At 49.7% G+C, this 105757-nt stretch overlaps 2 protein-coding genes across 2 annotated transcripts; both read left to right on the top strand.

The window, feature by feature from the left end:
- Positions 1-10616: 10616 nt before the first annotated feature.
- Positions 10617-92412, top strand: BRD4 (bromodomain containing 4). The gene is made up of 20 exons (XM_082651112.1): positions 10617-10655; positions 58031-58349; positions 62081-62218; positions 63346-63481; positions 65112-65401; positions 66081-66446; positions 67331-67459; positions 73040-73249; positions 74005-74204; positions 74550-74845; positions 75956-76066; positions 85263-85315; positions 85450-85813; positions 86438-87031; positions 89138-89250; positions 89349-89511; positions 89645-89775; positions 89920-90125; positions 90208-90448; positions 90788-92412. The coding sequence occupies exons 2-20, from the start codon at positions 58065-58067 to the stop codon at positions 90854-90856; spliced, it is 4095 nt and encodes a 1364-aa protein (XP_082507238.1). The 5' UTR covers positions 10617-10655; positions 58031-58064; the 3' UTR covers positions 90857-92412.
- Positions 92413-95910: 3498 nt separating this feature from the next.
- Positions 95911-99132, top strand: EPHX3 (epoxide hydrolase 3; the record flags this gene model as incomplete). The annotated part of the gene is made up of 7 exons (XM_082651130.1): positions 95911-96153; positions 96330-96415; positions 96786-96943; positions 97050-97178; positions 98093-98196; positions 98274-98410; positions 98504-99132. 7 exons carry the CDS (start codon positions 95911-95913, stop codon positions 98727-98729), a joined length of 1083 nt encoding a protein of 360 aa, XP_082507256.1. The 3' UTR covers positions 98730-99132.
- Between the last annotated feature and the right edge of the window lie 6625 nt (positions 99133-105757).

Genomic DNA, 105757 nt, shown 5'->3' with positions numbered 1-105757 from the left:
CCTATAACTGGTTCCAAGACATTTCCCTCACCCTTAAAGGAAACTCCTTACCCATCAATAGTCACTTTCCACTCCTCCTCCCCAGTCTCCTGACAACCACTGATCTGCCTTCTGTCTCTGGATTTATCAATTCTGGTTGTTTCATATAAAGGAAACCTACACATGACATTTTCAGTCTGGCTTCTTCACTAAGCATAATGTTTTTGAGGTTCCTCCATGTTGTAGCCTATATCAATACTTCATTCCTTTATATGGCTGAATATTCCATTGTATATATATACTACTACATTTATTTATCCAGTTATCCAATAATAGACATTTGAGTTGTTTCTACCTTCTGACTATTATGAATAGTGCTTCTAGGAACATTCGTGAACAAGTATCTGAGTACCTATTTTCAATTCTTTTGGGTATTTACCTAGGAGTAAGATTATTGGGTCATATGGTAATTTTTATGTTTAAAATTTTGAGGAACCACCAAATGCTTCCACAACAGCTGCACCATTTTACATTCCCATCAGCAATTTGCAAGGGTTCCAATTTCTCCACATCCTTACCGACGTTTATTTTCCTTTTCTTCTTCTTCTTCGTTTGATTCTAGCCATCTTAGTAGGTGTGAAGTAGTACCTCTTATCTCATTGTGGGGTTTTTTTCCTTCGTTTTGTTTTGTTTTGTTTTTCTTTTGGCAACATCACGCGGCTTGTGGGCTCTTAGTTCCCCCATCCAGGGATTGAGCCTGGGCCCATGGCCCTGAAAGCGTGGAGTCCTAACCACTGGCCTGCCAGGGACTTCCCTCATTGCGGTTTTTTGTTTTTTAAAATTAATTAATTAATAATTTTGGCTGGGTTGGGTCCTCATTGCTGCATGTGGGCTTTCTCTAGTTGTGGCAAGCGGGGGTTACTCTTAGTTGCAATGCGCGTGCTTCTCATTGTGGTGGCTTCTCTTGTTGCAGAGCATGGGCTCTAGGCGTGCGGGCTTCAGTAGTTGTAGCTTGTGGGCTCAGTAGTTGTGGCTCACTGGCTCTAGAGTGCAGGCTCAGTAGTTGTGGCATGTGGGCTTAGTTGCTCTGCAGCATGTGGGATCTTCCCGGACCAGGGCTCAAACCCGTGTCCCCTGCATTGGCAGGCGGATTCTTAACCACTGCGCCGCCCGGGAAGTCCCTGTCTTCTCGTTAAGTTGTAGGATTTCTTTATATGTTCTGGATACTAAACACTTATCAGAGAGATGATTTGCAAATATTGTTTTCCATTCTGTGGGCTGTCTTTTCACTCTCTTCATAGTGCCCTTTGACGCAAAATAAATTTTTTTGTTTTTGCTTCAGTCCTAATTTATCTTTTTTCTCTGTTGCTTGTACTTTGGATGCCGTATGTAAGAAATCATTGCCAAATCCAAAGCTGTGAAGATTTACCCCTACGTTTTCTTCTAAGAGTTTTATGGTTTTAGCCCTTATATTTAGGTCTATGGTCTATTTTGAGTTAAATTTTGTATATGGTGTGAAGTAAGGGTTGAACGTCATTCTATTCCATGTGATTATCCAGTTGTCTCAGCACCATTTGTCAAAGAGACAAGTCTTTCCCCATTGAATGGTCTTGGCACCTTTGTCAAAAGTCAGTTGCCCATAGCTACATGGGTTTATTTCTGTACTCCCAATTCTATTCTTTTGCTCTATATATCTATCCTTATGCCAATACCACACAGTAGATTTATAGTAAGATTTGGAATCGGGAAGTGTGAATGTTCCAATTTTCTTCCTCTTTTTCAAGACTGTTTTGGTTATTCTGGGTCCCTTGAATTTCCATATTAATTTTAGGGTTATATTATTTTCTACAAAGAAGTCAGCTGATATTCTGGTAGGAATTATGTTGAATCTATAGATCAATTTGGAGAGTACTGCCGTTTTAAAAATATTAAGGTTTCCAATTCATGAGCATGGATGTCTTTCCACTATTTCTTTTTTTTTAATTAATTCGATTGCACCAGATCTTAGTTGTGGCAGGTGGGCTCCTTAGTTGTGGCATGCAAACTCTTAGTTGCAGCATGCATGTGGGATCTAGTTCCTCGACCAGGGATTGAACCTGGGCCCCCTGCATTGGGAGCGTGGAATCTTAGCCATTGCCCCACAAACAGGAAACTCCCTCCACTATTTAATTATTCTTTAACTTGTTTAAGCAGTGTTGTAGTTTTCAGGGTATAACTTCTGCACTTACTTTGTCAAATGTATTCGTAAGTATTCTTTTGATGCAATTGTAAATGGAATTTTCTTTCTGTATATTTTACCCAGGGCCACAGCAGTGAAAGCACCAAGTCCTAACCACGGAACCACCAGGGAACTCCCTGGAATTGTTTTCTAATTTCATTTTTGGATTGTTCATTGCTAGTGTATAGAAATACAACTGATTTTTGTGTGATCTTGTATTCCGCAACTTTGCTGAATTTGCTTAATAGCCCTGAAAGGTTTTTTCGGTCCATTCTTTTGTAGTTCTCATGTATAAGATCATGTCATCTGTGAATAGAGATTGTTTTACTTCTTCCTTTCCTATATGAATGCCTTTATATCTTTTTATTGCCTGATCGCTCTGGCTAGAACTCCCACTACAGTGTTGGCATCTTTGTAACTTTTTTTGGCTGTGCCACATGGCTTGTGGGATTTTAGTTCCCCAACCAGGGATCGAACCCGGGCCCTCAGCAGTGAAAGCGCCAAGCCCTAACCACTGGACCGCCAGGAATTCCCAACATTTTTTTTTAAAAGTTGGGCTTCCCTGGTGGCGCAGTGGTTGAGAGTCCGCCTGCCGATACAGGGGACACAGGTTTGTGCCCCGGTTCGGGAAGATCCCACATGCTGTGGAGCAGCTAGGCCCGTGAGCCATGGCCGCTGAGCCTGCGCGTCCAGAGCCTGTGCTCCACAACAGGAGAGGCCACAACAGTGAGAGGCCCACGTACCGCAAAAAACAAAAAAAAAAAAAAAAAAAAAAAAGTTACTTATATCCTTAGTAATCATTCTCCTAACTGAATTCCTTTAAGTTTATGTGGAAGACCATTTGTCTCTGTTCCTGTAGATACTCTAATTTTGGCCAATCCATTTAAACTGGATTCTTTAAATAAAGAACATAAAGTATATAACACTTTCTTTTGGGAATCTAACTTTATGAGTAACAGGTCAACATATTGAGTATAGAGTGCCTGCAGGGCGTAGGCACTGTGGATGCATGTATCAAGTCTTTGCTCAGTAACCTGCCCACAGATACCCACTCAGGACAGATCTTCAACTTGTCCCATGGGAAATGCCTGGGGATTTTTAGCTTCTTAGATGCCTACAAAGATTTGGGAGCATTTCTCTAAATAGGAGTGAAGATAGAGAACTCACAAGTGTATCATAAATTTCCCTTATTTGCTGCCATGAAATTATTTTTGAAAGAATTCCTCTCTAGAGGTAACCCCCAAGGGCCAATGACTAACTTCAGGGTAACAGAACGTGTGAATTGTTTACTACAATAGTCCCCATAAGGAAAACTATAGCCTCCTTAGAGAGACCTAAGTTCCTAATTCCTTCTGATTGGAAGATAATTTAAATGACAATACTGTTCGCCTCAAAAGAACTAAGACCACAACATTCCCCAGTATTTGAAATATACTTTGTCTACTTTAACGATGCAAAGCAGAGGAACAAAGGGGATATTTTGGGAGAAGGAAGAATTTGCTTGCCACACTATTCATCAACCCCACTAAGGCTGAAATATATCTTCCCTAGGGAAAGGGGATATTTGGTCCCAGGATGTATGTTATTAGTTATCTATTGCCACATAACAATGTACTCCAAAATTTAGTGTCTTAAAATTAAAGCATGCTTATTATTTCACAATTTCTGGAAGTCAGGTGTGGCTTAGCTGGAATTACAAGGCTGCAATCAAAGTGTTGGCCAAGGCTGTGGTCTCATCTGAAGGCTTGATTATGGAAGGATCTACTTTCAATGTTGTGTTTGCTGGCAGAACTAAGTTCCTTGCAGCTGTTGGATAGAGGGCTTTAGTCCCTTACTGGCATTAACCAGAAGCTACGTTCATTCAGTTCCTTGGGCCTCTCCTACATGGCAGCTTGCTTCATCAAAATGTGCAAGCTGAGAAGGCAAAAGAGAGTCCAGCTGGATGAGTCAGTCTTTTGTAACCTAATCATGAAAGTGACATCCCATCACTTTTGCCATAATCTTTTTTTTTTTTTTTTTGCCATAATCTCTTTGTTATCAACAAGTGACTAGGTCAGGACCACACTCAAAGGGAGGAGATTACAGAAGGGTAATCAATGGGGGCCATTTTTGAAAGCTGGCTACCAGACAACACTAGTATAAATCTAGATACAGATGCTGTTCTTATAAACATATTAGATTCCAAGAACCTGCTTCTTCAGCCCATTTGTCTTGAAGATGAAAGGAGTAAAAGAGATGTAAGCTTTCAGTCCTGACTTGTACTTACACCAATGAGAGCAGGTTATTCCCACATGAAGTCTTTTTTTTTTTTTTGCGGTACGCGGGCCTCTCACTGTTGCGGCCTCTCCCGTTGCGGAGCACAGGCCCAGCGGCCGCGCAGGCCCAGCAGCCATGGCTCACGGGCCCAGCCACAGCCACTCCGCGGCACGTGGGATCTTCCCGGACCGGGGCACGAACCCGTGTCCCCTGCAACGGCAGGCGAACTCTCAACCACTGCACCACCAGGGAAGCCCTCACATGAAGTCTTTGCTGAAATAAATTCTATCAAGCATCCTTCACCAAAATAGGCTGGTTTCAACTATAGTGAAGATCTGTCAAGGCAAGAAACCTTTTCTGTTTGGTAAATGCTGAAGAGAATTTTTTAAGCAGCTGGAGCAACCTCACTTGACCCATTGTCATTCATTTTGATGCCATGATGATTCCATAAGGGCTTGAATCCCTGGGACCATTAGTGGCTCATGACCGAAATTTTATCAGGAACACTTTCCACCATGCTTAGCCTCTAAGCTTTCAAATTGCCAGCCTTCTGTGTGAGTCTTAAAGTAGAAGGTATCTTGCAATGCTGCTCATTTCCTGGCCATACAGTCAGAAGTTTGTCCATGTCAACTTCATCATTAGCCTTTTCTGTTCAGTTCTCTTCACTTAGGCACAGTTTTCCTTGTTTATATGATTCATTCTTTTTTATCCCTAAAAAAATTAAAATATAATACAAATATGCATAAAACATATAGTAGAGTGAATGCACAGTCAAGAAGCAGAATACTTTCCAGTCATGTAAGATGAAAAAGACCAGCTGTACAACACTGTGCTTATAGTTAATAGTACTGTACACTTAACAGTTTAAGAGGGTAGATCTCACATTGTGTTTTTTACCACACACACACACACACACACACACACACACACACGAATCAGCAGGGCCATGCCAGGTCTTCAATTTGGAAAATAAATTTTAAAAAGAAATAGAATACCACTATACCTCTGAAATTGGCCACCCACACCATTCTCCTCATCCCTTCCTGATCACTCTCTCAAGTAACCAGTGGTAATTACCTGCTTGTCTTTCTTTATAGTCCCCACACCTCCACTGGCTCTTGCCCAGAACACAACCAAATAAAAGAAACAAGCAGAAGCAGCGGTCCTCCTAACTCCACAGAGGACTTCATGATGATGGATCCTTGGCTCAGACCTCCTCAGGCAACAGGAAACTGTAGTTTTATTTCCCTAAAAATCTCAGTCTATTTTTATGTTTTAGAAATCAACATAGAAATGGAATCATCATGTATGCCTTGCTTCTTTGGTTTTCCCATTATGTATGTAAGTTTCATCTGTGTTGTTGTGTGTGGCTGTGATTTGTTCATTTTCATTATACTACCATCTATTCATTCTACCAGGTAGGTGGACATTTGGGTTGTTTTCAGTGTGGGCTGTTAGGAAGAGCGCTATGCTGAACTTTCTTAAGTGTGTCACTGAGAGTTTCCGTGGAATGGAATTAGTGGGCCGTAGAGTGTGCAGAGCTTCAACTTCACCAGACAAGGCCAACCTGTATTCTAAAATGATTGAACCAACCGAGCAGTATATAAGAGCTCCTACTATCATTCCTTCTTTGACTTCCTGACTCCTTCCTCTTGAGTACTTTTATCCCATGTGCAACATTTGCATTTTCTTTCCACTTTGAAACTTTTTTAAAAAAACCACTGCCTTTTTAAAACTGCAATTGTATGGCTCTTCACACTAGGTCTTCCAGCACTCTCATTATTTTAAGTGTGGTAGTGAATGATATTTGTAAAACACTTTGAAACTAAGCAAAAACACAGCAAAATAAATGTTAATGAAGTAGTGGAAACCAAAATGACCCTTACAGCCATCTTGTACCTATTTGTGGCTGACAGAATTGTAGTGCTTTATTCTGAAGCTTATTTTTGTTCTTAGCTAGCTTATGAGTTAAATATTGGCAAACATAATGGTCAATATGTGTCATACATTTGTCAAAACCCATAGGATGTACAACACGAAAAGTGAACCCTAATGCAAACTATGGACTTTAGTTAATAATAATGTATCACTATTGGCCCATCATTTCTAACCAATGTACCACACTCTGCAAGATGGGGGAAGTGAGGGGGTGTAAGGGAACTCTGTACTTTCTACTCAATGTTAAGGTAAATCTAAAACTGCTCCCCCAAAACTATTAATTTAAAAAAGTTGTAAGCAGAATAACTTCTGCATAATGGTAAAGAAATTTCCATTTCTCTACACTTGAGGTTCTAGAGCAGGGATCAGCAAACTACTGCCTATGGGACAAATCTGGCCTGCTGTCTGTTTTTGCACAGCCTTCCAGATAAGAATGGATTTTATAGTTTTCAAAGGTTGGAAAAAAAACCCAAAAGAACAGTATTTTGTGAATTCTGAAATTTACATGAAATTCTAATTTTAGTATCCATAAAGTTTCATTGGAACACAGCCACACCCATTCATTTACACATTAATTATGGCTGCTTTTGTACTACAATGACAGAGTGACAAAGATTGGCAATGTTATAGAGACTGTATGGCCCACAAAACCTAAATATTGACTACCTGGCTCTTTACAGACAAAATTTGTTGGGAGTTCCCTGGTGGTCCAGTTGTTGGGACTCTGCCTTTCCATGGCGGGGGGCGCGGGTTCTATCCCTGGTTGGGGAACTAGGATCCCTTAAGCTGAGTGGCAAGGCCAAAAAAACAAACAAACAAAAAATGTCGATTTCTGGGTTAGAGAAGGCAGTCTTCATGGAGTCAGGAGATATGAGTTCTAAACTGTGTAAATGTGTGACCTTGGGTTACTCATCGTCTCTAGAACCTAACTATAAATTCCAGAATTTATAGTAACTTCATGGGCAAGTTCTCACTGGAAAGTGGGCATGGATTCAGGCCATAGCAAATCAAACACCTCCAGCTTTTCCAAAGCTGATCACGCTATATAAATTTACCCTTGCTTTCAAGAAAACACTATATAATTTTTTTAACCTGTAAAAATACTGGCAAGTATGAAAAGAAAATGAGAAATGCAGAAGAATCTCACTGTAATACTGGTTATTATGATGGAAAAACTGGAAATGAATTAAATGTACATAATAGGAGAGTAGTAAAATAAATTATGATATATCCATACCAGATAACAATACTGTATATTCTCTCCAAGTTATCTCCCAATTAGGCAGATCTCCAAGTAGTCATGTGGAGTGACTTCCAAGATGTAGTAAATGAAAAAAGCATATTACAAATTAACAAGTACAGAATGATGTCTTTTGTTTTATAACACAACTATTTCTATATGTAGATATACTGCTGCATAGACTAAAAAGTCTAGACCAGTGCTGTCCAACAGAAATACATTGTAAGCCATATCTGTGATTTCATATTTTCTAGTAGCCATGTTAAAAATGTAAAAAGAAACAGGTAAAATTAAATTTAATAATATATTTTATTTAACTCAATGTATAAAAAATTATTTCAACATGTAATCAATATAAAAAGTTAATAGCGAGATAGTTTACATGTTTTTCATACTATATCTTTGAAGTACAATGTGTATTTCACACACTTAAAGCACATCTCAACTTAGGCCAGCTACATTTCAAGCATTCAATAGCCACATGTGGCTATCATATCAGACAGCACAGGTCTAAACACATCAAAGTGATAACAGTGATTACTCTGGTGGGGGAGGGGAAGAATGAAGGGGGACACTTTTTCTGCTATATTCTTTTGTATTGTTCAATTTAAATTATTTCATGTAGTACTTCATTAAAAATAATAATATATATTTAAAACAAGTCAGAAATATGTACTTCATGTTTTATTCTTTGTTTTTTTTTTTTTTGGCCGTGCCACGTGGCATGTGGGATCGTAGTTCCTTCATCAGGGATTGAACCCATGCCTTCGGCAGTGAAAGCTTGGAGTCCTAACCACTGGACTGACAGGGAATTCCCTGGATAAACATTTTCTGAGTTTGAGCTGTCTGTGAGGAGTTAGGATATGCATTATGGAAGATAAAAAGAATGAGTCATTGTTGTCCTACAAGATTTTTGGAGAAAACTTTTGGAACTGCCTTTACAGCTTGCAAATTCTCTTCAGGTTGGATCTGACTTCTAGCCATAGCCAAAAGCCCTTTAGTTGGGTCCAGTAAATCAACTAGGTATTATGGCATTGTCTAAAATGAAGTGTGACAAAAGATTTTATTATGTGACTTGCAAACTGGCAGCTCCAAATGCTTCCCAAAACATTTATGTTCAGCAACAACAATAAATTAAGTAGATAATGCAACAAAACGACTATGGGTAAGCTCAGCTTTATATGATACCTTCTTGGGACTTCCCTGGTGGTGCAGCGGTTAAGAATCCGCCTGCCAATTCAGGGGACACGGGTTCAATCCCTGGTCCGGGAAGATCCCACGTGCCGAGAAGCAACTAAGCCCGTGCAGCACAACTACTGAGCCTGCGCTCTAGAGCCCAGGAGCCACAACCACTGAGCCCGCGTGCCACAACTACTGAAGTCCACGTGCCTAGAGCCCGTGCTCTGCAACAAGAGAAGCCACCGCAGTGAGAAGCCCGTGCACCACAATGAAGAGCAGCCCCCGCTCGCAGCAACTAGAGAAAGCCCGCGCGCAGCAACGAGGACCCAACGCAGCCATAAATAAATAAATTAAATAAAGAGTAAAAGTAAGTCTTTAGTTTGCCCAGGACCTATCAATAGTTTATGATTGTCCTTAGTGAAGAGCAAGCAAACCATGATAGAGACAAAACTATTTGACTGCTATCCTAGTGTATCGATATGTTCTGAAAGAAGGGACCATCAGGAATTTTTTTAATTACCTGGACTTTTTAGAATAACTGAGCTTGCTATTTTTAAAAGATGGGACTTAAAATGCTAAAAGAGTGACGATAAGGGCAAAAGGGGAAAGGAGGTTATGGTTTCCCATTTGAAAAATTTAACAGGATTATCATTTTAAACTGTAAGCAACCTAAGCCTAATCTCTTCGTTTTATGGAGCTGGCTTGTGGTTTGAATCTTAAGGATGAGAAGGAGGTCAGCTGGGGGACAACTGGAGGGAGAGTGCCCTAGGCACGAAGTCCAGCACCTTCCAGTCTTTAGATCCCAGTGGCTGGCCAGCCAACCAAGAAAGATACCTCCCCAGCCTTGCTAACAGCCTCCTCTCACCTCCTTTCCCTCACACCAGCGCCCCCATCGCAGCTCTCTCCCTTAATGTTCCAGCACCGCCCCACTCCAGCCTCCTTCAACACCCTTCAGCCTCCTCTCAGCACGGCCTCCCTCAGACAGTGTCTCTTCTCCGCCTCTGCCATCAGTCTTTGGAGTCTCTCCTCACTGTCCCCCTTCTCTTTGAGGGTCTATCATCAGTCCCTTCCTAAATTTGTGGACGTCTCCCTCTGCCTTCAGATCTTTTCCCTCAGGCCCAATTTTCAGTCTCCCTCGGTCCCGTCCCTCAGTCTATAGGTCGACCCCCTCACTCAGTCTGAGGTGTCTCCTCTCTTGGTCTGCGGGGTCCCCTCTCTCGGTTTGAGTGCCTCCCCACTCGGTCTGCGCGGTCCCCACCCTCGTTCTGCGGGGTCCCTTCCCTCGGTCTGGGGGGACCCCTCTCGGTCTGAGCGTCTCCCCTCTCGGTCTGCGGGGTCCCCTCCTTCTGAGGTGTCTCCTTCCTCGGTCTGCGGTGTCCCTTCTGTCCAACGACGTGGTCCCCTCCCTCGGGTCTGCAAGATCTCTCCTCAGTCCCCACCCTTGGTCTGAGGGGGGGGGTTCTCATCTTCCCGCTGGCCTTGAGCACCGGCTTTCTCCACTCACCTCCCGGCCGCCAGCTCTCTTGAGCTCGCTCTCGCCGGGCACGGTCTCGGGCGCGCACGCCGGGCGGCGACAGCGGGTGACCGCGCGCGCAGCGTGCGCGGTGACGTCAGTGCGCTGGCGGCGGCGGCGGCGGCGGCGGCGGTAGGGCTGTTTGTTCTGCTCTCCCGCAACCGAAGAGCCGAAGCGGTGGCTGCGGCAGCGGCGGCTGCCGGCAGTGCCCGCGGGCAAGCGGGGCCTGTGAGCGCGGCGGAACGGCGGGCGGGCCCCGGCGCCGCGCAGGCAGCCCGAAGAGGAGGGGGCGGCGGCGGCCGGCGGGGGCGGCGTGCGGCCTAGCGTCTCAGGTGAGGACCGGTGCCCTTCGGGGCGGCGGACGGCGCGGGGCAGCCGGCGGAGCTCCGCGGCGCGGCCCGCGTAACCTGCATTGCGTAATGGGGCCGGTGCGCCAGCACCTACGCCATCGGCGCGGCGCGGGGGCGGGGAGGCCGGGGCGACGCGGGCTCGGGCCTGCGGGCCTCCCGCGTCCCCGCGCCGTTCGCGCCGGGCCAGGGCCGCCTGCGCCATTGGCGGCAGGGCGGTTCGCGGGCTCCCCGCCGTTGGCGCCGCCGCCCCCCGGCTCCGGCAGGGCTGCAGGGCAGGGGCGCGGGCGGGGGGCGCGGGCGCAGCGGCTGGGCGGGGGGCCGGGGGCGGGCGGGGGGCGGGCCGAGGCGCCCGGCACTTCCTGTCGCCGCCATTTTGTCAAGTGAGGAGGAGGAGGAGGAGGAGGAAGCGGCCGCCGCGGACTCCGCGGCGCGCCTGGCCCCGGTAAGTCCGGGCCCGGCGTAGTGGTCACAGGCGCCGCTGTCCCCGGCCGCAGTCCCCGGGGCGGGCTTGGCCCCGGCCCGGACGCTCACGTGGGGCGGGCCCAATGCGCTCCCTGGTGCTTTGGTCCTCTTGTCCAGGCTGGGGCAGCGCGCCCCCGCCCTCATTTCCTCATCTTCCGGGCTGTCCCCGGAGCTCTGCAGAGAACGGGGCTGGTTCCCCGGTGGGGGGAGAAGGCTGCCGCTGCACACCTGCCCGGAGACAGGCTCTTGGGGGCGGGAGCGGTGCACTGAGGGGCGAGCCTGGCCCCCTTTACCCACCCACTCCCGGCTTGGCAGCCCCTCACTGGGCGCTTTGTTTTGCTCGGTCGGTGCTTGTTGGCGTCCTTGCCAGGGTCTCGTCTATTTGCAGTCTTGTGCGTGGTGGTGGTATGGGATGGGGATGTGGGGGAGTTGTGATTCAGCGAAATAAAATGACCCCCCTCCCTCCAAAACGGAAATAACACAACTTCACCCGACTGAGATACTCCTAAGGCCCAGCCTTGGATGAAGATGGGAAATCCCACTTCGGTGTAGTGGGCAGTATAAATACTTCTGTTCAGGCCCGTGGATGAGTCATGTTCTTTTGCTGAGTGACTGACCTCTCTTTTAGTCAAGATCACGCATTGTTTTCTGAAGTGTTGTTTTTGTTTGTTTACTCAATGTTTTGTGCAGCCTCGTGCGGTGTATGGTCTTGGCCCTTGGGTTACTTTCTGTGTGTGTGCTGGATGCAAGAAGTGACCTCTTGGAGAAGTGAATGAGAATTGAAGTGTCTTTGCTTACCTTCGAGAGGGCTCTACCTGTTCGTGTTTACAGAAACCGTCTCAGTGTACCTCTAAGCCAGTGGCTCTTTGGTGCTGTAATAATGTTTGGGAGATTTTTATGAATGGGGCTGTCAGGTTCCTTAAATTGTTAGTTCTTGGAATTTAGTCCTTGGAGGTTGTAAAGAAAGCGATACGCAGTAGGATTTATGAATATGTTACCAGTTTCGAGAAGTTTTTGGATGGCACAGTCTATTTTATGACTTAGCCAGTAATATGATAAAACATTATTTTCGGTTTAATTTGGATAGGATTTATCTTTCCCCCAAGGCATTGTAGATAACTAACCCCTTCTCCCCCAAATTTTCAGCCTGGGGAAAATAAACCTCTCCGATGATTTCCCTCGACCACATCGAGAAAAGCCTGATCTAAAACAGTGCATTGCTCCCCTGTTATCTGCCCTACCCTATAACCTTAGTAGGAAACAAAGTATCTAAGGGCTCAAGCTGTGGAGTGAGTTAGTCTCTTAAGATGGTTTTAGTTGGTCTTAACCTGAGGAGATGAGCCCACATGTGTGAATCTTGCTAGAATTCAGCCCCAGCCAATTGCTGAAGATAAGGAATTTTGCCTACAGGTGAAAGTTAGAACATGAAAGTGGCTGCATTTTAAAGATGGGTTGGCTGTTCTCAGGTGTCTATATGGTTACCTTCCCTTCCTGGGATAGAAATGAGAAAAAAAATTACCTAAGAATTGCAAGAGAATCATTGGCCACTTTGTAAAATTTCCACTAAATTATTGAATTGTTTAGAGGAATTTAGACTTTGTTTCCAAAAGTTACCTTTTTGAGCCAGTTGTTGTGATCTTTGTACTAAGTTGCACTTTTGCTTTTGGAGGTGGAGGGGATGCAGTATTTTCATGTTACACAATTCAGGTTATTGAATGACTTGAGATTTATGAATTCTGGAAGGAGATTGGAGGGATATATTTTTTTTAACTTATAGTAAAAACCATTTCGTATCAATGATTTGAAGACCCTGGGCTGTTAAATCTGCTCTGACAACCCGCTGTCGTCATCTGTAACGATTGTGTGGATGTGAAATGTTTCAAATTCTGATTTTGAATAAAATTGTGAAGTTGACACGTTTGTCTTTATGTTCCTGGCAGATCTATAAAAAGGAGAGAAAAGCTTGTTATTGAGAACAGTTTCAGTGTTTCTATTAATGTTTAATAAATCTTTGTGATTTTTAGTGTTTTGAAAAGACTGAACATTTGCAAGGTGAGAATTGTGGGGATTCTTTGCTGGTGCTGGCATTTTATTTAATTCATAAGACATGAGTTTGTAAAAAATAAGATTTCCTTAAATTATTTTTATTTTTACTAGAGTGTAAGTTCTGTGAGGGCAGGGTTTTGTTTGCTTGGCTTTGTCTATTTTTATTCTCTAGTGTATCCTCAGCACCTTAGAAGAGCAGCTAAAATATTCCTTGAGTGAATAAACTGGAGAGATAATTTAGGAAGAATTTGACATGCCCATAATACCAAGTGCAAGTAATTCCTTTTAAATCAGTAAAATATTAACAGTGGGCATAATTGGTCAGTAGTGACTTACAGGAGACGTGAATTTTTGTTTTTATTTTATTTATTTATTTATTTTTGGCTGCACTGGTTGCTGTGCGTGGGCATTCTCTAGTTGCGGCGAGCGGGGGCTACTCTTCATTGTGGTGCGCGGGCTTCTCATTGCGGTGACTTCTCTTGCGGAGCACGGGCTCTAGGCATGCAGGCTCAGTAGTTGTGGCTCGTGGGCTCTAGAGCACAGGCTCAGTAGTTGTGGTGCACGGGCTTAGTTGCTCCGCGGCATGTGGGATCTTCCCGGACCAGGACTCGAACCCTTGTCGCCTGCATTGGCAGGCGGATTCTTAACCACTGTGCCACCAAGGAAGCCCGGGAGACGTGAATTTTAACTAAGGTAACGTTAAGGTCCCTAATTGCAGTAAACTTACTAATAGTCCAAGCAGCATGGCATGGAGTTGCTTCTGTGCACTGTCTACTGTGCGTCTCCCACTTAGCAGTTTGAAATGTGGTGAGTGGGTTTGGGCTGTGGGTCAGTCCTGACCTGGGAAAAGTATTTTAAGAGGAAGTTGAAGTGGGTGATAAATAAGTATGTGTAGCATTTCTTAATGTGGATCTCATTTTGTCAGTAAAAAGGTTTTGTTTTTTTGTTTAAAAACATTGAGCCCTTTCTAATATTGTGATTTCATGTGATTGGCCAATCCATTGTAACAATTAGTTTCTGAGCTTCTACTATGTATAAGGGAAGACAAAAAGATATTTGCACAGTGATTTTCTGTGGTACATATATTCTTTCTTAACGTATTCATTCTCTCCAAATATTTATTGAATATAAACTAGAGTATTATACTAACATTGTAAAATCTTATCTTTTTGTTTTTAGTGTTTTTATAACAGGTTTATTGAGATATAATTCACAAATGATAGTTCACCAATTTAAAGCGTACAAATCAGTGGTTTTTAGTATGTTCAGAGTGGTGCAGCCACCACCACAACCAGTTTTAGAACATTTTCATCCCTCCAAAAAGAAATCCCTATTCATTAGCAGTCACATTCCATCCCCCCCAATCCCTGGCAACCACTGATTTACACTCTGTCTCTATAAATTTGCCTATTCTGGATATTTCAGGGATCATATGATACATAACCTTTTGTGGCTGGCTCCTTTTACTTGGTATAATGTTTTTAAGGTTTGTGCTGTAGCATGAATCAGTACTTCATTTCTCTTATAACTAAGTAATATTCCATTGTGTGGATGGATATGTCACATTTTATTTATTCAGTTGATGGATATTTGGGTTTCCACTTTTTTGGGTATTGTGAATGGTGCTGCTACGAACATTCATGTACACGTTTTTGTGTGGACATTTGTATTAATTTCTCTTGGATGGATATCTAGGAGTGGAATTTCTAGGTCATGGTACTTAACTTTTTGAGAATGCACAATGACTTTTTAACTGCAGTGATTTTTCTAGTACTTTGATGGAGGGGTTAAAAAAAAAGCTTAATGGAATGTGGTGTAGCCATTTAAAAGAATGAGGAAATGGAAGTGCAAGGATGTCAGCATGTTGACATGTAGTACAGTCTGCATGGTTTGATCCCCATTTGGTTTTTTAAATTGTACTTTGTTAGAGAACACTTTGAAATGCTGGTGAGGCACAGAAAACAGTCTGGAAGATGCAACCCAAACTCGTACCATTGTTACAAAGGTTAATTTTAAAAACACTTAGGTTTTTTTTTTCCAGTCCAAGCAGGCTACAACTGATTAAACTTGATTAAACTGCATCCACATGTCCCAGCATAAATCATGGGATGTATTCCATTCTAAAGAAATAGATGGAGAGTGAGTCCAGTGTCAAAGATAGGGCAGAGCAGCCATCTGTCCTGTTCTTGACCAAATCCTGAGGAGGAATAGCACTGGTTGATCCACATCATTTGCAAAAGAGGTTTTATGGGATTTTCTCTTTAAACAAAAGTAGTGCACGGTCATTTTTTAAAATTTGGAACATACAGTGTTAAGGTGATGTTAAGTGTTAAAAATTGTTACCTAACCCCATTTTTGTGCCAGTTTTTTCCTACATAACAAAATTGGATTGTGCTGTTAATTTTTCAAAAAATATTACACTGTGAACATTTCCAAAATACTCTATTTTAAATGGTTGCCTAAAATTCTATTACGTGAATGTACCATAATTTAATTCTGCTATTTTTGGACATGATTTTCAAGTTTTCTCTTTTTTTCATATCTAGAAATGGAATCACCAGACCAAAGGGTGTGCGTTTTTGGAAAGTTGATACAAATTAGTTTTCTAGAAAAGTTCCATGAATTTCCCTTTCTCCAATCTAAGCTTGACAGTGTCTTGTTTATAAGGGTGAGGTTTTTAACAGTTCCCCCCCACACACACAAATAGTAACTGTTTAAAAACAAAATGTGGTTTTGAGTGTGTTCTGAAGCCTTCTGAGAAGCAGAAGTGTCTCTGAGATCTTGCTCTTTGACCTTTCTACTCTCCTGCCCAGAGTTGGACTTTGTTTCCTGAAATCAAGTCGCAGAATTCCTGACTCTGTGATAGAAGTCCAGTGTTATTTGAATGCTCTGGGGAGGGCTTGAACAGCCTCTTGGCAGTCCAGTCCTGTCTCATTTTTGCTGCCCTGCTCCAAAGACTGATACAACCAGTGTGGCACAGTTAGACCCCAGTTTGAATCCTGGCCCTCCTGCCTGCTGTGTGACCTTCGCCTGTCACTCAGCCTTCCCCAGACTTCATTTCTCCATCTTTAAGTTGAGGATAAAATGAGGCAGTGCTCTCTCAAGGTTAACTACTTATTTGCTGTCATTATCCAGGATGGAGAATAGAAGTGGGAAGAGGTAGCCAGGTATTACAAAGTAGAGCAGCTGAGGGTAGGAAGGTGGACCAGCTAACATGCCTGGAAACCATGTCACCGGGTGATATCAAGATCAGCCAGGTGCCTTTCAGATCCCCCTGTGTGTTGGTCTTCCTTCAAGTGAGCTGTGAGTAGAGATCAGTGGGGGAGGTGATATAAAGTAGGGGCTGGTTTTTCTAGGTGAGGATTTGTTTATCTGATAATGAGATTAAAAGTGGTGGTGGGCTTCCCTGGTGGCGCAGTGGTTGAGAGTCCGCCTGCCGATGCAGGGGACGCGGGTTCGTGACCCGGTCCGGGAAGGTCCCGCATGCCGCGGAGCAGCTGGGCCCGTGAGCCATGGCCGCTGAGCCTGCGCATCCGGAGCCTGTGCTCTGCGGTGTGAGAGGCCACAACGGTGAGAGGCCCGCGTACCGCAAAAAAAAAAAAAAAAGTGGTGGTAATGGGATTAATGGAAATTCAGCAAGCTTTGGGGGAGCCCACCCTGGGATGTTGTTGGCTGCAGAGTTTGGAGAAATGATCCATCAGGGGAAGGTGGTCCAGTATATCCTCAGGCCTAAGATGTAACTTAACTATTTTATTAAAACCTGGTTGTCTGAACAAAGGCAGCAGTCATTGGGAGTTGCTGATGGAGGAAGTTTTTGCGGAGCACAAGCGTAGCATCTCTCCATACCTTCCCTGCCTCTTTTGGCCCTAAATTAAATTGTGTTGACATCTGGATTTGTTGAAAGGATTCTGGTCTGCAGGAAGGTTTGTATCACAAGTCAGGGACTCCCTGGAAGGGAGGCAGGCAGTTGGATGATGGGCCAGGAAAGTGGAGTGTCTGGCTGGGAGGCTGAGTTCTTGCTGGTGGACTTTGGGCCTGTTGACCAGAAGAACCAGTCGATGCCAGTCACCATTACTAGGGGCCATCAGTATCCAGGTCCGTGTGGAATGCCTTTAGTTTGTGTTAAACTGTTAAATCTGAGCATTTAACTGCAAATGAAGAGTACCTAAATGAATATGCCATTTCTTCTTTTTGATCTGTGACATACTTACAAATAAAGGCTTTTTTAAGCTCACCCTAGGTGTAGGGTATTCTGTGATCTTTTCCTTGACAAGTGTTGGCCTGTTCTGCTCAATGTAGGAAGTTCCAGGACTCTGGGCTGTGGCTAGCAGAGTTGGTTGGGCTTGGGTGGAGCTGTGTACTGAGAACTGTGGAGTCCATGTCAGGGATCAGTCCAGGCCCACTCCCTTCTGGCCTTGACCTCGACCTCAGGCAAGTTACATAATCTCCCTAAACCTCAGTTTCCTCCTGTGTAAAATGGGATTTGTATGAATAAGCATTGACTGAGTAGACAACAGGTGGGGGTGTCTGGCCTCTGTGTTGTATTCAGATTGGGGGAAGGTAGGGGAGTATCTGACCTGTATTATATTCGATTGGTGAGAGGGTGCTTCTTTTGCTCTGCATAAAGGGTTTCTAGAATAGCCGTCCAGGCCTCACTTTGCCTGTGGTCACTTCTCTTGTCTTGGTGTCCCCTTAAGGCTGAAACTGCTTATTTGTTCCTAGTTGCTGTTAGGCCAAGAGACACTGGTACACTGTGGAAGCAGTGCCAGGGAAAGGTGTTGGGCTTGGTATTATGTAATTTCTAGAAGCAGGAATTAGTAATATCCGTGTCCTTGTGTGTGACTAACGTCCCCAGTTGTCCTATCCCAGGCAATAACATACATGCTTGCCGGCGAATTGGCTTTTGAGATTGTTTTGTGTAAGTGAGATAAATTTGGGGATTTCACACTTGAAACATTTTCCGCTGTGTTTGAGGAAGCATACGTTTCAGGTGAGCAGATCGTTATTGTGAGGGTTGAAACAGGCAGACTGCGTGGAGTATGGAGCCTGCCAGTGCATGTTGTGTGTGTGCACATGCGTGTGTGTGCACACAAGAGGGAGAGAAGGAAGGAACTGGGCTGGACACATTGCATCTGCTGTGTACCTTCCTTGGACCAGTCGCATATCCTCTCAAGTCTCAGTTTCTCATGTGTAAAATGAGAGAATAGGTTTGGGCTCCAGAGAACTTTGACCACAATCTAGATTTTAAGAGAGAGTAATTATTATTTTATATCTGTGTTTTTCATACTCTGGGTAATGAACTGAATTTAGTAGGTTGCAGTCATTGTTTAAGGAGGGAGAAAAAGGAAATGTCAAAGGGTGTTACACATTCAAGGGTATTTCATAAAACCTTTGCTGTGATTTTATGTACTGTGTACATGACAAAATCTGTTTCTTATTGTGAATCTTGTCAGCCTAGTGTGAAATAACCTCATTTTAGATACCTCTCAATGGTAGCTGTGGGTACCCTGAAAACTTTTTAAAAAATTTTTTTGGTGGCCATTTTGCAATCTGTTCCTTCATCACTTGCGCAAGGGTGACTGTCCTGGATATGCTTTCTAGTAGCGAGTGAAGTGCATTGATCTTGTTTTTTGGCCGAGTTGGGTCTTCGTTGCTGCACGTGGGCTTTCTCTAGTTGCGGCGAGCGGGGGCTACTCTTCGTTGGCAGTGTGTGGGCTTCTCATTGTGGTGGCTTCTCTTGTTGCAGAGCATGGGTTCTAGGGTGCGCGGGCTTCAGTAGTTGTGACTTGCGGGCTCTAGAGCTCAGGCTCAGTAGCTGTGGCCCACGGGCTTAGTTGCTCTGTGGCATGTGGGATCTTCCTGGACCAGGGATCGAACCCGTGTCCCCTGAATTGGCAGGCAGATTTTCAACCACTGCACGACCAGGGAAGTCCTGCATTGATCTTCACTTTCTTTTCTTTCTTGTACTCTGCTTGCTAGAAGCTGTTTGGAGGGTAGAGTGGGATGGGGAAGTTGAGGAAGCATGTAGTGGTGAAGGTTGTCAGTAGTTCGTAACAAGCAAAACAAGAAGTATGTGAAGAGTATTTTGTGTGTGTATGTGTAAGGCAAGTTACTTGTCTTTTACTCTCAGATAGTGTCTTCCCAAGTTTTTAGTGAAGATGTCAGTTTTAAAGGAAATGGCTGTATTGGTTAGGTCTCTCCGGTGAAAATACCAGGCATAAAACAGGTTGAAATGAAAGGGAATTTGTTGGTTGATGTGATAAGTCTGGAGTGGGCCTTGGGCACAGCTGAATTCAGGGGCTCAAATAGGGACATCAGAGCTGTTCTTTATCTCTGATATCCTGACCTCAAGGTCAAGAGTGATTCTTCCCCAGTAGTGCTCTCTAATGACGGAAGACTCTGGCTTGGGTCATTGCCCATCCCTGACCACGTGCAGAGTGGGAATGCCGAACCACCTCGCCTCAAACGTGACATATTTATCCCATCTCTGCCCTCCACTTGCTCACCTCAAGTGGTAGCCCCAGCAGCATCTTGCTCACCATTATGAGTCATTCTAGATGGGATAATTTTTGTCAAACTGTCTATAGTTTACACTAGAAGTCGAGTGTATCCCCTAACTTGAAGCAAGTTTTGGATGGCTGAAAGGGAAGCTAATTTACCATACTTGGTCATAAACCAGAATTAGGTGAAATCAGCTTAGAATGAGTTACTCAAGAAAAAGGATAAAGTGAAGATGGTCAAGGATGTGTGTATTCCAAATCTTTGATAGAGGATTAAATGAACGACATGGTTTATTCCAGGTTCCAGGTACAGTGGGAGTTGCTGTGGGGGCTCTGGGAGGAGTCAAGCCAAGTCTCAATAGTCTCTTGAGTGGGCAAGAGGACTCCAGCCACTGGTGATAGAGCCCAGTTTGGCCAGAAAAACAGCCCTCAGGAAGCACAGGGGTGAGATGGGCTTAGATCACGGAATGAAGCGCAGGGGAAGACTGGGTTAAGAGACCAGGTAGATAAACATCGGCAAACGCTTGCGTGAATGAACTTGTTATGGAGAACATTTCAGTGGACTGGATTCATCTTCATCCACACAAAAAGTCATTTGTAATTTTGCCATTTGTTAAGCTGTTTCTGTACTTAAGTTATTGTAAAGTCTGCTGCTTGGCATTCCTCTAGTATTACAGAAAGCTTACTCAGATTTCCATAATCAAAAACAAGTGTTAAACATTGCTAGAGTAATCATTTTCCTGCAGTTCTTGCTCTTGGATTTATTCAGTTCTTTAAGGGGCTCAAAATAATTGAGGGTCCAGTGGCCAAGGATAGACCAGCCCTGCTTCTCACTAGAGCATCAGTTTTTTTGTTTTTAATTTATTTATTTGGCAGCATTGGGTCTTTGTTGTGGTGTGCGGGCTCTTTGTTGCAGCGCGCAGGCTTCTCTCTAGTTGTGGCGGCAGGCTCCAGAGTGCGCGGGCTCAGTACTTGCGGTGTGCGGGCTTAGTTGCCCCGCAGCATGTGGGATCTTAGTTCCCCAACCAGGGATCAAACCCGCATCTCCTGCATTGGAAGGCGGATTTTTAACCACTGGACAGACCACCAGGGAAGTCCCTAGAGCATCATTTCTTAACTTGAGGGGAGGTTGGAGGTCCCTTTGAGAATGTGACAGATAGCACTGTGGATCCTTCTTCCAGAAAAACGCATATGTGCGAATGTTGAACAGTTTGGGGGCAGGGGCAGTTCTCAGAACCCTAAAGCCCATTCAGGGAGCATGTACTAAAATGAATTTCTTGGATTTTACTTTGAGAATGAGTAATTATGTTAATTAAAAGACTCTTGATGGTTTTGAAGACTTTCTTTTTTGCATGCATCCTGCTTTTGCAGGCATTTGCAAACTTATGACTGTAGGAAACTGTGTGGAGCACCCCTTTTGGTTTGTCCTTGTGAAAATCCTCCAGAGATTTTTACAGAGCGGTCGAGTAACCAGTGTCAGCTGTGGTACACATCTGTCCAGGGGCCCTCTGCGCCCTTCTTTTTCAGCTTGTTCTCTTTCTTGGAGATGAATGTCAGAATGTGCCAGAATGGGCTTATTGCAGCGGCTGCAGATGAAGGAAGGTTTTTGTTCTGGGGCTCTTCACTGAAGCTGTTTGTGCTGTTCATGAAACCATCTCCAGGATTTGGTGTTGGCCTGGAGCCTTTGCTGCAGAAGGTAATCCAATGGGTCGCTAGCCAGCCTGATGATTTCATGGTGTTGGATGTGGGTAGACTTAGAAAGATTCATGGCTATGGTCCCTTATGTGGCTTAGCGCCTGCTGTCAGCTGCAGCACCCTTTATTCCATGCATGCACTTGAACCTGCAGACTGAGGGAGATAGAGCTTGTGGGATGAGAAAGTACCATTGTTTAGTGTGATATGTTTATGCTTAGGGATATGAACATGCTACACAGGTGGTGTGCATGGCGCCACTCTGCTCTCCTTTCCCAAATCCTTGTCTGGTAGAAGGAATGGGAAATCCAGTATCGTAAACTTGAATAATTCATACTTTGTAATTGGGGCAGAGTTGTCAAAGGATGGAAAAGAACTTGTATTACTTCTAAGAATAGGGCATATTGTTTGAAAAATTCAACTGAGTAAACTTCAAAGATCTTACTGGTTTTTATTCAATGATTCATGAATGGGGCAGCATCCCATCTAGCAGATGGGAAGGAGCGCCCAAGGAGCTGCACAAATGAAAGACTTAGTAACAGAGAGCAGGATGAGGGAAATTATGCTATCAAAAAGCAGATTGCTTGTGGCAAGGTCACTTTCTTTTTAGGGATGTTAGGGGTCTGTCAGGAGGATTACCTCAGTAGTGCTGACCAGGTGATTCCCGATTGACTGGTTTAAGATTCCATTTTGGGAGAGCCGAAACTAAGTTGTGGTTTGTGGACATGGGGCTTAGCATAGGAGACACCATTTTGGGCCTGTTGTCCTCTTTTTAACAATATTAAAATCCCTTTGCTTTCCCCTAATTTCTAAAGTTTGAAGATAGACTTGTATATGCTGATGGATATTTCCCCTTTTCATTTTCTGTTGATCTTGGCTTTAATTAATCCCATTGCTCTGCTCAGTTGAATTACAGTCTTACTGTACAGCCATGGCTTTGTTACTTAAGCAGTTTTCCCTTTCTGTTCTGTAATTAAATAAACACATAGCCTATATGAAAGAGTTTTGTAAGAGGTGGTACTATCCATGTGTAGGTTGTTTTCATTTATAATCTTCATTTAAAATTCTTACCTCTGAAGTGCTTTTAGTTATAAAAAGCTGCTAAGTAATGAAGTTTGTGTATATGCGTCTCTGTTTTCCTTTTGACGCCAGGAAACAATTGAGCTCACAAATTGGTTGTCTGGAGATAACACCACCTTCATGTTCATCTGTTTCAAGATAATAACTCACATATATTTGTAATCCCAGGAATGCAGTTTGGAGTTACCAGAGTTGGAGCTGACAGGCCCATAGCTTAGCTTGCCTGTCCTCTGTGTCATTTCTCAGGACATCTATGGGCCTTTTTGTTCTGGGAACCCATTTGAGTACCCTTCCCTTGCACTTGTGAGAGCTGGGTACCCTCCCTGTCCTATGGCTCTTTCAAACCCCTCCCACCCCCTAATTGTTCATCTTGAGACAATAGTTATCTTTGATCATTGATTTTGTGAAAAGGTTCTGGGCTTTTAGCAAATAGTTGCCTGTGAATAGACTTCCCTTCAAAGGGTAGAACTACCTTTTCTGAATAGGCCTGTTTTTCTGTTTCTTCTTGCTTGCCTATTCTGAAATGGTAAATTTGAACAGGAGTCACCCTGCTTGGTTTGGGTCAGCCTTAATGTATGGAGCTGCAATGTGGGTCACTTCTCTTTCTCCGCTGTGTTCCCCTCCACAGACTGGGGAGCTTGTGCATCCATTTATGATCAGTCCATTTTAGTGAATATTTGAGTGATAACTGTGTGCCAGGTGCTGGATTTCTAAGACTCTGTGTTCCTTAAAATCCTCAGAAAATGGGTACTGGTATCATCTGCGTTTTGCAGATAAGGAATTTGACACCCAGAGAGCTCAGTCACTTGGGTAGGGTTGCTGGTAAGTGGCAAGGCCTGTTTCTAGAGCCCAGGTGTTCATGATTTCTGTTCTACAGCAGAAGAGAGGAAGGAATCCACCTCATGCAGATGGTTGGGATGGTACATAATGAGAACAAGGCAGACCTAGGAAGTGCTTTCTGAGAGGTACAGTTCAGGCAGTCAGAGAAGGAAGAGACTATCCAGCTGTGAGTATAGGGAAAGAACTGATGTTTAGGCTTATCCATCTGTGAGGACAGCCGAGGCCTGGACAGAAACCTGGATAGTTCTGCAAGCAAACACCTGTTCTTTGGAGGCAGGCCATGCCCTTGGTCCAAAAGATCGGAGGTTATTAAAAAAAAAAAAAAACTCACCGGGGCAGAGAATGGTCAGAGGAGGGTCGTTACTTTGGCTGGGCAGATCTTTTCATCCAGGATTCTGTGCCACTCTCCTGAAGAGTCTCATGAAGAAATTCACACATGTGGAATTAAACCTCACCTTTAAAAGGTTTCCACCAGAGCGCCAAAATGCCTTGATTTGGTTTCACCTCCATTTTCCCCTTGATACTCCAGTGAAAGTATATGAGAGGGAGTTTGGGGGAGTAGTAAGCTGGAGTGTCATCTTTAGCCCAGGTGCCCCACCCAGGCTTGTTAACTCAGGGATGTGAACTGGATGATCTCTTAGGATTTTGGTGAGCCTCTCAGTCTCTAAGTGCTACTTTATTGTAGGGTGAAATTGAGTTCCAGCTCTTGGGTGCTTATTTTCCCACATAGGGACCCTTATTTAAAAGGAATTTCCTGCCTGAAGCAGACATGCTGAATTGGATGATTCCATCAGTGTGTGTGCGTGGGACTTCTTAAGAAGTCAGGTGCTGTGCTGTATTCTGCGTGCACAGTAACGATTCAGTGGTGAGTAAAGGTGTTCGCCATGCCTGTGCCATGTATGATTAAAATGACTGGGGGCGGGGTGTGACAGGTGTTTTAGAGACCTTAATATCTCCAGTGGTGAGCAGCAACCCAGTGGTAGAAAGGTGGTAATTCATTTAACAAGTGTGCCCTGAAGGAATAGGTTTTCATTTTACTTTTTTTTTTTTGCGGTATGCGGGCCTCCCACTGTTGTGGCCTCTCCTGTTGCTGAGCACAGGCTCCGGTCGCGCAGGCTCAGCGGCCATGGCTCACGGGCCTAGCCGCTCCGCAGCACGTGGGATCTTCCCGGACCGGGTCACGAAACCGTGTCCCCTGCATCGGCAGGCAGACTCTCAACCACTGTGCCACCAGGGAAGCCCCTCATTTTACTTTTAAAACTTTTCTTGACTTTATAAAATGACAAATGATCTCATTGAATAAGGGTTTGGTTCTGAGTAGCTGTGATAAGAATTCAGTCAAGAGAAAATCTTCTTGCTATAGCATTCTGCATGCTTGCACGCATCCAAGAGGTGTGCAGGTGTCTTAAGTAAGTGCCCGGAAGTGGGATTAGTAGGCCATTGAGGATGCCTTAATGCCAAATTACTGTAAAAAAAACAGTTGCATCTGTTTACCTTCCCACATCTGAAAATGTTGAGCCATATTTTCACCAAAATTGACATTAACAGACTTCTTATATTTGCACAGTAACGTGGTTGAGCATCTTCTTGTGTTTATTGTACTTGTTTGAAATACTTGTTTCTGACTTTTGTCATTTTCCTTTAGCTTGTTTATCTTTTTAAATTGATTTGCAGCCGTTTTTTTTTTTTTAATAACCTCAAGGTTTTTAAATTTATTTTGGCTCCGTTGAGTCTTCATTGCTGCGTGCAGGCTTTCTCTACTTGCGGAGAGTGGGCTTCTCATTGTGGTGACTTCTCTTGTTGCGGAGCACGGGCTCTAGGCACACGGGCTTCAGTAGTTGTGGTGCACAGGCTTGTAGTTGTGGCTCACGGGCTCTAGAGCACAGGCTCAGTAGTTGTGGCGCACGGACTTAGTTGCTTCATGGCATGTGGGATCTTCCCGGACCAGGGGTCCAACCCGTGTCCCCTGCACTGGCAGGCGGATTCTTAACCACTGCGCCACCAGGGAAGTCCCTGCAGCCGTTCTTTATAAAGTCTGAGCACCAGATCTTTGTGGCTGGTACATTTTACAAATATTTCCCCCTAGTTTGGTGTCAACACCACCACCACCACCACCACACATACTTCTGTATTATCTTTTGACAAACAGAAAATCTTAATTTTAACATAGATGAATTTATGACTCTGTTTTACAGTTTGTGAGAACACTACCTGAAATCAAATATTCTGTTTTATCTTTTAAAAGTTGTAGAGTTTTGCCTTTCAAATGTATACCCTTCATCCATCAGGAAATGATTTTTGGGTACAGGGTGAGGAGTCATGCAGCCTCTGAATCCCTTGCTGGCTTTGTGACCTCATATAAATGACTGATTTCTTCTGCATCAGTGTCCTCAGCTACAGAATGAGATCCTGATCTCTGCTGTGTACAAGGTTCTTGTGAGGTCGGAATACAGCATCCCAGCACACTGAGCCCCAAGCCTCAGTAGGCATTCAGTAATTTCCTCCTTGTTCTGAGTCCAACTGCATTCCCTAAGCATGTGGACACTCGGGGGAAGTTGGCACTTAACCCAGAAAGTTGTTGCTAGTACATTGCCTGCCAACTGCTACAGCCATCGCGGCCAGGCTGGGTTTGACTGCTCAGCAAATCTTCTGGCAGGGCACTGGCGGCTTGGAGAATGTTCAGCTGTGTGCAGACTTGCCTGGTGCAGGCAGGTGCTCAGTCTTAAGAGATGTTTAGTGCAAATCTGATGCATTGTAGAAACAAATGACTGCTTCCTAACTCCAGTTAAAAAGTTGAGTCCGGACACTCTTCTAACCAGGAGCTTTGGGCCTTGAAAGGAGCTTGTTTAGTGACCACCAGTGACCACATGTGCAGACACACGGTGTGCATTCCTGTGAGCAAACAAACAGAAGGCTGGGGATCTGGTGATGTTTGGCATTTGTGTCACAGTGTGCATTTTCCGATTGATTCATGGAGAGATAGAATGGGCTGGGATTGTGTGGTGTGGTACAGTAGGGATGTCCATGATCAGAGACACTTTGCATTTCCCTCTGGAGGAGAGTAATGACCATGAAGGATGGGTGGACATTTTTGCATGTGCTCTAGGAGATCAGATGTCAGAGTGAGGAGACTGAAGGGCATAGACTTCAGGCATTGCTCATCGAGTGTGTTGCGGTGTATATTCCTCTAGAGCCTTTTCCAGTTTCACTCCCCAATGTTCTTGCTTCCATTTTGATCAGGGGCTTCGTCATACACCTTTCATGGAGGGGACCACTGAGCTGGGCATGTATTAATTCAGCCATCAAACATTTGTTGATCCCTCTCAACCCTGTAATGTCCACATTTGGAAAAACCAGAAATGTCCCAATGTAAGACAGCTGGGGAGTGGTAAGCTTTGGCCTTTTGTGATGGGTAGTGGCTGTCATGTCACAATTAGAGGTGACAGATAGGATCTATACACATGTCCCATCAACACCAGAACATAGTATGAGGGGAATATTGATTGTAAGTAACCCTGTGAGTTTACACATGTGGAAATAGGTGTTGTGCTGAAGGGTGACCTTTCCCCTACTTGTGGCTTTGTTACATTTTATTGTAGTGACAGCTAAATGTTTTAATCAAGAGATCTCAGTCCACAGGCAGAATTGGCTTGTTTGCTTATTGCTGCTTGTTCCCTCTGAACCCAAAGGTGTTCTGTTGTCAGGGCCAGTAGGGAGTTGTTTGGTTCTCTAGCACTTGTTGCCTAGGAGTCCCCCTCCCAGCCCTGCAGCAGCAAATATCTTTACTAGTTTTGAGATTTAACCAAAACTGTAAAATTGGGCCAAGGTCGTCTAGGAAACATTTAGTATGAAAAATTATTCTACACAGTAGTGTTCTATCAGGGTAAGTTAATTTTCTCAAAAGATTAATGAACTGTCTTAAACACTCTTCAATAGCTGGGTATCAACTTTCCCCCTACTTTGAGCTAGGAGTAGCCCCACTTCCCTAACTGATTTGAGCGCAGGAAATGTTTCGGTTGTGCAGCCTACAAGGTTTTTCGTTTTTTTTTTTGTTTGTTTTTGGCTGCGTTGGGTCTTCATTGCTGTGCGCGGGCTTTCTCTAGTTGCGGCGAGTGGGGGCTACTCTTCGTTGTGGGGCGCGGGCTTCTCACTGCGGTGGCTTTTCTTGTTGCGGAGCACGGGCTCTAGGCACGTGGGCTTCAGTAGCGGCACGTGGGCTCAATAGTTGTGGCTCACGGGCTCTAGAGCACAGGCTCAGTAGTTGTGGCACACGGGCTTAGTTGCCCGTTGGCAAGTGGGATCTTCCCGGACCAGGGCTCGAACCCATGTTCTTTGCATTGGCAGGCGGATTCTTAACCACTGAGCCACCAGGGAAGCCCAAGGATTTTTTATTACTCCTTTAAGATTGTTAGTTTCGCTGCTTTGCTCTCTTAAATGTAAACCACAAGTCACAGAACCCATTCTTTACCTTGAATTTTCCTGTCAGAAAAGCAATTTATAACATGTAGTTGTTCAGCAGTGCTCCAGTAGCTGCTCTCATCTTGGAGGAGTTTCCAGTCTACACAAGGTGGATGGATCATTCCAGAAAGTAGAGTAGTTTGGGTCTTTCTCAATACCTCTCCCACCCACCCCCACCCCCACCCCCCAAAAAGCTGTGATTGAACAACATTAGGCACTTCACATAAGGCAGGCACTATATGTAAGCCTGCTGATCCTTGGGACAATCCTGAGGATGGGCCCTGTTAACTACTCCCGTTCACAGATGAGGAATCACAAGTCTAATGACGATGTCTGTTGCTAAAAGTCTCTCAGGTTAGTTCTGGAGGTTGAGGTTCAGACCAGGCTGCTTTTGTTCTTAACCTGTAGGTCTGTCTCCACCTTCCCTGCACAGCAGCAGGTCTGAAGTAGGTGGGGCCCAGACATGGTTTATTTGTTTATTCATTTTCTTAAGTTTATATGCCATAAAATTCATTCTGAAAAATGCATCACTGGCAGTCAAGATACAGAATATTTCCAATCCCCCAAATTGTTTTGTGCCTCTTTGTAGTCAGCCCCTCCTCCTATGCCCAGCTCTACACATGAGTGTTTAAAATAAGATCCCCAAGCAATTCTCTGTGCAGCCGGAGATGAGAGCCACCACTTTATGAGCTCTCTCCAGAGCAGCAATTATGTCATGTTTTTTGCTTGTGAGCCTTGGTGGGTAAGATGCAGAAGCAGGTGGCCACTGCTGTAAGGACAGATAGCACTGGAATGTTGGGCCTTGCTCCTGAGTGGTAGTTGCTTGGTGGCAGCCTGTTGCTGCAGCCTTGCTCTGGGGAGGAAGGAGGAAGCACGAACGTTATGCCACAGAGTACACTCATGCTGGGAGCCATGGAAATATGTCCCTGTTCTGTGTGCCTCTATATCTGTCCATATTGGGAGTTCTGCCTGAGGCTAGGGCATCTATTGCTGGGGAATCAAAGTAAACCGCTTCTTAGCTGGGATTGGCCATAGCTTGGATGCCCCATCCCCATGTCCCTTCATCCTATTCCCTACTTCCACCAGGGGACTGTTGAGTTAGTTACTGTGCCTACGGAGCAAGTAGATCATTGTGAAAGAATTGTGTGAAAATTGCAGAGTTCTCTAAGGGGAGGATTCTTTTTTCGGTGGGGAGGAGAGGTGCTCTGCCCATTCATGCATAATAATCACCTTATAAAATTCTGGGTCCTTCTGCTGTGAGATAGTCACATGGGTCACAAGTGTAAGCAGTGCCCGGCCAGAGCCTTGGGCATTCAGGTGGGCAACAGTGGTAGCTGAACATGTTTGCGTCCCAAATGTCTGTGTCTACAAGTGTTTGTAGTGCCCTGAGAGTAAGGAATGGCTCTGTGCCAACAGAAGAGGGCTCTTGCGATGTGCCTGAGGCATGACCCATAAAAGTGACAGCATGATGTGTCTGCAGTTTAGTTTAGTTTCCAAATGCTGGAATCCCAGGAAATAGCCTGAACTGCTTAAGGATCTCTCAGTGTGGGGCCTATTTTCTTTTTCTTTTTTTTTTTTTTTGCGGTACGCGGGCCTCTCACTGTTGTGGCCTCTCCCGTTGCGGAGCACAGGCTCCGGACACGCAGGCTCAACAGCCATGGCTCACGGGCCCAGCCGCTCCGCGGCATGTGGGATCTTCCCAGACCGGGGCACGAACCTGTGTCCTCTGCATCGGCAGGCGGACTCTCAACCACTGCACCACCAGGGAAGCCCGGGCCTATTTTCTTTCTCTAGGCCTCGGGTGGAGTTGGATTGATTGCGTATTTTACTAGGGATAAATGATTTGGTGTTCTTTCTATTAAGCCGATTTTCTGGTTGTAGGAAGTAGATTGTTATAATTTTGGTTTAGTTCACAAGTGTTAGGGAAGCTGTAGAGAAGTACAGTTTCCTCCCTTTTTCAAGGGTGGAGTGAAGACAGGAATCATCAGTGTGACCACAAGCTTTTTACATTAAGAATGCAAGGAAAGGGACTTCCCTGGTGGTGCAGTGGTTAAGACTTCGCGCTTCCAATGCAAGGGGCGTGGGTTCAGTCCCTGGTCAGGGAACTAAGATCCCACATGCCGCCCAGCACAGTCAAAAAAAAGATGCAAGGGAAGCATTTTTTGATTCTTCTCTTGACAGCCATTCAAGTTAACCACAACCTTAGGCAAGATTCAGGCAAAAAGAAACCAAGTATTCCAGCAGTGCTTACAGTAAATATTTCCGTTTGTGGAATTTTACCCATGTTTGTGTGTTTTGCAGAGCCCACCAATAAACTACTGCTTAATAATGAAGTCCCAATTGGGTTGTGAGTCTTTGGGCCTGCGCTGTGCTCCATTGCCTGCATAGAACAGGCACACAGGAACCTTTATCACAGTTGTTAGCGGCTGCTTGACCTGGTGTCTGGCCGCCTGTTGTGTTGTGGCTCGTAGTGGTTCTCCCAGTTGGGGACATTGCTGGTTGTAACAACATCCTGTTATGCTTCACCTCCACCTCGAAGATGAGATTGCAAAAATGCCTGAGGTTGGGAATGAGGACATGCAGTCATCACCTCTTCCTCTCTGCTGCTGGGAGCCCAGGGTGTTTGCTTTATGGGCTGGGCCCTTATATGCTGCTGTTTCCATTTTCGATTTCCAAGTGAACCAGTTGCTTTCTGCTTTTTTTTTTGTAAGTTTTTTTTTTTTTTTTTGATGTGGACCATTTTTTTGAAGTATTGAATTTGTTACAATATTGCTTCTGTTTTGTTTTGGTGTTTTGGCTGCAAGGCATGTGGGATCTTAGCTTCCTGACCAGGGATTGAACCAGTACCCCCTGTATTGGAAGGCAAAGTCCTAACCACTGGACCACCAGGGACGTCCCTGCTTTCTGCCTCTTACATCCCCTGTAACCCCTGAGGGCCAGCCTCAGACAAGAGGAAATGAGGACTCTTCTAGTTGGAGCCTACATCTGTATTCCCTTTGTCAGCAAGTGGGGCATCTCCCACCAGACCTGAGCCCCTTACAAAGGTGGATCCAAAAGCAGATGAAATGTCAACAAATTCTGAAAGAGACCTCTTAATTATGCAAACTGAATGTTCCTTGTACTTGTCCAGTAAACAAAACAAAGGAAGGTGTGGGAGTGTGTCAGGCTTTGATGAGTAGAAGACTTGAGAAGCAACTGAAGCCACCCAAGGCGATTTACCAACTTTGTGAAGATAGGTCTGGAGACTCTAAATGCTTCTGTGTCTTGTTTGTGTATTGCTTGTTTGTGAAGATGAGGGAGTAACATATTCCACTTGATGTGTTCTTAGAGACAGAAAAGAGAAAAGCGCTCAGTAAATTTAGATCTGTGAAGGAACAGCTTGGGAAGACCTTGCAGTTTGTGTGGCTTGGTCAGCAGGAGGGTGGCAGGACTCCCTGGCCTGACATTTGAAGGTGCCATAATAGCAATGATGCCAGTCCTGGTTGCCATGTTGTGTCTTTTGTGAAGATTGTGAGACTGTAACTGAGGGCTGCTCCTGTTTCACAACTTGTGATTACCTATTTGTGGGAGGGGAAGGAACTTTTGTTTTTAATGGTTTGCTTGAAGCTGTGCTGACTGCTTTTTTCTTCTTTCTTTTTAGTTCGCAAAAAACACAAGCAGATATGACAAAATCCCAATAGAAGAAGGGCGTCAGGCTAAAGTGCCTGCCTAAGGTCACATGAGCAGGATCTGAACCAAGGTCTTACTGACTCTGAAGTCAGTCTTTCACCTGAGGGGTCACTCCCCATCAGAGACCACTCCCCCAGGAAGGGGAGGCAGAGGGGGTTATGTGCTTAGATAACCAGATTAGAGGGGCTTCTGTCAACACATCTCCTTTGTTAAGGGGATTTTCAGAGGATTGAGAGTAAGTTGGTTTGTCTCCCTTTAGGCCTCTGTATTTCCCAAACTCAAATTTAGAGCTCTGCCCTTGGGTTGAGTGCTGCTTCAGAAGCTCAGTGTGGTTTAGGAGATCAATACACTGCACATTGTGGTGCCACCTCAATGATCCACCCCCTACACTGATCCTCTTGGTTCCCTGTTCACTTTAGCAGCCATGTCATACTCTCTGCGTTACTACTGTCTGAAGACACACTGGCTCGTCTGCAGGCATCCTGCCATCTCTCTCTGGGGTTGGGAGGCCTCTGTCCCAGGCTTTGGACTTTGCATGGCTGGTATCCATGGTTTGTTTCTGGCTTTATTCAAACGTTTATTGAGACCTTTCAGCCTGCCAAGCACTGACTTGATGCTGTCCATAGCAGTACGAACTTGAAGGGGAACAAACATGATCACAGTTCAGTGTATGCTGTGGTTGTAATTTCCAGTTGTTCATTACTGGTATATAGGAAAGCAGTTGACTTTTATATATTAATTCTGTATCCTACAACCTTGCTGTAATTGCTTCTTAGTTCCAGGTGGTTTTTTTGGTTGATTCTCTGGGGTTCTTTATATAGACAGTCATGTAATCTGCCAATAAAGACAGTCTTATTTCTTCCCAATCTGTATTCTTTTCTTTTCCTTTTTTTAATGTATTAGTTAGGACTTCCAGCACGATGTTAGAGGAGTGGTGAGAAAGGACATCCTTGCCTTGGTCCAGATCTTAAGGAGAAAGTGTCTAGTTTCTCAGTATTAAGTAGATCCTGTGATTATGATAAGTCAAAAACTGGCCACAAGAACTCCTGGGAAGGCCACCTATGGCACACTTGGTGTGGGAAGGGGATGGGGACTCAATGAAGGCTTCTTGAAGGAGAGTGGTTTGCCAGGATGGGGAACTGTGGAGAACAGGGTATTTCAGACAGGGAAGGCCTAGTATATTCAAAGGAAGAAATCAGGTGTGTCAGAATGGTACATGTGTGAGCAACAACAAGCATCTTTTTGAGAAAGATGGGGAACCTGGCTAGAATCCTTGGACTCCTATCATGTGCCCAGTGCTCTGAGGTGCCAGGGACACATTCTATGTAGATACCAGCATATGGCACCCCCAGGCTGCAGTAGGAGTTTGGATGTGGTGCAGCTTCCTTTAGCAAGCTGGTTCTCTGGAATGGGCAGGCTCTACCAAGGTTCAGCTTCAACTGTATGGCTTGTTCCCTGGGCCACTGTCCCTGTTCGTGGCACCTCCAATTGGTACCTGATTCGGAAATTCTAAGGAAGATGAAGTATTATGGTGTTGAGTGCTGAGGCAATGGGGGAAACAATCATAGTCGAAGAATGGTTTTATCTTTTCTCTTTTTGAAAGTAGATGTGTTAGTTCTTTGTTCTCTGAATGGGTCTGGGACAGCCTGCCCCACTATTCACTATCCTTGACTGCTTTGCCACTTCACCACACAGGGCCCAAACTCCAGGCCTCACCCCACACTGTCTGCATCCTGGGAATCTTGGATGTCAGCCAGACCCTAGAGCCCCAGGCTCCAAGGAGATCAGCATTTCTGTTCATTTTGGATTAGTCCTGGCATCCAGCCATCATTTACAACATTCTTCCCTGGGAACCCGGCAGAGACATCCCAAGAACTGGCTTGATGAACCTTTGGAACATGAGCCTGCCCTAGGTTGCTGGTTGCTGTGGTATGTTGAGAAGACTTTTCTGGAGAAAAGCAGTGGGAAAGAGGGAAATTCCACACCCAGAAATTAGCCCTGGAATTATAGCCAAGTTTCAGTTGTGTTCCGTGCTGGCGGCAGAATCATATTCCTCTTCCTGTCCCCTTGGCTTCTGGACTGGAGAGGAAACAAGTGGACCCAGAAAATCTCTGCATGAGATTGTTTTCCACCTAGTTGGTGGAGATCACGGACTCTCTGCCAGATGTGTATGTAGAGGCCAGCGTGTCTCTCTCTTCCACTGTGAACCGCATATCCAGACCTTTATTTTATCAGTTACAGCTGAAGAGATTAAGGGGAAGGAGAACCTTAGGCTTTGGTGTTTTCACTTATGTTTTACTCAACACAGATTTTGAGAAAATTGTTATGAATTACATTTGTGAAAACTCGCAGACTCCTGGTATGTCCTGGCATTGGCACCCCAGTTCTTGATTTGTGCAGTGGATCACAGTCTTGGCTTGAATGTTAAGAATAACCTCGGTAGCTTTGAAAATCCTATTACTTGGCCCTTACCCGGGACGCTTTTCACTGGAATCTCTGTGAGTAGGGGCCCAGGCATCCCTTTTTTTTTTTTCTTTCGGGGTTTCTCAGATGCTGCCAACTGTACAGTTCTGTAAACCGTTGTTTAGCCAGATTTCACTCTTGAGTCAGTGCTGAGCGTTGAGAATCTGGAAGCTGCACAGTCTCATGAGGAGAGACATAACACTGGGCAAGTCACAGACTCTTCTGGGCATGTTTGGCTTGAAGGCTTTTATTTAAATCTGGCTACTGGATTTTTCCTTTGCTAACTAACTTCATTGCAGAGCACCTTAGTCTGAGGACAGAGGGAATGGTGGTCTGGTTTATTATTAAAGCCTAATTAACTATTTTGACTGTATTTGGGCCCTGTTGAAATTTGGGATATGGGCCTCTGACTTAAGTGCTGAAGCTATTTCTGCTAGTCATTTGAGATGGAAAACTTCCTGAAATGAATTACCAGAAGCTTTGCCCTGAGGTAAAGAGGGGTGTGCCCTCACCAACTTCATACTGCCACTACTCACAATAGCAAAAAGGTAGAAACAATTCAAATGTCCACTTGATGAATGGTTAAACAAAGTGTGGCATATCTATATAATGGAACAATATTCAGCTTCAAAAGGAAGGAAATTCTGACTTGTGCTTAACAGCATGGATGAACCTTAAAGACACTGCTAAGTGAAAGAAGCCAGAGACAAAAGGACAAATATTCTGTGATTCCACTTATATGAGATACCTAAAATAGTCGAATTTGTAGTGACAGAAAATAGAATAGTGGTTACCAGGAGTTGGGGGAGGGAGGGGAGTGGGAGTTCGTGTTTAATAGGGACAGAGTTTCTGTCTGGGAAGATGAAAAAGTTCTGGAGGTGGATGGTAGTGATGGTTGAACGACAGTGTGAATGTACTTCATACTACGGAACTGTACACTTAAAAATGGTTAAAGTGGTAAACCTTAAGTATATTTTACCACAATTTAAAACAATTTTTGTAATGGGTGTGCCTTACTTCTGGGTAGCTAGCTGGATATTGATCATATTCACCACAGACTAACAGGTTGTGTCTGCACAGGTCGCCTAAGGCTGTTGTTCTCTTCCATGGCAGGTTAACTTGTTAGCTGTTTTTCCTTTTGGTAAAATGGCATAATTGTCTCCTTGCCTGCTATCGAATTGCCAGCTGTTGCTTCCTCCTGCGCCTTCAACTGCTCCTCTCCCCTTTCTATGGGCTGCTTCTAATCTGGTGTCCTGGGGACGGAGATAAGCCTGCCTGCTCAGTGGTCTTGGGCTTTGTGGTAGATCCGGTGCCACCCTTCTGGGCTTTCAAGTGGCCAGAACCCCCATCCCCCCCGCACCCCCCCCCCCCCCCCCCGGCAAACAGCCACTCTGGTTGTTGGGTTTCACGGTTTTTTCAGCTTCAGTTTTTACATTGGCATCTGAGGTTAATCTTGTTTTGAGTTGAAGGTGAGTTTATTATTGATTGGCTTTTTCCATTTGGATGTCATTGTTTTGAGTGGTGCTTCCATTGGTCCCCTTGAGCTGTTGGCATTGATGGTAGATGGCTGTTTGAGGACGCCGGGGTGTGAACTGAGCATGGTGGTCTTGCATGAGTCAGCCCTTCCAAGGGTACTGAAATCCAAAAGGAGCACAGATGTGCTCTCCTTCCTTTGCTGGAATCCTCTAGGGCCCGAAATTGTGAAACACAAAACCTAGGATGCTTTCAGTTTGGGGTGTTTGGGATTTTCAAAGAAACATCTATAGATACTTTCCACGTGCTTACAGTGTTTTATTAGGTAAGCAGCTTTCTCCATAGCCTGTTGCTTAGTCCAAATAATGGCAAGGATTTTGGGGGCCACAGTTTCCAGCAGTAAAGAGGAGACCCTTGGGGTGTAGATAAGTCACCCGAGTCTGCAGTCACGGGTAGAGGGTCGTGAAGGCACCTCCCAGATTAAGGCACACTTTTGCCTTTGGCACATAGGAGCTGTGAAACTTCTGGGAATTCTGAGATAGAGAGAAGATCAGGGTAGGAAATGTGTAAGTACAGTGGCTTGTTATAACTAGGGTACTCTTTTTGGCCTGTTTTTCTAATTAAAGGTGGAGCATATTTGCGAAATGAAAAATCAGGCTTTGGTCAACTGAGAAGCTGTCATTCAGCAGGGCTTAAAATTGTGACATTTATTTAGGGAATCGGGTTTCCCTTGTGGCAGTGGTTAAGAATCCACCTGCCAATGTAGGGGACACGGGTTCGATCCCTGGCCTGGGAAGATCCCACATACCGCGGAGCAGCTAAGTCTGTGAGGCACAACTACTGAGCCTGCACTCTAGAGCCCGCGTGCTGCAACTACTGAAGCCTGTTCACCTAGAGCCCGTGCTCCGCAACAAGAGAAGCCACCACAATGAGAAGCCCGCACACCGCAACGAAGAGTAGCCCCCACTCACCACAATTAGAGAAAGCCTGCGCACAGCAACAAAGACCCAATACAGCCAAAAATAAAAACAAATAAATAAATATTTATTTTATATAAATATTTTTATATAAAAATATAAATCATTTTTATAAAAGGGAATCATTTTTTTTACTACCAGCAAAATAACTGGTGTACCAGAAGGTAAACCTAGGATTTGCTCTTGTTGTATCCTGCCTGAGGGGTGGAGTCAAGGATGACTTGTCTCTCAGACACGACTCTCTGCAGGAAAATACGCTTGTATTGTAAATGTGTAGGCAAAAAGTAAAACTGTAGTATGGAACTGGCTTAATGAATTCTTTTGTCTTATATGTAAATTCTCAGAGGTAAATAAATTCTGTCCTTTTTCATTATTGTTAAAGGTGAGAGTGTAAACATTCTGTCACTGAATGGAAGCTATGGGGTTTTTTTGTTTTGTTTTGTTTTGTTTTTGCGGTATGCGGGCCTCTCACTGTTGTGGCCTCTCCCGTTGTGGAGCACAGGCTCCGGACGCGCAGGCTCAGCGGCCATGGCTCACGGGCCCAGCCGCTCCGCGGCATGTGAGATCTTCCCGGACTGGGGCATGAACCCGTGTCCCCTGCATCGACAGGCGGACTCTCAACCACTGCGCCACCAGGGAAGCCCGAAGCTGTGGTTTTAAGTAAGCCACAAGCCCCTGTGTTCAAAATAGATACATATCTAGGGAACCATCTTTAGAGTAATTTACACATGAATGAGAGGTTTCAGTGGAGAAAATTTGTGAGCCAGGTGGACTGTTTTTCCTTTTCAATGCATAATATGGATGAAATGGGATGAGATCAGGAACCACAGTCTTGCTTTTGTGAAAGTCCCAAGGAGTAGGGACTTGGAAAAGCTCCAATTCTATGTGCCCCCATCCTTTCTTTTTTACATAGTACATCACATAATTTTAGTTGTTATTTTCATTCTTTGTTGTCTGGCTGTCCCTGTTCCCCCACCTCTGGGCCAGAATGTGAGCACATGAGAGCAAGTGTCTTTGTGCTGAATCCCAAGAGCCTGTAGTATTAAAAGATACACAGTAAGGTGTTTGTTAAGTAGCTGAATCAGAAATCCAAAGTTTTCACCTAAACCAGGAACACCTCAAACGACAGGGGTATACCCAGTCATCCCTAGGCCTCTGCCGCTTGGCCAGCCTGGACCAGTTGGTTTTAAGCTTGTTCTTAATCTCAACACCATCTCCTTATAGACCCACACAAGACAGATGCATGTTAGCACGTGTCTGTGAAGTGGGGCAGCAAAGGTAAGAAGCGGGGCAGGCCAGATAATGGTGAGAAGAGCAGTAGTTGGATCACAAGAGAAAAGTTAGCAAAAGGAGCAAGCTCAGCCCTTATCAGAACCCCATGATTTGGGGTTCTTCGGGGTCTAAAGTGCCAGCATGCATAGCTCTTTCCATCTAGGTCTTGCTGGGACCTTTACCTCTGTAATGCAGTAGACTTTTTTCTTTATAAAGAACACATTTTAAAACGTCTCAAATCAGGGACTTCCCTGGTGGTCCAGTGGTTAAGACTTCCAACACGGGGTGCGGGTTCAATCCCTGGTCGGGGAGCTAGGATCCCACATGCCTCGCGGCCGAAAAAGAAAAAAAACCCCACCAAAACATAAAACAGAAGCAATGGTGTAACAAATTCAGTAAAGACTTTAAAATTGGTCCATGTCAAAAAAAAAAAAAAAAAAAAGGTCTCAAACGATACTTTGGGTTGAAATCAGATCTATAATAGACTATATCTCTTGTATTTACTCACTAGAGATAGTGAGCCTAACTTACTAGGGAACTTATATCTACTGGGGGTGAAAGCTTATGTTTTCATAAGTATGGGTCAGTATAAAAATTGAATAAATCAGAAATATGAAAACTGTGGACTTGGAGTTGGAAGGTGTGTGTGCTGCGAGCTCTGTTGCCTCTGGTTTCTGCCCAGGCTGGGGGCAGAGTATGGTGGGTCCTGGTCAGGAGGGTAGCCTGGCCAGGTTGGCTCTGTTTCCCTAGAGGGTCTTCCACAGGGCTGGTGTTCTGTGTTTGTGTTGAGTGAAATTTCCTTTTCTTCCCGGGGCCTGGAGCACATCTGTTTAAGTTGCGTTCTAGGTATACTTGCACCCATTTATTATTAAAGGGATTTGAGTTTGAACTGGATTTGATAACGGTTTTTCTTCCTAAGCACCCATGGTGCATTTCTGTACCTGAAAGTATAATGCATTTTGATGCCATTCCTATGGCAACCAGTGAACTCCAAGGGAACAGATTCTATTTTGTGCTCTAACATGGTAACAGGATTAGTGAAGGCACATTGAAAACACCATTATAAGTCTGCTGCAGTTTGAAGAGAATTTAAATGGTCCAGTACTAAATTTTCAACATTGACTCCGTTTGAGTACACTTCTGATAATCTGCATGGCACTCAACTTAGTCTGGTTTTAAATACCATTGTGGGGAGGGGGTGCTTGATGGGGGCTTATTTTTAATCCAAAGTGGGTCCTCAGTAAAATCTTCAGGGACTCCATTTTCTGGGTTTCAAAACCTTGTTCACAGGTCTCTATCATTGGGGTCTTTGGTTTCTGTTTTTTGGCTGCGTTTGGGTCGTCGTTGCTGCGCGCAGGCTTTCTCTACTTGCGGCGAGAGGGGGGCTACTCTTCATTGCGGTGCGCGGGCTTCTCATTGCAGTGGCTTCTCTTGTTGCGGAGCACAGCCTGTAGGTGTGCAGGCTTCAGTAGTTGCAGCATGCGGGCTTCAGTAGTTGCGGTGTGCGGGCTCTAGGGCACGAGGGCTTCAGTAGTTGTGGCACATGGGCTTAGTTGCTCTGCGGCATGTGGGATCTTCCCCGACCAAGGATTGAACCCATGTACCCTGCGTTGGCAGGTGGATTCTCAGCCACTGCACCACCAGGGAACTCCCTATCATTGGGGATTCTTGTGTTCAGGTGTGTGACACTCTACCCCAACCAGAGCTTGGAGGTCAGGTGATTTTAACTTGTCTATCCTGCCTTTAAACCAAACCTCTCTAAGAGACAAAATAAAACAGAAATGTGAATTCCTTCCTCAGGAAGCTTTCCTTCACCTGAGCCTCTTGCTGAGGTGACGGTGGCACTCTGGGAGGTAGTGCCTTATGCCTTCCTGCCCGTCGGAGCAGGGTCTTGGCTGTGGGTGGTGGCCCCCATGGGGAGAGGGCAGTGCCCCCGAAAGCCACACCTTTCCCAGCTTCCATTCTCCTGGTTTCATCAGATTGAGCTATCCTGTTAGCCGTTTAGGGTTGGGGAAATGATGCCCACCTATTTTCTGATTTTAAGTTGATAAGAAGCCTAACTTCTGCTGGAGTAATTTGGAGGCATCTTGGTAAAGCATCTCAACCCTCACTGGCTCTGGGAACTAATATCTGAGCCTGGAAACGTGGGGGGCTGAGTTGGGGACGTGACGAGGTTGAATAGGGCAGCCAGAGGTGGAGGAGATGAGGCAATTCTGAGGTGGTTCTGTACTTTGGTTTCCCCCAGTTGTTACAGAGACTGTATAGCTCACATTGTTTGGCTTCTCATGTTCAGGCCTTGCCTGTTCCAGCTGCCTTGGCATGGTGGGGACCCAGGTGGTTGTTTTCCCCAGGCTGTGGAGGGCTGAGGACTCCGTGCCTGTTCTCTGACTTTTCTTTCTCCATAGCAGATGGTACTGTTGCACATTCTCCTTTGCCATAGAAAGAGCTCATTCATGCCATTCATTGAGGGTGGACTCAGAGCTCTGCCTTCCTTCATCTGCCCGGGTCGGCACCCCCACCCTATTCTGAAGTCACCTTTATGTGCTGACTTCCTCACATTGGCCTAGTGCAGCACACGATCCTGGGTAGCACTGGCTGCTGAGGCCAGAACAAGGGAAGTGCAAAATGGCTCAGTTCTCCTTAATGCTAGTGGGAGGCACCATCCAAGTTTGTGGAGGGCTCAGGGTAGTGTCAGTAGTCCTGGCTGAATTCTGCGTGTGCCTCACAAAACAGCCTCTGGGAAGCAGCTAAGTTTATAACTGGAACCTGTGTTCCAGTCCCCTTCCTCTAGTTATGAGGAACCCAGGGGCCCTGCAGTATCTTAGCCCATGCTCTGGAACCTTCTTTGGAAGTTATTTTCTCATCTTGTTTCTGTCTTTGGTGTGTTCGCCTTGATCCAAAACTCTCCTTCAATGTCTTGATGCTTTAAAAGCCTTTGTGTACCTCACATTAAACATTTCCTGGTTTCCGCTTCCTCCACTTTCACATCAACTATTCAGCTCTTGGAGGACAAACTTCTGTGGTTGGTTCCCCCCCACCCCGCAAGTTGCCAACAGCCTCATTGAAAATCCCAGGAGCAGCTGTGGTGCCTGAGACCACGGGCCCCCACCTACCACTTCTAACCTGCCCTGTGGTTTCACCATCCAGGAGGCTGCTGATTCCCACGACTCTGCCTACTCCTCTGGCAGGGATTTCAATTTGGGCACTCTCCTCTCTGGACACACAGTGTCCCGAATGGTCTCACTCGGCCCTGTTACTCAGCTCAGGTGTTCTTCGCTCCTATACCTGGATCCAGGTTTGTCTTGTGGTGGCTCAGCAGTTACTCCTGGGCTCCCTTTTGGCCTCAACAACTGGGACTTGTCCTCTTAAATTATCTTTGGGTCTGACCCCATTTTCCACATGCCTCCCCCCGAGTTTGGTCTTGATTTGTTCCTGCGGTAGCCTCCATGATAAATTTGCTCTCCAACTGCTCAACAATGTTACCAGATTGTGTGATGCCTAACCCCTAAGTGGCATGACTTCAGCTAGTACTAGGACTAGCAATCCCCATGGGAGAAGGGCACATTTACCTTTTCAGTTTCCCACAGTCCTTCTGTCACTTTGAGGAAGAAGTCTCATCAGTTGCTAATCTCCCTTTGTATATACATTGAGTGCTGCTAAGAATCTTGGCCTAGAAGCCATGCCAACATTGTTTTCATTGTCCTTATTTTTACACTGACTTTCTCTTTATAGCAGTTGGTGCTGGTTTTTAAGTTAATGACTTTTTTCTTTTAATTTTGAAATTTTTCATAGCTACAAAAAGTAGATTCACCAATTAACATTTTGCCACACTTGTTTTATTTATCGATGCACAGGTTTGTTTTTTTTCCCCTCAGTCCTTTGAAAGTATGTCGCAAATGTGGTATCTTACCTCGTGTACTTCAGCAAACATCTCTTTGAGAATAAAGGCATTTTCTTGAAAGCAGGGACTCCAACAGATATTTGTATACCCATGTTCATAGCAGTATATCATGATGGTGAAAAAGTGGAAGCAACCCAAGCGTCCGTGGAGGGATGAGTGAACAAATATGGTGTATCTATACGATGGAATGTTATTCAGCCGTGAAAAAGGAAGGAACTTCTGATACATGCTACACATGGATGAACCTTGAGGACATTTTGTTAAGTAAAAGAAGCCAGACACAAAAGGACAAATCCTGTGTGATTACACTTATATCAGGTACTTAGAGTAGTCAGATTCATAGAGACAGAAAGTAAAATGGTGGTTACTAGGGGCTGGAGGGAGGAGGAAATGGGGAGTTAGTGTTTAATGGGTATGGAGTTTCAGTATTGCAAGATGAAAGTAGTTCTGGAGCTGGACAGGGGTGATAGTTGCCCAACAGTGTGATTGTACTTAATGTCACTTAACTGTATGCTTAGAAAGGGTTAAAATGGTAAATTTCATATTATGTGTATTTTGCCACAGTAAAAGGATAAGTAATATAAAAGGTGTAAGTTTTTATTCTTTTTTTTTTTTAATGGCATTGTCCTATAAAACCACAATAAACGTAGTGGAAAATCAACAATAATTGCGTCCCATATTAAGAATTCCCATGTTGTCTCCCAAAATGTCTGTCTCCCATTCAGACAGGTTCACACATTGCATGTGATATGTTAATGTTTTCTTTTAAATAAGTATATTTGTTTATAAATAGCAAGTTGGTGTAAAGCACAGGTGGATCTGTGTGTGATGAAGGTGGTGGGTGTGGACTGACTAGGGTCACACCAACCCTGAATGTGTAATGGTCTGGGTCCCTTTGGCACTGGAGCTGAGTTCCTAATATGTATGCCCCAGCCCTCCTAGCTTCTGCAGGAGGAACCTTCTACATCTTTACAGTAAGATCAGCCCTAATCTCTTGGGGCTCTTGAACATCATCAAAATGATGAGTTGCGGGCTTCCCTGGTGGCGCAGTGGTTGAGAGTTCGCCCGCCGATGCAGGGGACACAGGTTCGTGCCCCAGTCCGGGAGGATCCCACATGCTGCAGAGTGGCTGGGCCTGTGAGCCATGGCTGCTGAGCCTGCTCGTCCGGAGCCTGTGCTCCGCAACGGGAGAGGCCACAACAGTGAGTGGCCTGCGTACTGCCAAAAAAAACAAAAAACAAAAAAACAAAAAAAAGATGAGTTGCAACTGGAACTGAGGAATTGAATTTTTAAATTTTATTGAATTCTAATTAAGATTTTAAAACGCATGCCCATTTAGTTTTGGAGAACATTGAAGTATGTTTGGAACATCTTGGGTATGTGAATCTACTTTTTCTTTTTTTTTTTGGCCACGCCGTGTGGCATGTGGGATCTTAGTTCCCTGACCAGGGATCGAACCCATGCCCCCTGCAGTGGAAGTGCAGAGCCCTAACCACTGGACCACCAGGGAAGTCCGTGAATCTACTTTTTTAACTTTAAACTTTATAAAATCTACATACAGAGCAAATATTCTGAATGAAAAGTTAGCTCCTGAATTGAGATGTGCTGAAAGTGTGGAGTACGCACGGATTTTAGACATTTAGTATGAAAAAAAAAGTAAAATGTCTGTTTCTTATAGTGGTTACACATTGAAATGATATATTGGGTATATTGGGTTCAGTGAAATATACTGTTAACTCACTTGACTGATCACATTTATTTCTATCAGGCACATGTAGATATAGTACAAGTGTGAAGGATCTCTTCCTCTGTGCAGCAGCCTGCATTGCCACCCTCCACCAGGTCCTCCTCTGACTTCCTTTTCTAGGCTCCTAAAGACTTTGGGCCCTGTTGTTTTTTGGTGAATTCTCAGCTGGATTCTCTTTCTCATTTCTGTCCTGTCCTAATAAGGCCTAGGGGCCTCTGAGCCCTTGACACTGGGCACACCTCTTGAAGCCTTTGCTTCTCCACTAAGTGTTAGACTGGTGGAGGGAAGGGGCCCAGATGAATCTCTCATCTGCGTAAGGCTTCTAGGGTGTGGGAGGAACGTGGCAACCCATCTACGTTACTGGTTACATGGGAGGAGAACACTTCTCTGCTCCTCTTCTGTGTAGCTCTTTGTCCCAGGTCCCAAGCAGCACAGAGAGATGGGAATCATTGGTGGGAGGACATTGAGACCCCAGAGAGGGTAGTGGGGGCACCAGCCCAGTTCAGCTCTGCTCTCTGCTGGGTGAGACACGCCGGGCATTGAGTCTAGAAGAACTCATAGAATGCCAGAGAGTTATGTGGAGAGGTAGGGAAGGGCCATGGACCTCAAGCTGCTTAGCATTGTGGGTCTCCAGCTTTCCCCGTGCACGGCTTGCAAACCAGTTAACTAAACCCAGTGAGTGCAGGTGGCGTTTTCACTGAGATGTGCGTGTGCACACATTTTCATTTTTTTATTCAGTCATTCTGTGCACTAGATCTTGGTTTGAAGCTTCATGTGTGATGAACGTTAGTTCCACATCCTTAAATGTTATTCCTGATTTTAATAAAAAAGTGGCAAGGAGTTCCAGGAAATGCTGCAGGTTCATTGGGAGTGTGATAGTCTGTGTACTGGGTCAGGGGTTTTGGTTTCTGATGGGCTGAGAGCTCCTCACCAGTGAGCAACTCTTATTTTCTTAAGTGGATGCTAAGGACAAGCTGACCTGACCATGTCTGCCAAGGAGTAAACTTGGGCTGTGCAGCAGAATATGAGTCTGTGAAATTCTGCTGCAGCTGAGGTCCCCTGGGGCACAGCACATGGGGCTGGCTTTGCCAGTGGCCACTGCCTGCGGCAAGGCCCAGCTGCCCAGAGCAGAGTGGCTGGAGGCTTGGGATGGGAGGATGGGGCACCCCACCCCCACCCCCCACCTTAGAGATCAAACATGCTTTGTGGTGTTTGACCTTTTCTCTTCAGCACCTGTATCCACTTTTCTGTCTGTGTCAGAGTTGGGGCACTTGACCTCTGTGGATCATTTACTTCAGTGGGAGTTAGGTGGAATTAATGGCAAGCAGAAACATTAATTTTCACAAAGAAACAGATCCCTGTCAAGTTCTTTGCTTCCCTAGCTGTTCTCATCTGAAATAGTGTGAGTTTTGTCCCTGATTGTCTTCTTTGCACTCTGAAAGTTGCTGAGATCTAGAGGAGGTTGGTTATTTAAATCCACACATCCATCTGAAACTGACATGGTTAGATCCTGAGGGCAAAAGTAAACATTGAATGTTTGCTGAGGGCAGAGACCTCCTTGCAGTGCATGGAGGTGGCTTGCCCTTACCTGAGAGGAGAAGCACCTGTCTGGAAGTCAATGGTGTGTGGAAGCCAGGGCCACTTGGCTTGTTTCCCTGGGGCTGCTTGACTGTTAGAGCACCAGCCTTTGCTGTAACCTTGGCAGTGCATGTCTAGTTTAGACACTGTCAGCTCTCATTGTTATTTGGGTTCTGTACCTGATGAAAGGTGAGGCAAGGTAAGAGGAAAAGTCATCTTAGCTGGAGCCACCTCTTGAGAGTGCCTGATAATGACAGATGTATCCTTCTTCTTCTCAGATCTTTCTTTTAAAATTCAGCTTCACAGTGAAGGTCAGAGGGTAATATCATTAAAGAAGAGGTCACCTATAAGCCTTAGCTCTTCATCAAGGTAACTAGGCTCTCCTGCATCTCTAAACTCTGAGTCAGTGTGTGCCCTTGTCCTTGATAGAGGTGTCTGTTCCTGGCTCCTTGGTGTGTCTCCATGTCTCCTCTTGGCCTTTGAGGGGCTGATTAGGCCTTCCCTCTCAGTGAGGAGTCTTGGTGGTCAAGGCTGAAGTGTCACTTGGATGTCAGGATAATGGTGTCTCTGGAAGCTCTTGTGTTAGCCATCTTCCTGGGCCCCTTTTTTCCCCAGTAAGTGTAGTCTTGAGTCTGCCTCTCAGCTACCATTCTGCTGCTTTGAAGAGAAGCTTAGAGACATGATGTGCTCTTGTGGGGATATCTCTCACCTTGTTAGCCTTGCATACTCATGGAGGTTGCTTCCCAGGGAATGAAATTGTAGGAAAGTTGGTTGGAATGTCACCTTTCCCACTCATGGGTCTATTCATCAGTTTTATGTTGTTTCCACTTAAACATAGCAGGACTAACTGTGTGCCTGTGAGCTGGCATGTTCTGGAACATTTCAGCCACAGACAGTAAACTACCTCTCGCCCATGTGCTGCTACCCATCGGCTCTTGGAGGTTGTTCATCGTCTGCACTTCATTTACCTTCCTCTTTTGCCTCCCAAATTCCCAAACAGCTTGACTTTGACCACTTGCTTGGAGGTCAGCACTAACATGTTTCCCTGGTGTTTGGCGTGCTAGAAAACACCATAGTTGTTTTTTTTATACTAGTTTTAAATTTCATTCATGAGGACCATGAGCTTGGATTTTATCCTTTTGTTGGAAATGGGAGGGTTCCAGAGAACCAATGTGATGTCACTCTCAAAAGCTTTCTGATCTACACCCAGGCCACCCAAGACTGTACTTTGAGCCTTGTTTGGTTAATCCTAGTTTCTCACTCTTAGACATTTTCTTCACTTCAGTACTTTATCTTTAGCCAAGTGAACACCATCTCCCATTCTTGCTTCCTTGCAGATTCTTCTGTTCTCCATCGTTACCTATGCTTCCTTCCTACTGGGGAACTCTCATCTAGGCAGGGGAAGTGCCTGGCGTCACTGCCTGCCTTGGCTTTGCAATCTGCATGACTCTGTGGCTATATTGGAGTCCACCTCTCAAAGCAGGATTTTTCTACATGAAATAATAGCCTGTTTTGTTGGCATTTCATATTGTAGTGTCGGTTAATCTCAGTGTTGCATACACCAGAACAGCTCTTTTGGAAAACAAAATCACTTAAAAATAAAAGGTTTAAAAGTAATGGCAGACAGAGAAGTAGGAGTAATAACTTTACAAGAGGCAACCAGAAGAAAATGTCAGTCTTACCTTACCTATGAAGGGCACAACCTGAGACCTAGGTCAGTGGGAATGCAGAGTTTGAATTAATGGCACTGTATTTCTGTCAGTCTCCCAGCCTCTAACTTGGAGACTTGGCCAGGTCAAGCCTGCTTTGAGAAGCAGTGCCTGGAGGCCAGCTCACCAGGTAAAGAGGCAGACAGATCAAAAGATCACACTAACAGGTCAGTGGGGGCTTGTGAAAGGGGGCAGATTGTTAGTTGGTTGTTTTTTGTTGTTGTTTTTAATTTATTTTTTCTTGGCTGTGTTGGGTCTTGTTGCTGCGCGCGGGCTTTCTCTAGTTGCGGCGAGCAGGGGCTACTCTTTGTTGCAGTGCACAGGCTTCTCATTGCGGTGGATTCTCTCGTTGTGGATCATGGGCTCTAGGCACGTGGGCTTCAGTAGTTGCGGCACACAGGCTCAGTAGGTGTGGCTCACGGGCTCTGGAGCACAGGCTCAGTAGTTGTGGCGCACGGGCTTAGTTGCTCAGCGGCATGTGGGATCTTCCCAGAGCAGGGGTCAAACCTGTGTCCCCTGCATTGTCAGGCAGATTCTCTACCACTGCGCCATCAGGGAAGCCTCAGTTCGTTGGTTTTTAAATGTAAATAGGTGTAGTGGTCCACAGACCCACCACCATATCCCACTTCATTTTATGGTTTCACGTACTCACCCACTTGTATATCTTTACCTAATTTCATCTGTATTGTGCATTTTGCTTTTCTAACATAGCATTTTGTCACCTACATTTCCCTCACCTTGACGCAAAGTCTAGAAATCTATGGAACGGGTTGCAAACTGAGGCCTGTGGGCCAGTCTGAATTTTATCGGCACATGGCCATAGCTATTTGTCTAAAGATTGTTAGCAGGCTGCGTTCATGATATGGCAACAGTAGAATGAGGAATTGTAAAGACTGTATGTCTTGCACAGCTGAGTATATTTACTGTCTGGCGCTTTGTAGGAAAAATTAGCCTCCCCCTGCTGTTTTAGTAGTTTTGATCTTCTCCATATCAAAGTTTTGCTTTCTTTTTAACTGCATGCCCGTCTCAGGAGCATTTTAAATTCACACATTGTCTGCCCAGATTTAACCATCAACACCATGATGTAAGCCGTGTGTCACGGTGGAACCTTTTACTTGTACCTCCAGCTGCTGGCAACTTTCATAGGGAAAAGATGGTGCAAAACTTTCACTGCCCCTAATTTAATGTGCCTGCTGATTGGTTTCTAAAGCAAAGGGACTGGAATTCTCATTGACGGGGCGGGGTTTGTGGCCTGCTGGGGTCTGGCTCCTGGTCTTCCTGGTTGCAAGGTCCTTGTGGGCCTGGTTCCCTCCAGTGGGGGACAGAGAGCTAGAGTGTGTCTACACACCCTTAGCAGGAAGGCTAGCTCATCTCCGCTTTGGGTCGCCTGGTTCAAGGCAGCTGCCAGCTTGAGTCTGAGGTGATGGGGCCCTGCTTGGCAAGTCCATGGGGCAGGGGGACGGGGCATGTACAAGCTGCATGAAGGAGGATTAAGGCTTCTAAGAGCTGCCTCAGCACACAGCCACTGGCCAGACTCCAGACACGTCAGTCTGGCTGATGACACGAGCACTGTTCTTAGCAGCCGCCTGAGCCGGTCAGATGGAAAAGTAATCCTGTTTGTGCTTCCCTTCTGACACAGATCACACTGTGGAATGGGCCTTCACTGTGAATGGGGGAAGTAGCTTCTGCTCTGAGACCAGGAGGAAAACATACCTTCTGATATTAGTGTTCCATAGTCAGTGTAACTAACATTTCAAGGAAGATGTTCCTAGCACAGGATAAGATTTACTGCAGATTGACTAGTATTGAGAAATTGCCAGGTTTTTACCAAAGTCAGGGTCCCCCATCCCCTTCTCTGTCTGTGGTTAGACTCTTTCTCTTGCCTCCCAAGTGATTCTTTATAAGAGAACCTTGCAGTGATGGGGAAGGGTCTTCCTTTGTCTGAAGGGTGAATGCTACTGTGAACTTGTAATTTCTTGAGAGACTGGGGTCAGCTGGCATTGGCCAGCATTTTTCTTGACATGAAACAAATTCAAGCCATAGCCACTCTGACCATTTACTGCTTGGGAAGCATAAATAATTTGGTCTCTACTCCTTGACCACCTCCCCTCCATGGCATCAGTAGGGAAGTGTACCGCTGATTTCACCCATGGTGTGGGCCAATTCACAGATAGCCAGGTGCTGCGAGAATTATCTTGACTTTGATTTGTTTGCGGGGGTGAAATTCTTTGGAACTTGCTTGAGGGTCATGTGACATTCCGCTGCTTCTGCAGAAAGGGAAAGTCTGTTGATTAATACATGCCAGGACATGGATGTGGGGTGCCCTCAGCCAAACAACAGACCCTCTGGGCCCAGCAGTTGGCTAGGCCTTTGCCCCTGGGCTTGGTGAGCAGAGGCAGCTGTGGAGCAGAGCACTCAAGAGACAGACAGCCCTAGGTGACCTTCTGCTGACCAGACCACCACCCACTCTGTTTCTTTGTTGCCAGGAGGATGAAGATGAAGGTGATGAGGCCACCACCTCCCATGTAGGCTTGCTGTGAGGATTAAATAAGTGTTCAGTACAGCACGTCAGCCCAGGAAGCAGCAGTTACCTACTGGCGAGCTTATCTAGGCCCTAGCAGAGATGTGTGTGTTGGTAGCTCGCATAAAGCTCTGCTGAGTATGGTCACTGTATTTCATGGGAGAGTTCATGAAGCTTTCCAGTTAATCTGCACTGTTCCTGCCTTCCCTTGCATCTTGCTCCCGGCGTGCTGTATCACTTTAGGATGGAGGTGAGTGAATGGACAGGACAGAGTCAAGGTGGGGTCACTGGGCTTTGTGGGCCCTCTGGGACACCAGGAGTTAAGGTGGAACTACAAGTACAGAGTGTAACTGTCAGCCTCTCACAATGGACAGAACTGGAACTGAATCTCCAGGAATCAGCCTTTCTCTTTTCCTCTGTTGCTTGCTTTCAGAAGCCTAGACCCAAGCCTACCCCATGTCTGTCTCGCCTCCTAATCTCCAGGAAAGAAAGTGTTTCTGTTGAAATTTGAAAAACATTGCAATTGTGTTGGCTGCTAAATACTATCTGTCCTTAGATGAGTTGGAATGATAGCAAACAATATCCTTGAAAGCAGGAGTGCTTAATCAGGGGTCTATAAACATAGGAAAAGAACTGACATTTTTATTTTCATTAGCGCACCCAGAGGTTCCCAAACTTTCTTGGTTCACAGCATCATTAGCATCTCAATTTTTTCATCATGATCTTAGGCCAAAGGAAATACCTAACAATTTTGTTTATTAGGTAGTTAGATACAAACAACTGAATAAATACTAATGTCCCAACAATGGTATAGCTGTTTTGGAGGGGAGGGCACATAAATTGAAGGGAAAAATATGATATTCTTGGATTACTACAGCCAGTTCCTTATGGAATGTGTGTGCCTGTTGGGTACCGCACAACTCCTCAAACCTTAGAACCAGAACCTTAGACACCTGCCATCCACATTTCCTATCCCACGTTAGTTTTTACATGGTACAGTTGTCCCTTGGTATCAGTGGGGGATTCATTCTAGGACACACATAACAGACACACACTGCTAGGCACCCAAATCCGCAGGTTCTCAAGTCCCTTATATTGCAGCAACATGGATGGACCTAGAGATTTATATTAAGTGAAGTAAGTCAGACAGAGAAAGACACATGTTGCTTATATGTGGAATCTAAAAAAATGATACAAATGAACTTACAAAACAGAAAGAGTCACAGGTGTAGAAAACAAACTTACGGTTACCAGTGGCGAAAGGGGAGGGGAGGGATAAATTGGGAGATTGGGATTGACATATACACACTACTATGTATAATATAGATAGCTAATAAGGACCTACTGTATAGCACAGGGAATTCTACTCAGTACTCTGTAATGGCCTATATGGGAAAAGAATCTTAAAAAAGAGTGGATGTATGTATACGTATAACTGATTCACTTTGCTGTACAGCAGAAACTAACACAACATTGTAAATCAGCTATACTCCAGTAAAAAAAATTTTTTTTAAATGGCATAGTGTTTGCATGTCCTCTGTCCTGTACTTTAAATCATCTCTAGGTTACTTATACCTAATACAATGTAAGCACTATATAAATAATTGTAAACACTGTGTAAACTCTTTGTAAATAGTTGCCAGTGCACAGCAAATTCAAGTTTTGCTTTTTGGAACTTTCTAGAATGTTTCCCCCCAAATATTTTTGATCTGCTGTTGGTTGAATCTGCAGACACCAAGGGCCAACTATTTGCTTTTTATCACAGCAACCTAAATTCAGGCTTTGTAAGATATGATACTGTCGAAAGGAATATGGTGCAGTCTAACATTATGAATTACCTTGTGCTGCTGGTTCCCACAGTGCCTCTCTGAGTTACTGTAACACCCTGTGGTCCTTCAACACTCAGTTTGGGAACCAGGACACTGACCATCTAATGTCTCTTCATCTTTTTCTTCTTATTCCTGTAAACTGGGAATATGTTGTAAGATACCTGTTTGGAGTAGATCCAGAAATTAGACACACAGTTGGGTCATGCAGCCTTCTTTGGGTTGGAAACAATAGGTGAAATTCTCTTCCTGTCCCTTGACGTTCAACTATCTCAACACAGTACCTGCTGGCTCCCACCTCGACCACAGATCAGTGTGAAAACAGAGAGGGAAAAGCATATTTGGATCTTTCAGATGTAAAACTTTTGAAGACGGTATACTTTGTCGTGAGAATCCAATTAATTCCTCCATATCTGCAGATAGATTTATAAGTTTGAGTTTTCAGCCTCCTTTCCCCATTGAGCCATGGTGCTGAGAGCCATTCATTTCCTGTAGGACTGAGAGCACACAGAGAGCACCCTGCGTGCACCCTCATTGATTAACTCTGTCCCCATGCATCCCATCTTTTGCACCTGTAAACAGCGTGCTGCTGTGTGCAGGTATAGTTGAGGATGAACTTACTATTCCCTACCCCACAGTCTGGGACTTGTGAAGAACAAAAGCCCAACATGGTCACATGGCCCTTGCACTGTCCCATCCTGCCTGTCCTCCTTTAAGCTCTTCATATGCACTGGTATCTCTCCTGCTTACAGACCTGTGCCTGTGTTATTGCATCAGTTGTGCCTTCCCCTGTCCATCACAAGCCTTGTCCCTCTCTACCTTACCCACCACAGGAGTGCACACCCTCTCTGTCCATGGCCACAGCAACCCTGCCATTCTTTTTCACAATACTCACCCAGGTATTGCTTAATCACTCAAAGAACATCATGTCGACTGCAGAGTCCCTAAGCCTGGCATGTAGCTCTGATGAGATGCATTGGCTGAGCAATTTTCCGTGTGAGACTGTGAGCTGATTTCCTTTTCCAGAGCTTTGAAATTGAGCTGGAAGCCCCAGGGTGACAATCGTGTGTGGTCACTGTAGCCCCTGAGTTGTTCACTGAGTACTTGCTGTGTACTGAAAGGACAAGAGAAAAGTAAAGATGGCCCTGCCCTTGGGCTCCCAGGTGTGTGTGTGGGGGGCTGACCATCAGAGTCACTAGACAGAGATCAGGGAAGCACCAGGTACAGCAAATGAAAGGCATGAAGGTGACAGAGAAGGTGCCCATTGTGGCCACCATGTTGTTCGGAGTGTTGATGTCAGGGGCTGGGACAGTGCAGGGTAGAGGCGACCACTGTGGGAAGAATTTACCCAAGGTGTCAACCCAGTTGGATCTGTGCCTTAGAAGAGTCGTCCTGTGTGGCTTTCACATAGCGCTGCTCACCAGTGCCTCTCTTTCTTGGCCCACAACAGAGTAGAGATTCTGGTGTTTTGCTGCAATATGCATGAATGGCTTCTTAAAGTTTCCCAAGGAGTTTACTTGCCCACAGTCCTAGGAGGGCTGAGCTGCAAGCTACAGACTGTCTGGGTGTGGTTTCTTGAGGTGCGAGTCCTGCCTGGGCCCCAAGTGGGTACAGAACAGAAGTCCAAAGCATCCCATGATTATCCCCATGGCTCAGTTTTCGTATTTCATGATCCCTCACATCGGGGCCATGGGTGTCACCTGTAATTGGTTGTCCTCAGAGCATCGTAAGACAAACTGATATATTTATGGATCCCATCTCATCTGTCAAAACCACGTTATCATGCCTTCTCATTTGAGCTGGCAACCTCCAGCAATTTTTTTCCTTATAAATTGACCTCAGTTGTTACAAGTATGTGGGTCTTGTGCTTAGTTTTTCATGTTACTTAAGATGGGCCAGCCCATCCTGGATGTTTGCATTGGACGCTCCTGGGGGTGCATGTTCAGCTCACAAATGGGGATTTCTCAAAGCTCAACTGAAACTTCCCAGGAATCATGTCAAATTATGGGCCACAGCAGCCCATAATAGAAGTGGCCTATCTTTCCACTTCCTGGGTAAGTTACTTCTCTGTGCCCTGGTTTCCTTATCTTTAAAGTGAGGATGAGGCTAGAAGCAATCTCAGAGTTGTGAGGATTTAAATGTCACTGTCAGATGTGAGCTGGCAGGCTAAAAAGGGTGTTTTAGCCTCTGTGGTAGAGGTAGTGATTTAAAGCAGAGATAAGACAAAGTTAAAGGGTCAGACTTTCTGTAGAAAAAGGTCTGTTCATTTTCTGAGCAGAAAATTCAGCTTCCTTGGCTCAAGGGCCCATGTGGGCCTGGCTTGAAGGTGAAGGAAAGTGATTGTGTCCAGAGTCCTCCATCCTTTGGCTTTGCTGAGAGTCCATTTGGAGAGAGAACAGGCACAGCCCAGCCCGGAAGCTCCAGAAGTCATTTACCTTGATTTCAGCTTGCCTCGGGGACACTGCTTGAAGGGTTCCAGAATGTCATTACTTAATAGGAAGTTTATGGGGCTGCTTCCTCCTGGTGGGATGGGCTTGTCTCGCTCCCCTCCCTCCCCCCAGCAACCTGCGTCCTTGTGGCTGACAGAGCTCCACTGTCCTAGGGCCAGAGCGTCTCCTTCAGGGTGGGGCTGCTCCTGTCCTTTGTGTGCCATAGCTCACCTGGCACATGCTTGGCTGTGTAATTCCTGAGCTGCTTTCTAGGAGACCTCTAGTAGTGGAAACCAAACTGCACATCATTCTTGATCCTCACTTAATGAGATCCTCACTTAATGCCACCCTCCCTCCCATGCTTGCTTCTCCAGCACATCCAAGACTCCCTTCCTGATGGAGCCAGAGTTACATTCATCCCCTTTTGCTCCTTTGGACATGTTGATCCTGCTGCATGAAAACCCCTCTCCCAAACGACTCCAGGTGTCCTTAAACCCCAGTGACATATTTCCTTCTCTGTGGTGCTGCCCCTCTGTCAATACTTGTGTCCAAGCACTCAGCATATCCTGTATCTTTCTGTATCTGATTTGTGGCCACCGTCTCCCCCTTCTGTCTTACTAGCCCCAAACCCCAGTTTCTGTTGTTGCCCAATAAATTATCGTCCCCATCCACTTACCTACGGAGGGTTTGCGAGGGAGAGCTCCAAAGTCTCTGCCATCTTGTGGATGCCTCTCCGTCCTCCCTCCTTCCAGCAGTTTTCTACAAATTCTTCTAGCCCACTGGCTTCCCCACCTGGAATCTGCAGTAAGTCTTGGCTGGCTCTCCTCTGGAGAGGGTCACAAGAGTGAGGCCACAGGCCAGGCTGCCCTCACCACTCCCACTTTATCCTTGTCCTTCCCTGTCTTGATACTTGCATCCTTATCTGTGGGGGTTTTTTTCTTTTTTTTTTAAATGAGTTTACTGTTTTGTTTATAGTACCTTTATTTTGAAAGGAAGCTAAATCAGGAGCCACACATGGATATCAGTAAAATTAAAAACCACGAGAACAGGGCTTCCTGGGTGGCGCAGTGGTTGAGAGTCCGCCTGCCGATGCAGGGGACACGGGTTCGTGCCCCGGTCCGGGAGGATCCCACATGCCGTGGAGTGTCTGGGCCCGTGAGCCATGGCCACTGGGCCTGCGTGTCTGGAGCCTGTGCTCCGCAGCGGGAGAGGCCACAACAGTGAGAGGCCCGCGTACCGCAAAAAAAAAAAACAAAACAAAACCACGAGAACAAAACAGTGATGTTAAATTCCATCCAAATAATAGTATCGTCTGTTGACACCTCTGAGCACAACCTTTCACACTGGCACAAACAGGGACTTTCCTTGTCAATGCTGGAAGGAGAATAAAAGGAAATGAAAAGAGGGGAGTAAGTAATTAAATGCCATCTACCTAAAGGCAGTCTGTGCTTCCCTGGTGGCTTCAGGGACATGGTTCTGTGAACCCTCCTATGGCCCCACCTGAGCCCTAGCATGTCACTCTGCAGGTGGCTATAGACACTGCTTCTCTGAGATTGAGGTCCCACTCTTTATCAACTAAACCTCATAACTTGGAGAAATCTTTTCTCTTTTCCTTGCCCAGTCACTTTAGGAATGAAGGCATGCTTTTTGTCTGCAAAGCTCCATGCACAGCCAAACGCAGCTTCCAGGTACTGCCTCCTTCTGTCGCCTCCTTAGGCTACCCTCACATCCTGCCTTAGGTCAGCAGTGACATGCTCTCAGCCAGATTCCTCCCTTCCTCCCACATTACACTCAGTGTCGAGTGATTCAGCCTAGCCCCTTGTTCTCTCTTCCCTCTGTTCTCTTCTCTGAGCAAGCCCTTTCTGATGATTCTACACCTTATCCCAGCCTTTGGATGCTCCCTCTCCCTGGATCTGTATGTGGCCTCATCCTGCTTTCTTTGGGGTATGTTTACTCAAGTCAGGGCTCCAGGATCCACCCTGTCCTTTCCAAGCTCCCAGCCAGGTGCACTTCATGTACCTCCCTTCCACCAGTAGCACCTCCATCCCCTCTGTCCCACCTTGATTCATTGCATGACACTTCTTCCCAGGACCACATGGTGCTTAGTTCTGGCCATACTTGTACCAGAAGTACCCCTGATGGGAAAAGGAAAGTGCCTTGTATCCCCAGAGCCTGAAGCAGGCCTATCCAGTCATGTCTGCCTTTGGAAACTATTGTAGTCCACAGTGCTCCTTCGAGGTTGTTGTGCTATTGCAAAGTTTCATCAACCCATCATCAAATTAAGTTGCTTCGGGAAATGTCCCTTCGTGGTCCTGAACTCCTAGCACACTGCTCTCTTGGCTTCAGGGATGCTTTCACAGGCTGCTGGCCAGCCAGTCTCCACCTCCAGTCCCCACCTCCAGTCCCCATCACATTCTTATGCCAGATGCCCATTTGGTTTTAGCTTTGGGTGTCCCTTCCCCATCTCTAGCACCGTGTGTGCAAGAGAGGTACCAGGGATCGGCTTTGCACCTACAAACCCTCCTTCCTGTAAGTGTTCTTCCTGGGCTGGTGTTCTCCGTGTAGAAACTTAGAAGTTGTCATAGGAGCTGTCCCTTCCCTCTTGGGTCTTGGGAGTTACCTGGGAGGGCGTAAACTCTAAATTCTTGCTGGCATCTTGAAAGCAGTTGGACATCATTAAATAGTTAAGTTTAGCATCAGATGGAAGACCACATCTAGACACCTAACTCACACTGCTGTAACACGCCCTTCCTCCAGCACTGGACAATTGCTAAGATCCAGAGTCTTTTGCATGCAGTGGCCATGGGCTGCACCTGCACAGGTTCCCGCCCTGCGGCAGCGTTTTCCTTGGGGCAGCACTCTCTTCATGTGTGTTCTCTGGCCATTTGATAGCTAGACCTGTAATCAACCAGAGCACCCTGGAAGGAAAGCGATCTCCTTGGCCATGTCAGTTTTGTCAGGCCTCGGGCCAAGAGGTCCAGCTCTCCACAGCCCCCCGTGATGAACTCACCACTGAGTTGCTTTTACATAGCAAGTTCTCCCTTGTGCTTTAAAATTCGGTAATTTGCTGGAACTGCATTTACAGAAACCACTGTGAGAACCTTGTTTCAAATTACACTTGGACTGAATTATAAAGTAATTCATCAGCAACTAGAGTGCCTAGTATGTGCTAAGTGTGTTCCAGAAAGAAAGCTGTGACAGAGACAGCCAGCTTGCTGTGTTTTTTCTTGTGCCCTCTGCCTACCAGCTCCTGTGGTCCTAAAAATCTTCCCTCTTTCCTAAGCCCTTGCCTGACTTCGTCAGCCACAGAGGTTTTCTTACCCTCACTGAACTCCTAGGTTTATTACTGGAGTTGCTCATTACATGCAGGCAGCTCCTAGCTTATTTTCAGCCTTTCTTCCTGCAGGGACTGATCATTCCTTTTTCTTGCCCTCAGAAAGGTGTCGGAAAAATAGTGCACAAAAAGTGCAGATGATCAGTACTTTTGAGCAGATGTTTCTTCTCATTAATAGAGTGAAGAAACTCGACATTCTGAGTAAGGGGTGAGTTAGTGCAGGGGTCCCCAACCCCCAGCATCAGTCCGCGGGCTGTTAGGAACCGGGTTGCACAGCAAGAGGTGAGCGGCGGGCCAGCAAGTGAAGCTTCATCTGTTTCTCCCCATCTCTCACATTACCACCTGAACCATATCCCCAGCCCCCACCCCCACCCCGCCTTCCGTGGAAAAATTGTCTTCCACGAAACCAGTCCCTGGTGCCAAAAAGCTTGGGGACCACTGGGTTAGTGTGTTTCTGAGGGACAGTTTGACATTAAAAACATGAACCCACTGCCCTGTGGTTGTCCTGTTAGAATAACTGGACAGGTGCACAAAGTCGCCCTTGCAGTGATGCTCATGGTGTGTCTTGAAGCAGGTGGTGTTGAGGGCAGTGCACAGGACAGAGTGCTAATAAGGCACTGATGGAGGGGGGACGCTCATGTGCCACCCCCAAGCCCCTAGCAGATCACAGGAGGTGCCCCTCTACACCTTTATAAATAAGCTTTGAAAAGCTGGTTAATAGAACAGTAGGTCAAGTATGGATTCATTTTTATATTACCACAGTTACCTTGTGGTATTTCTGTAATCAGCAAACATATTATTTAAGTTACCAAGAAAACGTTCTTCATAAGCGTGAGCACTCAGCAGTGGACTGCGTGGGCTAGTCAGGAGTGGGCAGCCTGGCCTTCCTGCTCCGTCCTGCCTGGCCCCCACTCACCAAGTGGAATTACTCACTTGGCTAGATGCTTCATGAACCACAAATACAAATAAGAATTTTAATGAAAACGACATGATTTGGGGCTTGCAAATCATCCTCTCTCATACACAGTGTCCCGTGAAAGCTCTCAGATGTGAAAACTTGGTTTGTCGCATATTGTACCCACTTCCCTGTGAACTCCATAGCTCCCACAGACCCTTCCAGCTCCTGGTTGACTCTAGACTCCATGTCCCAGCCCTCGGAGTTGGTACCTGATCTCTCTTCCCTACTGGATGATGAATCTTTGAGGAGCACACTCACTGGGGCCCTTTTAGTCAGTGCATGGAGTGTCTCCCCAGCCAACCTGATCAGTCTTCACCAGAGGAGCTCAGCCTTTGGAGGCCACAGCCCTGGGGGGTGTGTCATTGTGAGTGGCACCCATCTGCTGCCTGGTCTCTGATGGTAGCTTTTCTCTTCCCTTGTAGAGTGCCCAGTGAAGAATGTGATGGGATCAGTAGCATGTCTGCGGAGAGCGGCCCTGGGACGAGATTGAGAAATCTGCCAGTAATGGGGGATGGACTAGAAACTACCCAAATGTCTACAACGCAGGCCCAGGCCCAACCCCAGCAAGCCAACACAGCCAGCACCAACCCCCCTCCCCCGGAGACTTCCAACCCCAACAAGCCCAAGAGGCAGACCAACCAACTGCAATATCTGCTCAAAGTGGTGCTCAAGACACTATGGAAACACCAGTTTGCGTGGCCTTTCCAGCAGCCTGTGGATGCCGTCAAGCTAAACCTCCCTGTGAGTAACTTGGGCAGGGTCCGGGGCTGCCGTCCTCAGGTCTCCTCCTGTGTTGCTCCTGGTGAGGGTGGACTTACGGGAGGGTGGAGATGCCTTTGGAGTCATTGTGAAAAGCGCGAGGTCCAGCTCTGAACTCCAGCACGCACGAGGCCCTTGACTGAGTGGTTTCAGCAGTCCTGATGAATGGAAGTGGGGAAGGAGAGAAAACGTGCTCATTGGCCTAAATAATAACTGGTTTCTTTGATACTAGCATTCTGGGAAATATTCTGTAGAAATGTTGAAACGGGTAGAGGGCTGCTTGCAGCTTGCCTTTCAATTCCATGGGGAGCTAAAGTGGGGTCACTTGGTGGTCCGGGCCCTCCCTCCTCAGATGTGGTCAGCTCGCTTGGCCCAGTAGGTTCAGCAGACGTGGTTGGTCAGATTGTGAGAGGGACTGTCTTGCTGCAGTACCTCTTCTGGTACTGGTGCTGTCATCATCACCCAGAGCACAGGGCAGGGAAAGGTAGTAGAATAACTCCCAGGGAGCCAAGTACATGGAGGTGGCCTGGATGGAGAGAGGGAGTATGGGTGCAGCTTTGCCTCTGGCTGCCTCTGCACACCCCCTCACACCTGCCCGCCTTGTTGTGGCCATGCTGCACTTGCCTTTGTTCTTTTGTACCCCTGTTCCTCTCCTTTTTCCTTTGAGAGCTTTCCATTTGCCCACATTCCTAGCAAATGTTTCTGGAAACTCAGCTTGTACCTTTAACTGAACCTCGGGAGCAAACAGGATAAATGTGTTAATTTTTTTCCTTTCTTCAAAGCATCAAGGACTAATTGTCTTTAAATTGCCCTCTGCTGTTTGCCAAATCCCACACACTGACCTGGGCGAGGGAATTGGAATCAGATGATTGTTACAGTTGACCCAGACGTGGGTTTACGAGTTAGAGCTGCATGGGTATAGGATCCTCAGCCTCTGCCAGGCGTCCGGTTTCAAGAAGGAGGGACACACCAGTGTGACCTTCTCCTTGCTTGAAAGTTGCTATGTCTGTAACAGCTGGCCGGTACTCTCTGTCCATTGAATACCCATCATATGCACTCAGGGGAAGAGAGTCAGGAGGGGGAGCTGCAGGTCTGGGTCACGAACCAACTGAGGAAAGGGTATGGGAACAAAAGAAGGGTCCTCACCAAATCTGCACTTCAGAGGTCACTCTCATCATTGACCACAATCAGGAGTAGAGGCAGCGAGCCCGTCTCTGCGGGGAGTCTCTTGGGAGAGCTTGCTGTACCAGTTTCTAGCTGGGCTAATGGGCTGGGCCCTGCAGGGTCCACAGGTGAGGTGACCTTCCCAGAGCAAATGCAAAGAATGGGGAGAGAAGGAGCTGGGGGTTGGAATCCAAGGGGGGCCCACAGCTCTTATAGCACTGGAGGGAGGCGGGAGGCCAGGAGAATCAACCGCAGAGAGCAGACCCCCAAGTTTCTACGTCAGAGACTACAGGGAGGTCAAACAGATGAGGATTCCGACCTGACCCTACTGTTGGCCTTTAGGAGGGCATTGGTGACCTTAGGAAGATGTGACGCAGAAGTAGAAACCAGATTCGCGACGGTGTGAATAAGAAGGTGAGGATGTGAAGCCATCATTTCAAGAAACTTGGCTTTGAAGGGAAAGCGCGGCAGGGCCAGATGGAGGAAGGGTTGGTTTGTTACAGGAAGATGCAGAGGGTGCAGAGGCAAGGAGAGCTGAGAGGGTGAAAACTAAGGGGAACTGGGGGGCTTGAGATCCTGAGAAGGCAGCATCCCAGCCAGCAGGACAGACACGGGTGGGTAGTCTGTTAGGCCAAGGGGTTTGGGAGTTTGAGGTCATTCTCTGAAGTGGAGGCCAGGCTCCCCAGGGGCCACAGTGTGACTAGATGTCACCCTCAGCAGCTCTGATGTAGGAAGAAGAGAGGTGGGAGAGCTAGGGGCTAACCCTGAGGGGTGGGGCAGGGCTGTTTGGCTGGGAGCAATGTCATACTAATGCCCAGTTTTCCAGGGACACCCCCTTCTCCAGGAAATATTAATAGGGCCACTTCAAAAAAGGGTTCATTCTTTTTCTGTTTTCTGATGCCTTCCAGATCTTTACCTGTGTTTTGGCCCCTGTTCCTTGCTGGGCTTCTTATTAGAATGCTTGTGCCTCTTTCATTCAGAACACATGTACAATTGGATTGTCATGCCCCTAAACCCCTGTCTCCCTTTCAGTCTTCCCAGCCCCCATCCTCTTTTGTCATCGTCTCACCTCCTCCTTCCTACTTTGTCCTCAACCGCTATCCTGTTGGGCCTTGAACCACTTTTGACACACTGAGGCCAATTCAAGCACCTGACACCATTCTAAGTAGACCTTTGGCCGTGGAATAAAATCTAAATTTTCCCTGGGGCAGATATATTTGGACTTGGTTCTCTTGGGAAAGGTGGTCAGAGCAAATGTAACGTAGAAAGTCTGGTTCAGTCGCCCCTTGCGGCTGGGCAGGGCTGTGATCTTCGCCAGCCCTATGTGTATGCCAGTGGCTTCTGTTCCTTTCTCATGATTGTCAGAGCAACTCAGAACCTCACACCGCTTGCTCACCTTTTCAGTATTGTCCACCACTGTTCCTGGGCAGGACCTTGGTGCTTGCTAAAGCATAGGCCTGCCCCTCTGCTGTCAGGCTTTCCCTTGGACTTGGTTCTGATAACTTCACCTGAGTCTAATTGTGGGAGCTTCAGAGAATGTGGTTCTCAGTGGGGCCGGCTGGCTGTATGCAGGTCCCTCTTCTTGCCTGGCTCTCTGTGGTCCTTCCTCCTGGAAACCTGAGCACTGCCTGATCTGTCCCCAAATTCTTCCTGTGGTTGATTTTAAAAATAAGCGTTTGGTTTTAGAGTAGGTTTAGATTTAGAAAAAGTTATGATGGTAGAAGAGAGTTTGATTTGAAGGGCTTTAGGACATCTATACCTGCCGTCTGGCTTCTTCTGTTTAGCACTTGTAGAGTAAGATCTGAAGGTTTGAGGAGTGGGTCTGCTGCCGGGTGGGGGGTCGGGGGGCAGGGGGCAGGGAGGGTTGTGTGGTGTTTTTTGTTTTGTTTTTGCTAAGGATTGTGAGGGCAGTCCATTTGATTCCTCATCTGGCACTTAACCTGGTTAGTTGTTGAACTGTATCCAGATACTAGTGGATCCTTAGTGGTAGACTGCAGGTAAAAGAAATGGAAGTGCGATGAACTGAAGGTAGAGGCTTTTGCTCCTTGGTTCTTCAGTGTGACAGGAAGCAAGGGATCCAGTTGTTATGGGTGGGCTTGAATGCTGGTTCTGTAGGATTTTGCATTTTATTGATGTGGAAAATTTGAAGCAGGGAGAAAGTAGAAATTACCATGGGTTATTTTACCAGATAAGAACCACTTTTTTTTAAAGGTTGTATGCTTTCCGCATTACTTACTAAAAATGAAAGGATATTTTAACATCAAAAAAAATAGAGGAAAACATAGATCTCAGTTAAGACAACGTAGCCTGTTCCCAGACAGGACAGTTGGCAAACTTGCACATTTTTTCTCTGAATTGCCACCCAGCTTTTAGTAATCCTTCCCTGATCCACTTTATCTTGGGGTCCCCATGAGATGGCTCACTGATACCATGGAAGAGCTTAGGTCTGCATGTCTGTAGAGTGACCTGGAGTGACATCTGCAGGCCCACCTGTGAGTACTGCATGACTGCAGAGGTGACATTGGCCTTTTGCTCTCTCTGCTCTCCAGGATTACTATAAGATCATTAAAACACCTATGGATATGGGAACAATAAAGAAGCGCTTGGAAAACAACTATTACTGGAATGCTCAGGAATGTATCCAGGACTTCAACACTATGTTTACAAATTGTTACATCTACAACAAGGTGAGATGTGGGGGCTGATAGAGAAGGAGAAGGTAAAGGAGGAGGTGGGCATGTCTGGAACCCATTGGGCAGGGGTGCTGGGTGCAGGTGGGATCAGAGTCCAACGAGAGGAGACCATTGGCGACAGAGGTAAATGGGACCGCTGGTTTTGCCTGTGACTGGGTGTGTTTCTTTTGAGGCCAAAAACATTTTGGTCATGTTTCCAAGCTGTCCTTGTTAGCTGGAAGCGTGTGCTTCTGATACCCTTGGGACTTTGGTTCTTGAGCATGTCTAGTAGAGAAGGTGTGAAAAGGACAGTGACGACGCATTAAAAAGTCTGTTTGGATGACACAAATTGTCAGGAAGGAACCTACCAAGATATAGTTGTACAAAGGTGTGCTCAAACAGAAACCTAAATATGAGAGAGGGTACAGTGGGGCCCACCCGCCGCATCTGGAACTGTGGACATGACCATTGATAGCTAATGGCCATAGAATCAAGTGTTCCCTTACAGGGTCTTACATGTAGACATAAATATCACTTAACCCAGTAGCCAAACCATTCAGCTCGATTGTGCCTTGAAGCCAGATCATTTGTTTAAAGTCTCAGCTCTCACCACTAGGTTTAAGGGAAATGTGGACAGATGAGGTTCTCCATTTAGAGCTGAGTGGGAACAGCATGTGGCAGAGTGGGGACCCATAAGGCAGTGTGAAGTAGACATTTCCCCAAGCCCCAGTGAGCTGCTTTGGCGATATACTAGGGAACATTATTGGAGCCCTGTTCATGTATCTATGGCAAGAAATCCTGTGTAATTCAAATAATTCTAGTGAAGTTGCATTATGTCGAAGGAGGCTCTAGTGCAAGGAGGGCCCCTGTGTGTGATTGGCAGTGCTTGATAGATACTTAAGGCATTGGGATGGTTTCTCAAGCCAGAGGTTAAAAGACTAGAGAGGCAGCAGACCTGCAGGCATATGAAGCTTCCATGATGCCAGTTAGGATAGCTATGTTTTGACCCTTTAGGGTTTAGATTGGGGAAGGACCCTGAATATGATGCTCCACACTTTGGGGCATAGGGTGGGGAGCTCTTTTTCTGTCTAGAAAGGTGGGGAGGGCTTTCCAACCCTCACCACATGTGTCTCCTCTTTTAGCCTGGAGATGACATAGTCTTAATGGCAGAAGCTCTGGAGAAGCTCTTCTTGCAAAAAATCAACGAACTGCCCACTGAAGAAACTGAGATCATGATAGTCCAGGCAAAAGGAAGAGGACGTGGGAGGAAAGAAGCAGGTAGGGTACCTTCCGTGTCCCCAGCACTATTAGCTTCACACTGAAATAGCCTGTGGCAAAGTGGGGACCCAGAAAGCAGTGTGAAATGGGCATTTCCGCAAGCCCCAGTGAGCCGCTTTGGGGCTATACTGGGGAACAGTAAAGCAGGGAAATTGGCTTTATTTCTCCCTAGTCTTTGCCAGCCTTCTCCAATTTCACTGGGAGACTGGGAGTGGTGGGAAGACAACTATATTATACACTCCCTGCCTTGTTGCTGTTTGGGTATGGTGAGGCCAGGTTCATCAGGGGAACCAGCCCAGAGGGTCATATGACCATGTGACCCTCCAGCAAAGTAGGAAAAATTGAGCCTAGCCTTTTTTGATGGACTTCAGTTAAAAAGAAAGTACAACTTTTTCAAAGCATTTTTAAATTATTTGAATTCTTCATCCCACCAGTGCTATAGTCAGTCTTTGTTTTTCATTTTAGATAAATTAACCTGATCAAGGGCAGTTTTAATTAATATTCCAGTCCTAGAGCCTTAAGGTTTGTTATTTGAATTATTTATTAATACACTTGTGTTGGAGCCATGTCTGCTATTTGATAGTCTTCTGAAGTCAAGCCCTCTTTGTCTATCTTAGCACCTACCCCTGCCCCCAAGCCTGACACGGGATTCCGAAGGCCAGCTGGTAGGGAGTAGCCTACTCATGAAATGTTTCTGTCTAGGAAAAGTTTAAACAGCTGCCTTCTGCATCTTGCCATCCGCAGCTCCGTGCTGCAGAAAGGTGATGTTTGCAAGGTAGCCTGTGCTGTGAGTTGTTTGCTTCTCTAAGGAGTGGGCTTTCACGTGACTTCCTATCCCACGTGGAAGTGGTGGTTTCATGGGAGCAGAGGGGGTTGGCTAGATCCCCTGTAGTGCTGAGGGGTAGCCAAGGAGAGCTGGTCTTGAGGGTCACCCCTTAGCCATGGAACCTGCCCAGAGGCGTCCAGTATCCTTACGACCAAGGAGCCCCATCCTCCCTTCCTGGGACAAGGGGTTTGGTCTTTACATGGGGTGGATGTAGGGCCTCGTGTGTTTCGGCTCACCCACACAACTGCAGGGAGGCAGTCTGAGCCGGTCATGAAGGGCAGCAGCCGTCCAGCCTCCCCCTGTGATTCAGAGAGGTGGGGGTAGCCAATTTCCAGAAACCTTGGCCAGGGCTGCCGATTCCGTCCCCCTGCCAGAAATGCTTACTCAGAAGGCAGTGTTTCTGGGAATGAGGACAGCTCTACCTGAAAGCACCAAGGAGCATTTTTTTGCTGTCACTGTCCTGGTGCTGCCTCTCAGCGTGTGTTTCCTGTGCCTTTGGCTCAAGCCTTCATGCTCGTGAAGGGGTCTCTGTGCCTGAGTCCCCAAGTCAGGACTTGGAGCCAGGACACCCCAGGAAGTGTGGAATGTGGTGTGCCACTGCTCTCAGAGCCCCCTGGGACAGGTGGACAGATTTGGCTGAGGTCCAAGGTATTTAGGCTGTTCTGTCTCTTAGACAAATAGTTACAGAGACACTGTGTGCCATGCCCACGCCGATGTGTGCTTGCCACGTGTGGCAGTGTCCCCACAAGGTCAGCCGGCATGCAGACATGGCATCTAACCACCTGTCCCTTTTATGATTGGTAGGGACAGCAAAACCTGGCGTCTCTACGGTACCAAACACAACGCAAGCATCGACTCCTCCGCAGACCCAGACCCCTCAGCAGAATCCTCCACCCGTGCAGGCCACACCTCACCCCTTCCCCGCTGTCACCCCAGACCTCATCGTCCAGACCCCTGTCATGACAGTGGTACCTCCCCAGCCACTGCAGACGCCCCCACCGGTGCCCCCCCAGCCACTGCCCCCGCCCGCACCAGCCCCCCAGCCTGTGCAGAGCCACCCGCCCATCATCGCGGCCACCCCACAGCCTGTGAAGGTGAGCGTCCTGTGCGTGTGTGTGGCCTAGCCTGACCACTGGCTGACTCCGGTCACCTCAGCTAGATGACCCTTGCCTCCCCTTCCACTCCATTATAGTGAGGCTTACAGAAGACAGTCACCTATCCTTGCTGATGCTTCTGGCTCCCAGGGCACTTGTGGGTAGTTAGGACCTGGGGGGATCAAGCTGTGTTTAAATCAGCACAGCCTAAAAGCTGTTGTCTTGCTGACCCACAGATCCCATAATTGTGTAACACCTCCCAGGGGGTTGCTGCCCCCCTTCCCATTTCTAATTTAGACTGCATATTTGCAGATGCTGTCTAAATAGTCTCTGAAATGTGCCTCCCATGGGTGGCCAGAGTGACAGAGGTTGGCTGTGGGAGAGGTCCCTGGCATGTAGGAAACTGCTTTCAAAAGTCTCTTTGGCCTCTGGTGAGCAGATCCCACACTTAGTTGTGTGCTTTCTCCTGCCACTGGCAGGGTCCTGTCCCAGCTGCAGAACAGAGTGGTGGGACAGGGTTTCCCTGTCTTCAGTCCTTCACCTGTGGAATTTACCTTTGGGCCCTGTTCCCTGTGAGTGTTGAGACCCTAGAAAGGACCTGGCTTCAGGAGTGACCCTGAGGGCCCGCTGTGCCGGCCGCTGCCTCTGACCGTGCCTATCGCGCCTGTGCTCTCGGCAGACAAAGAAGGGGGTTAAGAGGAAAGCGGACACCACCACCCCCACCACCATCGACCCCATTCACGAGCCACCCTCACTGCCCCCGGAGCCCAAGACCACCAAGCTGGTGGGCCCCCGGCGGGAGAGCAGCCGGCCTGTTAAGCCTCCGAAGAAGGACGTTCCCGACTCGCAGCAGCACCCAGCGCCAGATAAAAGCAGCAAGGTCTCAGAGCAGCTCAAGTGCTGTAGTGGCATTCTCAAGGAGATGTTTGCCAAGAAGCACGCAGCTTACGCCTGGCCTTTCTACAAGCCCGTGGACGTGGAGGCGCTGGGCCTGCATGACTACTGTGACATCATCAAGCACCCCATGGACATGAGCACGATCAAGGTTAGTGGGTGTGCCCCTGGAGCTGGGGAACGGGCTCCCCGGGACAAGGAAGGCCAGCACCTCTGAGGCCTGTCCAAGAGGAGGGCCCAGTCTTACTAGCTGTCTAGGCTCTTCTCACCAGCCCAGGGAAGCCCAGTGCCCCCTGCTGGAGATTATGGGGACATCATCTGAGATCATGTGGTCATTTTGGTCACAGACAGCAATGCTGCCCTTTCCCTCATCTGAAGATGAGCCCTTTTGTGGCCTTGAGGCCCAGTGCCCATAGATACCTTCACTCGGTAGATGCTCCTGGAGAGTTTGGGGAGTGGTGACTTTGCCAGGCTCTATGTCATGAAGAAGGCCTTGGTGTCTCTTAGTAAAGGGCACACAAGTGCTGGCATTTTCACTGTAGTATTCTGAGGCCTTTTTGGTTTTGTTTATTTTAAGCCTTTTGGCACTTTTTTCCTTCTGAGAGTGGAGTAAGCCTGCCCAAACGTGGGATGGGCAGAGCAGGGGACATTGCTGTGTTCCTTTTGACCAGCCCTGTCCGATGTCACCAGGACAAGTACAGGCCAAGTCAGAACTGGGCCCAGCCCTCCCTTTGCAGTTCTGGCTTAAGCAGTACCTCTGTGGCTTCTCTGTCCACTTGCCTTTTAGCCAGGCACAGTGGGTGGGTTTGGATGCTAGCAGGGCAGTTCCTCGCCCTGAGACTTGGTGTTGGAGTATCTCCTTGTCCACCTGGTGCTGAGAACTGGGGTGATAACCTCTCCCCACTATGGTCTGGGTTAAACCCAGAGCCATTGAGAAGTTGACTTGCTCCTTCCTACAGGCAGCCCTCCTTGCTGCCACCTCCCCATTGGAGTAGGGGCAGCCATGGCTAACCAGGACCCGTCCTGTCTTTCTAGTCTAAACTGGAGGCCCGTGAGTACCGTGATGCTCAGGAATTTGGTGCCGATGTCCGATTGATGTTCTCCAACTGCTACAAATACAACCCTCCTGACCATGAGGTGGTGGCCATGGCCCGTAAGCTCCAGGTGAGGCTCTGGGGGAGCTCCGGGTGTGGGATCCTGCAGAGGAGCAGGCTGGCTGGGGTCCTGGGTGGGCCAGGCCACTATGGGCCTTGGCAGATTTTGTCACTTGCTTTGGTATAATGCCATGTTGCTTTGGAAGAGAGGACTAAAGTCAGGATAACACATAAATTTTACATTAGGATTATCTCCTTATAATTAAAGCAGGGTGGTTGGTTATGGTCTTGGGCATTTTGGATTTTGGGGTGTTCCACTGAAAGCCCCCCACCCCCCTGCATTCGGTTGCCCTTGGCTGGAAGAGTGCGTGTCCTGTGCATGGCCCAACCTCTTCTCCAAAACAGACCTGTCTCAAGTCGGCGAGGGACACTCTTGCCAGGTAGACAGTTTGTCACAGTTCTGAGCTGAAGTAACTGCCCAACTGTGGGCATTTCTTCACCAGAGCCTTGAAAGCCTTTGTTTGCCTTCCCGCTCCAGGGCGGCTGCTTCTAGATGTTCTGTGTGGCCATGATGCACTAATGGGTGGGATTCGTAACCCCTTCAAGTTGATTCTGGGTGATGTACGCTGTGGAGTGCACACATGGGTGGAAGGGAGGGCAGATTACAGCATAAATATGTGAACTAACTCCACTTTTTTCTATTTAAAAAAAAAAAAGGAAAAGCATATACCCAAATTTAAACAGAGACATATATTTGGGTAGAACAATGAGGAGTTAAAAATTATGGAGAAAAAAGTCGATATTTAGTACTGTTATAATCTGTTTTATTATTTGAAATTACACATAATAAAAATTCCCAGCCTCTTCTCCCCAAGGTCCCACGTTGCACTTCTGCTTTCAGGGTCAAAGCAGACTGGGCTGAGCCACCTGCTGTCACAAGGTACAGGTCCAGTCTGCACATCCTGCATCAGGTCCTCTCCTGGCACCTGGGTGGGCCTTTCTCAAACCAGGCTTTCTCAGCCATCTGTGAAATGCTTCCAGAAGCAAGGCTTGCAGAAGACCTTTGGTGACCTGTGGGTTGGTGTCTATCAGAGGTCACCTGAGCCCTGCTTGCCCAGCTGCCTTCCAGCTCTGTTAACTCCACACGTTGTCATGCATTCACCAGCATAGTGTCTCCTGTGTCATCATGTTGGAGCCAAGGCATGGTCCTCTTTGTTCTTTCACTGCAGCCTGTCTGGGTTAGCCTTTAGTGCTCTGAAACTCTAGGTGTTTAAAAAAAAAAAAAAACAACTTACTAGCATGGATCTGGCTATCGTTAAACACACACTCAGACTTGAAGGTTTGTATTTCTACTGGCTGTTTATTAGTTTTATTTTATCTGAGATTTTTTGTTTAGTTCTGTGTTATGTTTTTGGAAGGGGGACTCTCTTTAATTCAGTGCTATGTTGTCTGCTTTCTTCACAAAGCTTCCTTTTTCAGTATTTACTTTTGCATTTCCCATCCTTGAAGCAGATCAGGGTTTATAACTTTTCTGCAATCCTCATATGTAGCCACTAGGTGGCAGTGGTGCCCAGAGAGAGGGGGGGAGGGAGGGGGAGAGGAGAGAGGAGAGAGGGAGGGAGGCACACCCACCCCCTTTCCCCATTCTCTCTCTCCTTCTCCTCCATGAGGACTTGGATAGCATTTGCCCAGATTAATACCCATGCCCTTTATTTGCCCTCATGCAAACAGCTAAACCAAAACAAGTTCTCTGTCAGCACCAAAGATCACTATTTTGAGCGACTTTATTTAAAAAGAAGAAAGAAGATATTCTCTGATATATTTTAGCTCTTCGTCTTCCTAATTTTTGTGCCTGTTTTAAGGCTTTTTTTTGTTTCTTTTGCTTTTTTTTCCTTCTGGGAGTGGCATGAGCATGCCCAGACACGGGATTTGCTCATAGCAAGGGCACTGAGATATTTGCCACAAAGCAGCCTCTTTTCTAAACATTGACTCCAGACACCAGGCTGGATGGGACAAGGTCCTTGCTCTCGAGGAGGGTCCACTTCAGGTGGGGGGAGAGGGCAGTGCGCAGTGGGCCACTCAGCACGAGGCTGCCTCTGCCCCCAGCTTGCTTTGTCCCTTGCAGGTTGGGTCTCCACGCTGTTGAAAGTAACATGCCAGGAGGCAGGTGGGGGTGCCTGATTCAGCCCAGTTGACGTGGCAGGCCCCCTGTGTGGACTTTTCCTCTAGAAGGCAGTTCCTGTATTTTGTAGCATCTTGAGCTGTGTTTTCTTCTTTCTTTCGAAGCTTTCTAGGATCAGCATGGTTTAGGTGGCAAGATTACCCACTGGGGAGGAGGAGTAACAAAATCCCAGCCCTTGTTTGCCTCAGTAAGAGGTGTTGGGATCTACTGTCCCTTAATTAGGCTGTGCCCAAAGACTGGGATTTACCCAGAAAGTTTTACGGGAAATGATCCACTTTATATTCCTCTTTCAGCCTGTAAATTCTGGGCCTTTAGAAAACCCACATCCCGCCACCTGGCAGCTGTGGTCACAAAGATAGTCAGGAGCCCCTGGGCTCAGGGTTTCCTTGGGAGCCTGAGTGTGGCTTGAGCTGAGGGCTGCTAGCCTAGCTGCTGGGCCCAGAGCTGCTGGTGGTACTGTCCTCTACCCTCTGTTCTATTGTGAAGTGAGGAGTAATTTAGGAAGTTTTGCACCTATGTGGATTACCAGAGTTTTATTTTGAGAGAAAGTGCAAATTCATGGTGGTACGCAATTGTTTTTACGGCAAGGGAAAAAATTAAACTGAGAAAAGTGTGTTGGGGTCCTGCATTAGATCCCAGAGGTAGGAAGCTTGTGAAGCGTGTGTGAGAGTGTGTTTGTGTATCTGAGTGTTCACTCACGGCCGCATCCCCACCACCTGGCACCTCGTGTGCCTCCACGGCCTACATTGTACTCCCCACCTCTGTGCCCTGGTTTTGCCCAGGTATGGCTAAGCCTCACAGCAGTATCCAGGCATGGCCAAAGAGGGGCCGACTGGGCAACACCTTCTCCTTGGGTCTCCACCTGTGCTCAGCTGCAGGCTGATTTGCCTGGGAGTCTTCGGACACTGCAACCTCCCAGCACCTGAGCATCTCTGTTTCACTAAAGGGGAAGCGGGGAGCTCCCTCCATGAATCTGATGTAGCCCAGAGTAGATGGCCCTGGTCAACATTCCAGCGAGAGGAGATACTTACTCTCTGAAACCAGTGTTCTTTCTGATATTGAGAATTGCGACATGGCTCAGATTCTTGGAGTGGGGTGGAGGTAATGTCACACCAGGCGGAGTAGATGGGTTCATCTGAATACACTGCCAGCTCTGGTGCAGGAGCCCTGAGCCCCTGCTCCCCTGGTGGGTGCTGGTTGTTGGTGTTCACTGCTCCTGTCTGTCACTGTCCTCCCTCATGACATACTTGCCCTGGGTATCTCATCGGGTTTTACCATCCTCTTATCTGCCCCCACGCCCCTTTGATCTTTCTTTTGTACCATCTTCCTGGGTGTCTACAGCTATTGTCCTCCTCTCATTCTTAGGTCTCAAGTTCCCCAAAGGCTCTTTGCCACCCCTTGCTGCTTCTACCTTAGCACTTACGGCACTGTACAACTGTTTGTGTTCACCCCTTCAGGACAGGGAGTACATCATTCTTGTTTGCCACAGAGCAGGTGCAAGTCTCAGCCACTTGGGAAGGTTTTCTGCAGCAGCCCTTAGCTCATTGGCACACAGGCCCGAGTGTGTTTCCCAGTATGTCCCCCACTTGGGCTGATGCAGGTGGGAGGATGATGGGTCATTCAGCTGGGCACAGCCAGGAGGCAGGCAACCCACCTGGCTTTTGTCTCATGCTCCTTGCTGTTTGGTCTTGGGGCTTTGGGAGGGCAGGGACCAGAAGCAGCTGGGGAGGGGAAGGAGGGCTTAGGGCAGGTGCCACCCCCATTTCTACAACAGTCACAGCCTGTGGGTCAGGAACAGGGATGTCCTTGTGGTAAGGGTAGAGCTGTCTGGCAGCTGGTGTTGGGGGCTAGGTTCACAGACCAGTGGCACGAGATAGCTTCCACTTGGTAAAGTGTCACCTCCCAGCAGCGCCAAGTGCTTGGCCCTGCTTGCCACCCTTCTCCCTTCTTGGGGTCCTGATGCCCTACCACCTTCTTAGACACATTTCTCTAAGAGCAGGCCTCGCTCTTTCAGATGCTCATGTGGGTCAGTCATGGACCTGAGCCTGCCCACATCCAGGACACTGTGAGCAGAGAGGGTCTTGCTCACCTGGTCTGAAGGCCCCCTCTCCCTGGCAGCTTGAGTGATAATGGTATCTGGTCATCCCTCCTGTTTGTCTTCTCTGTTGCTCTCAGATCTGCTCCATGATTTATTTCTGATTAAATTAGAAAGTTTTTGCCTTTCTAGTACTTAAACTGAAAACCACTCAGATAGCAGAGTTCAGGCAGCACCTTGCTGAGAGGAGAACCTGCCTTGGAGGAGGCCGAACCTGAGTAGTCTGGAGGGGAGGGGACAGTACCACAGTTGTGTGGAATGCCTGCCCTGCTGCCCAGGTCACTCATTTCCAGTTTCCTGGGGGCGGGGAAACCTGAAGCTGCATTCCAGAGACATCAGGAGAGTCTTGTAGGGTGGGCTCTGTCAGATACACTCAAGTTTGAAATACCAGCCTTGGAGCTCTACCCCACAGCCCTTCTGGGCCATGCTGCTCTCTCCAACATGGATTCACACTTGAGGAAGGCCCCCCTTCTGTTATGTGAGTTGCTGTGTTAACTGACTTATTCCAGGCTTAAAGCAGGTCTCAAAATCCTACTGGAAAACCAGGTCTCAGGAGCTCCTGGGGTGGGATCCTATGCTCAGTAAGCCCAGGGTCTCTGCTCACGTTGCTTGCACCTCACAAGGCTGGCTGTCTCCCATAGCCTATTCTCAGCATCCCATATCTCGTCTATAACTTTCTCACATTTCTGGTGTACCCTGGAGATGCCTTAGGCAGTGGCATGGCCCTGCTCAGTGTTGTGCCCACTACAGCGAGGACTTGATCTCCTCACTGGCTGTGGGCTCTGTGCTGGGCACACTCCCACCTTGGGACCTTTGTTCCCTCTGGAACTCTAAAACTGCAGACCCCACCCGCTCCCTATGGGAATGTGAACCGTAAGACCCCTGTTCTGTTCACTGTTGTGTCCTGGTGCCCGGCCCACCGTCTGGAAGGCTCCCTTGAGATGTGCTGACTGAATGAGCATCAACCTGATGGGAGCCTCAGAGCACTCTTTCTGTGGGTCCTGTCCGGGCCTGCCATCTGTCAAGGATCCCCAGACTGATGTCCTCATTGGGCTGGCTATCTCCTGTGATGTGAGTCACCTGTCCTTACCTCAGCTGTGTCTCCCAGGGAGTCGGTGCCAGGCCATGTCGGGAGCACCTTTCTTCCCAAAGTGAGATTTGAAAGAGGAGTGTTGAAAGGGTTATCAGGGGGCCCTTGCCAGCCCCTCGCCTTAGTGATAAGGAAGGGGGTCACCATTGACTCAGCCCTCTTTGTTTCTTGTTGAGTCACCCCCAGCAGCCAGGGATAGTGTGACACTGGGCCACAGTCCAGGCACCCCCAGGGCACCCAGCAGCCCTCATGGGCACAGCTTCCCCCTACCCCTCACCTCCAGGATGTGTTCGAGATGCGCTTTGCCAAGATGCCAGATGAGCCCGAGGAGCCTGTGGTGGCTGTGTCCTCCCCAGCGGTGCCACCGCCCACCAAGGTTGTGGCCCCGCCCTCATCCAGTGACAGCAGCAGCGATAGCTCCTCAGACAGTGACAGCTCCACTGATGACTCCGAGGAGGAGCGAGCCCAACGACTGGCTGAGCTCCAGGAGCAGGTGAGGACACAGGCAGCCCCATTTTCAAACCAGAACCCCCCGCCACCCCCTACCTCCCCCCGCCCCAGCATGAGTTCCAGCATGAGCAGAATTCCCACTGGTCCCCTTGTGCCAGGTCAGGTGCATATTGTTCATACTTAAATGTACACTGTGGGTATGGAGATGGGGTGACGTGGCCGTTCCCTGGGCAGAGGTGAGGCTTTTGTATCCTTCTGGTATCTGGAAGAAGGAGGCCGAGCCAGCATATGGTGCGTCTCTTCTGGGGCTTCCAGGATGCTCCTCTCTCTACAAGCTGACCATTAGGCCTTTAGTGCCCACATGTGTCTATGCGCTCTTTTTTTTTTTTTTTTTTTTTAGTATTTATTTATTTGGCTACGCTGGGTCTAGTTGCTGAGTGCGGGTTCTTTGTTGCGGCATGTGGGTTCTTTTAGTTGCCACGTGCAGGCTCTAGTTCCCTGACCTGGGAATGAACCTGTGCCCCCTGCATTGGGAGCGCAGAGTCTTAACCACTGGACCACCAGGGAAGTCCCTGTCTATGCACTCTTGCCCAGCCTCTTTAGGGATCCTCTTCTTGGAACCAGCATGGTCATGGGGCTTGAGTGGCTCCTCTGACAAGGAGGACACTGGGCCACCCTGGGAGTTCAGGGTCTGGGTGGGCATGGGCACTTTGGATATCTAGTGAGACGGCAGGTTGTGGAGCTGAGGGCCAGAGACCAGGGTGACGGGATTGTGTGTCTTGCTTGTCTGCTCCACAGCTCAAAGCCGTGCACGAGCAGCTTGCAGCCCTTTCACAGCCCCAGCAGAACAAACCAAAGAAAAAGGAGAAAGACAAAAAGGAGAAGAAAAAAGAAAAGCACAAAAAGAAAGAGGAAGTGGAGGAGAATAAGAAAAGCAAAGCCAAGGAACTTCCTCCCAAAAAGACCAAGAAAAATAATACCAGTAACAACAACACAAGGTCTGTGGGTCACCCCTACCCCCACCAGTGCCCCTAGTCCAGATGGGGACAGTGGGGAGGGAGGCTGCCTCTCTGCTCTTTTTTCTGGGATGGGCCTTTGAGGGAGAGAGGATAGCAGGTAGCATGGTGCAGGCGGCAAGACAAACCAGAGCAGCCCCCCAGTTCACCATTTGTGGTCTCAACTGCAGCCATGTGCTCCCAGGAAGGTGCTGCCAGTGCCCCCTATTTCCTGTGAAGACCACTGGGTGGGGGTGTGGAAGCCTCCCCAAGCCCTAAATGGAGAGATATGTGCCCACCTTCCCCCAGGGACCCATTCTTAATGGTGTCTGCATCACCCCATCGTAGCAAGAAGGAGCCAGCACCCATGAAGAGCAAGCCCCCTCCCACATATGAGTCGGAGGAAGAAGACAAGTGCAAGCCCATGTCGTATGAAGAGAAGCGGCAGCTTAGCCTGGACATCAACAAGCTTCCTGGTGAGAAGCTGGGCCGCGTGGTGCACATCATTCAGTCGCGGGAGCCCTCACTCAAGAACTCCAACCCCGACGAGATCGAGATTGACTTCGAGACCCTGAAGCCATCCACCCTGCGTGAACTGGAGCGCTATGTCACCTCCTGTTTGCGGAAGAAAAGGAAACCTCAAGGTGCCCTTGGGCACCCTGGGGCGGTGGCGGGGGGTGGTGTTCCCAGTCCTGGGTGAGGGAGAGGGCTGGGCAGATGGGCCAGGCTGCTACCCTTGCACCTCTAGTAGTGAGGCCCCTGTTGGCACCTTCAGGTAACTTTGCCTTCCAGTCTCGGCCCTCATTCTCTGCAGGCTTGCTTTCCTTCCGATTATAAAATCTGCATTCTTGACATAGAAACCTCTGAAGGTTTGTGACATCAGACTCAGCCCTAGGCTTATTGGTGCCTTTGTTGATCTCTCTGGCTGCTGGCCATCTGCGGTCCACCTGCACCTAGGTGTCCTAAGCCTTGCTCTGAGCAGCAGCAGCTTTCGTCCTTAGCTTCCTGCCTCTGAGTCTTCCCCAGAAGCCACCCCCCTACGTCTTTGGGGTCTCTGGGCATGGGGGGTGTGGCTAGGAGGAAAGGCATTAAGTTGGCACTGTGCCTGCCTGCTGTCTTCTCTAGCTTGGTGTGACACCCCCCCTCCCCCACCCGCAGGTCTTCCAAGCAGCTCTTTTGTGTTATCAGTGCCTTGTCTTGGCTCACAGCTTTTGCGTTAGAACCAGTAGGACTTAGGATCCACATCAGGGCTTTGCACACAGCCTTCATTCCAGCCCGGACTGACTCCTGGGGTCCTTGGCACACACACACACCCCATCCTCCGCCCAGGGTGCCACACAGTGACACTTGCCTCAGTCTGCACACTGAGGTGCTGGGAGATCCCTTGGGGCTCTTTCCTTGTCTTGTTTTGTCTTTGACTGTAATGTCCCCTTTAGGTCCTCTTTACCCACTGTCAGAAAAGTAGCTGAGGGAGCATAATCACAGCAGTCCCTTGTGTTAGAGAATTTCCTCCTGCCCTGGTCTCTTAATCCTTGATGAACCCTGTAAAAGGGTACTTTGAGAGATTGGAGGGACCTTGAAAGTCCAGTGTAAGCCAAGTGTTTGGCTGGCATGCATGGTAGGCTAGCTGCTTACCATTGGGAAATGTGGGTCTGGCCGGGGTTCGGAAGGATTGCAGCCGGCCGTTAGGAGCAGCCTTCGGGCTCATGGGACTCAGGGCCCTGCCTGACTCTGTCCCTGTTGCTTTATTGCAGCTGAGAAAGTTGATGTGATTGCTGGCTCCTCCAAGATGAAGGGCTTCTCATCCTCAGAGTCGGAGAGCACCAGCGAGTCCAGCTCCTCTGACAGCGAAGACTCTGAAACAGGTTAGGTGTCTAACTTAGAGTCTTGTCGGAATCCTGCCTGTGCTCCATCCTGTGTCCAGGCTACCAGAAACCAGAGATGGCAGTCATAAGAACTTGCTGGGCCCTCCCATCTGTCCATCTACTTGGTCACCATGTTAATCTCAAACTGGGGGCGGGGGTAACCCTGCACCTGCCCCCACACTACCCTCGACCTGGGCTGGGGCAGGGAAGACAGGTAGCCAGGGGTATTGACACTGCAGAGACCTGGGAAAGAAGGGGTGGGAGCAGATGATGGAATTGATCTTAGCGTGAGCCTGCCCAGCCTCACAGTCTTCCGTGTGTCACAGTTGCATGCAACACAGCCCTTTCAGGTGATGTGATTTGGCAGGTGTGGAGCAGCCTGCTTTTGGCCCTGCTGTTCCTGGGGCTTAGGGCACTGCCATCCCCCCCATAATGTGCTCACTGCTGCATTGGCTACTCCTAACTGCACGCACTTGGACATGCGTGTCCTGTACCTCTAACAGTTCCTTCTCTCCATGCTCCATGGGCGTGCATTTGTATCCACTGGTGCGCCTGAGCAGCAGCTTTGACACGGGAGGTGGGGGCAGGTGGAGATGCTGAGAGCTGTGCCAGTGGTGGGGAAGGGGACCTTTTCTCCAGATACAAGCCCTCCTGGTTATTCTCAGGGGAGCAGATGCTCAGACTGGCCCAGAGGAGAGGCTAGGGAAGAAGCCTGGTGACTAGCCTGTTCTGTGAGGTGGAGCTGGCCTTCTCTGGGTGAGCAGAGTTGTCCCTGGGCAGGTCTAACTCTATCAGCTGAGCAGACAGTCTGTGGACCACCCGCGAGCCTGCCCTGGGACCCTGGGTGTGCCCCTCCAGGCAGGCTGCAATGTGCACATCCACAGTGGGAAACGTGTGTTTGGGCAACGAAAACTCCTGGCATATTCTTTCATGTACCTATTTTGTCCCTGGTATTTTATTTTAACTGGAAATAAATGATAAGCTCCACTTTGTTCACATAAATAATGTGACCTGGTGGTGCCAAGGAAGTTTGAGGATCATTTGCAGCAGTTGGAAAGAGTGAAGCTGCCCTGAGGTGTGTGGGTCCACAGGTCCTCCTGTGGGCTCAGCCTGCCTCTGTCCAGGGAAGCTGGGGACAAGGGGGCCTCTGGGTCTTGTCACTGCTCCTCTTCCCTTTTATAGTAAGGACACCAGGTTTCCCAAGTGTTGGGGGAGGGCTCAGGACTACCTCATTTTCAGTGGGCCAAAGTGACATGAAAGTCACTAAGTATATTCTGTATTTATTGAGCTCCTATTGTATGCAAAGATTGCTGTGAGTAGTTTGCTGGCTGCCTCTTTCTCCATCCTTAACCATTTTTTCTTTCTTCCTAACCAGCTCCCCCTTCCATTGCTTTTTTAAACCTGTCTACCAGCAGGGGGCGCCGCATCTGGTGCTTGCTCAGGCAGAGCTGGCCCCAGGCCAGGGCCCAGTGCCCTTAACAGGGTGAATGGCCATATTCTTGGGCTCAATTAGCATTCCTGGTGGCTGCTGACTTCTCACTTTCAGTGCCAGCCAAACCTGAGGTTTGTCTTTTCCTCTGGGGTTTTGTACCTCCTGCATTTTCTAGCAGGCTGTTTCTACTAGGGGTTTCATAGCCTTTTCTCCTAAGGATCTGAACAACCAAAGAATACCCCAGAGGTTGAAATTGGCAGCGGACCTGATAGCTAAAACAGCATGGTTTGGCCCCACCCACTGTGGCACCTTATGGGGCCATGACCATCACACCTGATGTCCCCGTTGCGAATCTGTGGCTGTGGCCTTTGTCCCTGACTCCTGAGCTTCTGAGCGTCCTACAGCCCGCCTGCTGCCGCCTGCTGTGGAGTGACCATGACGGTATTTCTAGCAGCTCCCTGCTGCTGCCGAGATTTTTTTTTTTTTCCCTCCACATTTTTCCCCCTTTTAAAGAAGCTGGAAGGATTGTGCAACAAGTAATCTGAGAGTCCTGGGAACAGCTGTCCTGGCAGGAAGGAGGACGAGATTTACAGTCTCAGAGCCGCCAGCCTGCAGGCTCCCAGGCTCCAGCAGTCCAGCCCTGGCGGCTCCCTCGGCTGCCTCCAGCTCCTTCCTCTTCCCAGGCACCCTCCCCACCTTGGGTTTTACGAGCCTCTCTTTTGTCTTCGTGGTCCTGACTTTTCCTTTGCCTTCTGTGTGCGCTGGAGAGCTCTGTCGGAGGCCAGCTGAGAGCTTTTACTCTTGGGAGGGACCCACCCTATAGGTTTGTGCCCTGCAGCTCAGATGCTACAGGTTCCAAAGTGGGAGCCTGTGCCCTGGCACCACTGAATGTGGCCATCTGCCACCCCCATCCTGCACAGGAACCTGCACTTGCTCTCCGGGCAGCTCCTCCAGCAGCTGCTCGTGCTGGGTCCATGGAGCTGGGTAGATTTCTCTGACCAGTTACAGGTGGTTCTGCCTTGCGGGGGATGGGGCCTGGTGGGGGGCATTGAAGGTATTTCTCTTGGTGTTTGGGGGCTTAATTGTTTTGCCCTTCTTGTTCTTGTGTTTCCATTTGGATTAGTGCTGAAATTCCTAAGGGCCTATATTTGTCAGTTCTGCCGACACAGCCCTGAGACATGAATCACCAAAAGAAATTGAACCAGAGGCACTAAGTTGGGGCTAGGGCAGTGGTACGTGGACTCCTCTCTGGCCACTGTCCATAGACAAGGATGCTGCTAGCTGCTCAGGACATGGGGGCTGGTCCTTGGGGCAAGGCAGTGCGTCCACAGACTGGGGCGGAGGGGGTGTTTCTTTTCCAGCTCTGTCCCAGGCCACTGTGTGTTCCTCCTCCTGTTCAGGAGCATGCAGCACTGCTGGCCAGTCCCACGACATCTTTTGAACCCAGCTGTTACTTGAGTCGTGGTCTTCCACTGAGCTTTGATTCTGGTTAAACTCTGAATCAGCTTGAGGGACAGAAGGTGGTGGTACAAGTGCCACCCTCCCACTGCCCCTGAGCCATCTTAAGCTTTCACCTCATCACATTGCTGATGTCTGGCTCTTCCCAAATGCCACCCACAAATCTTTATGGGCAGGGGTGGCCACACAGTTCCTGTCACTCTCAAGAGCACCCCTGGCCTGGGCTGGAACAGGAGTTCAGGGAATTCTCTTGGACTTGATTTTGGTCTTTTAGTTGCAGAGGGAGCACACTCCAGCTATTTTAGTCTCCTGGTTTCCTTTTCCCAGGATCGGAGCATGTGGGTGTTTCTTAATAGCTCCAAGGGGAAAAGGAATGCTTGATGTTTTGGAAAGATTTGAGCTGGAAAGTGCAGACAGAGGCCATGGGGCATTCTTCCCAGACAACCAGCCTCAGCTTCCGACCCCCTGGGGTCCTGGAAGGACTCGGTTCCAGTCCCATCTTGGGGCCTGCTGCTGCCCACTCCAAGGGTGTGACGCACGCTCTTGGGGAGGGGGTAAGTCCCCTGGTGGGGGTGGGGGTAGGAAGAGATCTGGAGGACGGGGCTATAGCCAGTCTGCCTGCACTGCCAGGTGACCCTCACACTCCCACACACACGCAGGGACGGATTTTAGGGCTTCATGGGCGAAGGTGAGACTTGTGGAATGTGCCTTGAATGAGAGGCCGGCCGGTGGGCGGGTTTTTCCCACATGCGCACTTGGGGACCATGGGAGTGCAGTGTTGGTTGCATCTGTGACTCTAACAGAAGCATCTGCTCTGCTATATGGGTGGGAACGAGCCCCACACCCCCTCCCCCATCAAGGGGAGCTGCATTCGATGCCTGGGACAAAGAAGGGACAACTTTCTTTCTCAACCTGTTTTTATTTTTTGTTTTTTTCTTCCTTAACAGTGTATGTAACTGGCTCCTCTTTTTATAATTTTTTTTGGTTTGTTTCTTGCGATTTATAGGAATGCAGAGGTGAGGCTGTTAGCTAGAGGTCCTGCACTCCATATCTTTCTTAGGGTCTTTTCCTACCTCCACCCAAGCCCTGAGGAAGGGTCAGCATCACCTCCTTGAAATAGACAGGTGCAGAAAAGCAGACCCTGGGGGATAAGATCAGAATCAGTGGGCGCCTAATGCGCATGGCACACCAGGCTGGTCTTCAGAAGTGATGGCAAGGAGGACAGGCAGGGTAGCCTCTCAGATGCAAAGACCAGTAAAGGAAACACCAGCATGCACTCGGCACATATGGAACTTGTTACTGGAAGCAGTTCTGTCTAGAAGCATAAACAGCATAAACAGACTCAGGCGGTTCTGGAGACATCCATACGTGCCAGATCCGAGGCCCTTCTAAGGGAAAGGTGGGTCTGTCCCCACCTGCAGCTGGCCAGGCAGGGGGTGGAACTCCTAGTCTGCGGCTATTCTCTGGTGCCCTGACAGCAAGCAGGGCACAGGAGGCTGGCTTGGTCTGCGGTTCTTCTGTTCTTATGACTTGAACGGTACATTCCACACCATTTCTCTCACACTGGTTTCTCTCTCCCTCTATGTAGGTCCTGCCTAATCATTGGACACGGACTCTTAATAAAACGGTCTTCAGTTCCAGATTCCTTCCCAGCAAGCTATAGCTTAAGTCCATTTTCTTCCGTGAAAGGGACAGGACTCCATCAAGTTATGGAATTCCTCAGAGCCCTGGGCCTGTCCCCTGGGGTGGATTAGTCATGTCCAGCAGCTCACGCCTAGTCCCGCCTCCGGGAAGGCTGCCTGCCTGGCTGCCCGCCCGGGCCTCCTGTGTAAAGACTGCCTGGCTGTCCTGCCCCGCCTCCCTGGTCGTCTGGGGTCCTCTGGGTGGGTGGCATCTCCCAGAGGGTGATGACAGTCCCCCCTGCACACGCATACATGTGGTGCTGCTCCGTGTGCAAGACCCCAACACAAATATGTTTTCTCTCCTCATCCCTCCCTCTTTTTTGGGGACTCTGGATCCTAACTGGTTCCCTCCTGGACCTTGCAATGACGTTAGCCCAGGGAGGATCTCATTCACCCTAAGGAAGAACACTGTAACATCTAGAGCTTCCCCAAGTGAGGAATGGGGCTTTAGAGGCGAGGCCAGCTGGGCCCAAAGGCTCACTGGGGCTGTCCCTCAGCATGCCTTCTCTCTGGTGACCTATAAGGCTCCATTAGCCAGAGGCTGTCACCAGCCACAGCTGATTCACAGCCCCCTGGAGTCCTCCTTTCTGTTTTCATTGTTCCCACTGTTTCTGTGGGGCATTTTCCCAACTTCTTTGGCCTCTTCTCCTAAAGTCACATAGGGAAAGTACTTCCTAAGCTGCCTCCCAATCCCTCCCTTCCCAGGTACTTAGAAGCAGGCTCCAGGAGCTGCCAGGCAGGCCATTAGTGAGGGGCGGCTGGGGAGGAGTGGCCGTGTAGCCAGTTGACCTGGCTCCTCTAGCCCATCATCCTTTCCTTTGGTGGGGATTGGGATCTGGGCTAGTGGCAAGAAAGGGTTCTTGAAACCCAGAGCACTGGACCAGTCAATCGTGAGGGCATCAGAGCCTTCGGGCCCTGTTCCATGCACATGCAAGTAGTCTCCTAGTCTTCAGTCCCCTAGAGTGATGACAGCTGCTGGGGATGGGGCAGGTCAGGGTGGCCACATAATCCAAGCCCTCTGAGAGGCACTAAATAGGCTTTTTTTTTGCTCTAAAAATAAATGTCGGCCCTTTTTTGGTCATGAATCCAGCATCTCAACAGAAAACTGCCTGACGTGAAAAGTTCCCTAAGGAATAGCATCTGCATTTCAGAGAGCTTTTTTTGTTTTATATATAGTTTGTGTGTACTTCTTCAAGGCCTAACCATCTCCTGGCATCTTGGAGTCTGCCTTCTGCTGGAGCTGGAAGCAGGCTTGAGGAGGTGCAGTTGGCCACCGCCTGTGTGGAAACCCTGGCACTCCTCCCCAGCTCCTTGGGGCCTTGGGCCCAAGCAGCTCTAACTGCCCCAGACTGGCCTTGGCCTTGGGTTCCCGGTTCAGCCTCCCCAGAGCCTCCAGGGCCCTGCAGTGATACTTGGGAGTTCCTAGGCTGCTCCCTGATCCTGTAGCCGGTCAGCTTCCAGTCGAACTCATTCGCCAAACAGACTATTTTGAGCTGCCCTTTGGCCTGTTCCTGATGTGTTCCCAGTACAACTCAGCCTGGCTGGGGTCAGGGAGCTTCATGCCCGGAGATTCCCACAGGACAGTTGGGAAGCTGCTGGTATTGTCATTCTGGGAAGATTCTTCTGTCTTAGAACAAAAGTCAGGCTAGATTCCCACAGTGTCGGCCTGTTTGCCTCCCCACCCCTCCTTCCCACTCGTGTGCACATGGGCTGTAGCCACGGGCCAGCTGTCCTGCGTGGTCCTTGCAGCCTCGCTGTCCAGGGATCCCGTCCTTCTTGCCCGTGGGGCTTCCGTCTGGCAGAGAACCTGATCTTTAGATTCAAGCTGTCACCTATGCCCAGTGCCCCAGGAACAGAGCAGAGAGAGCAGAAGCCCACTCACGCCTTGTCGGCAGCCTCCAGCATGCGGACAGTGGGAGGTGCCAGCCGGGCCTGAGGAGTCGCTGTAGAAGGGGTGGGAGGCCTGGGCATCTGCTGGTGCTGAGACTCCCAGCCGGTTCAGTTGAGGGGCTACGCACCTCTGCCCTTACCTTCTATCCTGTCTCCTTCCCTTGAGTTGTGGGGGAGTGGGGAGAAATCAGTGTTTTAATCAGATTTTACAAAAACGTTTTAATTCTTTGTACAATTACCATCCTATGTAAAGATGAAACTTGTGTTGAGTTCAAGATTTTTATGGAATAAAGATCACACAGTACTTGAGGCCATCTTCATGTAACCCTTTCTAGAGAGTTTTGTGTGGGGGTGTCTTGGGGCTGGTGTGTTGTGAAGTTGTGCACTTCCTGTCTTGTCTTCCTACCAGTAACTCCAGCATGAGGCCCAGGACACGTGAGCCAGATGTGGCTGTCCCAAAGAGGCTCCAGCACCCCTTGGTCCCCACTGCTGGCCCCTTTAGTCCTCTTGTCCTGGTGGTCTGCTGTGCACCTCCCACCTTCTCTCCCACTCTAGGCCTGCCCCTCCCAGCACTTAATGTGGAGCCCTGGGATGGTACTCCCAGGGACCTTTCTAAGGCAGCTGAAAGCCACTCCCTGGATCCTTAAGGGCCCCATTGCACTTTTTCCCCTCTAGTTCCCAGATGGGCCTCTCTGCTCATGGCTGCAGGGAGATGGTGTGGGTTCAGAGCCACTGTCCCTCTTTTGTGATGAAAAAAAGTGTTTCCTCCCAAGGCCATGAGATGACAGGCCACCCCTACCCTGCCCAGCCTTCTCCCCATGACACAGTGGCCTCTCCTGGTCAGACTTGACCCATTGGTCCCCTCCCTCCAAAGGCATGCCAGCATGCAAGCAGCCGCCCCCAGCCTCCCCAGCTGCAGTTTCTGTTACTGGAATCCATGCTGGGAGAGGAGCCCAGCCTGGAGGAATGCTCTGGCTTCTTTCTCCCACTCCCTTGGGTCAGCAACCTCTGTGTACCATGCTTTATCCCTGTGTGTGTAGGGTCCGCTTGGTCCTGGGCCTCCAGCCTCTCCTTTTCCATCCTGCGGCTGCTAGACACCCTGTGGCCTGATCCTGCAAATCACCCAGATGGCTCCCTTTTGTATGTGTGACCCTCAAGAGTGTCCTCACCAGCTTTTGTATGTGACCCAAAGAGTTCTGCGCCCTGTATCCTGGCATCTCTCAAGTCTGGGTTTGGGGCTGGGCCTACAGTTCCTGTGTCCCAGATGTCCCTAGTCGCTGCCATTTGTATGAGACATGTCTGTAGCTGCTGAGTTTTGTGTCACTGTCTTATCACTTGCATGGAATGGTGAGCTTTTGCAGGGCACAAAGTCCCTTCTCATCCCTTTTGGTGACACGTCGCACCAAGGCTGTGCACCTCACAGAAGTTTAGCACGGCCCTCCATGAAGCAGCTTTGGAGCTAGCAGTGGAGCTAGCCCCGCTTTGGGCAAAAGCATGTGTCCTCCAACACCAGCAGCAAGAGCCAACACCCTGGCAAGGAGCTCAGGGAATGCCAGGCAAAGCCATGAGGTGCCTCTCAGTGACAGGAATCTGAAAGGCACCATGGGTCCTACCTCCCACCTGGTGGTTGGTGACTTCATTTCCTAGCCCTTGAGCACTGGCTGGGCTTTCTCTCCTCTGAGGTTTACACCCAGCAGTGTTTGGCAAGGGGCATCCAGCTGGCAAAAGTTCCTTAGCATAAGCTTCTAGAGTGGGGGCAGAGGGAGTCATGCTGGCTCTTGCACACTCCTCACAGAGACAGGCACACCCCAGATTTATCCACACAGTGGTGGCAACAAGCCATTGGCTCCTGAGAAACCGGGACACATACTGCTTTCTCCCTGCAGCACATTGACTGTATCCCAACACAGGGACTTCTCTGAGGCTGGTCTTCTGAGAGGAAGGGGAGTCGGGCCAGTGTCGTCCTCCTCTGCTGGCAATGGCATTGAGTACCTCCCCCATTGGCTCCTGCGTCGTCCAGGGAGGCTGGCTGGCTGGCTGGCTTCTCTCTTCCTCCACAAAACGCTCATGCTTGTCAGCACTCTCTTCACCTGTCCCATGGCTCTGTGGCCAGGCCTTGGCCCATGCTGGCACCAGTGGTCTTTCTCAGCCCAACTCACGCATCTCTGTTTCGTCTGGGAGGGTGGGAAGGAGCGAGCCTCAGAGGGCAATGCAGTTGGAGGCCACCGAGTTGTTACTTTTTAGCTGTGTGACCAGAGCAAGTCCCTTAACTTCTCTGAGCCTCACTTTGCTAATCTGTAAAATGGACAAGATCATTTCAAACACCATGGTTGTTGCAAGGCAAAGCAGTTGGGGTGCAGATGCTCAGGTCACTGTAGAGGCTTCTGACCAGCAAATTGGAGGAGAAGTTGGGCGAGGAGGTTTCTCGTAGCTCAGTTCCCAGTGCATTTGGGTGTCATCTTTTAACGGAGCTGGTGGTCCGGAGATTGGCAGGCAGCTTTTCAGGCATGGTCCCTGCTAGGAAAAAGCAGCAGGCAACTGGGTAGGTGGCACCCCACATGTCTTTCCCTCCCCTGTGACCAACTTCCATCCCAGACAGAACCCAACCACCCTCCCTCTCACTGTCACCGGTCCTTCTCCTGAACTCATCCTCTGTTTTCTCCTTGCTCTGCGTTCAAGGCCAGCTCCCAGTCTTCTCCCCCGTAGGCTCACCACCTTCTCTTTTCCTCCACAGAGATGGCTCCGAAGTCAAAAAAGAAGGGGCACCCCGGGAGGGAGCAGAAGAAGGTATGTGGTTTCGGGGGTGTCCTTTAGCAGGTGAGCAGTGGCCACCTGTCTTTTGGGGCCCTGGAGGGACCCTGTGTCTGACCCAGACGGGTTTGGCCTGCCTGACGTCAGCCTGTCTGTCTGTCTGTCTGCAGCACCATCACCACCACCATCAGCAGATGCAGCAGGCCCCGGCCCCTGTGCCCCAGCAGCCCCCACCGCCTCCCCAGCAGCCCCCACCGCCTCCACCTCCACAGCAGCAGCCCCCGCCCCCGCCCCCTCCGCCCTCCATGCCACAGCAGGCAGCCCCTGCGATGAAGTCCTCGCCTCCACCCTTCATCGCCACCCAGGTGCCCGTCCTGGAACCCCAACTCCCAGGCAGTGTCTTCGACCCCATTGGCCACTTCACCCAGCCCATCCTGCACCTGCCGCAGCCCGAGCTGCCCCCTCACCTGCCCCAGCCTCCCGAGCACAGCACTCCGCCTCATCTCAACCAGCACTCGGTGGTCTCTCCTCCAGGTGAGCTGCAACCACACCCGCAACAGTGTGGGGAGGTCCCCTTCCCACCCTGGTCTTACCACAGTGACAGGGCACTCTGGGCGACCTGCAGAACCCCTCTTAACCTCAGTTGTCTCTAAGGGGAGGTTAGCAGCTTCCCGGGGCCATTATGGAAATTACACGAGGGGCGCCAGAACAGGCCTTGCACAGAGAGAGAGTGCTTTGGGTACAGAAGACACTGATTCAGATCTTCTGCTGGGCCAGGCGTGGTGTGAGATGGAAAAATATGTGATCCTCTGTAGCTCCCAGTCAGGGATAGGGGTTTGAGAGGGCGCACAGCCTCAGCTGAGAGCGGACACACCTGTGGGAATCAGGAAAGACTTGCTCTGAGACCTGAAGGGCAAGTGCAGCAGTTGGAGGGAAGGGAAGGGAGGAGAGTTGGGGGCGTGGAGCACGGAGCAAGATGGTGAGGGGCCGGATCCTGTAGACCTCCCTGGATGCTGTCCTTATTCTGGAGCTTTTGGGAAACCAAGGATGGTGGAGAGGTTGCCAGTTGGAGGGAGACAAGTAGGAGGTCAGGATGGAGGAGACCCCGGGGGCCACGGGGTGTGTGAGCCTCACCACCCTGCTACTGTGTCCTTCCAGCTTTGCACAACGCACTGCCTCAACAGCCATCACGGCCCAGTAACCGAGCTGCCGCCCTCCCCCCCAAGGCTGCCCGTCCCCCGGCCGTATCACCCGCCCTGGCCCAGCCTCCCCTACTCCCGCAGCCCCCCATGGCTCAGCCCCCCCAAGTGCTGCTGCAGGAGGATGAAGATCCGCCTGCCCCACCCCTCACCTCCATGCAGATGCAGCTCTATTTGCAGCAGCTGCAGAAGGTGCAGCCTCCCACACCACTACTCCCTTCCGTGAAGGTGCAGTCCCAGCCCCCGCCCCCTCTGCCCCCACCTCCCCACCCCTCAGTGCAGCAGCAGCTACAACAGCAGCAGCAGCCACCTCCGCCACCGCCCCAGCCACAGCCACCACCCCAGCAGCAGCACCAGCCCCCGCCACGGCCCGTGCATATGCAGCCCATGCAGTTCCCCACCCATATCCAGCAGCCCCCACCGCCCCCAGGCCAGCAGCCCCCCCACCCACCCACGGGCCAGCAGCCACCCCCGCCGCAGCCCGCCAAGCCTCAACAAGTCATCCAGCATCATCCTTCACCCCGGCACCACAAGTCAGACCCCTACTCAACTGGTAAGTGTCCCCCCACCAGCACTACCGTCCTGCCCCTGGGTTCTGGGGAGGCTGGCGCTAGGTCTAGAGTTTGGTCCTCAAGAAGCCAGAAGGGTCAGTTTGTGCTGCAGGCTGAGATGGGCTCAAAGCTGAGCCTTGAAGGCTCTGGGTTGGTTGGAGAGAGGCAGCTGAAAGGGGGCGATGATACTTGATGCAGTGTTTTAATCAGGTGTCCATCTTGCGTGCAAGCCGAGATGACAGATTAAGGCCCCAGTGGGCCATTTTCTTGGAACTCACAGTCAAGTGCATTAACAGTGCATTGTGATACCTGCTAGGTGAGGAGGCCAGAAGCCCAGGGGAGGCACGTGCTCCGCCTCTGGGGATTGGGGCAGGCTTCTTGGAGGAGGTGACCAGAGGATGAGCAGGAGTTAGCTTAACAAACAGTGGGGTGTGAGGTCCAGGTCGAGCCATGAGCAGGTCGGGGCAGTGTGGTCTGTTCGGGAACCTATGGAAACAGGTGCTCGGCTTTTGGTGTTAGGAGGCCCCCCTGGTGGAGCTGGGAGGGAGAATTAGGCTGAAGCTCACAGGTAGCTCACGACTCACCCAGGAATCATTGCTGTCTCCTGCTCCCAGTCTCCAGCCTGATCTAGGCTGCCATTTTCCAGTCAACAGCATTGGGCAGGCCATGTCCTCTTGCTTTTCCTGGGCACTTGTTTTCTAGGTGTCTCTGACCAAAATGTTTTGGCTGACCACGGTGGGGCAGTGTTCTAGTAGATGCCTCATGGTGTGGTGACACATTGACGTTCTTGGACTTGGCATGTAGATCATGCAGCCTGGCTTGGGGGTGGGGGGTGGGGGGTGGTATCCCGTGAGTGCCGCCTACAAATTGAATAAAGCTGTTGACTTTAGGCTGTGACTGCTCCTAAACCCAGCAAAAGCTGCCAGGTGCCAAGTGGATCACTGTGTACCCTGAGCTGAGAACAGCTGGCTGTCCTCCCTGGGAAAGACCAGTGGTGGTCCTAGCAGCTCTGCAAATGTGCCTGTTTTCCACCCTCAAGCAAGACAGGGTTTCCTTGTGGAGACCAGTAGTGGGCAGGTGATGAGATGCCTTCGGAGGAGTCAGCACTTGTGGTGGGTCAGGGCAGGTCCCCTCTGGCTACCTTTGCTTAGAGTCTCTGGGCCCATCTCTCCCCGAGTCTCTGTGGCCTGGAATGAGTCACAGGGAGTGACATGTGTTGGAGCATAGCTGGGGGCTTTGGGCCAAAGACCAAGTTGTTGGAGTCCAGGGAGGTTTGGCAAGCATCCCTGGGCACCAGGCCAACTTGGAGGCACCGCCCCTGAGCTACTGGGCTCCCCTCTAGGTGCTGCTGGATGAAGCTTCTAGCAGGCAGGAGATTTCTGCAAGTCATAGGCTTGAGAGCCTGTCATTGCCCAGGTCGGCCTCAGCAGGTGCTCCCAAGGGAACCACCCAGACAGGAGGCTGTTGCAGTTGTGTGTTTGCAGATTGCTGGCAGGCCCAGGCCAAGGCTGCCTGGGTCCCCCCAGCCTTTGGTTGGATGAAGGTGGGTGGGCTGGCCCACTTTCTCCAAGAACCATGAGCCCAACACCTGTTCTGCCAGTTCTGCTGTGGTGTAGGCCAGGTCCAGGCTTCTCCCCATTGTGTGGGCCTTGCAGGTTGAGTTGTATTGGGGAGGTTCCTGGGGATCTAGCCTTAGGCCCGAAGCAGCTGTCCAGGCAGACCGGCCTAGCCACATGGGGACAGCCGGGAGCCCAGGCTGCCTGCTCTGTGGGGTTATTGACATCCCTTGTATTTGACCTAGGCCATACCATAGGACCACCTGGAGAGCTTTTAAAAGATAATCAAGCTCAGATCCCACCTGGGATCAGATGTATCTGCGCTTCCTAAAGTTTCCTAATGGAAAGTTTTTTTTCTGACACACAGTGGTATCAAACACCAGGATTGCACTCATGGCTCCACAAAGCCCTGCTGCACTCTGAGCACAGGGCCTGACATGCAAGGGACTGAGCCGTTGTGGGGCTTCCCTTGGGTTGGAAGGGCCTGGCTGGGCCCAGGGCCGGCGGCCTCCATACCAGACATGCTGATAAGCTCCTTGTCCCTTCTCCTAGGTCACCTCCGTGAAGCCCCCTCCCCGCTTATGATACATTCCCCCCAGATGCCACAGTTCCAGAGTCTGACCCACCAGTCACCACCTCAGCAAAACGTCCAGCCTAAGAAGCAGGTAAAGGGCAGGGCTGGGCCACACCCCCAGGGATGGGCGTAGGCTGGGGCCAGGGGCGCCCATCCACCTCACCAGCTGCCATGCCTGTGCCGTCCCAGGAGCTACGTGCAGCCTCCGTGGTCCAGCCCCAGCCCCTGGTGGTGGTGAAGGAGGAGAAGATCCACTCACCCATCATCCGCAGTGAGCCCTTCAGCCCCTCGCTGCGGCCAGAACCCCCCAAGCACCCAGAGAGCATCAAGGCCCCCGTCCACCTGCCCCAGCGTGAGTGCCCTCTCCAATCCCAGCTGAGGTTGAGGCCCCCAGGCCTGCACTGGATGTGAGCTTCCTGTGGGCCGGTCAACCGTGCCCCACTGAGGTGGGTTGGGCCCAGGCCCATGGGCTATTTGTGTTCCAGGGCCTGAGATGAAGCCCGTGGATGTCGGGAGGCCTGTGATTCGGCCCCCTGAGCAGAATGCACCCCCACCGGGGGCCGCTGACAAGGACAAACAGAAACAGGAGCCGAAGACGCCAGTTGCACCCAAAAAGGTAGGAGCAGTGGACCCGTGAGTGCCCCTGACCCCCACCCCAAGGAGATGCCTTGGTAGCTGTGTCCTCAGACTTTGGGCCTCTCTGGAGGAGTCCAGTTGCAGCAGGGTCCCTCACTGGCCCCCTGGTCTCTCTGCCTCGCAGGACCTAAAAATCAAGAATATGGGCTCCTGGGCTAGCCTGGTGCAGAAGCATCCCACCACCCCGTCCTCCACAGCCAAGTCATCAAGTGACAGCTTCGAGCAGTTCCGCCGGGCGGCCCGGGAGAAGGAGGAACGCGAGAAGGCCCTGAAGGCGCAGGCTGAGCACGCAGAGAAGGAGAAGGAGCGGCTCCGGCAGGAGCGCATGAGGTGGGCGCGGGCTCTGGGCAGGTTGTGGGGCTCCCAGGGCTTGCACTCATCCCCACGTGACACGGAGCCCTGCTCTGCTCAGGAGCCGAGAGGATGAAGATGCGCTAGAGCAGGCCCGGCGAGCCCACGAGGAGGCACGCCGGCGCCAGGAGCAGCAGCAGCAGCAGCAGCGACAGGAGCAGCAGCAGCAGCAGCAGCAACAGGCAGCTGCTGTAGCCGCTGCCGCCACCCCCCAGGCCCGGAGCTCCCAGCCCCAGTCCATGCTGGACCAGCAGAGGGAGTTGGCCCGAAAGCAGGAGCAAGAGCGAAGGCGCCGGGAAGCGGTGAGCTGGGGGACTCTGGTGGCCACTGCTGGGCAGAGATCCACCCCTGGAGGAGTTGAGAAAGGGGACCCTGAACCTGGAGTGGGCAGGGAGGCTCTCTCCCCAAGAAGTGGGGTGCAAGCAGAGAGCCATTGGGTGGGTACTCAGGGCAGAGCTCCTTCTTATGTGCGCCATGCTGGCCTCTGGGCCTCAGAGGTGCTCTGGCCCAGTGCAGGGGAGGTTTTGGGGTGTGGGCCCTGAGGGAATAGCCCATGCTGGAGGTCAGGGGTGAGGGTTTGGGAACCACAGCAAGGGCAGGACACTGAGTTTCACTCCCTCCTGCTCTCCTCTCTCCTCCAGATGGCAGCTACCATTGACATGAATTTCCAGAGTGATCTATTGTCAATATTTGAAGAAAATCTTTTCTGAGAGCACCTAGGTGACTTCTGACTTTGATTTCCTGGCAAAACGTTGACTCTCCATAGTGTTAGGGGCAGCAGTGGAGGCAGTAGCAGTGGCAAGGGGGTAACTCCGGGCCTGGCTCTCCTGCATGCTATGCCTGGGGCAGGCCTGATGGGCAGCTGAGGACTGCAGAGCCTATCTGCCTTACAGCCAGCCGGACGTCCCGCCACCCCCACCCCCACCCCGCCCCACAGGACGTCGGCTCAGAGCACGCCTCGCCACGAGCAAGTGCTGGCCAGACCCAAGCCCCAAGTCCCCACGTGTGGGGCAGAGGCCCTTCTCTCTGCCAAATGTCTACACAGTATACACAGGACATCGTTGCTGCCGCCACCGTGACTGGTTTACTGTCCCCAAGAACGTGACGTTTGTGACGTCCTGCCCGCCGGGAGTCCTCCACACCCCAGCTGCCCCTGCCCTCACCCAGGAGACCAGGGCAGGCCTGCAAGAGCTGGTGGTGGCGAGGGCGCTGGCCCACCCCCTTGCTGGCACTGACTTTGCCTTGAACAGACCCCACCCCTCCCTTCCTCTCCCCCCACAAGCCTTTAATCGAGAGCCGCTCTCTGTAAGTGTTCGCTTGTGCAAAAGGGAATAGTGCCGTGGAGGTGTGTGTGTGTCCATGGCAATCTGGAGCGAGGTGACTGTCACACGCGCATGTGTGGGCCGGCCTCGCCCGGCGAGTGAGGCCACCAACCAAAGTCAGTTCCTTCCCACCTGTGTTTCTGTTCTTTTTTTTTTTCTATATATATATTTTTTGTTGGATTCTATTTTATTTTTAATTCTCTCTTCTCCTCCAGACACAATGGCACTGCTTATCTCTGAAATGGTGTGATTGTCTCCTCATTGAGCGGCGGCTGCCACCGCGCTGTGGGTAGTGTGTGACCGTGGCTGTACTGTGTAGTGAAACATAGTTGGCATATCTTTGTTTGAAGTTTGTTGGTGACTCCACCAAACTGGTGTAAAAAAACTCAAAAAAAAAAAAAAAAACCCACAAAAAAAAACAAAACAAAACATACAAAACACACAAAAAAACTGCCTATATTTTACTCAGTTTCAAACTTTACTAGTCTATTTTTAATTATAAAACCAGAAAGCCACGTTTTCTTTTCCTTTTTTTTTCTCCCCGCCATTCGTTGGCTGCTTCTTTGTTTTTTAACGTCAGATCTGTTTCTGAGTTGTTGTTGTGTTTTTTTTTTGTTTTTGTTTTTGTTTTTTACCAGGAGAGGAAGGGCCAGGGGACGTGGTGGGCACAAGGGGCCAGGGGCCACAGGCCACAGACTGAGGCAGAAGCTCCCCGCCTGGCGCTTGGCCCTACCAACCGGCTGCCCCTTCCCCCGCTTTTTTTTAATTTTATAATTGGAGCCCTTGGTGAGGTTACGTGTGCCATGAGAACCCACTCTACACCATGACGCTGGTGCCTCAGTGTTGGCCAAACTCTGGAGTCACTGACTGGTTTGACTTTCATACGGTGAATATGCATTTGGTCTGTACTGATCATGGAATAAACACATCTCTCTTTTTTAATGCTGGCGTCTCCCTGACATTTCTTTGTGAACCACCTGTTGGCCTAGGCTAGGCCCAGGGGCCCCCCACACCACCTCTGTACAAGATCTACCGACAGGGGACCACGTGTCCTGTCCCTACTGTCCCTGGGCAGGAGCTGACCCCTATAAGCTGAAGCTGTGTCAGGGAGCCCAAGTACCCATTCTTCCTGTGGACCCTGGCCTAGGTTGGCTTCTTCCAGCAGAACCTGGTCAAACTCCAGACAGTGTTCTTCCCCTTTGCCCTTCCTCCATCTTGGTCCCCCACTCGGCCAGAGGACTTGAGCCACTTCTCCTACCTTGCCTGCCTCTACTGAACTACTCCTTTCATTTAAGCTCAGGGTTAACCAGTTATTCTTAGATAAGTGTACATCCCCCAAAATAGGATCCTCGCCCCCCACCCCCCCAAGCAGACACACGCACCCATTCCTCCCTGAGAAAGCCTGCCAGGTGGACACCCTGCAGTCTGCCCGTGTACCCATCTGTACACACGCGCCCCAGCCACAGGGCAAAGGCAGTACCCAAGAGCGGCCCCCAGGATGTAGGATGAAAGTATGTGATTTATACGTATGCAAAGACACAAAGTGATTGAAACATTTCCAGCACTATTAACCCACATCCCACTTTCTGTTTTTCAACCAGAAAGACCCTGTATCTTGTGTTTGGAATCTGCCAAACCTCTCAGCTAATGGTGTATGTAGTTCAGGCATTCAGCCAGAGACCTGCCCCACTCCTGCTACGCAATCCTGCCCCCTTTCCCTCCCACAGCACTTCCTCATAAGCCACTGTGCTGGTTCAAGTGTGACTTATATTTTGGTTCCTTGGGGTTTCTTCCATCTCATCCCACCTCCTCATTTTTGTTCCGTGTTTTGTTCAGAAACTTCCCCAGGCCAAGTCTGACTGTTTAGCTGGAGAAATGGTTTTGTCTGCACCTTCCTTCTAAAGATTTAATTCTGCTATGGCCCTTTCCACACTTCCCTGATGGGTGTTTCTCTTAACTGGGTTGTAATTAGAACTTGGATCTACTATTTAATTTCTTTGGCCATTTCCCAGTCTCTCCCACAGTACTAGAAATCTTAGTTCAATACAAGAGTTAGAGGTGTGTACAAGCCCATACTGTACTGTATGCACGGATCGCTTGGCCAATAATTATGTCAGTGAATCTGAGACTTGTATTAAACACCTTAGACATTTGTAGAAGGGAATTCGTAGACTTTTCACTTATATACTAAAGGTTTTTTTTTTGTGCAGTTCTCATTGCAAAAATAAACATTTGTACTGAATATAAAATTATCATCCTGTGACTACTGCTGTCTTTTTGCTTAAGGGTAGAGAATGGGCGGGGTGGGGGGGGCGGTAGCAGGAATGTAGGAGTCAGTGTTCTGTAGCAGCAGCAGAAGGGAGGTCCACAGACACCCACCAGCCATGGCTGGTAAATGCAGCCAGGTTAGAGGACTCAGGAGGGATACCGGGATCATCAAGTGGTTGGAGAACTGATTTGATGGAAAACGTAAATGAAATCAAAGCCATGATACAGGCTAATCATGCAAGAAAGGGTGGGTGATAAATGCAAGGCAAACAAACGTTTGTGCAATATAGACGTCTCTTCCGCTCTGAGATGCATTGTTAATGAAGCAGAACCACATAAACCACTATTTCCCTTTAAATAGGGACCTATGGACTTACTTATGGTCCCAGGACAAGTATAATGTTTAGCAGCTTTGAAACTACAAAGGTAAGGTTAACAGTGGTAGGTGTAAGGGAAGACGGGAGGTGATAAAAAGGGGGTAAAGTTAGAGGAAACCAATAGGAAAACTAACCATGGATACAGCTCCTGCAGTGGTGGTGACAATGAGATAGTCAATGCCCCAAATTGGTAATCAAGAAATAGCCACATAAGCACATGTAGAGATAGCTAAGTGTGCGAAAGAAGAAAGCGAAAATCGTTCCAGTGGCTGCCTCCGGTCGGAAGGAAAGATGGAGCCGAAGACTGCTGCTTTTCTCAACTCCTGGATTGCTGTTGAGCCAGCTGTTAGGCTTTAGGCAAATGACATTAAGTCATTTGCCGAATTTCAGGCTCTTGGTCTATAATACGGGAGGGTAATAATAGTACCTACACTTAATAGGGTTGTTATAAGGGTTAAATGATGAGCGACCTTGAAATGTTCAGCATCTTGGGAGGAAGGTTGCGAAACTGGAGGAGGAAGAAGCTGCCCTGCTCGCCCAGCCCTGCTCTGCTTCCTCTTTCGCCCAGAGCCCCAGTGATGCGACCAGCCCCGTTCTCCGGCGGCCGGGGCGGGCCCTGCCCTCTAGGAGTTGGTCTCCCCGCCTTCTTTGGTCGCCATTGGCTGATCCTCGACCTCACCAACTGCGGATTGGGTCCCGGGCGGGACCTGTCGTCTGCACATCAATGACCGCCATTGTCCAATCACAGCTGTGCAGGGGCGGGCCGACGCGTCCGCTGGACCAACTGGAGGCCAGCGTGGGGTAGAGGCAGCTGGACCACCGTTGGAACCAGGGCTTGGTGAAGGTGGTGCCAGGTCTCTCGGAGCCAGACCGAGGGGAGGGTCGCGCGCTCCAAGGCGGGGAGCCACCAGAGGGGGGCTGGCGACAGGGGCTCCCGAGGCTTCCTTGGGCCGCGGCGACCGCCCGCGCCTCCCTCCTAACCCCAGGCACGGCACTGCCTGTCCCCCCCTTCCGCTTCCGGGCCCACCTGACCCGCCATATTAGTTCTGACTCCGCCCCTCCGTCTCATTGGCCCGTACCCAGGCCGACGGGCGGCTCAATGGCCCAGCTCTCGCACCGAAGTCATCCAGGCCCAGACTCGGGCCTTCTTCGCCCAACGTTAGGCCCGCCTTCTCTAGGCTCCACCCTCATTCCCACCCTCCTAAGCCACGCCCCTAACCCATACCTCGCTCCTAGGCCTAGTTGGGCCCACCTTTCCAGCTGGTAGGCCGCACCTACCCTGCATTGCCCCGCCCCTTTGCTCTAGGCTCCGCCCATTTCACCCACTGCACCTCCTGTCTCCCGTTCTTGCAGGACCTGAGCTCCCTCTAGACTTTAGACCCCACCCACACACCCAACTCGGGAGTCCTACTAGGCCCCGTCCCTTTCTTAAGTCCCGCCCAAGCCTTTCTAGGTCCCGCCCACAGCCCTAGCCCCTAGCATCCCTTCTCCCCAAGGCTCCACCCCAACCACACGAGCCTGGTCCTCGCAGGCTCCACCCCCGCACCTCAAGCCTTGCTCCCTGTCACTGTCGCGCCTGGGTGTTTACCTAGCCCTTAGGTGAGTCGTTTGCGGTGGCGGTTTCGGTCTGAGCCGCCCGCCTCTTCTCTCGGTGTGTTCCTCAAACCCCGACAGCACCGGGGAGCCCCAGACCAAAGGCGGCGGGGTCCCCAGCCCGGATCCCGCCTCGCTGCTGCTGCCCGCGTCCCCCGCCCATACACCCCAGACGGCATCGCGGTCGTCCCAGGACGCGACGACATGCCCGAGCTGGTGGTGACGGCGCTGCTGGCGCCGTCGCGCCTCACTCTGAAGCTGCTTCGTGCCTTCATGTGGAGCCTCGTGTTCTCGGCGGCGCTGGTGGCCGCAGCTGTCTATGGCTGCATCGCCCTCACGCACGTGCTGTGCCGGCCCCGACGCGGCTGCTGCGGGCGCCCCCGGCGTACCCCACCCGCCTGCTTGAGCGACCCCACGCTGGGCGAGCACTGCTTCCTGACTCTCAGGGTGAGCATGCGGGGGCGCCGCCGGGGTTTCGAGGATCGAAGAGCCTGTTGTGGGGACGGTGCGGGGGTGGCAAACGGTTGAATACAAGTCTTGGTGTGCACGTGGCCTGGCGGAAGAGGGGTGTTCAAGCCCGGGGAAGAGGAGATTCCCAAGTCTCAGACTGTGCCTTCCCCCAGAGTTCGGACCTGCGTCTGCACTATGTCTCCGCTGGACAGGGCAACGGGCCCCTCATGCTGTTTCTGCATGGCTTCCCGGAGAACTGGTATGTCTGAGGCCCAGAGGCCAGGGACCCACAGGGCTAGGGGGAGGTGAAGCCCGGACCACCAGGGCACCAAGGAGGCAGGGACAAGGGCTGGGCAGACTGGGGGTGCAAAGTATATAGGGTCTAGATAGGGCACTCGGGGACAGGGGTCTACATGAAGACAGATGGGGACAGGAGGCCCTGAAGGGATGGGATGAAGAAGTATCCATGTTGAGGCTGCCCTGGATCCATGGCGCAGCCCACCTGCTGCGGTTCCCTTCTGGGAAGTTCAGGGCAGGAAGGTGGGGTGGCCCAGGGCCCCTGCTGGGCGTAGGGCAGAGGTGTATTCTGGGGACCCTGACTCAACCTCCCTCCCTGGACCGCTTGACAGGTTCTCCTGGCGCTACCAGCTCCGGGAGTTCCAGAGCCGCTTCCATGTGGTGGCTGTGGACCTGCGGGGATACGGTTCCTCTGATGCACCAAGGGATGTGGACTGTTACACCATCGACCTGCTGATGGCAGACATCCAGGATGTCATTCTGGGCCTGGGTGGGGATGTGCCCCCCCATCCCAGCCCTGGTGTCTGTCACCCCTGCCTCACCTCTTCCTGGCATCTCACTTACACTAGTTCCTCTGACCCCCCCCCCCCGCCCAGGTTATTCCAAGTGCATCCTTGTGGCCCATGACTGGGGTGCACTCCTAGCCTGGAATTTCTCCATCTACTACCCATCCCTGGTGGAGCGGATGGCAGTGGTCAGCGCTGCCCCCATGTCGGTGTACCAAGGTGTGTAGGGGAGTCCGGGATGCTGGGATGTGCCTGTGTGAAGGGGTGTGTGTCTGTGCCCGCACTTCTTTGTCCACCAGTCAACACTGCAGGGGCTGGGGACACAGCGGTGAACCTGGGTCTCTTCCCCCGTGGTGCTCCCAATCTACAATCAGTGACAATACAGTGCTCATATTTTTGTGAGCACTTACAGGTTACAATTGCTTTGACAAGGAGCCTGCATAGAGTAACCTACACAAGCATCCTGAGCTATGAAAGTGTTATTATCCCCATGGTCCAGATGGGGAAGCAGAGGAGAGAGAGGTTAATTTGCTTTCTTCTGGCAGGGAAGTCATAGATAGCTAAGCAACTACAATAGCATGAGATGCCATCTCTGGCTACCCACTGTCCATCACATCACCTGATTTGAATTCCCAGAGTTGTAGTCATAGCTGTATGATCTCTTTCTCTTTCTTTCTTTTTCTTTCTTTTTTTTTTTTTTTTGGGTGGTGTTCTTTTCTGTCCCCGTCTCCAGCTTCCTGAGGGCAAGGGAGTTTTGTCTGTTCCATTCACTGCTGTGTCTCCAGAGTCTAGAACAGGGCCTGGTACACAGTAGGTGCTCAGTAAGTGTTTGCTGAATGAAGCAGGGGAAATGCATCCAGGCCTGGGCGGGGGAAGCACGCCAGTGGCTGTGGGGGCTCCCGGGAGCTGTGGAGGAAAGTGCCCCCATTCTGTGGGTACAGTGACCACTTGTCAGAGAGGCAAGCTGGTGCCTGGGCCAAGAGGAGCGTCCAGTGTCCTCACAGGCTCAGGCCGGTAGCAGTGGCATTCCTGAGTGTTGGCATATCTGTGTGCATGACCTGGGTATGGGTAGAGTGCAGAGGTGTGGGGCCACCCGAGAGCCAGGCCTCATGCCTGCCTTCCCTTCCCCCCAGACTACTCTTTGCGCCACATGGGCCAGTTCTTCCGTTCCAACTACATATTCCTGTTCCAGCTTCCCTGGCTTCCCGAGAAGTTGCTGTCCATGTCTGACTTCCAGGTGCAGTAGGGTGAAGGCCCAGGGCTGGGTGGAGGGTCGTGGGAGGGACTGAAGGCAGCGTCCTGCTGTGTGCCCAGATCCTGAAGACCACCCTCACCCACCACAAGAGGGGCATCCCACATTTGACCCCCAACGAGCTCGAGGCCTTCCTTTATGGCTTCTCACAGCCTGGTGGCCTCACTGGGCCCCTCAACTACTACCGAAACCTCTTCAGGTAAGGCCAGACCCAGGGCAGAAGCTCAGGAGAGTTCTGGGGGTGCGGGTGGGGGCAGTCGTCCTTCTGCCTGCCTGTCTGTCTTGATCACAGGACCTTCCCCCTGGAGCCCCAGGAGCTGGCCACACCCACCCTGCTGCTGTGGGGGGAGAAGGACCCCTATTTTGAGCAGGGGCTGGTGGGGGCCATCAGCAGCCGTTTTGTGCCAGGCCGGCTGGAAGCCCATATCCTGCCAGGCATGGGGCACTGGATCCCCCAGAGCAACCCTGAGGAAATGCACCAGTACATGTGGCCCTTCTTGCAAGACCTGCTGGACTAGCGGCGCTCGCTCACTGGCTTGCACGCACCCGGGCGTTCTCACAGTGTATCTACACGGGTGAACTTCTGATGCACACAGGTGTGGAGCTCCTAGATTGCACACAAGTGCATCTGTGGGTGCCCTCAGGCACACCATCCCCATATGCTCACGCACAGTCATGAGTGTATGCATGTGTGAGCAAGCACTTTGACCCCAGGAACCAGGTACGCCTCTGTGTGGAGCTGGATGCTGAGTGTCCCATCTCTCCCCTCCATGAGGCCCCACTCTTCTCACCAAAGGCAGTGCCCAGAGTTGCATAGACCATGAACTCTGACCTGGCTTCCACCTCCAGTCTGAGTCTTCAGCTAAATACTGCTCTGTCCAGTATAGTACTGGTAGCCACGACTGGTTATGTCAATTTAAATGCCAATTAATTAAAATTAAATACGATGAAAAATTCAGTTCCTCAGTCACACTAGCCATATTTCAAGGGCTGAATTGAATCAGAGTAGAAAGTTCTGTTGGACAGTGCTGATGAGGGTATTCCTAGCTTAAGAGTAGGGGGCTGGCTCCTGACAGCTCACCAAGGGAGGACCATCATGGGCAGGCAGGTGGATGTCCAGACTCCTCTCCAGCCAGGCCCTGGGCAGCTCCCATGATCTCCCTCCTGGTCATGACTCCAGGCCTTATGAGGTCAAGTTCTCTCGCCACTGCCTGGGAAAGATCCCTGGAAAAACAGCTCTTGGCTCTGTTAGGATATGTGAGATTCTGGACTCGGCACAGGAAGGGACCAGCTCCCTGAATAGCCATCTGGGGTCTGAGGCCTGTCTCTCCAGTTCCCGGAATCTTCTGTTCCAAATTAACCATAGTTGCTGCTGATTCTTTCTGGGGACTCCTGGCTCCAGCCTCCAAGTGAGGGCCATACAAGCTGAAGATGAACCACCCAGCCCCAGGCTGGTCACAGCAGTAACTTCTATCTCCCTAGCGTTTTCCTGGCCTCTGGGAACACTGTCATGACTTGCAGCGGTGTGATAAATCAGTCTGGGGACCCAGCAGACCTCAGAAATACATTCTCTTATCTCTGGGATGGGCCTGCCTGGCCAAAGCCTGCCTGCTGGTCACCCGCTCTGTCCTCCCTTGTCCCCAACGTAACATCCTTTCACTCATCGTATGTGTCAGGAGCTGTTCTAGGCCCTAGGGATAGGGTGCGAACAAGGGCAAAGCCCCCATTCTGGAATTAACTGAGAAGAGGCAGAGAGAGCTATGCAGGTGTGTGACAGGGCTCAGGAAAGGCTTCCCTACCTGGGGTACAGACCTTTCAGGGAGTGGGAAGCAGTAAATAGGAAGGTCAGAGGCTGGAATAAGCTTGGGCTACTGGAGTAACAGCGTGGAGATTAGTGCCTGCTGCAGCAGAGCGAGAGGGGGAGGCGTGTGGAAGAAGAGGCCACAGCCAGACCGCCAGGGGCTTCGAAGAGTTTGGATTTGATTCTCAAGGGAAGCCAGGGAGGGTTTTCAGCAGGGGAGGGACATGGTTTGCATTTTGAGAAGCTCCCTGTAGCGGCTGAACAGTCCCACGCAAGAGCGAGAGTGAGGAGACAGGCTCAGGGCTGCGCACACCTTCAGGACCGGACGGTCCAACAGCCCTGACAAGAGCCGGAACCCCCAGGGCCCTACCCATCCCGCCCCCCGCCAGGGTGGGAGCAGTGCCCCTCTGGGGCCGGGGAAATGGGCGAGAGGAGGAGGGAACCCGGGACCTCAGCTTGGGGCGAAGGTTTGGGGCGAGGAGGCCTGCGTGCAGGATGAGGACCGTGCGTCCAGGGGGGGCGGTGGGTCTGGTGACCGTTGCCAGGGTGACGGGGAAAGGGCTGATGGTTAACCGGAATGGGTAGCAGTTGTCTGGGTGACCGAAGAGGCCCAGGAGAGGGCTGACGGGAGGCCTCGGACAGTTGCCGGGGTGACAGGGTCCGCTGACGGTTGCCAGGGTAACGAGAAGGCGCCGTCTTACTCCGCTGCTGCTGGCGGGAGAAAGGCGGTGTGGTGGGGAGGGGAGAAAAGCGATTGCGTTGATTGGGCAGGGTCCTGGAAAGTGAGCCAATAGCGACTAGTGGCTCGGCCGAAACCCGCCTCTCCCAGCCTGAGCCAATCCGGGAGCGTCTTTCTTAGAGCCAGGGGCTCAGAGACCTCATCACTTCATGAGGGAGCTGGCCCCCGGAGGGTTTGGACTCTGTCTGAGGCCCCTTCCAGGCTCAGCCTCTCCCTCTCCCTCTTCCTTCTCTGAGCTCCCGCCTCCAGATCACCTTACATCCTTTACTCACTCATCATTCATTCATCCGCTCACCCACTCATTTACCTGTCCTCGCTACCAGCTGTAATCCGTGGCCCCGCACCAGAGGAGGGACGGGGGAGACAAAGCCGGGCAGACTCTCCCAGCCCTAGGTGGAATGCGGGCCGGGGGGTGAGGGGTGGGGCACCTACCTGGAGGAGGGCAGGGAAGGCCTTAGAGCTGACTCCTGCAAGAATGTGCTCCAATCCACAGAAGCCTCCCATGCACGGGTGATTTAGCGTTTCTGTGAGACTGGGAGGAATGTTTGGGATAGGAAGACATGGGATTACAAAGGGCTTCGAATGCCAGGCCAGGAGCTTGCTCCCAGTGTGGTGGGGACCGCAGGGGAGGGTCCCGGACAGATCTGTGTGTCTGGAATATTACTTCGGGGTTGGTGAGGGGGCAGGACCAGGGACGGAAGATTGAGGGTGGGGAGGCCTGGAAGGAGGATGGGCATGGTCCAGGCAGTAGAGGATGAGGTCTAAGTCCAGGCACTTGGGGGAGGAGCAGATATGCAGGGAAAGCCAGAAGCAGGTTTTGGGGCATGTTCAGCCTGAGGGGGCTGGACCCCTGAGGCAGGGACCTAGAAGCACCTTTGTCTTTAATGGGTTAAAGACAAAGATGACCGAGCAAGCATCCATGTACCGTGGGGTAGAAGGGCACTGAAGCTGGGAGAGAGAATGAAGTCTCCCCAGAAGAAAGTGGAGAACAAGACTGGAGACTGAGCCCTGGAGGCCCCCAACATCTAAGGGACAGGCAGAGGAGAGAAACCAAAGAGGTAGGAGGGGAAGCAGGTAAGCATGATGCCTCAGCAGTGGGGGGGGGGGGGGGGAGGTCAGGAGGAGGGGCATAGCCCATGGTGTCAAAAGCTGCTGAGAGATTGAGCCATGCAGATCATGAGGGCGGAAACCTGAGAGTGGGGGCTGAGGACAGAGGGCTTGGATGCTCTGAATGTGGTTAAGCAGGGATGGGAGGGAAGAGTGGGGACCCCAGTCAGGATCCTGGAGGGAACAACTGGCACATTCAAATGGGACAATTTGAGGCAGGTTTGCTTCAGGGACCATATACAGCAGGCAGGGTTTGGGGAAACCAACAGGGGTTCGTGCAGCACCCCCAGCGAGCACCCCTGGAGAGCCATTACCATCTCCAGATCCCCCTGACCTGACGGGGAAAGGGGAAGGAAGGATGTTAGCAGAACTCAGGGAGAGGTTTGTGTGGACTATGTGGACAGGGCCTTTGGTCAAGCAACACAGTCAGCCGAGGTGGTGACCCTACAGGGAAAGATACAGGAGAATTAATATCTTGTTCTCTCCTCCCCCCCACCCCCACTTCATCTCTGCCAGTGCCTCCTATTGACCAAACCCACCTGGAAGCCCGAGGACAAGGATGTCCGTTGATACAGTCTGTAGAGGTCAGCCTCTTGGGGCATAGAGCAGAGTGGAGAAGGGGAAGAACGGAGGGAGCAGTGCGGGGGGGAGATGCAGGGGAGAGAGACAGGAGCTTGGGGAGGGGCTGTGTGTGTGTGAGATGAGCGTTTGCTGCAGATTTCACTTTGTCACAGAAGAGACCTCAACCTCTGGCCACAGGAGGAGGTAATGAAAAGCCCTAGGAAGGTGCTCCCCTTCTCTGAAGCAGGAGGAAAGGTGGGAGGACAAGTGCCACACCTGCAGGAAGGAAGGAAGACAAGTTTCAGCAGCCAGGGAGGCAAGGAGGCAGTTAAAGGACATTGGAGTGTCATAGTTCAGAGGTGAGCTGGAGGAGGTGGGGTCCTGGGTGAGGCCATGGATGAGGAAGGCTGGAGTGGTCTGAGCCCAAAGCCCATGAGGCCAAGACCTCCATTGGATGTCCTGCCCAGTGGAGGGTCTTAAGGCAGGGAAACCACTGCCTCCACCCCAGAAGGGGTGGGGTACGGCCTCCCTGCTTCCCCTGCCCAGAGCGGCAGAACCAGTAGGTGCTTGATAACAGTTAAGTTCCCTTCTTTTCATTCCCCTTTCTTCCACATTCAGCCCTCACATCCACTCCTCCTCTAGGAAGCCCCACCAGCCCCCATCCCTTCCTCTGACTGAGCTCTGATCTAACGGAGGCCAGACATGTCTGTGTCCAGACAGGGACATCTCAAAGGCTGGCTCTGAGCAGGTTCGGGTCCCAGCTCCTGGGTCCTGCTCTTCCCCCGAGATGTGCTGGGTATATTCATTCATTCAACTGACAATTATTTTACCTACTATGGGCCAGGCTCTGTGCTAGACATTGGGGATTCAGTAGTCAGCAAGACAGAGGCCCACAGAGCTCAGAATGACGTGGGAGCCAGGTAGGGTCACATGGAGTGGTCGGAGTTGAAACGGAAGAGGCCGCAGGAGCCAGAGGAGACCATGGGAAACTGCAGGGAAGGTTCCCTGGGAGAAGAAATGGCAGTGTTATTTTTTCCAGCCTCGATCACATCAGCTTCCCCCTGCTAAAACCCTTCAGTGGTGTCCACTGTACTTTTCATACAACCCCAGACCCTTTGGCCCCTTGGAACTTGGCCCCCATCAGCTTCCCTGAGCTCCCTCCCCTTGCTCACTCTGCACCCAGCATCCTGGCCTCGTTGCTGTTCTTCTTTTCTACCCACCCCTTTCTCCTCTGGGCCTTTGCACTTGCTGTTCCCTCTGCCTGGAACACGCTTCCAGGCTGTTTGCCTCGCTGGCTTGTTCTCCTCCTTCAGATCTTAGTTCTAATGTCCCCTCGTCAGCGAGGCCTATCCTGACCCCCTAGAGCTGAAATCTCTTCATTTCTCATGCACATTCTATAGTTCTTATTTGTTTGTCTTCTTGTTACTTGTTTGTCTCCCCTATCAGGGCAAAAACCTCTGTCTTTGTCACCTCTACCTATCATAGGGCCTGGCACCAAGTAGTTAACTACTCAGTATACGTTTGTCAAATGACTGAATGAAGGTGAGAAGAGCTGGAGGGTCAGAGTGAGCCGTCAGGTGAATGGAGTCTCCCGAATATGAGAAAGGTGTTCCTGGCAGTGGGCACAGCCTGTGCAAAAACCGGGAAGCCTGGGAGACAGGGAAGGGGAACTGGCAAGGTGAGGAGGGTGTCACTCTGGGCAGCAGGGAGCCAGGGAGGCAGTGCAGTGGCCTTGAGCCACTTGAGCATGAGAGAGCCCCAGGGAGGCAGTGGCCAGGATAGCTGGCTGGGTCTGCAGCCCACAACCCCTGGGATCCAGCCTTCCCACTGTTGCCCAGACCCCATACCCACCAGCTCTCTCTCCTGCTGGTTCTTGTTGGGCTCCCATGGCCCACTGCCTGGGTGTGACAGCCTGGCCCCAGCTTCCATGTGTAGAGGACAGGACTGTGGTCCCAAGAGGATAAGCCAAGGGCACGTTCTCAGGTTCCCGGTCAGTGGGCCTGGGCCCAGCAGCTGTGTCTTGGCTTGGCCCCAGGTCCCGCATCCCTGGGGACTGAGCTCATTGAGGAGAAATGCAGTCCCTGGCCAAGGCAGCCGGCAGGGGCAGGGGAGACGGCTCAAGCCCACCCCTACCCCCACCACGTTGGGAACTGGGCAGCTGTCTGCTGCAAAGCCGTGGGAATAATTGCTCCGACTGTCCTGTCCCTCAAGGATCCAGACACCTTGGGCTATTCCGGCCACCGTGGCTGGAGGGCGGCAGAAACCTGGAGAGGGGACGCTCACCTTCTGCCTTGCTGAGTGGGTGCCCTCAGAGTTTGGAGGCTTCAGAAAGGGACTGACACCAGTAGGGTATCTTCCTTTTGTCCCCACTCCCCCCATGCTGTACTCACCATTACTGCTCCCTCTCTGTCTCTGTCTGCCACAGACCAGGGGCCATTGGATCAACAGGGTAGCAGACTTTGGACTTCCTGCCTAGCAAAATGTGTGTCCAGGTTCTTGGTTGCTCCTTGTGACAGGGAGATCAGCACCTATGAGAGCATCTCTTCCAGCAGAAAGTCCTTTCTCAGATGGGTCGGGGGAGAAGCTAGCCCCCACTGCTGAAGACCCTATCTTTGCCCCCTGGACCCCTAGTCTCTGGACCCCCAGATCCCTAGAATGGTACTGAAGAGAGTGGTCTGGGCCCCCAGTGGTGGCTCTTCTGGGCTAAGCATCCCAACTCCTTCAGCCACTTCCGGAGTCACCAAACTCTCCCATGTTGCCCCCTTAGTGCCCACCTCATGCTGGGTGATGCCTGGCGCCTCGGGAGCCCCCAGTATAGAGGAGCAAAGAAAGAGCAGGATACAGACACCCCCAGCCCCCTGTGGACAAGGCCGAGCGGTAGGGCAAGAGGGCACTAGGAGAGCTGGTGGTGGGGAGCAGAGAGGGCTTCCTGGAACTGGAATCTTGAAGAATAGGAGTTCATCAGGTACAGGAATGGAGGACGGATAGGCATGCTAGAAAGAGGGACCAGCATGGAGAAAACAGCGGCATGTGCAGGAAGTAGTAGAGCATTCCCTATAACTAGAAGGAAATGCATTTTTATTTATTTATTTATTTTTGGCCACGCTGCGTGGCATGTAGGATCTCAGTTCCCTGACCAGGGATTGAACCCGGGCCACGGCAGTGAAAGCCTGGAATCTGGGACTTCCCTGGTGGTCCAGTGGCTAAGACTCCAGGCTCCCAATGCAGGGGGCCCAGGTTCGATCCCTGGTCTGGGAACTAGATCCCACATGCCACAACTAAGAGTCTGCATGCCACAGCGAAGATCTAGCATGCGGCAACGAAGATCCTGCGTGCTG

The sequence above is a fragment of the Grampus griseus genome (assembly GCF_964374135.1).
Source record: "Grampus griseus genome assembly, chromosome: 3".
NCBI classification, from domain to species: Eukaryota; Metazoa; Chordata; class Mammalia; order Artiodactyla; family Delphinidae; genus Grampus; species Grampus griseus.
The sequence above is the reverse complement of the archived record's forward strand: the minus strand, read 5'-3'. Positions and strand labels throughout refer to the sequence as shown.

Bases quoted from the DNA above. Each gene is read 5' to 3' on its own strand.
- BRD4 (XM_082651112.1), top strand. From the start codon at position 58,065: ATGTCTGCGGAGAGCGGCCCTGGGACGAGATTGAGAAATCTGCCAGTA. The intron at 67,460-73,039 runs GTGAGGCTCTGG...CCTCACCTCCAG, and splicing joins CCATGGCCCGTAAGCTCCAG to GATGTGTTCGAGATGCGCTT. The intron at 74,846-75,955 runs GTGCCCTTGGGC...GCTTTATTGCAG, and splicing joins GAAGAAAAGGAAACCTCAAG to CTGAGAAAGTTGATGTGATT.